We start from the raw sequence: 121,896 nt of genomic DNA on the forward strand, positions 1-121,896 counted from the left end.
CCCGGCAGTGTTTTCCTCCAGGCCATGGAAGGGTGGGCTACGTTGAGGATGGCAATTTATTTGAATAAAGTTGTTCCAGCTAATCCCTCTATTGTCCGTGTGTCCTTGAATGGGTATAGGGTGGTAGTAGGGCAAGGTTCAGGTGGGTTGGGATCATACAGGGTTCATACAGAAAATATACCTGGAAAACATACCTAATGCAGGGATTTCTAATTAAAAGGTAGCAGTCCTGACATATACAGTTCTAAGATATAAAACAGCAATTCTAATACAGAGGCAGCGGATAGAGATTTCATGGTAAGAGAACATATAATAGGCTGTATTATTAACTTGAGTAGAAAAGTTTAACTTTGGATTTGGGCGGTTCCCCCCCCCTTCTTCTGGAAACATTGTTTTGTTCTGGGCGGAGGGGAGGTGGAGAGGGGAAATGTGTGAGTTTATGCTAACTGTTGTGCATATGCAGATCCTTAAGCCTTCCTTCAGGCAGGGTCGCGTCCTAGCTGGAGGGGTGGGGAGACAGGGAAGATGGCATTGAACAGGATTCTGGGTATTGCAGCTGTCAAATTCTGTCACCCCTCTCTGTTCATTAATAATGGTGTCCTGCAAACCCCCCCCCCCAATATGATTTTATAACAGCCCCCTCTCTGAGGCAATATTGTTGTGTAACAACCAATCATTGCCTCACATAATATTCTCCATTTCCCAGGTGGTACATTGGCACAACCTAGGGGTATGTGGTGGCGGCTCAAAGGGGGGCTTGGGAGAAGCATTTTATAAGAAATGGTATATGCCTTACATTACCGGGAAGGTCCACCAATGACTGAAAAATGCAGTTTCCTTGGAGTTTGCCTTTTGTGTGTTTTCAGGTGTCAAGGTTAGCTTTCTGGTCCCACACCTCCATCATGGCACAGCAGCAACAATCCCTGGTGAATCCCCTTAGGGCTTTCATATTGACCATGTCACCTGGTACTCACCATAGCTGCCACAGGTTTGGACATGTCATGAGAGAGATGCCCTTGCCTTGGGCTTTCTATGGGATTTTTTTATTATAGGCTCTGGTCTTGCACTGTAGTAGGGAGTTGCTCAGTTACTCTTAAAGGGAGAAAGCTACTTGCACCTTGGATACACTTGCCCAATTAGAACTGACCCAATTAGAATTTATACAGCCCCATAAAAACCATTCTGAAAAGGGCACATGTCCAAATTGGTCAATTTAATTCTATAAGGAATCATTCCTGGTAAATCAAGGCATATACACCTTCTTGTATCTGCTGTTTTCATGGATCCTGAAACTGCTTCTTGGTAAAAAGAAGGCTGGCACACTACAAAGTGCCAGGTGAGATAAGGAAATGTGGTCATAAATTGATCTAAATCTCAATAATGGACTATGCAATAGCCTGATCTTTTAGAAAACATGAGTCCTCCATTGGGCGTATAAGGAATAATACCACCATACAATAACTTACTATACATTAAACATGAAAACAATTACACACAAAAATGCCCCCCCCCTTTGTGGAAATAACATATACTTGTCAGGCATAGGTCAACGTTTCTGCATAATATCACGTAACATAAAACATAATTATATATCAGTTGCATATCCTGAGGCCAACTCTTAACAGGGCACAGAGTCCTGAAGTCAAAAGAGAGCATATGTCCTTGCAATTCACTTTCCCCCCTTTATCAGCCCATATCCTTTTGGAATGAGATAGTTGTGGCCAGTTTGAAAACTCTGGTGTCTGTTGTTGCAGGTAAAAGTCTTGTGGTCCGGAGGATTTGGGTTCAAGGTTTTTTTTTTCCATCATTGCGTCTGTAGTAACATCTGTAGAAGGAGAATGCTGTAAGGGGCAGGGTTTGGGTACTTAAGGGCACAGTTAGAAGAAGGAAAGGGCAAAAGCCAAAGGGAAGAAGAGGGAAAAAGGGGGTGGAAATATCTCCTGGAGTTTTTTGGGAAGCTGCAAACAATAAAATCTTGGTGCATTAAGTATTTTATTCATCACATTTCTATATAATTACTACTGTTGTTAGCTGCTAAGTCTGTTTTCCTTTACCTAGGGGTTTATTATTATCATTATCATTATTATTATTATTACTACTACTACTACTACTACGGAAAGAATGACTTAGATGTTACATTCACATGTACAGAAATAAAGAGTAGAAATACAAAAAAGTAGAAATGCAAAATAAATCAAAAATAAGAACAAAATAATATTTAGATTACCACTCAAACAACAATTTTTTCAGATGGACTTGACACAAAAATCTCAGATTAAAAAAAAAGAATTATTATCAAATAATATGAAGACATTATAAAGACCATACAGGTTAATATTGGACTGTAACCTAAAGATTTGAAGGTGAATGGTAAAATAATGGGGAAAAAACCTTAAAAGTCATCATGTGCTATCTGAGAAAAGAGAACTCTATGGGGAAAAACACAGATGGTACCTGAATAAACATCAGTCTAATAATGAGCATCTCAAATGAAAATAAAGAGTAGCAATCTAAAGTTGTACAAGTATGGTTAGATTAATTTCATAGACATAATGGAAAAACTGATTTAATAAATGAAAGCAGATTATTTGCAACCTAAAGAGAAGCATCAAAGTAAAGGAAATATATAAAACTATAGCGGGAAGTAAACTAATACAGCAGGGATTTAAGCTCGTTTTGCAGACTGTAAGGAAAGAAATTACTGTTTGTATCTCTTCACTACCCCCCCCCTTTTTTTTTTTGCTGTGGGAGAAAGGAAAAAATAAACACTTGTTACTGGGGTTTAGTCTTCTTAAAGGTTCACATATCCTTTAGAAATGTTCTTCCTGGGAAAGCTGTGAGAATAATTTTTGCATGTTAGGTTGGAACTTTGCAAGGGGGGAGGTTATGCAGGAGTTAATGCTTGGGGTGAAATGCAAATGTGAGATAAGTATCTGAAGGTGCTTCCTGAATACCCATTGGAAAGGGGGAGCAGACCCTTGGTTTGCATAGTCTGGAGTTTTTTTCTAAGCCCTTGACTAATATCACAATCAGTATCCTGTTGAAAGGGGAAACAACAACAAAAAGTACTCAAGCGATGAACTCAAAGTGGGAGTGCTGAGATATTTACCTCTGGAAAGAATTTTGCATATTAGATTTTGGAATGATGGTCCAACACTTGACGCTTTTGTTTTCTCAAGTGACCCCTGGAGTCAAAGACACATAAGGAAATTTAAACAAATTTCCCCCTGCAGGGCACAGGCCCGTCAGCATTTGGTTGCTGTTTTTGTTTTGTGTTTTAACAGCAACAAAAAGTGGTCAAATTAAATTATTTTGGTCAGTTTAAATCAATTTCTATAGCTTTTGTGTCCTGAGATACTTCTGACACCTCTTATTTCCTGTTCCTTGCTGCTTAGGAAGCAGGCTTATAAATCGTAAACCTTAAATATATAAAACATATTTTCACCAGAAAGCTGCAATAAAAGTTTGGTTAAATTAAACTACTTAATGAAGTCATGGCACTAATTAGCCATGTTTACTGTACTATATAAACATCTCATACCCCAGGCAAAAGAAATCTAGATTTGCCCCCTTTATCTACAGGGTTTTTGGGGTGCAGACTTTTATTCAAAATATTTCACAAATGTGGATTATTATTATTAGTGTGCTTTCCCTCTAGTCATTAGCGGAACAATGACCCGCCCCCTTATGTACGGGTAAATGACCAGTCAGAATTCATAAATTGCAAATGTTTGTTTGTTTTAAATAATTTCAGCCATGGCAGACTAAATTCCCTGCCCCCTTATCTATGGGTAATATGGCCAGAGCAGACTTAATGATATTCAACATTCTCACTCATCTCAGCCTCACCATCTTCCAGACTAATTCTTCTGGCCTTTATGTACAGGGATGGTCAAGGCTCATTCTGCTTGATTATGAATTTGTATGTGCTTGAACTGTTGGCTGGAGTTTTGCAGTTAAAAAATAGCTGACAATATGGTGGGGGGAAAAACACCAGACATTCATTTTCAATGCATGATATACCATCTCTACCTCTTTCTAAGTGGCACCTCAAACTCTTCATGCCAAACTTTAAAAATCTATCTTTCCATCCTTCTCCACCAAAGAGTAAAGCTTGACTGAATTCAGGCCATTTCACTAAGCCACCAGAGTTTAAAGTCACTTTTCAGTGCTTGAGTAATCTAGTCCACCCCTTCTGAAATATGGGGATCTCAACACTATCACCGCCCTTAGGATACACATACATTTGAGTACAGATGCCTGACTGGGAAGGAAACACGGGCTATGCCCTATCACGGAAGCACACGTGTGTACTAAGGGAAAAATAAGGAAGGGGAAGATTAAAAGTACCAACGTTATATAGAAGCCTTTAGCAAACCTTAAGATTGGATAAAGATTGGGAAATGTTCAAGACTTTCATATGTGCTTAAACTTTAAACCTTAATAGACAAAGTGATAAAAACTTATATAATCACTCCATAAAAACAACAATGACACTCTTGTTCCAACTCTGAAAACCAATAATCTTTCCTTGCCAGAAAGCAGAGCTGGGCTGAATTTCAACCCATCACCACATCAGACACATTGCCTTTCACATAGCTCTAATATGGGGGTTAGAAGGGACCCTGAGGTCATTTAGTCTAACCCTCTAAGATACAGGATTCACAAGATTTGAATGAAAATACCAACTTTATACAGAACCCTTTAGCAGATGAGTTTTTTCCTTAAGAGACTGATATGGGGAGCCCAACAATAACCCTTCTGTCCAACACAATTGAAGTTAAAACTAGACTCAGATAGACAATTCCTGGCTATGGAAGCTCTACTTTTGACAAACAAATCACCTTTATTGGAATAGCTGTTCAATTTTCCTTTAGTCAATATTCATCTAGTCACTTGGAGAAAGACTCCCCTTTGGAGCCTCTCTCAATACCAAACATTTGCACACCTCATGAAGTGAACATTTTCAAGTTTCAAAATTTTTTCAAAGCATTGAGCAAGCATTTTCAAACTTACTACTCTTTATTTTCCTTCATCCTGCCCCCTCTTTTTACTTTTGGAGAGGAAAAAATGGCCTTCTACAGCCTCTTTAAAACAAACCTTTACACACTACCTCCACTCTTTTAAATATTTGCCATTGTTTTTGGGTTGATCAAGCCCTTACATAAGATTATTTAAGCAAGCTTGCATTGTTTTGGTTTTTTCTTTTGTTTTTTTAGACCCTGAAACATTTCTTAAATACAATTGGAGGCGTTTATCAGAGTTCAGACGGGAAGTAAGCTCTCCTTGGGCTTATTTCTCCCCTGAAGCCTGCAGAGTTGTCTCTTTGGACAGGGGTGCACCCATTTTTGCCCTGGTCAGTCTCCGAAGGGGCACTTGCGCAAGTTCTAGCCCTGGGCAGTCTCCGACGGGGCTGTGGGGTCTCTCGGGGTTCTGGGGACTCCTTGGGAACCTGGGGCACGTCTAAGGAAAGTGGACAGACTCCGATAGGAAAGTGGACCGACTCCGATAGGAAAGTGGGCTTGGGAAGGTTTGCTAAAGGGCTCTCTAAGGGAAAAATGGGGTTTGGAAAGTCTCCTTAGGAAAACGTTCTAGGAAAGTGGGCACACTCCGAGGAGGACTCTTATTCCCACCCACAATTTAATAGTGCCACAGCAATCTCCCTGCCTCTTGCTCTCTAGACTCAGGTCCTACTGAACGCTTGCCTACGCAATGCCAGATCGGACCTGAGGAATGCAAAGTAGGAAAAGGGAACGGGCGCACTTGCAATCTCTGGTCATGGGTCATACCTAACAAAAGGTCGCCATGGCAGAGGGGCGTCTTCACCCGGGATAGCTAAGCGAGAGAAGGAAGAGTTGCCAAGGCTTGCTATCTGGGCAAAACTCCGACGGACAACAAGCCTTGGGGAGGAAAAGGGCAGCCGCAAAACCTTCCAGCCTGGGCTGACTCCGACGGGCTTTGGGTTTTTTGGCTATGAAAAATAGGAAAGAGTTTGATTGCTGTGACAATTCCCACCCCGAAAAGCCAATTTCCCTATTGATACTCACGTCGCAGCGCGCTGCCTTCTTTTCCTGAAGCTTGATCACCTCGCGACAACAGGAGAAGAAAATCTTGCCAAATCAACCCCCACGGCCGTCTGGATCCTGTTTGTTTTCCCTGTGTGGTCCCGCTAAGGATCCCAGTTAGGCCAGAACTCCAGGGACAGTCGGGGAAGGGGATCCCCCCTGCAAATGGCTGGGTGCGCTTGGGCTCCCCAACCACGGCGCCCCAAGAGTACGGCTAAACGGAGTCTCCTGCCCTGGCTCGCCATATTGTTATGAAAAATGTACCCCAAAATGCGTTGCCTTTTAAGAAGGACAGACGCGGGTCGGAAGCTCCAAAATTTGCACTAAGTTCAGCTCCGCCGGGAAAATGACAGAGACCACACGATGCTGTCAGGAAAAACAAACTGATCCCTTTATTGCAGAATGCAAAGCTACAGCTGTAGGGTCCCTGCCTCTGGAAAGAAGGAAGGAACCCCGGGAAATGGTGAAGTCCCCCTATATACCCTCCTGTTCATGCATGGAAATCTCTGGACTAGGAGGGAGGGGGAGACAAGGGCGACGGGGTGCGGAGATGACTCTTCCTTTCAGATGGAGAGATGTCAATCTCTCTTCTCCTGTCGTTGATGGTGCTCCCTGTTGTTTGGCAGGAAGGGCAATCAGTCGAGATGGGTGCAGAGGTGGGGCAGTTCCTGGCGATTTCCATGGGGTGGAAGTCCGCCCGGCAGTGTTTTCCTCCAGGCCATGGAAGGGTGGGCTACGTTGAGGATGGCAATTTATTTGAATAAAGTTGTTCCAGCTAATCCCTCTATTGTCCGTGTGTCCTTGAATGGGTATAGGGTGGTAGTAGGGCAAGGTTCAGGTGGGTTGGGATCATACAGGGTTCATACAGAAAATATACCTGGAAAACATACCTAATGCAGGGATTTCTAATTAAAAGGTAGCAGTCCTGACATATACAGTTCTAAGATATAAAACAGCAATTCTAATACAGAGGCAGCGGATAGAGATTTCATGGTAAGAGAACATATAATAGGCTGTATTATTAACTTGAGTAGAAAAGTTTAACTTTGGATTTGGGCGGTTCCCCCCCCCCTTCTTCTGGAAACATTGTTTTGTTCTGGGCGGAGGGGAGGTGGAGAGGGGAAATGTGTGAGTTTATGCTAACTGTTGTGCATATGCAGATCCTTAAGCCTTCCTTCAGGCAGGGTCGCGTCCTAGCTGGAGGGGTGGGGAGACAGGGAAGATGGCATTGAACAGGATTCTGGGTATTGCAGCTGTCAAATTCTGTCACCCCTCTCTGTTCATTAATAATGGTGTCCTGCAAACCCCCCCCCCCAATATGATTTTATAACAGCAGACTACCATTGGCTTGATAAATCTCCTGGTTTTGCTGTCTGGCTAGGACTGCAAAATCAGGCTTTTAGCATCCACATGTTTAAAAAAGCGGTGTGTGTTCTTAAGCATCTGTCAAGGCTAAAAACTGACTTAAAATATGTTTATGCTGTTTTTCCACAAGCTCAAAGCAGCACAAGTGATGAATAAACACCACTTAAATAAAACAATGAAAACCCCCAAAAAATTCGTACAATGAAGCCTATACAAAAAAAATAAAAAATAATGGCACCTGTTATAAGAATTTTGAGGTCATATATATATATTATAATTGTTCATAAAACATGTCCATGAATGTACAGAAACATGTCTGAAGCAGCACAGGAAGACAGGCCTGACTGACACCATTTTGACTCTCTCTGACCAGGTGTTCCTCTGGTTGGAAGAAGGGGGGTGGGGGGAACCTTCTCATTGTCTCAGGAATTAAAGTGATAATCCCTGGCATCCTGATACCTGGGTGCCAGACAAAAGGGTGTGATTAACTTGGCTGGGAAACAGGGAAATGTAAATATCTCTCTCTTTTGTTGATTAGGTTTTGGGGGCAGGGGGCAGGGTCCAGGATGCTCAGATTACTGCCACCAGACCTCCCCTTTCATGATGTACCTATGATGAATCTAGGGAGAGGGGTCTTGGGCTACACCCCTTCTGTGACATATGGATGATGCTTCTGGGAGGTGGGCTGAAACCAATTTCAAATTTCTTTTTAAGGGCAGGACACATTTGTTTGGGGTTCCTTCCTTGTTCTCCTGCGTGAGAGGAAGGACCCTGTTGCAACAGCGAAAATAAAGGCTTTGCTTCTCAAACTTCTCTGGTTAGCCTCTGTTATATTCTCCAACCGATGGAGAACCCAATAAGGGAATAAAGGCAGATTTTTGCCTATATCAGCACCCATTGACTTCCAACTTACCCAATGAATCTCATAGCCCTTAACCAGGCATGCAAAAATTAACTAGGCATTCCATGGCCTCAGTATCATTTCTATAAAGGCCCTGCTCTAACTTCTCAGGTTAATGTGTGGTACAATATGGCCTAGCTGCTTCTGAGCCTTAAACTTCAATATACCTTCCCTGAGCAGCATTATGCAGTCTGTTCTATAGTCTTCTGACAGACTACTGTGGAAGACAGGATCCTAAACTAGATGGAAATAGCTATGTAAGTTATTATGCCTTTGGTGCAACTGACCCTGAGTCTGTTAGCTTTGCAAAGGGTCAGGGAACTTTTATTGGCAAACAAACTATGGATTTCTGCTGACGGGCAATGTATATAGACAGAGAGGAAAGAAGGAGCAGCAGCATTTTGTGTTCCAGCCTATCTCAGAGACGAAAGAAACAAAGCCAGCAAAAGAGGTGTGTTATGCCCTACATTTATTTCTGAAAATTTCATGGACCTTGCTCCCCACCGTCTCCAAATTCTCTGACCATAATGTACTGTTTCCATACAGGGCTATTAAAAAGACAACAGCAACGAGAATATGCTAAGGTTTTCAGTGCTCCTGCTCTTCGCTATCTCAGCAGTGGCAATCAGTGGAAAGAGGCAATGTCTGGAAGGAGCAGCTCACAAGCACAGACCCAGCCAGGAGAATTACTTGCACGAATGCACCCTATATTCGAAATGTAAGTCCTCTTAAACCTGTGAAATATTTGCAAAACTATTTAAGTTAGCTTTTACATTAACTAACCAGCTCTGATGCCACCCATATTAATTTGCTGCCCTGAAGAATTTATTAAAGTTGAGTTTTTATATTGATACATCAATATATAACCAATATATCCAATGGCACAAGAAAAGTCAGCTGCATCAATTGGATCCTTAGTGAATGTGTGTGTTTTGGCCCACATGTGAAATCTTATTATCACTTGCTCCAGGAATGATGTTAGGTTGTTGTAATTAACAATGTGTGATATCCTGTTTATGCCTGAGCTTTATGCATCAGGGTTTTGCTTCTAAATGGGGCATGCACTGGGTGGACTGGGGTAAGAACTGTCTTTAGACATATTGCTTGTGAATTTGTCAGCATCAACAATTTCAGCTTATGCTCATGATTTCCAAAGGTTCCCCCCCAGGTCTTTTTTTTTAATATAGAGATGATAAGTGCACTGAAGGAATGAAGTTCACGTTCTATGTATGAAAAGAAGTCTATATTACTGTATAATTTTAAATCTATATAATATTAAATTATCATTTCCAATATCAAATTTGAGTTTGAAGTATTTAATTAAGATATTTCCTTTGTAAATTTTAACTTCCCAGTATTCTTTTGGTTTTAAAACATGTTTTAATAGCATGTTTTTCATTTTATAAAATCACATGAAAAATAATGAGAGAACCAATGTGGGGACTCAACAAAATTCTATGTCTTCAAAGTTGTGGTTATGTTACAAAGTAAACCTTCAGAATGAGATATATTTGTTTTTAATTCCCCATAGCCTCTTGTTGCTCTGAAGACATTACAAAGGAACTAGCTGATTCACCAGTGATTAAAGTAAATACCACCTATTGGAACCGATGTGGAAATAACAGTAAATTGTAAGTGACTTATCCTTGTTCTTTTTCTCCAAGTGCATTCCATTTTTTTCCTTTATTAATGGGTTCTTGTTTGCCAACAATCACCAGCATAACTTTGTGAAAAGCTCGGTATAAGGCTGCTGCCTTTTTTTCCCTTTTTGGTATGGCTTGTTGTGTACCTTTAACAGTAGCATTGCATGCAAAAATTCATTGGGTTCAGTTATGCGTTTCATGAAAGTGCAGTTGTTGAACTGTTGAACACAGGAGCCATTGCAGAAAAAAAGTTGGAAACCCTACTTCAATATGCCAGAAGCATCCCCTCTTTTTTGACTCAACATTTACATTTCATTAACTTTAATATATTGTATTATCAATGCACAGCAGGTATACACAGGGGAAGAGTTTATTGTATGCATCTTAAAACGTAAAACAATACATAAAAGTAGAGGCTCACTGAAGAATAAAAAACATTTTTGCATCAAACCTGTTTATCAAACTCAGAGTGGCATTTAACTAAATTTTAATCAGAACAGATCTATTAAAACTAATAAGTATGACTAAGTTAGGTCATTAATTAAGTGAACCTATTTTGAGTTAAACTTATTATTTGAGTAAAACCTATTCTTCAAATATGGGGCCTTGTAAAAATGTACTATCCATGCCCCAGAGAGAAATATTTAGAGGCTTGGGGATACCTGAAGTTTGCAAAAGTTCAATAGCTCTTAGGAATGTTGACCAACTATTGTTTGGGGTGGAGGTTGGAAAGCTGAGGGGGGAAGGTGAAATGGAATAGAGTATCCTGGGAAAGGAAAAAGCTGGCTGGCTGAAACCCTAAGTAGGAACACTGAACACTGCAAGACTGTTGCAAATAACACTTGCCGATAAGGCACAATGGCAGAATCTCCATAGAAGTGGGACAGATGTCTGTGGATAGTATGTGTTCCATAACCAAATAAGTTCTATTACAGAGTGTCTAACCATTTAAGTGGAGGAAGTCAAAGGTGTTAGGATAGAGTAATGGCACATTATTATCCTGTGTATTGCAAACCATAAATACATGCAGGTCTTGAAATATGTGCGTACGAGGGGCTGAACGGCAGAACTCTATTTTTATTGTAAACCGCTTTGAGATTTTTTTCTTTAAACTATAAAGCGGGATAGAAATGAAATGAATAATAAAAATAATGAATAATTTTGCGTTGGTACCCTAGCCTAAAGTGTTGCATTCCAATAAAGTTCTTTGGAAAAATGCAGGCTGATCTCTTAAGAGCATAGAGGCAGCCACATATGCAGTGCTAGTTGTTTTCATGTAATAACAATGGTTATTTCTAATGCAACAACAGATGTCAGAGCTATATGAAGAAGATAGAATGCTTTTACAGGTGTTCACCATATACTGCACATTGGGCACATCCCCACTACCCAGCTGCCATTGTGTCTGTTCCCATGTGCCAAAACTTCTGTGACGACTGGTAAGTTGGGGGTTATGCTTCTCATTTTAATAAAACAGCATCTTTCAGCCATCAAATGCCCGGGTAAACAGGGAAGTTATAAAATTCCTCTTGACAATTAACAATTAGGGTGGCAGACACACCTCAGGCACTCTTGATTCTTGGGTCCCAAGATATTTAGGGCTTTCTGAATTATGGTGCTGGAAGAGACTCTTGAGAGTCCCATGGACTGCAAGAAGATCAAACCTATCCATTCTGAAGGAAATCAGCCCTGAGTGCTCACTGGAAGGACAGATCCTGAAGCTGAGGCTCCAATACTTTGGCCACCTCATGAGAAGAGAAGACTCCCTGGAAAAGACCCTGATGCTGGGAAAGATTGAGGGCACTAGGAGAAGGGGACGACAGAGGACGAGATGGTTGGACAGTGTTCTCGAAGCTATGAACATGAGTTTGACCAAACTGTGGGAGGCAGTGGAAGACAGGAGTGCCTGGTGTGCTATGGTCCATGGGGTCACGAAGAGTCAGACACGACTAAACGATGGGGCATGTTCAAGACCAGGCATCCCCAAACTTCGGCCCTCCAGATGTTTTGGACTACAATTCCCATCTTCCCCAACCACTGGTCCTGTTAGCTAGGGATCATGGGAGTTGTAGGCCAAAACATCTGGAGGGCCGAAGTTTGGGGATGCCTGTTCAAGACCTTAGATGCAGCTTTCTGGATTGATGTCTGCTCTCTGGGGGTGGTGTTCATGTGTATTAGTAATATGGCAGACTTGTTCCCAAATGATAAGATATTAGTAATTCCTCTCACTATGGACAATATATTGCACCTATCTCTGACCATCATCTTCAGTGAGGAACACTTTGAAAAGAGAGTGAGGAATAGTGAGCACAACTTCTAACACTGCTCTGGTACCCCAGATACCACTTATCCACAACACTTTAACCTCTAGGTTGATAACTGGGGGACCAGGTAGCATTCTTCAAAAAGCTGGATTTGACCTAGGGTGCTCAATTGTGTTATTGATCCACAAATGAGTCTGCTTCAAGCAATATGATGGGAAAGCTTTGAACAATGTTTCTACTTCTCCTGTATACCCAAGGCGGAAGCTGCAGAACTCTTTTGTTATATAGACAGTAGAATCTGTTTAACATACTGCATGGCTGCTAAGGATATCATCGCCATTCCCCACATCCTACAGAGATCCTTATTTCAAAATCCTCTGTACCTTTGTTGTAAAGGGCAATTTTCACTGTGTTCAGAAGAAACAAGAACTTGACTTTAAAGGACATGAGGAATCTTACCTCAAGCTTTCCTCTTTCTTTCTAATGGCTTGGAATTTCCTGCACCAAAAGCTCATTTTTCAGTATATATGTGGACTTTGGAGAGCCTTTAGGGGTAGCTTCCCTTTCCAACCCACCTGCCAAAGAGTCCTTGGACAATTACAGAGGAAATGGTGAACTTGACACATTTAATAATTCTCAGCACTGACATAAGGATTTGTTTTAAATGAAAACAGATCTCTCTGGTGAATCATACTTTGGGAAAGTACATTGCTTTTTTGCTATTATTTCATTTCTTTGACACTGTACACCATATGGTTTTTCTCCATATATCCTTTTCTCCAGCCCTCAGTATACTTTAAGCTGGGTCATCATAAAGCACTTTAAAAAAAAAAGGCAAACTAAGTAATTGATAAAGTCTCTAATTTTCTACACTCTTATTTGGAAGTAAATCCAACTGAAATAAATGGGACTAACTTCTGAGTGTGAATGCATTCTAGCGGGCTGCAATCTAGTGACTATTTTATCATTCGTTGGCAGCATGGAAGTAAGTTTGTCAGATCCAGTACAAGGTGGGCCTCCAGAGTTTTCAATACTAGTTTGACCAGGCAGAGATTAAGCAGAGCTTTTCCTGTCATAGTGCTAGAATGAAAGGAGAAGCTGTGCTTGTGACATATCCCCCTCCTGTACAATAATTAAAGTAGTTCCCTGTTGGATCTGACAACCACAGCTGCAAAATAACCATCCTGGAAAGCCAATGCTCTTGAGAGCTCTTGAGAAGGGGAAGGAGCTGCAGAAGGAAGAGACAGCTATGTGCATATCCTGCCCTGCCCAAGCCTTGAAAGAAGCACTGGGGGGGGGGGAGAAAGTGTGCTGCTAATACACTATCCTGTCACTCTGAGCTGGAAATGAAAGACAAGTCATTATATTGCCTATGGTGAGGGCTGTGGAAGGGAGCAGGCGATTAGTCTCTGATCCTGTTCCCACTTGAGAAAAGGATCAGGGACATTCTGCCTTCTCCTTTCCTTTAACTTTCTCTCCCTTTGTCTGCAACTGTTGAAATGTCATTAAAAAAACTGACCTAGAATATTAATCAGAACAGGTTGTATCATCCCTACTTGTGTTGACAGTATATGGCCTTGAAAAAGCGGAACTTTAGGCAATACAAAATTCAGCAATGACACACATGTCGCAAGCAGTATTGCCAGGCTGCAACATGGAGAAGCAATAGAGACTGCTCTTGTCCTTTCCTTTGTTAGTCCTTTTACCTACTCTGCCCACCGCCAACTCCCGTGAGCAGACCATGCAGCAAGTAGTGGAGACACAGACAGAGAGGCCAAAGAAGAAATAAGTGTGGCAACTTATTTTTCTGCTTTCTCGGTGGCTTTAGAGAAAAGGTGGGGAAACTGGAGTCCAACCACATCTGCCCTTGCTGGCTAGGCTGATGGGAGCTGGAGTTCAACAACTTCTGGAGGACCACAGCTTTCCCATCTCCGCTTTAAAGCTGCAGTGTAAATTTCAACTTCGTCACACAAGTAATAATAGTAGTAGTAGTAGTAATAATAATAATAATAATAATTTATTATTTATACCCCGCCCATGTGGCTGAGTCTCCCCAGCCACTCTGGGCGGCTCCCAATCGAATATTAAAACAATACAGCATTAAATATTAAAAGCTTCCCTAAACACATCTAAATAGGAAACCTGCTTTGAGAAGATGAAAGTTCACCCTGGCATTAGTACATTATCGCAGCCACTGCTTATAGGCAGATTTTTACACCTGTAAGAAATGAAAACATTACATTTAGGAGCTAATCTTAATTTCAAAATCTTACTACATCTGCTAAAAATTGCCCAGAAGAGTCAACTGAGATGCTCATAGGAGCCTGTAGCTCTTGGAGTTGCTATTATATTTATATGTTTTCATGACCAGACAGGAATAATAAACTGAAGAGATGCCTTTATAGCATTTTAAACAAGATTCTTCTGGCAAACCATGATAAGGTAGTTTTTATGTTGTCGTCCCCTTTTAATTTGTAATTAACCTCTTTAAACAATTTTAAAACTATCACCTTACTAACAGGGACTAATCTTTCCACTAACCATATTTAAAATAAGGCATTCTTATTTATAATATTAATGTGATTATACAAAATGGACTCTTTGATCCCAGTCAGAAGTTAGGGGGGTTGCTTGAGTTTTGCCAAGGCAAACTTCTACAAGATACAGACTAAAAAGGCTGGCAAAAGATGAAGGGAGGAGGGGAGCCAATGTTGCTAGTGTTATTATGACACAAACATATTTTTTCATTAATTTCCATGGCAGCATAACCATCATACAGTGTCAGCTTTTGAAAAAACCATGCTATAAAAGACACAGAATTTTAAAAGTGTGTTCATATCATGCCTTCGTTTTTAAGCACAGGTTGCGTTCGTATAAATGGTGTGACTAAAGCCAAATACGAATACCGTATATTGACCTGGTATTTGTAAACTAATAATATGCTGAGTACATAAGAAAGAAATGTGCTTAATTCTGTTAAAATTTAGATACATTCTCTTGCCAAACAAGAGATCATGCTTCAAAGTCCAGTTTGTGCAAACATGTTATTCTTTAAGCATTTTCTAGCTGAAAACAAGGTCAAAGGAACTGGTTCACCTGTTACTGAGGGCCCTGCAGACAGAAATTTTAGTTTGTATTCAAGGTGATTTGTGCTCTTGTGGGTATCAGGATGGTCATATGCGATCTTGCATTCAGGGCAGTTCGCACCATCAAAACACTCTGGATCACACAGCATCTGTTACAAGCTTTGCGTGGCCCATAGCTTCCCTACCGCCCAAATGTTACTTTTCAGATCACAAATGTTCTAGGTGTTTTTTAATCCAACATTTATAGTACCGCAGTGCTCGGCTACTCTGGCAATGCAGAGACTTAAATTTGCTTCTTGGTGATGTCACTAATTCCACATACTTCCTATTGATGCTGTTTTAGAGGAAACAACTGAACTTTTAGCACATCACATAGAATCATAGAATCTTAGAGTTGAAAGGGACCCAAGGGTCATCTAGTCCAACTTCCTTCAATGCAGGTATCTCAGCTAAAGCATCCATGACGGATGGCCATCCAACCTCTGCTTTAAAACATCCATGAAAAGAGAGTCCACCATCATCTTTATACTCTTCTTTTTTTTAAGGGGATAAGGTTGCACTAAATCAGGATGCCACAATGCTGTGAGGAATGCAGGCTCATTCACTTCTACTGTTAGATCAGCTGGCATTTACTGAGCTGGCTAGCGGGCGGAAAAGCGAGGAATTGTGTGTGAGAGGTGTATAGGACCCTGTTACCGACCTTAACAGATTGGAGAACTGGGCCCAAACTAACAAAATGAATTTCAGTAGGAACAAATACAGTGTTCTATATTTTATTTAAAAATTTCACGTTTACAAATTTTCCACATTCACGTTCACCATACAAATACAATACACAAGGTTTTGCACTTAGGCAGGTAGAACCAGGTGCACAGATATAAGAAGGGGGACACGTGGCTTGCCAGTAGTACATGTGAAAAGGATCTAGGGGTCTTCGTAAACCACAAGCTTAGCATGAGTCAACAGTGTGATGCAGCAGCTTTGGGTTAATGGAATGGAAACAAACACTATCAGCCCAGCGTACACACCTTCCTCTGTGTTGATTTATGAGAGATGGCACAAATGCTCATAAATCAGTCATCTATGCTTTCTTTACCTTGCAGGTATGAAGCTTGTAAAAATGACTTCACTTGTGTTAGCAATTGGCTGACAGACTGGGCAATTGATGAAAAAGGAGAAAACCACTGTAAGAATGCGTGCATCCCCTACCACGAGGTAGTGTATCATAATGAACCACAAACAGTGCACCTATGTGAAGGAGCCAGAAGGCTACATATAGTTCTGCATTCAACACCAGGGATCTAATCTAGTAGATGTTCCTTTAACAAGAAAAAACTCACCTACTCAAACCCCACCAGCATTTCAATGTCCTTTAGTAGAACTTGTGCACAGTAGTAGAGCAGTAATGATTAACAATAATCTGCAACAAGTCACTTAATTGAATTTCTGAATTGTGACGTCCATAAGACAAATTCTAAACCATGTGTTAGAATGAAGCAATGTGTTGTTATTTGTTAGAAATAGATATATCTAAAAATATGTTTTCCAAGCTTCCAATAGCTGACCTACTTTTTCTGAATTAAAAGAGAATTGTTTTAGAGTTAAAGGAGGAGCTTAAAACCTGTGTTTGTGCACTGCTCTGAACTTTCATTCAGAAGTCATGTCCAGAGTAATCATACAAAGACACAAAAATTCAACCTTATCTTAAGGCAAATAATTCTGCTTCATCTGCATTGGAAGGAATTGACAGTGCAAGAGGACTTGCTCCTGGAAAAGTGGATCTGACATAGCAGACTGAATTTATCTCAAGCACCTCTGATGCAGAGACATAAGTTAATTACCTAGCCCTAGTGGAGGCTGGTTGAAAGGAAATAAAGGAAGAGCAGTTAGTGAGTACATAGAGGGCTTTTGTGAACCTGCTTATAACAGTCCTCAGTTTGAGAATCGCTGATGGTAGATTAAAAGGATGCAGGTTTTGTATTTATTCCTAACTTTTACATTGCACCTTTCCACCAAGAAACTCAAGGCAATATGCATGGTTCCTCTCCATTTTTAACCACACAATGACTCTATGAGGTGCATTAGGCTGAGAAGTAGTGACTGGCCCTAGGTCATCCAATGAGCTTTAAAGCTGAGTGGGAATTTCAATTTGAGTCTTCCCAGTCATAGTCTGCCACTCTTAACTACCACACTGGCTTTCTGACCACTTTCTCAAAGCAGTATAAATTTTGCCATTTAATAACAGCCCATAATACATGCCAATTTAGCAGCTTACGGTCTATTCATCAAACCACTACCATGTGCTGCCCAATCACATCCCAAAGTATGTTACTGCCTCTACATTTGGCAAGACGGAAAGGGGCCGTGTATCTCAGCTGGAGATGACTTGGGTGACATCCACCATACACTTAAAGTACATGGCTTCCCCAAAGAATCTTGGGAATTGTAGTTTAAGGGTGGTGAGAATCAAAATTACGATATGTGAGGGGTAAACTACAGTTCCCACGATTCTTTATTTAAAGTGTGCTTTAAATGTATGGTGTGGATGCGACCATGCTTCGCATGCAAAAATATCCATATTCAGTTCCTGGTTAAAAGGATCAGGCCAACTAGTGATAGGAAAAACCTCTGAGAGCCTAAAGAGCAATTGCCAGTCATAGCAGGTTAAAAATTGGCTAAATGGAAACACTGTATAAGCCAGCTTCCTATGTTCTTGTGGAAGCAAAGAAAATTGAGATTTCTGTTTGAGTTGGCTCACAGCTGAAAATAAAAGTGATTAAGATCCAAAAGGAATAGAGCTGGACAGCGCACTGAGGGAAGAGGGGTTGTCTCTTTATTTCCACTGCTTTTAGCTCATACAGTAAAGCAATCAGCCACCTCCCCCTACCCCCACCCCTGATTTGTACAAATGGCAGAAAGAAACAGTGGAGGGTGAGTGCTATGTGCCCTAAATGGGCTGTTGCTAATCCTGGACAAAGCTTTTCCAAGCATGCCGTAGTAGAAAGATCTAGAGCAGGAGGAACATGTGGCCCAATTTTGCAACGCTCATGTGTCATCAAGAGCCATTTTATTTTGTGTCTATTGCACTGGATGTCGTAAATTTAAGCCAGTTTTGTTTCTCTGACCCCCTAGATGTATGGCAATGGGACTGACATGTGTGAGAGCATGTGGGGAGATTCACTGAAGGTAAGTGACTCCCCCTGTCTGTGCCTGCAAATGGATGAGATGGATAGCAAGGTCATCGAGCTCTTGGAGGAGAGGGCCTCCAGTAATAGTAGCAGCAGCAGCAGAAGTCATGAAGAGCAGTTTTGTCGCCTCAAGCTGGACAAAATAAAGAAGCTGAAGGAGCCGAAAGACGAAGGTGTGGAGACATTCTAAGTGCCAGGGTTTCTTTATGTTTTAAAGTGACGCATGTTGCACCTTTCCACTATTAAAACAATACTCAGGGTGGCCATCAGCCACACACACAAAAATACAATAAAGTGACTGAACAATTAAAATTACTTTAAAAAATTAAAAGCCTGAAAAGTAAACAGTGTGGCAGATAATGAAAGCATCAGCCACCATTAAAAATGCCATGACTAACCGAAATGGCCTTCACTTGGTGGCAGAAGCTAAAAGGAGAGGGAGGCAGACAAACCTCCACAGGAGAGAGTTCCATCACAGGGGGCTGGCACATAAAAGAACCTGTTGTAAATCATCGGTCAATGTCAGGATCCACAAAGGGGCCTTTTCACCAGATCTCAGAGTGCGGGCAGAATGGCATGGGAGGGCGGCAGTCCATAGGCATCCTGGGCCTGAGTCAATTAGGGCTTCATTTGTGATAACACTTTGAATTGTCTAGATGTTGCTGGACTACAACTCCCTTAATTACTGACTATTGCCCAGCTGCCTGGGGTGATAAAAGTTGTAGTCCAACAACATTTGGAGGGCACCATGTTGACTGCTGTAGATAGTTGCTGAAGCCACTGCTGTAGCTAGTTGGATGCTGACTCTAGTGCACGGGTGTCAAACTCAAGGCCCGGGGGCCAAATCCGGCCCGCCAGACCTCGTCATGTGGCCCGCCGAGCGCCCCAGCCAGCGGGACCTAGCTGCTGAAGCGCCGCGCCGACAATGCGGTGACAAACAGCTGGGGCCTGGGGGGGGTAGAAAGGCGGCCGGAGCAGCGCTGCGTGGAGCGCCCCAAGCCACAGCAGGAGAAGGAGGCGGCAGCTTGCCGGGTCAGCGCCCAGCAGCACCGCACGAAGAGTCCCGAGCCTCTGCGACGCAGCAGTGCTCTGTAGCACTTTGAATCCTCCTCCTCCTGCCACGGCTCGGCGCCTGGAAACGGCTGCTGCTGCTGCTGAAGCACAGACAAAGCACCCAGCAGCGCCGCGTGGAGGAGGAGGAGGATTCAAAGTGCTACAGAGCACTGCTGCGTCCCAGAGGCTCGGCACTCTCCGTACGGTGCTGCCGGGCACCGACCCGACAAGCCGCCTCCTCCTCCTCTTGCCTCACCTCCTCCTCCTCCTGCCGTGGCTCAGCCTCATGAACGTGAGCTCAGCAGCGGCTCAGCCTCATGAACGTGCAACTCTGAGGCTTTACGCACGTCTGCTAAAACGGACACCCGCTGCCTCACGCTGCACGGGAAATGCTTTTTGCCCCTGGGTCCCTTCGCGCTCTTTTCTGGCGCTGAATCAAGGCGGTGACCCCCCTTCCCTTTCTTTCTTCCTCTCTCTCGTTCTTATTCTTTCTTTCCATCTCCTTCCTTCCTTCTTTATCTCTGTCTTCTCTCCGTGTTTTTTTTTCTTTCCTTCTTTATTCCCTTCCTTCTTTCCTACTCTTCTTTCTCTCCCCTCTTTCCTTCCTCTCTCCGTCCTGCTCCCTCTTTTCTTTCTTTCTTTCTTTCTTTCTTTCTTTCTTCCTTCCTTCCTTCCTTCCTTCCCATCTTTCTTCCTCTCCCGCATTCTTATTCTTTCTTTCCCTCTCTACTTCCTTCCTTCTTTCTCCCTTTCCATCTTTTCTCCCTCTTTCTTTTTCTTTCCTTCTTTATTCCCTTCCTTATTTCCTACTCTTCTTTCTCTCCCCTCTTTCCTTCCTTCCTCTCTCCCTCCCACTCCCTCTTTTCTTCCTTCCTTCCTCCCCTCCCTCTCCCTCCCCCTCTCCCTAGAAACATAGGATGCTGCTTTATACTTCTGGCCCTTAAACCCTGGAACCAGGAGAGCAGCTCCAGTGAGTCAACCTCAGCCAGTCCCTTTGGTGAAGGGTGGTGGCTCACTGGCAGAACATTTGTCCTGCATGCAGAAGGACCCCAGCATCTCCAGGTACCAGTAGCTCTGCAAAGCTCCTGCATGAAACCCTAGCGAGCCTCCACCACCCAGTGCAGTTACCGAAAATCATTTTTCAATAAATTGTACAATAATTGTACATTTGAATATCTACTTGCCATTATTCTGACTATGTTTCTGCTTTCAGAGCTAGTTATTACTTACATTATTACAAAAAAACAGTAATAATTGAATGCAGTGACAATAATTTATGATAATAAAGAGTGGACACATAGTCCTACAGATACAACCGGCCCTTTGAGGGTGACCAAACTGCTGATGCGGCCCCCGATGAATTTGAGTTTGACACCCCTGCTCTAGTGTGATTATTTCAGTTCGTCCTGCTCTCTCCATTTGGGAGAGTAGGCCACTTAATCAGTGTTCTTCAGCCTAGGGTCCACATACTTCCAACTCCCATCATCCCAGACCATTGGTTAAGCTGGCTGGGGATATGGAAGCTGAAGTCCAACAACATCGGGATACAAGGTTACATCATGCTGAAAGGCAACATAAATCAGCTGCTGGCTTAATCCCTTCACTCATTTACTTACACAGTGCATAATAGAATTACAAAGCCAGTTAATGAATACACAAGTGAGCAAAGGAAGCAGCGCACCTGCAAATCCTAATGAATTGCAGAATTGTATTATTAGGTTCTTTCAGAACCCACTTCCAGCTCTGTTTAGCTGTCTCCGTACTGAGCAGGTTTCCATGGCAACCAGACCTAACTGCACTCTTCACTAATCTGGTCTCAGCCTCCTAGCAGCCCTACAAAAGGAAGTGGGATAAAGCTCCAGGCTGGAGATATCGGCAGTTTTAACAATTCCTGCCTGTTACCGTTGGCATATGTCACTTGATTTGAACTCTCGAGTTCTGCTTGCCTTCATTGATTAGATACTTGGCAACAACTGAAGTCAAACCCACACCATACATTTATCCCAAAGACCCCTGGGAACTGCAGTCTGTTGGGTGTTGATGGTTGTTAGACCCCGCCCCAAAGAGCTACAATTCCCAGCACTATTAACAGATTGCAAAATATGACCTCTGACTAACAGAGTTTAAAAAATATGTTGTCATTTTTCACAATAGAAGGGTTACAGACATAAGCAGTGAAAATAATTGTAAAAATAATAAGTATAAGGATACAGAAGGAAGGGAGGGAGGGAGAAAACCAGGAAAAACTGAGTGTGGAATTCAACATTACCATAATGGCTGCTATTGGAGGTCTGCAAGGGGTGGAATGGATGAAGTAATGATCACCCTCTAGTTTCTTAAATAAAAACAAGAAAAAAGTAGAAGAGCAATCGAAGGCTTAACTAAGCATCAAATAAGTCAAAAACCTTAGGTAACAGTACCTCCTCTGTCTCCTCTGGACCAGGCTAAACATACTCAATTCCCTCAACCATTTCTCATAAGGGCGCCTTACATGTTACAGGCAATACTTGGAACTACAACTCTGTGGAACCTGGTCTAGTAGCTTCAGGTGATGGCCATAATGAAATAACTGGCCCTTAGCTATTGGAAGAAATATTTTTGTTATGAGGGAAACATTGACAAAACTTCTGTCAAATCTTGCTGGCTATTTTGTGACACTAAAGCCGGTCCTAGTGAAGGCATTGCTCAATTGTGGATTTTGATTGTTTCCCCAACGAATCAGTACAGTTTCCTCTCCTTTTTGTGTGTGCTGACTAAACAGTTACTATAGTTACAACAAGCGTTGAATCCTGAGAAGAGAAATAAATGTGTGTACATATTTTTTCTCATTCACTCCTCTGCAGCTCTTGCAGTGGGGGACCACACCCTTTAACTCCTGAGCCCTGCTGTGTCCCTGGTTTACCCCAACTCTGGAATGGACACATTGAATCCTTGGCAAATTAAGCTTTTGGGTCCCCTCTCACTCAGCACAGCTGTGATCAATTAATTACACATACTCTAGAGTTAATTTTCTTGTTAAGCCATTTTCCTTCTCAAGAAGGTGATTGTCCCCAAGGGGGAAATGAAATGTACTGTAACTAGCATAATGTAACACTGAGGTTTTACAAGCAGTGCTCAGGATGTTTACTCATAAAAACAAGCTGCCTCAGTGGATTGTATCCAGGCTTAAGAGTTTAAACAACACTGTTCTCAGCTATACATATCAAATGTAAAACTCCTATAACATAGGAGAAAGATTTTGTAGGGGCTCTGGCAAGCACAGCTTTTATGTCACAGTCCTACAGGAGCTGGAAAAGCTGCACATGGAACCTACTTTTCCTCTGTAGTTTTGTTGTACAACTATGCTCCCATGTGCAGTTTTAGTGTTGGGATTGATATATCCCATTTCACTGTTATTGTCCTGACAGTAATGCTCCACCCAGATGCTGCTGGACTCCAACTCTCATCGGCTCCAACCTGCATAGCTAAAGATCAGGAATGGTGAGAGTTGTAGTCCAACAACATCTGGAGGGCCACAGGTTCCCCAATCCTTCTGTAAAATATATAATTTTGGTAGATGCAGCTTATGTAACATTGCTGCAGAAATCAGAAACACTCGCTGTTCTTTCGGTCTTTAATAAATTTCATCAGGGATGGCTATTAACCAAGTCATAGGCCACTTGGTTCCCAAATCAGTTTATTTATCTCCTGGCAATCCCACCAAATAAAGGTATGGTAAAAAGCTTCTTGACCAAAACTAAAGTTGTTCTTAAAACATTCTAACAGAGAAAGTCTCCACGTTGTAATGCTACATTTCTCGTATGGGGTGCCCAAGCCATGAGCCTGCAGCTGCAAACCCCTCTTATTGCTTGATAACATGTGATGGAGTGAGTGTGTGTGGCAAAATACACTTGTGTGTGACAGTAGCGCCCAGCAACAAAGAAGCTGGTCACCCCTGCACTAATCACAGAAAACTTCAAAATGTAAAACATGGAGCTACGTTTTCTGTATAGTCTGCAACTTTTGGGAACTTTAATTTCAGAGAGGCAATCTGGAAACCTCAGTACATCAGCAAATCTTTTTACTGGTGACTCAAATTGTAAACTAATAATGTCACTGGAAAACCATTGTATGCTTTAAGAGAAATGTGTTTCCCCAAAGTTTCCTATGTCCCTTTGAGAAAATTAGTGAGAGAAATATTGAACATTCCAATAATTTTGCAGAAGAGGGAAAGCAAAGGATTTAAAGACAAGAATTGTTAAGCAAAAATTGTTATAAATGAATAGTAGAAGTGTTTCTGGTATCAGCATGTAAATCTGGTACAAAAAAATGCATTAGGTGCACCCTGTCATTCACCTGGTATGTTTTTGCACTGACCAATTTTATAAATCCTGTCTTATGAACCTCATGCTAGTGGAAACTAAACAGAAGAGTCCCCACCCCTTCTATTCTGCTATGACATTGTTCCCGGTATTCTGACCCATTATGCTACAAAGCTAAACAAATGGAACAGGTATTTTTTTTTAGTAGATTAGCTACAAAACCTTAATAATGGAAGCACATGTTATTACGGGCCACTTCCACAATTGTTAACCCTCCTCTTATATTAATCACTGTATTTAAAACATGTTGCAGTTGTGCCCCCTGCTGGAAGCATCCACCTCCTGTTGTATTACTTGGAGAAATGTTAAGGATTTCCTCCTACTGGGATGATTTGTGGTCTGCATTATCAAACCCCAGGCAAAGTAAATGTGGTGTTAGGTTATCAAACCCTGAGAGTCAAGTTTCAAACAGTTGCGATCAGACTCTATTGCAATTGATCCATTAGCATTTCTGTGGCCCTCCAGATGATTTTGGACCCCACCTAGCCCCAGCCAGCATGGCCAATGGTAAGATATTATGGGAGCTGTTGTTCAACAAAATCTGGAGAGCCACACGTTCCTGATTTATTAAAGTGGCACTGTCTGATAATATGTCCAAGTTAAGTGATATGAACATCTGTGGTGACATGTGAAATAATAAAAATTAATCTAAATAGTATTTCAGTATTTAAGAGTGCATTTCTGCATATGATAATGTCTGTATTTGCTAGTTAGGACAGAGACCAACTACGGTATAGAAACTGGTGCAACATTATTTCAAGTACAAAGTTGAAGCCATTATAACAGGGGTCCCCAAACTAAGGCCCGGGGGCCGGGTGCAGCCCCAGTCAAGGTGCATAGTACCAAACACTGGCTACGTTAGCCACAGGAATCAGGTGAGGTGAAAGCATGACAAATCCACATACGCCCCCAAAACCGCTGAACTTTCACACCATTAGCAACTGCAGATATATCATATATTTTTACTTACTAAATTTTCTGCAGCAAGTGGAAAGCCAAATGTAAAAAAAGAGAAAGAAGTAGTATGGGCTGGCATTTTGGTGGTGACATGTGGAACATGTGAAAAATATGTGAGCATGTGCACAAGCAGCACTAATTCCACAATGAAGGAAAATAAGGATTGCCACTTGCGGTGCAATATACAGTGGTACCTCGACTTACAAAGACGATCCGTTCCGCTGTATGCAGAAATTAACTTGGTGTGTGCAATGTTCTCAGGCAAGCATACCACAGGAGAAAAATGCATGCCAAATGCTAGGAGAATGGGAAGGCCAAAAATAAAGGGGCTGGGGGCAAAGCTAACATCCCTTGAGAAACACAGGGATTCTTTGGTGTCCAAAAAGAGGTCGCATGATAAGATAGAGAAAGGGGTTGACAAAATGAGGCAGAACTCTGCTCTGAAGCTGAGTGGGCGAGGCCTGGGACTTGCCACTCAGGAGTCCTAAACGATGGTGTCATGGGGTTGCGACCCTCAGAAATGTGCGCCGCGGGCAATCGCCCCCCTCGCCCCGCCCACGTTACTGTTCTGCTATTATGGGATATCTTGGACTTGGGGAGGGCAGAGTAACTCTACCCCTTGACTTTCAGCACCACGACCATTAAATAAAACCGCTTCTCTTGCGCCTTGGTTTGCTGCTCCTGATTTGATGGCTGTCACTCAGCTCTCCCGGTCCCAACCAATAGGGAGGCCGCCCCACCGCCCACCTTCCTGCGGCTGAAGGGCGGGCAGCGGGAGAAGCGAGCCCGGCTTCTTCCTGCCTGCTCTGAGAGGATCATCCTGCCTCGACAACGAATGGATGCCTTTCTCTCTCGCTGGCGCAGCGTTCTCTCGCGTACGCACAATCACGTTCTCTTCCGCGCATTCTCTCTTCGACCCTCCCCTTCTTCTATTATGGGCAAAGGCCTTCACAGTCTATAATACGCAAGCGCCAAGAGGCGCCTTCCTTCTCCTGCCCGTCTCCGGCTCCCTGAGACATGCGCAGTGGTATCTCCCGTCCCGGAGAGCGTTGAATGGACGCTTCTGCCCAGCTTTCTCTGGTGCCGGAAAGGACGGGGAGGGGGGCGGACGCAAAAGTTGTTGGGAAATCAGGAGAGGACCATGAATGGATGAGTGGAAAAGAAGAAGAAGGTAGTGTCTGCCGTCCGTTGCGCGCAAATGAACGCGCGAGGCAATCCCGTGTTTTGATAGCCTTCCGCCCCGACTGTTAATTTGAAGTATTACATGCAATAAATTTATTAAGTTCTCCCACACTGCGTCAGCCTTTCTTTGCTTTAGACCTGAGTGCCGATTAGTTTAATTCGACCTGTAGTTGAGCATAGTAACATAGAAACAGAAGCTTGTCTCTGAGCGTATGCAAAGTGCTAATTCCATTAATATTGTGCTCCCTTTCAGTAATGCCACCCAGACCACTTCTTCTTTTCCCGATTCCGTATTCCTGTTCTGATTGTCGTGCTGAGGATATGACAAGGTCCCCATCTATTTTCCTGAAGTGATGCAGGTAAAATGAATAGAGATTTCATTCTCAGGCCTTCTTAGTACTGTACCACAACAGATACGGTAAATGTTGTTTGTGTTGTGTCACGTTACTTTTGGTGAAATTAGATTAGGGCTGCACCCCTAAACAGGCTTATTTGGAAACTAAAATCCGGGCTGATCAGACCTGGAAGCGTCCTTAGTTTATTAAAGGGGGGGAAATGTTATTGTCACTCAAAATTATGTTCAGTACTAACCCTGTTATTAGATCTTTCATTTTCAAAGGGTTTCTTGTCCTTCCTAGATCATCATTGGGGGATGATGGGCATCACTCACTCCATTTCTCTGTGATCCTGCCATGGCTTGTGTGCCTTGTTCCAACACCAGCGAATTCCCCTTCTTGGCAGACAGGCATGCTCGTCTTATACTGGCCCAGATCAACAAGATGAGATGTGGGCAGCACTTCTGTGATGTGCAGCTCCAGGTTGGTGAAGAAGTATTTAAAGTCCACCGGCTTGTCTTGGCTGCAAGCAGTCCTTATTTTGCAGCTCTGTTTGCAGGAGGGATGAAAGAGTCTTCAAAGGATGTTGTACGGATCCTAGGTGTGGAGGCTGACATCTTTCAGATCCTGCTGGACTTTATTTACACAGGTAGACATTTTTGAGACCTTGTTATGCTTTGTGACAATGCCTTAGTATCCTGGAGCTTGTGAATCAAATGTATGTGCTGTTTTATAACTTTTCACTGACTACATCACAGGCACTCCCCAAATTATGTCACAGGGTCTTCATTGGTCTTCATTGTAACACTTCAGAGTTCATATGAGGAGCTCCCTTGACTGAATATTCATCCATAAGAGAAGTCCACTCTGCATGAAAAAATAAAATGTGAGGTAGAGGGCTTCTAATCTAGTTTTCTCTGTCATGCTAACCATGTGCTGGGGTTTGGGGAGGGGTAAGGAGGAACATTTAGTCTCGTCAATGTCTATGTTCCCAGTTTGAAGTTATAATTGAGACACATTTGCAATTCTTTATGAAGAGAGCTAGCTAATTACCATAGCATTAGCTGTTTTATCATCCGTTTAGTGGGGTGGGGGAAAACATTCAATCTGTGCTATTTGGTTTACTAAAAAGGGTGCCTGTGCTGTAATGTTTCCTGATCAGTTAATTATTTTGATGGCTGATGATATTCCCCGTAAGATATTCATAGCGTGGCAATAATGTACTCCAGTAGTATCCTTCAAGGGACATTCACAATTTTTGTGATCAAACCGTATGCAAGATTTTGTACCAGCTGAAATAGTTCTCTGTTGTGTGTTTAGGCATAGTCAGTATTGGTGAAAGTAATGTCCAGGAGTTGATTGTGGCAGCAGACATGTTCCAACTCACGGAAGTGGTAGACCTTTGCTGTGAATTTCTGAAGGGGCAGATTGATCCTTCAAACTGCATTGGACTCTTCCAGTTCTCCGAGCAAATTGCCTGTCACGATCTGCTAGAATTCACAGAGAATTACATCCATGCCCATTTCCTGGAGATCCAGGACGGAGAGGAATTCCTGGCTCTGACAAAGGACCAGCTCATTAAGATCTTGCGAAGTGAGGAACTGAGCATAGAAGATGAGTACCAGGTTTTCATAGCTGCAATGCAATGGATTCTGAAGGACCTGGGGAGAAGAAAGAAACACGTGGTGGAAATACTGGATACAGTTCGATTTCCACTGTTACCCCCACAAAGACTCTTGAAATACATAGAAGGTAACTCAGTGTAGGGTAGTGTCTCTCTCTCTCTCTCTGTGTGTGTGTGTGTGTGTGTGTACGTACTATAACTCTGTATCTAAATATGTATATCTTTTCACATCACTCAGTGACTCATCATGGGCTCTTTGGACTAATTTTGCGAAGCCTTTACAACTAGAAACACTGACATCCCAGCATAGCTCCAAAACCTCCCATTAGCATTTAGGCCTGGAATCACTATTACATATAGCACCTGCCATATTGGGGCCTGTGATAAAGCTGAAAATCATTTTGGAAGTTTGCAGCTGTGGGTAGTACTGGGTAGATCCATTAAAAATACCTCACAACATGAGGCAGAACGTGGTGGCATTTTACTTCTAACAGGCAGGGAAACACTGGATACATACACGCACACATAATTTTATTTGTATGCCGCCTTTCCACAGTTCAAACCATGCTCAAGGCACCTAACAACATAAAAAAAATACAACATTTGGCCCCTGACCTGAGGTTTCCAAGCCCTGCAATAAAGCAGTAACAATGTAATTGCTAAAAACTACACATCCACCTGGTTCATCTGTAGATTGACTATCACTGATTGTCCTATGCTTTTGTCTTCTCGAGGGGTTCCTGATTTCAGCCTTCGAGTGGCCCTTCAAACCCTGTTAAAAGAATATTGTGAAGTATGTAAATCTCCAAAGGAGAGCAAGGTTAGCAGTTTCCTGCAGGCAGCAAAGGCGCGTCCCAGGAGGAAAGCCAGGAAGTACCTGTATGCAGTAGGTAAGAATCCTGTCTCCTCGTTAGCATTTCATGTCTCTTCAGAACCTGAACTGCTGGAGAAACGTTGCATGAGAAGAGCCTGTGGAGCTGCTTATGGGACCTGCCATCTCTGTTTTTTGAATAGGTGGATATACTCGCTTGCAGGGAGGCCGTTGGAGTGACAGCAGAGCTCTCAGTTGTGTGGAGCGTTTTGACACGTTCAGTCAGTACTGGACTACTGTGTCTTCTTTACACCAGGCTCGAAATGGGCTGGGAGTTGCAGTAGTCGGAGGAATGATCTATGCTATTGGAGGTAAGGGGAAAGAATTGCATTTATGGGGATGGGGGTGGGGGATAGGCTGCTCTTTAGTACTTGCCACAGGTCTTTCTTATTATTCACTTAAAGGAAGGAACTCGCCTAGAGACAACATGTAGCATTCTAAAGCCACAGTATACAAAAGGTACAATGATGTCCTGAGTATGACAGCGAAAATATCTGGGCCTTGCCGTTTGGGATTCCTGGGGGGGTGGGAACTTGGTACAGGCCACTTTCCCAGACTTCTCCAGTCCTTGCACCATGCAGACATAAACCTATTCATTGTCTTGCTAACATATACATGTGTATTTGATTGCAGACATTCATAGGTATGTAGTCAAACACACAGCTGTAGTTCCACTCACATATAGGGTTATCAAGGTAAAAAGATCAATGACTTTTCTCTGTGTTCCATTGTACCTTCCACCCCTGAATATCTCTTTTTTTTTCTAGAGGAGACTGGGTGAGCCCCTGTACTTTATTCAGGGTGGCAGGAGGAAGAGGAAGAAAAAACTTTGATCACATTTGCTTTTACCTTCCTGAAGCCTACATATTTTTGTATGATCACCTCTCACGCTTGCATACACACACAACCCATGGTTTAGTACTATATGGATGAGCTTGAGTGATGCATCGAGCTTGAGTGCTTCTCCCATGCAGCTGGGAGGTACACATTGAAGGAGTTTAGATCCTGACTTAAAACTAATTCTGATTAGCTGGCTTTGTAACCGTGGTTTGGAATTAGCATATTACGAATCTTAAGTTTGTTTTAAATCAGGATCCCTGGTTCAGACGTTACACTAAGATAGGATTCTGTAAAAGTTAAACTAAACTTAGCAGAAGGACATCTCCTTACTGCATTGGGGGTGGAGGGTGTTGAGTGTGTGAGCTGGTTCTCAGCTCCTTCATCCTGATCCACATAGCACTAAAGCATAGTTTTGCATTAAATGGTTTACTGCTTTGCATTAAATGGTCCCTGTTTTATTTATATATGCATATAAACAACTATGAAACCTACCAGAAATTTGTGTTGCCAAATAAACGTAGATGCTTCAAATGATCGTCTTTCCTGCTCTACAGCCACTACTACTAAAAATATGATTGCTTGTTGTCATTCAATGGCAGCTGTTTTTGTAGGTTTAAGGAAATGTATGAAACTGCCTTATACTAGGTCAGACTATTTGTCCACCTAGTGCAGTTCCACTCTAACTGGAAGTAGTTCTCCAGACTCTCAGGTGGGGAGAGGTCTTTTACATCACCTACCTCATCATTTCAACAGGAGGTGCCAGAGATTTGAACCAGGAATCTTCTGCATGCAAAGTGTTTTCATTTATAAATTGGAACACCAGGCCCTTATAGGAGGCATTGCATCCAAAAGTGGAGCTGTGCCTTATCTTAGTTATACTTGCTAAGGATGTGGTAAAATTTCTGCCAAAAGTGAAAACTCTAAGGGCATCTGTAGTATACAGATTTCTGCTGTGTGAAATGAAAAGTTTTGTAAATACTGTTAACTGTTGAAGCATTCCATCCTGTGCTTGCAGGATACTCACTGTCCTATTAATTAACATCCTGCCATTGCTGTTCCTGCTGCATACTTTTCTTCCTTTTGCAATTTAATCCCTCAAACCTTTCAGTAGTTTGAATTTTGCAGAAATGCAATTATTGCATATTACTTAAAGAAGATGGTATGATTTACATTTTCCTTTACGCTGGATAACTTGTATTTTGAAGATAAAGTCAACCCAGTTTTGACTGGCGGTACCTGTGCATCAGAGAACCCATTTAGAGATTGGGCATTGTGGGAAGGAAAGGACCTTTGCCTTCAGAAATAGAGCATTGCATCTTGCAACTATGCTGAGATGCTCAAATGGATGAACTATTCTGCTATTAGTTGATTGATATTTTGAAGAGATAGCATACAAAATATGTTTTAACTTCTCTATGTTCTTGCCTCTCTTCTAAGGTGAAAAAGACTCTATGATATTTGATTGTACTGAACGTTACGATCCTATTACTAAACAGTGGGCAGCTGTAGCATCTATGAACCATCCTCGCTGTGGGCTTGGAGTGTGTGCTTGTTATGGTACCATCTATGCTTTTGGCAAGTCCTTTGACTCTACAAAATCCATTACCTCCTTAAGCTAGGGGCCAAGTTTCATTAATGTTGTGTACTGTAGAAAATAGTACTGTAGAAAACACCCAAATGTGTATGGTAGCAATTAATTAGTAGCTTATCTGGTAAAGTATCCTTTTTTCAGTAGCCAAACACAAATGTTTTCCTTCAGTAAATTCTTGAAGATTCCAAAGCCTGGAGTATTTGTTGGTGACGTGGCTGAGAGCTGCCTTGCATACAACTTGCTTGCTGTCCTGTTGGAGTCTCCAGTCAGTTTGCAGAGATATTAAGCTGCAGTCCTGTCCTCTGGCTTGCAGGGCAGGGCTAGATGGGGTGGTGCAGCCAGTGCTACATCTATAGCCCTGGAAAGTGGAAATGCAGGAAAAGAAAGCCCTGAGGGGACAAGGGAAAATGTGCAAGAATAAAGCTTGGCTCAGTGAAGATGCCTGGATTGGACAAATTGCTATCATGTGATAGCAGCAGGGTTGGCTCAGGATCCAATGGATCCCGTGCTGGCTCAGCCCCTTCCCCATTTGGGGGGTTTCAACGCTAGCTGTTGCTAACAGAGATGGTGAGATACTCACACAGCAGAAGTTGCCTCCAGTTACTGTCACCACACAGAGGCAGTTTACGGTCCAAAATAGTTTACTGCTGCAGAAAATCAGGCTTCAGTAATACAGCCCCGGACAGCCTATAGGCTTTGTAGATACATTTATGTTGCTCTAGCAATCTGGCCTTCCAGATGTTGGGTTCCAACTTCATCAGCCCTAGCCACCTTTACATTAGATAGCCTTTTTGGCTCAGCTGCCATTGTAGCTGCTTCAAGAAGATAGAAATCTTAACAATGTTTTCTATTCCTTGCCTTCAAACTTACTCTGGTTTTCAGGAGGCTGGGTTGGAGCAGAGATTGGCACCTCGATTGAACGTTTTGATCCTGAAGAGAATAGCTGGGAAGTGGTGGGCAGCATGGCTGTGCCGCGCTACAATTTTGGGTGCTGTGAAATGCAAGGTGAGTGGGCTTGGATATTTGAATAATTGTTACTTATTGTTAACTAGTGCCACTCAGCCCGTTTAATAAACGGGCGCTAGAACATTCGGCCTTTTTCGGTGGCAGCGGCGCGTGGGGGGCTTTTATTCCTTGTCTAATTGATTGTTCCTTCCCCCCCTCCCTTTGATCCTTAATTTATCCCTAATTTTTTTTTCCCGTTCCGAAACCCCTTTTACCTTTACAGCCCGGGCTCGGCTGGGGGGTGCGGGGGTTATTTATTCCTTTACTCCCTCCGAAGCTTGTGTTTGGAGTGCGGATCCCTCCCCACCCTGTTTTCGTGCACTTTTTGCTCCTGCCGTTTGGTTCCTAATTTCCCCCCGTCAATAGCGCTGCTGCTGCCAGGGCCCAGTGGCCGAATTCTGGCTCCTGGACGGCCCAGGCGGCTGCTCCGGGGTGTACGCCCAGTTTTTTGGGGGGGTGGGGGTGGCTCCCGCTACTTTTGTTGGCCTCCGCGGCTGTTTTTCAGTCACCTGCTGCGTCCGGGAGGGAGCTTTGCCGTCCGGGGGGCTTGCGCCCGCCCCGGCACTTTCTGAGGGTCCCGCGGTTGGCGCTGAGCATTCGGTGGCCTCCCCGCGCCGTTACTGGCCGTTCCGGCCCAGCGGGGGTCTCCCGGTTGCTTGTGCTGTTTGGGCCTCAATTTCGGGCCTGTTAGTGAGGAGAAGCCGGGGCCTCGATTTTTTGGTCGTCCCGGCTTCCTCCTCAGGCCCTTGGGCACGTTGAGAGAGGGCCTGCCCTGATTAGGAGCCTTGCTGCCTGTTCCTGCCTTCCACCTGGTGTCCTCTGTTTTAACTGCTTATTGAACCAGTGCAGGGCAGAGGGGTAGGGGGTGGGGTGGGGAGAGCGTGTGTGTGTGTGCGTGCAGTCTCTGCGTCCAATCCCTGTGTCCCTGGGGCACGTGTTCAGTAGCGCGGAAAACGGGACACAGGGAATCTGGATGCAGAGACACTTGCATATTATTATATAGGATACTGTCACAGACTACCCTTGGGCTGGTCCGGCACTCCCAACTTGTGGTAAACCCTGCAGCTAGATTGCGGAGAGGACAGACTATCGGCAGCTAGATTGTGGATGGGGACAGACTATCGGCAGCACGTAACTCGGGTGCTCAAAAGCTTGCACTAGCTAGCCCATAGGCTATCAGGTCAGGTTCATGGTTCTTGTATTAATTTACAAGGCCCTTAAGTTGGTTCCAGGATATTTCAAGGCTTATGGAGTGTTCTAGGGGCCAGGTAAAGAGACATGGAAGGCTGCATGTGGTATACACACTTACCTCAGATTAAGTCCCATTTGAATTGAACTAACTTCTGAGTAGGCATGCATAGAATTGAGGTGAACATTTGAAAAAAATGATAACCTAACAAGTGGTGTGCTCTCTTGAAGCACATTGAGCAGACTACAGGTGAAACTGAAAAAAATAGAATATCAGCGAAAAGTGCATTTATTTCAGTAACGCAACTTAAAAGGTGAAACCAATATATGAGATAGATGCATGACATGCAAAGCAAGATATGTCAAGCCTTTGTTGTAATTGTAATTATTTGTCGTTAGGGGGGGGTCAATTATAAATGGAATGTAATTAATGAAATGTAATAGTGATGCTTATTTTTGTTTATTTTTGTATTGTTGTAACTATTTGTTTTACTACTGTGGGATTTCCAAAAGAAAGCATTTGTAAAAATTAAAAGAAAATTAAAAAATAATAAGTTGCATTACTGAAATAAATGCACTTTTTGACGATATTCTACTTTTCCGAGTTTCACCTGTATGTGCAACAATTTTGTTGCATTGTGCAAAAGAGCCGATTGTTTAGAAAGCAACTTCAAACTGCAACCCACAACCCACTCATTCAAGTACAGTCCAACAAGGAAGACCACTGAAATTCTTGGGAATTACTGGGCTGTGGATTACAGTCCACAGTGCATGTTTCCTAGAAATCCTTGAATACCAACGGTGCTGATGTGGCATAGGTATAATAGATATTCCTTACATTTCCAGGATTAATTTATATTGTTGGGGGCATTAGTAATGAAGGAATAGAACTGTGTTCTGTCGAAGCCTATGATCCAATATCTAAGCGCTGGTCTGCACTCCCTGAAATGGGCACCAGAAGGGCATATCTGGGTGTGGCTGCTCTGAATGACTGTATCTATGCTATTGGAGGTTGGAACGAGACTGAAGATGCCCTTCCAAGTGTTGAGAAATACTCTTTTGAAGAGGTAGGTTTCAGTTCCCACAAATCGGATTCCAATGTGTATTCGTCGTTTATGCTGGTTTGCAGTAGTTTGTCTCATTGATAGGTACAAAGAAATGAAGTTGTCGATAATGCGTTCATCAGTCCCCCAATGCAGCTGAAGTCGTGTGTGTGTGATTATGTTCACATGCACATAGTTAAAGCAATGAACCTGATGTTGGCCTATACTTAGTTTAGACTTCTCAACTGAATGACATTTAGGAATATCCAGTTTCCCCTGTTTTCATAAGAAGCCAACTAGGTAGCGTATTAATTGACTAGTTCTTGTGGCAGCCATGAAGCCACTCGCCTCTGCAAAGTGTCTGGTTGACCATTTTGGCTGTCACAAAGCCACTCTTGCCCAGAGCAATATTTTAAGTCTAAGAAAACCAGATGCTTGGGGAAAGTAGAGCTCCTCCCACAGAAGAAACTTTCACATGCTGCTGGAGGTTCTTATGTCTATATATAGCCTAAGGGTCCTACATCCCAGGTCATAATAAGTAGGCTAGTAACTATAAAATCTCATGCCAATATGCCAAGTAGTAACTAATGGGGGTTACAGTCCTTCTGTTTTCCTGTTGTGACACCATGATACACTTGCTTTTGAATGTGCAAATATTCATTTTTCCCCATCTCGTTTTTACTCAGAATTAATTTGAATAATTGCCACCTCCTGGTTCTGTACTTAGGCTCATTTGGGAGGAAAGATAGAAACGAAATGCAGTAGCAATAATAGTAAAAAGTAGTACCGGTAGTAAACCCGTGGGTATAGGGCAGGCATCCCCAAACTTGGCCCTCCAGATGTTTTGGGACTACAATTCCCATCATCCCTGACCACTGGTCCTGTTAGCTAGGGATGATGGGAGTTGTAGTCCCAAAACTGGAGGGCCAAGTTTGGGGATGCCTAGTATAGCGCAGTATATCAATTTAATAAATAAAAGGATGATGATGATTAATTGGAATGCCACTACTAAGAATACGGTGAATGGTCAGCTCAACACAGACCTTCCTACAGTTTCTTTACGCCTGCTAACTGTAGATTTAAAGCACATCTCTGGAAAGGAACATACTACATAGAAAACATTTTTTTTTATTTGTTTCATTCATTAGGAGAAATGGGTAGAAGTTGCTTCAATGAAGACCCCAAGAGCTGGAGTATGCGTTGTAGCTGTGAATGGCCTCCTTTACGCCATTGGAGGAAGGACTGCCAGTTATGATTCAGCTGCCCCAGTAACATCAGATTCTGTGGAGGTTTATAATCCGCATTTGGATACTTGGACTGAAATTGCTAACATGATCACCAGCCGCTGTGAGGGAGGTGTGGCAGTGCTCTGAAGAACAGAACACGTAAAAACAACGAAGATTGGGGAGTGGGTTTTAAAGTGTTCTAGGAATGGTGACAATTTGGGCACCTTCTAAGAAAGATCGAATTTGGAGACTTCTGTTCACAGGCTCTATAGAAACCGTATGCTTCTCCATGTGCAGCACAGACTTCATGGGTGATTCTGGCAGTTTGTTGATGGTTGGTTGCTGCCCTTGACACTTGGGAAACCCTCTGCTGTTCGTCACATGCCAAGACACAATCAGAATGCAATTGGACTTGCTGCATTTGAAGTGAAGAAGGCTGAAATTGTCCTAACCACATTACTTCTTAACGGGGATCCTAAGCAACAGTTTTATTCTCATGAAAATCCACTATATTATTTATTTATTTATTTATGAGCAGATTTTGGCCTTCCATAGCCTAAATTAGTTTCCTTGGAGAAATGCAACAAAATGATGGAGCTATTCTTTACGTACTTGTTTGGGACTTTTGTTTTAGCTGCTCATTGCCTTTAGGAATAAGTCAAACTTGCTTACAAAATGAAAGTAGTTTACATCTCACTCTTTATTTATACGTACGTACATATATATGCCACCTCTTTCCCTGATGGGACTCAAGGCAGCTTACAGATAAGAATGTTCCATTCCCTGGCTCATGTTGGGTATTAAGAATCTGCCCTTGGCTCTGGGCTTTTGTTCCACATATGCATACTTAGCTATGTAGGACTGTTTAACACAGGAGACAACTGGAATATTAAAAACCAAAAACAAATCTGTCTTCACATTTCCTTCCAGACTGCCCAGTGTGACTTCCAAAGGATCCACATCATGCCCTGTGCTTCCATGGTAAAAACAAATAGTTAAAAGTAATAAAAACAAGCACAATAAAGGAGTTGGATGAGAGAGGGAAATGGCAGTAGCAAAATGATCTAACATCAGATGGTAACCTACCAGTTCATATGTTATATCATAAATGCCTTTTCCATCTTTGTAGCGCCTTACCCCATACACAGTTACATCTGTGGAGAAGCATCACTATTTATGGCTGAATACTATTATCGTGTCAGTGGAAAACAGTTCTCTGCCTTATGACACACAACTCTTACTTCTCCTTTGCATCTGCAAGTGAGGCACTGGATGTGCTGGACCGATGTCTTGCACCCACTAGTTGACAGCCAACAAACTGAAGCTCAATCCAAAGAAGACTGAGGCAACTTAGACCAGTGGTTCCCAACAGGTGGTCCGCGGACCCCCAGGGGTCCGCGAGCTATGCCACAGGGGTCCGCAAGATGCTCTTAGAATAAAAAATATATTAAATATATTTCGTATAACAGATTTTTTGTTATGGCCGCTTCCTGCATGAGCAGAGTCTAGCGCAAAACTAGAATTAGATAGAGGCAGTAGTTCTGCTGTATGCCGTTGTTTTGCAAAGAGGCAGAGCGCGCATTCTACTAACGCTCACCTCCCCAAGATGCTTTGCGCGCGTCGGCTTCATTTGTGCACTACTGCGCAGGTACCCTGTCTTCTCCATTCCCCTCCCTCCTCCCTGGCGCGCGCTGCCTCTTTGCAAAACAGTAGTGTTTGTAAACAAAGTGTTGTTTTTCGCGGAAGCTACAGTTCGCAATGTTAAAAATGGACCGTTGGTTAAAAATATAAAATATAAAAAGACTCTTAATTTGGCTCTCACTTTTTAATTTTAGGATTAGGAATTAATGGGGGTCCTTGTCACAATAGCGGCTCGATGAGGGGTCCTCGAGAAAATTTTGTTGGGAACCCCTGACTTAGACCAAATGGCTGAGAGGATGGGGTTACACTCCCTCTGAAGGAGCAGGTACATAGCTTGGGGGTACTCCTGGATCCTTTCCTTTTGCTTGAGGTTCAAATGGCCTTGATAGCACAGAGTGCCTTCCATCAGCTTTGGCTGGTGGCTCAGCTACACCCCTATCTGTTCCCCTAACCTCTGTTGTCTATACTTTGGTAACCTCTGTGTTAGATTACTGCAATGCCTTATGCATAGGGCTGCCTCTGAAGACTGTTTGGAAGCTTCAGCTGGTGCAGAATTTGGCGGCCAGGTTGCTACTGGGGTATATTACACAGATCCTGGCCCAACTGCTTTGGCTGTCAATTAGCTTCTGGTCCCAATTCAAAGTGCTGGTTTTGACCTATAAAGCCTTAAAACGGCTCAGGCCCACAAAATACATGAAGGACTGCTTCTTCCCATATACAGTGGAACCTCTATTTGTGACCATAATCTGTTCTAGAGGTCGAAACGGGTTGCTGGGAGAGGCGCTGTTGTGTGCAGGCACAGGCGGCAATTGCCCGCTTCTGCGCATGTGCAAATGGCAGCAAACCCGCCGGTTACTTCCAGGTTTGCCGCAGTTGCGACTTGGAACAACCATAAGAGGCGGTGGTAAGTAGAGGTTTGACTGTACTGTCCCAGACTCCACGTTCATCATCTGAGGCCTTTCTCAGTGTGCTGCCACATGAGGTTCAGAGGGTGGCAACACAAGAACAGGCCTTTTCTGCAGTAGCTTCCCATTTGTAGAATGCTCTCCCCACAGAGCTTCACCTGGCACCTTCATTATGTATCTTTAGACACCAGACAACACGTACCTCTTCAACCAGTCTTGGTTGATTAATATTCTATAGCTTTTAAATGTGTTTGTGAGAAGGAGGGATTGATTTTTTGTTTTTGTTTTAAATATTTACATACATTTTTACCTTGTACTTTATCCTGTGAACTGCCCCGAGATCTTATGATGAAGGGTGGTATATAATTCAAATAAATAAAATACATGCATGTCCCGCTACTGGAACACTAATTATCCAAAATCTCAGTTATCAGAACCCAAAGAACTATACCCAAACCTTGTTATATGAACAGCTGATTCAGATATCCAAAAAGCCATTGTCTGTCTACTTCCCTATTTCTAAGGAGAAATTGGACAAATTGGAGCAGGAGAAATAAGACTAATCATTTTTTCCTTTGTTTGACTTTTGATGGCTGGCTATAGCAGTTTGGGGCAGAAACCAGGGAGGGAGTTTAGACAAATCACAGATTAGAAAAGTTCCCACAGGAAATAATAAAAATCAGCCTGATATGCAAACACTCGCCTAACAATTTCCTGGGAATGCACTGTGTTGGAAAGCGAGACTTGTGTGTACTTGTATCACAGTCTAACCATCCTTAACTAGAAGTCCCATTTGTGTACTACTAAATATGCAGAGCTTCCAGACTGGCTGTTTACTGAGCATCCATCCCAATACATTTGCACAGAGGTCGAACACTTATTACCAGCTAGTGGTTGCTACTGCAGGCTTCCGCGTTAGCAGCCCACTGATCAGGATTCAGCAGAAAGCAAGTTCCATTAAAACAAGAGATTTACTGCCGTTTAACAACTGTAGAATTATATTAATTAAATAACATAATTGTCTATGGCTAGTAATAATTCACCCACAGCAGTTTTAAAAAATTGTGAAAGGGGAAAATATTCTACTCACTAAGAATTAGCCTATATAGAGAAACAGAAGCATACAACTTGTAGCTTAAAAAGCAATGGATGGATGGCAGTTGAATAGCCTGTGGACAAAGCAATGCAGTTAGTACACCTTCCAGCTGAGCATCCCGGAAGTATTTAAAATCACAAGAATTTGATGGCTATTGAAGCTTCTTAGCTAAACTGGACATTTGTGGTGTTCTTGCAATATTCAGTGTGTATCAGAATGTTCCATATTATCAAGAAGTCTCCACAAGTCTTATCTCTGGTATAACTTTCAAAGAAGTAATTTTCTTGTACAGGGAGAGATGTGCTCCACAGCAGTGCCTCAGCCACCTACCCGTGGAAGAAGATGCCCTAACTCATATTTGCGTATTAGAGCAGAAACATTATCAACCTCTACTAAATTGTAATTAGCTAATTCATCTTAGGTCTTCAATATCCACCCTTCCATGGAGCTTGTTCTTCTTTCAGTCCATAAATTCAGCCATAAGTTCATAAGCAGAGAAGTCAACCAACTTTCTCTCATTCCCTCACAGTACTCTTCAGAGGGGGAAACATGTAAAACAGATTATGAAAATGGCTAAGGAGAGAGGTCCCCTCATTGGACAGGCCAATGCATTTTTGGTTGCTTATTTCAATACTTCCATTTCACTTGCATCACGACTTAGTCGTTTTTCTGGATACATGTTTGCAAGACATAGTGTGATAATCAGAGAAACTGTGGCTACTATAGTCAGGACTGCCCTCATGGCTTTAAACCATTTGGGATAGGTGGGAAGAAGACTAAGATCATAATGCAAGGCTATCCCTAACCCTATTATAAGCATGACTCCAGCTTGTGTGAGGTCATCTTTGAAAAGCAAAGTAAACCAGGCAAGTACTGAAGGAACAACACTGCTAGCCAGATTAATCCAATCAGGACTGGCAGGACTGCCTTCTGGCAAAGCAAATCCCCATCTGATCCCTCCTAGGAAAGATAGTATAGATGCACCATATGCAATCTGAGCAAACACCAACTCTGGGTAGGAGACCTCCTGGATAGCCATTAACAATGGCACTGAAACAAAGGGAATTAATCCTGCAATGCCCAAATACAGAGCAGGCTTTGGAGAGTCCTTGAGTGAGGGCATGTCGTATCGCAACAAATCCAGCTGTCGTGGCTCAGGTTCCGGAGGCTGTTTCTTCTTCCAGATGCAGCAGGAAGAATGGAAACCCCGTGCCTTGGTTATGCTAGCAGATGCCTGCCTAAGCAGCTGTGATTTTGGCAGCACAGCCAAAGGGACAGGAGAGCCAGCTGCCTTACTCCTTCCAGGTTGCAGAAGTCTTTGAAGATACATCATCTGCAATTACAAATGCAAAAACACTTCACATCACTCAGCCTTGTGGTAGCTTAAAGAACCAACTACAGTATTTCATACTTTTCAGAAGGATGCTTCATGCATCTAATAAAGTGGACCATAGTCCATAAAAGCTTATATCATTAAAAATGTGTTAGTCTTTAAGGTGCCATTAGACTTTTCATTGTTTTTGCTACAGTTCTTAATTGGGGCCTCTGGTACAGCTAAGGGTTAGCAATGAACAGTGATTTATATTTCCATTTTTTATGCATTTGTCCAAGGGAGTAAGGTTCCCCACCACAACTTATGCATATTGGGAGGGATTCAACTAAGTTTTACTCAGAACAGATCCATTTAAAGTAATTGACTTAATCATGTTCATTAGTTTCAGTGGGTCTACTCTGAGTAAAACTTAGCTGAATACCACCCATTATTGCTAGTTAAATCCCACCAACATATGAGAAACTCGCCTAGGCAAGACTTGTACATTCTTTAAATTTTCCACCTCTAAAAAGCTGCAAAGTAACATTTATTCCCACAGATATATATTAATTCCCTCCAACAATCGCTCCAGCATAGAGCACCCGCGGAGCGCATCTGTCGCGGGGAGCGGTAAAACCGGAAGTCGAGCCAGGTTTCACTTTAGTGAGCAATGAGAGTTTCAATATATAGACAGGTCTAAAACAGACATCCCCAAACTTCAGCCCTCCAGATGTTTTGGACTACAATTCCCACCATCCCTGATCAGTGGTCCTGTTAGCTAGGGATCATGGGAGTTGTAGGTCAAAACATCTGGAGGGCCGCAGTTTGGGGATGCCTGGTCTAAAAGCAAACCAAGATGCAACTGTTTTGGACTTTTACCTTGGAAGGAACTTGGAAACAACATCGCTGTAGAAGGTGAAACATTTTCAGAGATTCTGAAAGACAGGGATGGTTAGTGAAATATGCTCTTGCATTACCTCACATGGAATATAATACATGGATAAGGGTGCGATCCACCACACTGTTGTGGCATGCTATGCTGATTCAATTTTCATCCAGCACTAGAACTGGTGGATGAAATTCAGAATATCCCAGAGACATTTGGGAGGTCAATTCCCACACAGTCCAGCAGTCAAAGCTGCTGCTTGAGGTGTGAATATATGAAATCATTTCCAGCCATACCAAGCCAGTAATGGGAACCACATGGTACTGTGGGCTTGCAAGCCCGTTATGTTTAGGATTTGCTGGAACTTGGTTGTGTATGTTGGTGGATGATGTCAGCAACAGTGGATAGCGCCACAGACCTATTAAAACAAGATTAAAGTGGCACAGAAGCTAACACAGGCTTGTATCCAGTACAGTGCTGAGTGAACATCCCATCAGTGTAAATTGAAATCTCTCCCCCTTTCCTTCCCCTGCATCTGCCTCAACCTTGCCCAAATCTGCCCTGAAGGGTTTGGGAAACCCCAGAACAAATGAAGGGGCATGCAGCGCGAATCCTATTGTACAAGCAGGAATCCTGCACCGATGTGATGCTTACTTAGTACTGCACTGGATATAAGTCAGACAAGCAAAGACATTCAAAACAAAATATATACCGGTACTATATGATATAGTTGCATGTGCCCATTTATTTCCCTCCCACCCAAGTTGCTCCAAGGTAAAGGCAATGCCAGAGGCAATACAAAATTATTGCAACCTCTCAATACAACCCTGTAAAGAGAAGACTCAGATTCTAAACATGTTTAACAAAGCCAAGTTTCTTAAAGGCATTGTAGAATTTTAAGCTTGTGAACAAATCAGGAGCCCTACCTTGTCCAATAGCCTGCTCCAGACAAGGTGTATCCCTAATAAATTTGTGCAAACTTTCTCAAAAGCAAAAGGTAACACATGCACGTTATGCACTTCCTCGCATGCAGAACCGCACTCTTCCTCCTTTCTCTAAGCATCCGGCCCCGTCAGTACTTTGCTTTTCCGCGAGTTTATTCCACGTCCCGCGCCTGTCACAAACCCACAGAGCCTCACCCTTTAGTAGCAGGGAAAAATCGAGGGCGTTGCAAGGCGCTCCCGGTGGGCACTTTGGGCTGTAGCATCAACCTATTTGCTTAATAACTTTCACCTCTAAGTGACAGAAACAATAAACGCGACTCACAGCCTTTGTAGATTCTTACAGAAAGCTTTCCCACAATCCAAAGCCTTTGGATTTGTTTTGTTTCGTTACAAAAACGTGCTTGGTAAAATTGTCCCGGATCCGGAAACTGACTCTGCCTTCTCAGAGCAATTCGCGTTTTCCTAGCTTTGCTCCAAAATCAGCAGCTCTTCACAGCAACCTAAACACAACCCGCCCTCCGCCGGGAGAAAGGGCGTTTCCTGTCCCCTGCTTTAATTCCGCCGGGTGCACGTGCGTCGCGCTTAGTCTCTCGGCTTGGAACAGAGGCTAGACTCCCGCTCTTGTGTACTAAACAACGCACGAGCGGATCCTCCTCCTCGCATTTAATTAATGGCGTTGCAAGGCCAAAATGAAAGGCCCTATTGCCGCCATCTACAGGCAACAACATTATTGCACTTTTCCATAAAACCTTGTACGTACTAGCTATATCCCAACTCAACTTCTCCATAAGAAAAATAATCCACATCCAACTACAGTACATCTCTACAGTCCTCAAAATAACCATCCTTTCACCAGAGTTCCCACAGTGTGAGCTGAACACAGTATAACCATAACTACTCCCTCTAAGTTTCTTTTTTTTTCTTTTTCTTTTTTTTAAAGATTTTATTTGAGAATTTGTTAAAACATTACACAACATCTTCGAACCAATCCAAGAACATTCAGTTGTATTTTACACGTATCAAAATTATAAGGTATCGAAAAGGGAAAGAAAGGGTAAGAGAGAAAGAGAAGGGCGTGGGGTGTGGGTGAGGAGAAGGGCATAGGACCAAGGGGGGAGGAGGAAGTAGACATATGAACAAAGGATGGAGAAAAGAAAAAAGACCGAGAAGGCAGGGACGGGACAGGGTAAAGGTAGAAGAGGGAAAGGTAGTGGGCAAAGAAAGTAAGAGCAAAGGAAAAGGAAGAAAAGAAAGAAGGAAAGAAAAGATTTATTTAAAGGTCCACTTGAGAGAAATCATCTCAAGGGCATAATACTTCCACCGCTTTCGGCACAGTATTTCTTGTTACATTTTCGTTCTCCTGTCGAACATATTTTAATAAACATCTTACCTTTGTACCTATCTAACAGTTATAGTTTATATACAATATTTATCCTTACAGGGTTATTCCAAACATAGCCATGTTTTTGTCCCCTTGTCTGTTTTTTTAAAATAATCATTTAGACATTCCCATTGTTTTTTTATCCTGTTCTTTGGTTTTTGTCGTATTATATCTGTGAGTTTCGCCAACTCCAAATACTCACACAGTTTGTTTACCCATTCTCCTTTTGTTGGTACAAGGGTACCTTTCCAATATTTAGCAATCAACACTCTGGCGGCTGTTGTCGCATATAGAAAAATATTGGTTCTATCTTGTGGTACATCACTACCCAGGATGCCCAAAAGGTAGGATTCTACTTTTTTTGGAAAAGATGTTTTTATTAACTTTTGAATTTCCGTATGAATCATATCCCAATATTTTTGCACATTCGGACATGCCCACCACATATGGAACAGGGAACCGACTGCGCTTTGACACCTCCAACATTTGTTGCTCATATTTTTATTCATCTTTGCTAGCCTGTCCGGTCCCAAGTACCATCTGTGGTGGAGTTTCATAAAGTTCTCTCTTAAAGAGTAACAGGCTGTAAACTTTATATTGTTCCTCCAGAATTTCTTCCAATCGTCTATATCTATTTCATGTCCAATATCTTGTTCCCATTTTCGCATATTTTGATTTTTCTCTTCGAATTTTGTTTCTGATTCTTCTAATAACCTATACATTTTGGAAAGTAGTTTTTCATTACTGTTCAGGATTTCTTTTTCAAATCGTGTTGACTTATTTTCAAATCCCCTAGTTCTTTTATCTTTTTCAAATGTTGCCTTAATTTGGAAGTATTCCAACCAAGATACACCTTTATCTTTCAATTCTCCATAACTTTTCAGTATAATATTTCCATTATCATTTTCGGTTATTTCCCTATATGTCAGCCAATTTTCTTTTTTATAACAATTTAGTGTCGCATTCGCTTCCAGCGGCGACAGCCACCAGGGTGTTCTCCCTATTATTCTTTCTCTTGTTCTTTCCCAAACCTCTAATAATGCTCTCCTGATCGTATGATTTTTAAGTCCTTTGTGGTTTTTACTCTTGTCATACATCATATAGCCATGCCATCCATAAATTTTGTTGTACCCTTCCAACTCCAGAGTGTCAGTTGTCTTTAGAATACACCACTCCCTCAACCAGGTCCAACAAGCCGCTTCAAAGTACCTTTTCAGGTCCGGTAATGCAAAACCCCCAGCTTCTTTCGGACTGGTTAGCGTCTCCATTTTCATCCTCGCCTTCTTGCCCTGCCATATAAAATCCGCTAGATCTTTCTGCCAATCCTTCAAATATTTAGTTCCAATTATTATCGGTATATTTTGAAACAAAAAAAGGATCTTTGGTAGAGCTATCATTTTTATCATGGAGACTTTCCCCCAAATGGAAAGATTCATATGTTTCCATTTCTCAAGACTATTTTTAATTTCTCTCCATTTCTTTACGTAGTTGTCTTTGAACAAATTTGAATTCTTATTTGTGATCCATATCCCTAGATAGTTCACTTTGCTTTCTATTTTAATTCCTGTGAGTTTTGCCAATTCTTCCTTTTCTTTTTCAATCATATTTTTAGTTATCATTTTTGATTTATCTTTATTTAATTTGAAACCGGACACCTCCCCAAATTTTTTCATGTCATCCAGTGCTTTTAATATACCTTTTTCTGGTGTTTCTGTCATTACAATTAGGTCGTCGGCGAAAGCTCTAACTTTATAAGAGTATTTTCCCATTTTTATTCCCTCAATTTCCTTATCTTCTTTCAGCATTTTTAGTAGAGTTTCCAATGTCATAATAAACAGGAGGGGTGAAAGGGGACACCCCTGCCTGGTCCCTCTTTCTATGCTAAATTCTTCCGTAACTTCATTATTTATCAATAACTTTGCTTTCTGTTTTTTATATATTGCTTTGATTCCGTTCATGAACTTTGAACCTAGTTGTAAACTTTCACACGTTCCATGGAGAAAACTCCATGAAACGCTGTCGAACGCTTTTTCTGCATCGACCAGCAACATTGCAGTTCTTTTACTAGGATTCATTTCCAAATACTCCATTAAATCAATAATTGTTCTAATATTATCCTTGATTTGTCTCCCTGGCAGAAAACCAGCCTGTTCTCTTCCTATTATCCTCTCCAGTAGTTTTTTCAGCCTCTTTGCCAGAATACCAGTGAAAATCTTGTAATCTATATTTAGTAAAGATATCGGCCTGTAGTTCTTTACTAGGCTCATATCTGCACCTTTTTTTGGTATTAGAGTTATCAGCGCCTCTTGCCATGAATCGGGTATTTCCCCTTTTTCTAAGGCTTCATTCATGATTATTTTTAGTTTTGGTACTATAACTTCCTCCAAATTTTTATAGTAATTAGCCGAAATCCCGTCTGGCCCTGGTGATTTACCTTCCTTCAGTTTCTTTATCGCGATCCTTATTTCTTCTTCTTGAATTTCTCCATTAAGGTGCTGGTATTCTGCTTCCCTAATTTCAGGTAGTTTATTTTTTCCTAAGAATTTTTGTATTTCTTTCTCGCCCTTCACTCCCTCTTTATATAACTTTTTATAATAGTTTATAAAGCAATTTTTAATTTGATTTGATTCCGTAATTTCTCTATTTCCATCCACAATTTTGTTTATTATCCTACTGGTTTGTTGTTCTTTATTCAACCAGGCTAGCATTCTGCCGGGTTTATTTGCATGTTCAAAGTATCTTTGTTTTGTCCATTTAATTTTGTTTTGTACCTCAGTATTCAATAAGTCTGATAGATGTGTTTGTAGCCTCTTTATCTGTTGCAGCAGATCTTCATTTTTGGGGCTTTCTATCAACTCTTTCTCCTTCTCTCTTATTTGTTTATTTATTCCCATTATGTCCTTCCCCTTTTCCCTTTTAATTCTCCCCATTTGTTGAATCCCATATCCCCTCTAAGTTTCTATAATAATAAAAAATCCCTACAAGGGCAAGTTCCATCTACACAAACTACACCAGACACCTGCACATTCCTGGCCGTGAGCCAGTAAACTATGAACATTCCAACTCCTTATCTCAAGGCCAAACTTGTTATGTCTCAGAGCGCCTCAAAACCTCACAAGATGCTGATCCAGTCTTCCCTTCTTAACTTAACTGGCACCTCCTTCTGCTCAAAGCATGTCTTCCCTGAGAATGGCAATGTAGTTGGGCAGGAATCTGCAAACATTTTGGGAATGGAAAGTGGCAGATTGCTCCTATGTAGAAGTCTTTGGTGGCACTCCCTGACTCCAAATATTTGAGGTAAACGCATAGAACAAATAGAATTTAAGGACACATATAAAAGGTAGGTCTGAAAAATATTCCCAGGGAATCTTGCGCTCAGTGGGTAGCAATCGCACAGTCTTTTCACAGCCCTAAGAACTGCAGCCTGTTACTCAAAGATAAATACTAATCTGATCTGCTTACACAGACATGAGTCTATGCATGCTCCAGTTACACTGAAGAGTTAAAAATTCTAAATACTCTTAACTACTATCTAGTTAGAGCAGGTAGCCATTAAGCCAGTGGGAAGGAAGGCATTCCAGAAGTTAACCCCAAGTGATGCTCAGGCATACCTGGTGTTATTAAACTGACTATAAATGGTGACCACAGTACCCTTGAGTTGAGGCTGGTGATGGTAGGCTGTATGCCTGAGTCCCTTCCAATTTCTTGAAGTGTTTGAGATAACAGGACTAGAAATAGGCAGAAGGCTGAGAGGTAAGAGTCACACCGATTTCATTTTTCATTACCTACAGCCAGTGCTTTTTTTTCAAAAAGAATGTTTAGGGGTGCTCTCATTTTGACTCAAGAAAATTACCATTCTACAGTACAGTTCAAATCAGGGAGAAATAAATACAGTAAATGGACAAAAGTACAAAGATTCACAAAATGTTTAGGGGTATGTGTATCCCTTCGTCCCCCCAGAAAAAGCACTGCACACAGCACACATGTGCACAGCACTTGTCCCCCTGCAAACAGGCTATTAAAAAGGCAGTCAGTGGAAATAAGGTGGTCTGATGGGGAGGTCCCAGAGCTTGCGATTGGGCTTGTGGTTCCCCAACCTTGGTCAAGGAGGTAAAATCTTTACAAAACATACTCAAGGCCACAATAATAAAATATCAGCTAAAATGTGTACCACAGATCAGTGGGTCTCCCACTGACATCTGGTTAGCCAGTGTGGGGAAAATATTGCTGGATTAGATAGGTCTTGAGTCTCAACCTGAAGGGCTATTCTTATGCACTTACCTGATGTTTTTACACATAAGTTGTTATGTATCCATTCATATACACTGTGTATACCATAAATAATATACAGTAGATATCAAAATGATATTAAGTTATATATCATTTCTGCTATGCTAATTCTCTGGTTTGCTCTTCATGCCGAGTCTTGTTGCTGCTGTCTCATCCTGCCTTGCAATGAATAAGGAAGTGTGAAAGAGAGAAAGGGAGATTCAGCATCTGAAGTGAACAGTTACATTATACAGTACAGCTATTTCTGTCCATGAAACATATTTTTGAGTGCTGAAAAGTACTGTAGAAAGCGCTGAACAATTTTTTGGGGGGCGGGGGACATTATGGTAACTTCTACACATAAATTCATGTTTCACAGCATATCTCACATCACACTCTTTCTAGCTTCCATTTGATCTTTATGGTTTGTGACTGTATGTATAATATTTGTATTCATCAGACAGCCATAATATATTAGTTCTTTCCCCCATTAATTTCTCCTTTACTTTCAGTAACCCAATTTTCCCACCCCATGTTTGATAGCTTTATTGAAATTAATTAGCTCTGCACAACACACCAGGAATCAGAATAACAACCAAAGAGCTAGCATCTTTTGCCTGTTTATATGGCAAAAGAAAGCCAACCCCATGTAGTCAGCATTGTGTCAACATAAAGGAGTCTAAAGCACAGGATCTGGCAGCTGCTGCTGTTTTTGCAATTTCAGTTTTCTGCATTTGCAAAGATTAGGCAAAGTTTATCTGTCTTCTTTTCCCCTTGTTTAAAATTATTTGCTGTAATGCTATTCATTCTAATCCTAAATCTGTTTTGGAGGGCACTACTGGTTTGTCTCTTTTCCTTCCTGACAGTTAGCGATTGTCATGTAAGGTTTACGTGATAATACCTACGGTAATTATTTACTCTATAGAGTTGACCCACTTTAATAAGTGAGAGCATGGTGGTATTAGAAGACTGCAGCCTTTCTGGAGTCTGTCACTGCAAATTAGTTTGCTTGGCCCAGTTACCTAGATTTTGCTGTAGAAGAATGCATAAATTGCTTTGGCTACATTTCTTTAGGCCTGGTTTATGCACACGAACGTAAAAGTCTGGTTAGATAAAGTTGCTATTGAATTCCTGAGAATCATTAAAATTTAAGTAGCCTGTGGTGGGGCTGTTTGCACCATTGGGCTCGCGATCGCTGATAAATAGAAAACTACAGACATACAAATGTTTCGGAAAGGTTTTTTTTTTTCATTCCTATCAGCAATATTAGGCAGGCCTGCGCGTTTCTCGGTGGCGGAATGCCTACTTGTTCCACCGTCTTAAATTCTTTGGGAGAATAAATGAGTGCCTGGCGCTTTAAGAATGAAGAGACTTCAGAGCCATGCCTGGGGATAAGGGTGAAGGAGGAATAAGCGAAGTCCATAATGTATTCGGGCAGCAGGACCTTAGCGTGCAGGGAAAGCGCACAGCATCACGGAAGTACCGTAGCTGTGAAAGGCTGGTTTGCCTGCAGCCTCCGATAACACAACCAGGAGGATACACACTCACGCATGCGCAGAGCAGAAATGGAAGGCGCGCGACAGCCCTGAGCAGCCTCTTTGGTGGGCGGCACGCGAAAGACTACTTCGCCTGGCTCGGGCGAGCCAGAGCACGAGCGGCGGAAAGCGAGTGCGCGTGCGCCCCGGTCTTTGGCACGGGCTGGGCCCAGGTGGGTGTGTTTCCCCCTCTCCCCCCCTCTTCGCACGCGTGAGTAGCCCCGCCCCCTCCGGCCCCCGGCCGGGCTGGGCCGGGCAGCCATTTTGGGCAGAGCTTTGTTATGGTTCGGTGTGGGGAACTCAAGCGACACAGAGAGTGAGGCGGGAGGGGGCGAGTTGGGGCCTGGTCCCGTAAGCACGGCCTTGTGTGGAGAGAAGGGAAGAAGAGCTGGACTTGAGGCGGCGCTGAGCGGCAGCCAGTGGCTTTTGGGGAGAGAGTAAGGTAGGGAACGAGCAGGGGGAAGCCCAGAGCAGGCGAGGGGGCGGGAGCATAAACAAGTGGAGGTTCCGTTGCAGGAAAGAGCCGAGGGGGCGGCGGAGGCCCTGCGGTGTAGCTTGGCGGCCGGGAGAGTTGCTCGGGGCAGTTGTTGGTTTGCGGAAGTGTCGGGGGAGTAGCGCTCGGGACAAGGGGCTTAGCGGAGAGGTGCTTGGCAAGGGGCGGGGGGGGGGCGATAGCTAAGAAGAGGGTAATGGGGGGACCTGCTTGGAGGTGTCTGCGCGGGCAATTGGGGGGCGGGGGGCGACTGGAGGTGTGCGAGGAAGGATCGGCTGGAGTAAAGAGTGAATAGCGGAAGGAGGAGGCTACGGTAGGCCCCATGAGTGCAAAGTTGAGCAGGAGGTGCGGAGTGGCCAGGGCAGGCAGTCGGTGGCATGTGATTTTCAGGTCGGAGAGGGGTTTTTTTGTTTTGTTTTTTGTAGGCATGGGGGTGAAATGGATTTGGGGTTCCAGCGTGGGTATAGGAAGGGAGGGAGAAGCTGATCAAAACAGTTGTGAGACTAGGCAAAGGTGGGGGCCCCCCGAAGTGTGGTTGGGGGGGAGGCCGGGGGGACTGTCGAGTAGGGCACAGGATTTTATAAAGTGCGAAGAGTTATTCTTTAGAGGAAAGGGGTAAAATGCTGGCTTGTTGGACAACTTGTAGACAGCTTGTTGGACAACTCGAGACTGCAAAGTGTGGTGGGTCAAAACTAGGAATATTTAAGTAAGAATGCTTGACTTGGCGTAGTTTCCCTTTGGAACAGATTTCGTTTTCTTTTTCACACACGCCCGCCCGCCCCAAACAACAACAGCGACTCTGTGTTCAGGAACAAATATACAAGTGTCAGGACTGGATAATTATATCTTGCCTTCCATGCAGACTCTGAGCTGATGCAGACTGCCTTGTAAAATCTAGCATTGTTGTTCTTGCTGAGCAGGCTGAGAAGGAGGGAGTTGACTTGTGGGTGTGTTTGTAGGGAGGTACAAATAGAGTATTTTGAATATTAAGGCAGAAGGAAGGCATATTATACTTGTGTAATACTTCTTTGCTGCATATGACTCAAGGTAAGGAGTAGAGTGTCAGATTCTGGCAGTTACTGGTAGATATTTTTTTAATACTTGAATGGAATGTGCACTTCTTGTGTCTTTCCTGTTGGCTATATAACTCTAGATGCTGCTTGAAATTATTTGGATGGGGGGGTGTAAAAACATTTTTCTATAAAATTTGGGTGACTGAGTTAAAATATAAATGTTAAATAGAATCTAGTGCAAATGTGGAAGTTGTTTTATGTCTTAAAAGAATAGTTGCTTTGCCTGTTCTGCACCAACATTACTTTGGAAATAGGACAATTTGTCTATATGCCTTCTATGTAGAAGATAGTCTGAAGGAAACTGAACAATCCTTAACTTTTAAAGAGAATGTACTGAAGTAGTACTTCAGCCCAATAACCTTAACAGTAAGAATTTGCACCTAGAGATCTATTAATAATACTTTAGTAACTAGTTTGACTTTTAGATGCAATAGAAAAAAAGAGTTCCAGTGACCAGTGTTTTCTTAGGGGTGGGGGGGAGAGACTTCAGACTTATAGGATCTATTTTTTGTTTTTTTTCTGGAACCCCAAGATCCATCAACCAGAGTTGGGTGCAAAAGGCATACTTAAAATTAAAGAATTCTGAGCCCAAGAATTTGTTTTTAGTACCAGACGTGAACTGAGCTGACAGTTCTTCCACACACATATCCACTCCTTGTTGCTCCCTGCCACCCTATTTTCTTCATTTCAACAATCTGATTTGTGCGTCTTGCTGTTATTAAGCAATTGATAGTCAGAAATCGCTGCCAACCTCCTGAAAATCACATAGAAATTCCAGTAAATCCCCAATCTCTGCACCCCTGTCTTGGGTGATCATTGTCAGGGTGAGGATGAGAACTAAGTATATTATGAAAGGATAAAAGAACTTTGCAATCATTTTGATAGGTACTTCATTTATAAAAACTTGTACACACTTTTGCATAAGTCACATGTTGTTCTTTTTAGATGTATCTCAAAGAGATTAGTGGGTTTGGGATTATTTGTATGTCAGCTAATACTTTTTAGTCGATTTACTATTTGCAATTCTCCCTTTCTTACACAACAACCATAAGTGAAATTTAACCTTACAGTCCAAGTACTGAATGCTGCATTAACACTTCTGCTAATAGTAGTAGACAGATACAACAGTGGGTGGGGATTTTTTAAATTAGATTTTGAGTTGTGTTGTCAAATTTCTGCTTCTGTTGTCATATACACTACTGTAATGAGAAATGGAAAGATTAGAAATTTTCTTAAATCCTGCAAAATATTGACATTGTTATGCTAAATGCTCTTCAAATATGTCCACCCAGTTAATAGTTAGCATTCCTATTCACACTAACTTCAAGCTGCATTAAGTACAGTATAGTGGAACTTCTGAGCTAATGTGGTTTATTGCACAGATTTGTTTTAGATACCTGAGTTAAACCCAAGTGCTTTGTACATAGTGAAGCTTATACAGAAACTAGTTTATCACTTAGGCATTCTGGTGCTTGCCATAGCTGCCAAGTTTTCCCTTTTCTCGCGAGGAAGCCTATTCAGCATAAGGGAAAATCCCTTTAAAAAAGGGATAACTTGGCAGCTATGGTGCTTGCTAGGTTTTCTGTCTCTGTAAATTAAGAGTGTAAGCCTCACCATTCTGGAAGACTTCACTGCACCAGAAATTTTGACTGCCCTAGTAACAAATTGCCAATATTTATTTACAAAAGAGTAGCAGTGCAAAAAAACATTTACTGTAGTATTAGAAGAAACAACAGAACTAGAATATAATTTGCAAAGAGGATAGGTTTCCATTTAAGTTTCTAGAATTTTGTTAACTTTTAAGGAAAGAGATGAGAATGGCTGTGTTGCATTCAAAGCAAGTACTGAAAGAGAAGCCAGTATTGCCTCACCAGTTGATTTGCATGGTATTTTGTAGCCTTTACTGACTTATGGACAACTGTTAAGGGGGAAGGAATGACTATTGTGAAAGAAATATGTTAGTTCGCTCTTTTGCTGCAATCTTTGTATTTTAGAAAGAACACTGTACTTTGAAAGATAAGAGGTTTTGATACTTCCCATCTCTCCACTTCCTCCTTTAGCTGTAAAAATAGTTGAGTACTATAAGATAAAGTCAAACTACATTGAGACCAATGTAATGCATTTCTAGGCCACACATTTCTTTAAAAAGGTGATGAGACTGATGCCTAATTTTTATTCTTTTTCCTGGCTCCTAACATGTCTCCTGCAGTAGGCTGCAGCATGTTACTAATTTGTCATTAATAATGTTAAGCTCAAGCACTTGTAACATAACCAGGGGAGGGGTCACCAACTGTTTTGGACCATTTTGAATGTTGAGAGAATGCTGATGGTGCCAGTTACAGTATGGCGGCCATGGGGGAATGGCATGGCACAAAACTAGAGAAACTGAAGATATTGCAGATTTTCTGCCCCTGAGCAACCTCATGCTTACCATGGGAAATCAGCTGTGGAGGCACTAATGACAAAGGCACAATAGCTTTGTTTTCCCCAATGACAGTCCTAAACCAAAGCATAAATTGCCATCCTGTATCTACCGGTACTTACATGAGAATAAGCCCTATTTAAAAAAAGAGAGAGACTTCTGAAATAGACATGTGTACTGTGAGAAAATGGTGCATATGGGGCATATCACATTTTTTGTAAAATGGTATAAATATGACCTTGTAACATAGTTTCAAGTACCATATTAGGTCAGAAGAAGAAATGCAAAAAAGTAAATTGTGATGGTCTTAAATCTAAGCTTTCTTTTTGAAAAACTGTAATATGTTTGGTTCATGGTGGAAAGAAAATTATGTTCTAGGTAATAAAGAGAAACTCTGTGAAGGGTGAATGCCACTACGGTATGTATTTAATCAAACACGGGATTCACTCATGGCACACTTTTAAAAAAAAGTTTTTAAAAGTATGTCATAGATGCTATGGACAATTAATGCAGGTCTTTCATTGGCTTAATTTCTCGAGTGTACACAGATACTGTACTAGTATTTTACAGCTGTGTGTGTGGAAATATGGAAAGTAGTAATTCAGGTTCAGGTGTAACTGAATTACAAAAAAATGGTTAGGTGTGTAAAATGGCTGACTTGTCTTCAATTTGTCTGACATGACTTTTTAAAAAATATATTGAAACAGACTACTTTTCTTTTAGAAATATATTATTTGTTTTAAAAGGGGGAGACTCAAAACCACTTATTTAACAATGTATGGTGTTTATAACCAAATAATTTCATCTCCAAAATAGCTATGTACAGGCATTTAAACTTGCCCATGCCAAAATTGGAGCTTACTTGCAGCCCACTATGGATTAAATCCAGCAACCATTGGATAAATGGAATGACTTCTGCTCTTGCAATGAATTTTGTCCTCCCTATGACCCCCAAATCTGAGGTAGTGGGTTGGGAAGGTGGGGGTACATGGAGGGGGGAGGAGAAGTACATGAATGAAAGCCATTCCACTTGTGCAATGATGTTTTCAGATACAACCCAGAACATTTTAAAGCTTGGAAAGTTTTAAATAGTGTGGCAGTTGGTCACCTTAGACTTGAATCAGTATTAACCTGAGATACAAACAAGAGTCAGCATCCACACATAGCCATTTCACTCCTTCCTTCGGCAGAGTGAAGCAGCCAGGAAGCTGCATCCAGACCAGGAACCATAGTTATGGCTTTCAAACAAACCAGAGTATGAAGCCATGGTATTAAAGTGGTCACTTCATTAACTACGTAGTTCCTAGTGTGAATGTATCAAGAAGCTGTTGGCTGCAGCTTCCTGGCTTGCTCATTTGTGCAAAGGAAGAGGTTAAATGGTTGCATGTGCGTGCCTGAAACTTGTGTAAATCTTGATTTACTAAGCCAAGATTATCCTCTGAACATCACCCATGTATAAAGTATGCATAAATTAATATGGGTTCAGCAACCAATATGTTGACTTAGATGAAGCAACTCGGTGATCAAATTTCAGTTGAGCCATGGCTTATATGCGTGGCGTTATGGATAGCAATAATAATAATAGTTTAGTAATGGCCCACTTCACAATGATATCAATAATGATGCCTCTCTTGTTTCAGTGTACAAAGGGTAAATTCTTCGTATGTTAACCTGTAGTTCTGATTTTCAAGGGTTTCACAAAAGCTTTCGTAGATTAATGTGGGACATATTAAGTTACTAGTGAAATGATTGTTGTTGTGATGGGCATTTGTGTGTGTGTGTGTGTGTGTGTGTGTGTGTGTGTGTGTGTGTGTGTAAACCCACACATGTGGAGATACCGTGTACACTACACACTTTCCAGGGGCACCTGCAGTTTGTATATGGAAATATATGATTTTTGTGGCCACAATGTAGCCTACTGTACGAAGGTAACAGTGTTCGAAACTCCCATTGTTTTAGGCGCATTGTGCGACAGGGAATTTTATTAGTGTGAGCAGTTTCTGAGCTCTGGGTGCAGTACTAAGGCTAAGATTTCAGATTAAAACTGCAGTGGAAGGAAGGGAGGACCTTTTCTGACTCCCCACTTCCAGCTACTCTCTGAAGACTGGAGAAGAGACCCTCTTAAGAATATTAGGGAGGTGGGCAAGAGAAGAACTAGACCATGTGAAAAATGAACATAATATTTTAGCTGCAGTTCACTCATTTTCAGCTTTGTATTCTTGTTATTTAAAAAGCATTCCGTTGTTGCACCTATAACCTAGGTTTAAGGTGCCATTTAGCTCCAAGCTTTCATATGTGTTTCTAACATTGGAAGGTAAGAGTTGTATTTGATATTCTGTCTACTCTTGTACCTGGCCCTTTCTGCAGCCCTTTGTCTGAGACCTTTCCCACTCCCATTTAAAAAGGTTAATATCAATACCAATAACACAAGCAAGATATGATTGCATAGCATTCTTGTTGGCAGTCTAGCTGCAATAGTCTGCAGTTTCCAAAATGTCTTCAAAAACAACCACTTGAAAAGCTCATTGCATTATTCCAGTCTAGAAATTAACCAGCCATGGCCAGGCTGTCTCTCTTGTCCAGAAAGGGTTGCAGTCAGCATATCGGGCCTAGCTGATAAAATGCACTACATGCCACTGAAGCAATCACACGTTAAAATGGCAAAGTTGAATCCATAAGCACCCACAGGATGCGCACCTGATCCTTCAGGGAGAGAGAAATCCTTTTCAGAACTGGTTGAACAGCACCTCCCTGGGCAGATGAACCACCCACCAACAGCACTTCCATCTGGTTACAATTTAATGGTTCTCTGCCAAGTACCAGGACAGCAGTGCTTCATCAGGAATTGATAGAGCTGTGTGTCAAAAGCCCCATAACCCTTTCTAGGACACAGGAGTTCCTCAGCAGATAAGTTGGTGCAGAATGGGTTCCCATAAAAGAAAAATCTGAAAACTGCTGGTGTAAATCATAAGCACTGCAGCAGTTGTCTGAACTACCTAAGAACATCCCACCAAATCACCTTCTTCCATCTAATCAACCATACTCAAGGTTTCAGTGGAAGGAAATGAAGATGGAAAAACCATCTCCAGAACATGGCTTGAAATTTCAGATTTAACATGACAGTTACCGTATATACTCGAGTATAAGCCGACCCGAATATAAGCCAAGGCACCTAATTTTACCTCAAAAAACTGGGAAAACTTGTTGACTCGAGTATAAGCCGAGGGTGGGAAATGCAGCAGCTACTGGCAAATTTCAAAAATAAAATAAATACCGTCCTATGCCTTTCCCAGCTGTCGGCGGCAGGGTGGGGGGAGAAGCGGCGAGGAAGGATCCCTTCCTTGCTGCTTCTCCCTCCCCGCTGCCTCACACAGAGCAGGCATAGGATGGGGGTTCGGAGAGTCGCAGCACAGCGCTTCTCCAACCCCCCGGTCCTGTGCCTTTTTCTGCCGCTGCCCGCCTCACTCGAGTATAAGCCGAGGGCAGCTTTTTCAGCACATTTTTGTGCTGAAAAAGTAGGCTTATACTCGAGTATATACAGTGCTTGATTTGAAGCTTTCTCGGAAGTAATACATGCAGATCCCATTATCTGAACATAATGCGTTCCCAGAAAATCACTCATTAGGCAAACAATCGCATAATGATCTGATGAATCCTATATTCCCCTCCTAACATTTAGTTTGGCCTTCAGTCACTGCCTCTGCTCTACAGGTTATAATAATCTCATACCTTTTGAAAAAAAATTGATCAGGGTTGACCATACCAGTTTGAATTTTGTCATCCTAAGGATGGAAGTAAAGGCTGTTGTTCACTTTTGTAGAAGGTGAAAAGATGTGGTGTGAAATGATTCTACTCTGTTCTACATGAGTTGGGCCAGACTGCTGTTGCTCCTTTTTTCTGTGCTTGAAAATAGACTAGGATTTAGACTGAAGCAGTGTTAGTTGATTATACTGGTTCACCGTAAATACATTCTGCCATATTAACTGAAAGATCAAATTCAAAATTGTTAATATATGAAGATGTTTTCTTTGGTGTGGGAATAAGTTCAATCCTTCAAGTTCTGAGTGTCCAGATGCTAGTGCTGCTTGTGACCTATGGGCCAGTAAGTCTTAGTATGTGGCTGAACAGCACATCCAAGTGTTTTTGCCTACCAGTGTCTTCCAATACAGAATTCCATTGCTCAAAATGCATTTATATGGGGAAATGCAATGTAGCACTAACTAGCAAAGAACTGCTACACATGGCGTTGGAAGTTACGCAATCAAGAGATGTAAGGAACAAGGTTTCGAAGAAGTGGGATGAAATGTGTTTTTAATTGAGAACATGGTAACTGATCATTTTTGGGTAGAATTAATGGATTCTGGACTGGGTATTATTTATTTATTTTTGCAGCTTTCTGTTTAAGGTTAGATAGTAAATCCCATGTGAATCACTCAGTAATTTGTGTACACCAGTACCTAACAAGAATGGGACGCGGGTAGCGCTGTAGTCTAAACCACATAGCCTAGGGCTTGCTGATCAGAAGGTCGACGGTTTGAATCCCCGCGACGGGGTGAGCTCCCGTTGCTCAGTCCCAACTCCTGCCAACCTAGCAGTTCAAACATAGATAAATAGGTAGCACTCTGGTGGGAAGGTAAACAGCATTTCCATGCACTGCTCTGGTTCGCCAGAAGTGGCTTAGTCATGCTGGCCACGTGACCCGGAAGCTCTGTGGACAAACGACGGCCCCCTCAGCCAGTAAAGCGAGATGAGTGCCGCAACCCCAGAGTCGTCCGCAACTGGACGGTCAGGGGTTCCTTTACCTTTTTTATATGTAACAAACATTGAGCTGTAACTGTATGCATCAGTGATTAAAAAGCTGTATGCATAAAACATGCAGTTTTCTAGAGTAAACTAGGCTCTTCTGCACACTCAGCTGTTTGCCATATTGGTTTATTAGTTGCACTTAAGTCAGTTTCCTGTGAAGTTGTGGTTTGACAAACCTTTGAAGCATTGAAGTAAGGCACTCGAGGTAATGAGATGAATGAAATATTGCTAACTTTTAGACTGATGAGTGATGGCTTATCTGTCAGATTGTTGAGAGGCTCGCTGGGACAGTAGGTTCATTTGATATAAACATTTACACACAGGGTTTTGACCACTATAATATGGATGTGGCACACAAACTTGCAATATTACATAAGTATACATTTTTGAAGGGGGCATGATTTCATAGTGTTTCACTAGATATAAATGTGCCAATCTTGACATAGAACTTTTTGAATCAGGCTAGAGCGGCTTTCCCTGACTTGGAGCCCCCTCCACCCCCAACTACAGCCCCAGCTAGCATAGCTAATGATTAGGGATGTTGGCAATTGTAGTCCAAAATGTCACGAGAGCATCAGGCTGGAAAAGGCTGGACTAGAGAATATCAGCTTACTACTTTGCCATGAGATCATAGAACCTTAAGAGTTGGAAGGGATGCAAGGGTCATCTAGTCCAACCCCCTGCAATGCAGGAATCTCAGCTAAAGCATCCATGACAGGTGGCCATCCAACCTCTGCTTAAAAACCTCCAAGGAAGGAGAGTCCACTACCTCTTATGGGGGTCTCTGTCAGAAAGTTTTTTCCAAATGTTTAGTCGGAATCTCCTGACAACTTGAAGGCATTGGTTCAAGCCCTACCCCCCAGAGAGGGAGAAAACAAGCATGTTCCCTCTTCCACATGACGGTCTTCAAGACATTTGAGGATGGCTATCATATCTCCTCTCTTCTTTTCCAGGCTATACATACTCAGCTCCTTCAAGCGCTCCTTGTAAGCCTTAGTTTCCCGACTCTTAATCATCTTGGTTGCCCACTGCACATGTTCCAGCCTGTCAACTTCCTTCTTAAATTGTGGTGCCCAGAATAGGACACAGTATTCCAGGTGTGGTCTGACCAAGGCAGAATAGAATGGTACTATTACTTCACTTGGACACTATACTTCTGTTGATGCAGCCTAGAATAGTGTTAGCTTTTTTTGCTGCTGCATTACACTGTTGACTCATGTCAAGTTTGTGGTCCACCAAGACCCCTAGATCCTTTTCACATTTACTGCTAGTAGTCCAGGTGTCCCCTATCCTATATTTGTGCATCTGGTTCTTCCTGCCTAAGTGCAGAACCTTACATTTGTCCCTATTGAAATTCATTTTGTTAGCCTGGGCCAAGTTCTCCAGTCAAATATAACTTTAGAGGAAGTATGTATCAAAAGTGAAATTCAGGCCTTAAAGAAATGAATGCTATGTGGGATATCTTAAATGCTGCTGTTGTGGTTTTTTTGTTTTGTTTTGTTTTTTGACCAGTAGGAAACCTTCCATAATTTACCTTTTGTGATTGTAGGCCTATAATTTCTGCCGTGGTGATAAATCAGCAGAATGTGGAATTTTTAAATTATAAAATGCATAGCATCCTTAGTGATGTGCTAGTGTTGTGGTGTGTGTATGCGTCCAATTTCAAATAAGTCATACGGTAGATTAGTAGCTGTTAGGGTTGATTAATTATAGACATTGTATTAGTGAGGGTTATTTTGATAGGTAATAAAATCTAAACATTTCATAAGAGTTTTTCTGAGCTAGATTTACATATTCAGCATTGCATAGTATTGACTGTGCTCAGTCCTCATTCAGTTGACTTTGGGGTTTTTGCCCCCTTGTAAAGTGTTGAATTTGCAATTGGTAGTGCATGTTGGGAGTGCATGTTGGGAGACCTGTGTTTGAACATGGCGGCACCTGCAAAGTAGGTATGTCTGGAGTGTTGGAGTTCAAATCCTTATTCATGAAGCTCACAAGGTAGCTTTGATGGTGGTGGTAGTAATAAATAATAATAATATGTACCCCGCCTATCTGACTGGGTTGCCCCAGCCACTGTGGGTGGTAAAGTCTCTCAGCCTAACCTACTTCATGAAGCTATTTTATGAAGACAAAATAAGGTAATACATGGATGGATGGGGTACAAATAGGACAACTTTCAAGTTAAGAATGCTGAAATAGGGTGTTGATTGAAAATAATCACAGGCAACTTAAAAACTGGCTTGCTTCATGATTTCAGTAGAAACTGAAGAAGACATGGAAAACTTATAATATGTTATTGAGCTTTTAGATCTTTTTTGCTTCATTTACTGATAGGTAATACTGTCTTTCTTTCAGAGAATACTTCGTGAATTCTACATTTTTCAGAAGATCATCACCCAAATTCATTATAATACACCAACTTTCTCTTTTTTAAAGCAACAACTCAACTAAATTAGTTCAGGGAGAGATTATTTTCTGACTTAGCCCCTTACTTTTAGCTTTAATTGAATGCATTCATAGCAACAATAGGACAGAAATCATTGTGAATCTTACCTCTTCATCAAGTTGCTTTTAGTTCCTCAGCAAGGAAATTTAAGTTACATTATGTGAAAATCCTTTCAAGATACAGTTTTAAGAATGCTAACAACTTTTTTAGCAACTATAAAAGTGGTGAAGATGAACCTTGCATTTTAGAACTTCTACAAATAGTTTTAACACACATTTTCAGAATTTGCAAGATACTTCATGGTCCTGCCACCCACCTCCCCACCCCCATTCCAAATCAAGTTGTTGCAGAAGATGAACAGAGTAGATTTGTGGAGTTCACCATTAATCATGGTGTCTTTCTGAATGCTGTGCATATCTGACAAGTACTGTTGTAATGTAAAAGCTGAGTTGCATAGCATTGTAACAACAACAGCAAAATTAATGAGGTGAATGTAGTTGTGGCTTTTCAAAAATGCACACTCCCTTTTAGGTATTTTTTTTCTCATATAAGTGCAGAGAGCAATTAAGATGAGCAGCTAGAGGGGTGAGGGGTGCAGTCGGCACGAAGTGCGGCTTCTCGTGCTTCCTTTGGGACTCACCCTTGCCACAAAGCTGGCATAGGTGCACCCTGGAGAAGGAAGAAATCTGGAGAGCCAAGAGAAGTGCAAAAAGTGAGAGTGGTGGACTGCAGAGGCCGGACTAGGTAAGTCATTGTGGGACTTCTTTTGTTTATAGCTATATGAAAATACAATCTTTGCACCTTCATTTCCATCTGTGATATTTCCCAGCAGGTATGTTCAAATGATCATATCTTGATTTAATAAGAAGAAATATTAAGTCTTGTGCACCCACATGCAGCTGCTCCTTTCATCTCTTTGCATGAGGTGGCAAACAACAGGGAAGTCTTTAGTTAAAAATAATACAGTCATACCTCGACATCCGAACGCTTCGACTTCCGAAGTCGACAACCCTGGAAGTCTTTTCACCGCGCGGTCGGCGCATGCACAGAAGCGCAAAATCGCGCTTTGTGCATGCGCATAAGCAGCGCTTTGACATCACAAAACCTTGACTTACGAAGACTGCCGCAGAGCGGATCGTCTTCATGAGTCAAGGTACCACTGTATCCCATTTAGTAGCTTTGGAACTCACCGGGATTTGAAGCCATGGCTTGAAGTTGCCTTCAGATGGTGTCTAGCATAGAATCGTAAGTTGGAAGGGACAAAAGAGTCATCAAGTTCAACCCCCTGCAATGCAGGAATCTCAGCTAAAGCATCCCTGACAGATGACCCTCCAACCTCTGCTTAAAAACCTCCAATGAAGGAGAATGCACCACCTTACAAGAGAGTCTTTTCTACTGTTGAATGGCCCTACTGTCAGAAAGTTCTTCCTGATGTTTAGTCAGTGTCACCTTTCTCGTAACTTGAATCCTTTGGTTTGGGTCCTAGCCTCTGGGACAGGAGAAAACAAGCTTGCTCCATCCTTCACATGACAGTACTTAATTGAAGAGGTTTGAACTGTTTCCTAGTTCAGACAAAATGGGAAATTGGATATTGTTGACTGTGGATTTCTTGTTATGTGCTTGTGCAAAAGCCATGATATCGTTCAAACATGCTTATTGTGAAAGATTTATAGTGTCCAGAGGGAGACCTGAGTGAAATACTAATATACTGGAGGGAAAATTAATAATGAATTCTTCATCAACTTTTTCTAGTTCCCAGCAGCAACTATAGAGGTTGATGGAGCTCAGTTTCTAAGTTTATTGGTTTGAGCCAATGGAGGGTGGAAATCAACAGGAGCCATTGAACTACAGTAGTTCAGAATGGATCTATGTCAAGTTGTATATCCTTCAATTAGCTCTTGGAAAGATACTGAGCTGCTGTCCAAGCTGTTGAGGGCAGGCCCAGTGCTGTCTTTGCTGTGTTGTCTTTGCTCTGGGAAGGGCTGACAGTGGATATGTGTTATTCATCTTGTCTTAGATCCTGGCCATGAGGTTTGATGCCTCGCTTTATTGAAGGAGAGACACTGGACCTAAATGGCGCAGCATGACTTTGTTCCTGCCTGGCTTAACTTCTCTACACCACAGTCTGCAAAGGTAAACGATTGAATCTTGGATCAAACTCTTCAATAACATTTAGACAAATTATGGCCAGGTTGCCTATTTGATTATGAAATGCATACATGGCTTTGTAAAATAGTTAAGCTATATTGGCCATATTGAGTCCGCATTAAAAGTGCATCAACAATAAAATGGTAGGACATTGCTACCAGAGTCGATAGCCCATTTGTCAAACTAATGCTTGCATTAAAAAAACAGACAAATTGCATTCTTGGACAATTTGTCACTAATGATGTGGTGTCGTCATGACATGGAAAAAGCTGCAAAACTTAAATGTAACCAATTGCCTCTTCAAACTGTTTTTTGTTTCATTGGGAAGGGTTGGTTTAAACTCTTGCATTTTGTGTGGCTGGAATGTAGCCTATTCTACAGTTACATTAATTGATCCATGCACTTTTGCCTCTGGCGACACCCACCATTGGCATGCATCCCCTGGAAGGTTCCCAGGGAATATAGACCTCGGGTTGAAAAAGGTTCTCTACCCCTGGTTTGGAACAGCCAGTCTCAAAGTCACGCACAGAGAAAATCCAAACATTTACCATTACAGTAACACACAAAATTGTTAATGTGTGGGCAAAGTATGTGCCCTGTGGATGTTCTGGTAACAACAAATGCTACAATATGACTGAAGCTAAGCTGGTGTTGTCCTGGAAGCCAGACTACTGGGAGCCTCTTGTAAGAGTAAATATATAATTTGGATAGGGTTGTATTCACACTTAAGATTCAAATGTGCAGCATGGCGGGTGGGATGACATTGCTCCTGTGTGCCCAGTAGCAGCTATAGCCAGAAGTGCTTTCTGCTAGTTTTGATAGGTGCACCAGCAGTTCCTGTTCCTGGTTAGGACAGACCTGGTTGCAATAATTCATGACTTAATATCCAGATTGGATTATCATAATGCATAGAACTATTATAATGCACTCAATGTGCACTTTCAGTGGCTTCTTATAAATGAAGAATCTAAATGCCATTTTCTAATATGGGTCCTAAACTGTTTGGCAGTCGATCAATCTGTTACCCTGAAATAATAGCAAGATAACTTGCTGCCACAGTGTATTTAAAAGGCTTCAAGGAAGGAAAAGATTCTACACAATTGCAAATGTGTGGCTGAAGCAGATACATAAATACGTCTAGCTTTGTCGGTTGGTTCTGGTGGTTACTGGAATATCACTTTTGAACAAAGTAGGAAACAGTCTGTTGATAAACTCCTGAAAACTCATGTGGAACTCATAATTCCAGAGCCTTTGCATGTTTTGATTATTTTTTCTCTCTTAATAGGCCCCTGGAACCACTCTTGAGAAGCACGGAGAGCATCTTCCTCGGGGAGAGGGCCGCTTTGGAGTAAGCCGGAGACGCCACAACTCTTCTGATGGATTTTTTAATAATGGCCCTCTCAGAACTGCAGGAGGTATATAAAAGGGTTCATACTAGAACTTGTACACACTGGTCTTGGGTTTTATTACACAGTTAGGTGCTGCAAACATTTAAATGCTTGAAAAACCTGATTGTCTGAGATAAATTGTGGAGGTTTTCAACTTACCCAGGGCTTTTTAACAATTATTTCCTATGAGAGAGTAAACTGTGAGCACTCCGCCTTATAAAAAGTAGATGGTATTCTGATTTTTCATAATGTGCTAGGAGTCTGTTGGCATACTTAAGCAAATGTCAAGAAGACAGCTGTGATAGAAGACTATACAGTGGTACCTCGGTTTATGAACACAATTGGTTCCAAAAGTCTGTTCATAAACTGAAGCGTTCATAAACTGAAGCGAACTTTCCCATTGAAAGTAATGGAAAGTGGATTAATCTGTTCCAGACAGTCCGCAGAGTACTTAAACTGAAGCGTTCATAAACTGAAGTGAACTTTCCCATTGAAAGTAATGGAAATGAATTAATCCGTTCCAGATGGGTCCGCGACGTTCGTAAACCGAAAATTCATAAACCGAGGTGTTCATAAACCGAGGTTACATTGTAATGTAATTGCTTGTATGGTAGAATGGTTAGGGTATATTGTTCACTTGGGCTTCACAATAAAGGCTGTAGTCCCAAGATCTGGTTGGAGTAGTAAGGGTGATATTCTAAACTTACATAGAGCAGGGATGCAGGACTTTTTCCCCAGGTGGGCCAAATCTGTTTCTGCCCTACACCTTGCAGGCCAAATTTCGGCAGGGTCTCCCACCTGTCAATCACCAATATCACAATGAGGCGATGTGCCTCTTTGAAAGAGCACTCCCAGTATGCCTTCAAAGAGGCTTGCTCCAGGATTGCTATGGTGTTTGCACTGAATGCCCAGCTAAAAGTTGGCTCATGCACCAGAGGTTTCCAACCCGACATGGTGCATTGTTGTTGCACACTGGCTTAATTAGAGATCTGTACTATCACAGATATTTTAGGTGCTGACTATCTTTATTCATACAACAATATTCCTCTCATGCAGACTGCTGGCATCAGCCTTCCCTGCACCGTCATGATTCTGTGGACTCTGGTGCTTCTAAAGGAGTTCATGTTGGGCTAGCTGGCAATCAGCCTGGCTGGTATGGTTCTTCACGAGGCCATGATGGCATGAATCAAAGAGGAGGATCGGGATCCCATCGCCACTGGAATGGCAATTTCCACTCCCGAAAGGGTTCAGCCTTTCAGGAAAAGCTACCTGCTGAGACGAGGGAGGAAAAGGAAGAAAAGGAGAAACTGCAATTTGAGGAGGAAGACTTTGTAAGTCTTCAACAAGGTTTCCTTCTGATTTTTCACAAACACTAGAACTGATGTCTTCTACGGTATGCTTTCATGCATCTCTGTGTTTCCCCAAACTGCATAATGTGTGAATGCTCTGCCCCCCAGACACGTGTCCAGACCTACATGTTCATAGGAAAACTCCTTTCTTTGGATATAGATGGGAAGTTCCTCCCACAACCAGTATCATTTTAGTTCCTTCCTCCTTCCAACTCACAGCTTTCCCTAAGGCTGGATGCTGATTAGACATACTGATTATTCCATGTCTAGACTATATAAAAAAGTAAATATTCCTTCTTTTCATGCAGTACATTTGCTTCACTTAAACCTATTTGTATCTCCAACCTAGTTCTTTAATAAACTTGCTATTTGCTCACACTGGTTTGCAGAGTAATTAAGTACAACAGCAAAGGAACATTGTCAAGATGTCGGTATATAAATTGTGAGAGAATAATGTTGAATTTAAATACAATTATTAAGTTTTAAAAACTTAGTCCTAGCTAAGTAACCTGAAAATAGAGTTAATAAAATTCTGTATCATAGTAAGACATAGGTTTTCCTTTTTGTTTTCTAGCCATCATTGAATCCAGAAGCTGGAAAACAGAACAGCCAGAGTAAACCTGTTGGGACTCCATCTGGTGTTTGGGGTAGGTATTGAGGCATCATCGAACAGCCATCTTCTTAGTAAAAGATATAAATTGTCTTTCCATTTTCAATCTCAAGAATTCTGAAGCAGATTGAGCTGAATCTTAGAATTTTCAAAGATGTCTTGGATATTTGGTGGTAGAGTTGTAGAGTCCTTGGGTCTCACCAAGAAATGCCTGTGTTCTCTTCTCCCCCCACCCCCATCATATTTGACATTCAGCACCCTAGACATTTAAATTCTGGCCATTCAGTATCTAGAGCACTTCTCCATTTCTTTCCAGCATTGTGGAAAGTGCTGTGTTTCCCATCTAAGCCAGGGCCGGCTCTAGGTAGACCCCCGGTGGTGCGGTGTGTTTTGGCGCCGGGCCGGCAGGCCGGGCGCCGCGTGGCAAAGCCGCGCGGAAACCATGCTACGCCCTGTGAGGGCGCCGGAGCAATCCCCCCCCCCAGCACCAGGGCGTGTGACCTGCTCGAGAATGCCCTGATCTAAGCACTTACCTCATCCAAACCACCAGACACATGGCACAAGCAAGAGAGTGATGCTTGCACCCTGAGCCTTAAGAAGCCACATAGTCTAAAGGAAGGACTCGATTCAATGAGTTATGGATCCTTTTTAATGCCCAAAGCAGTCCATGTCATCTACTAACCATTAATCACACATCTACTGTACCAGTGCTTCAGCCATATAACATCCAAAGTAGTCCTTAACATTGTTAGGCCCTATGCATACCACTGGTTGGTTACAGACATATAGTCAGAATGGAACATACTAATTGAAAGTCAAGACTTTTGTGAGAGACCTACGCTAAGCATACCGGTAGCTAATTGCATCTTAGTGCTCATCTAAACTATATTGGGCGTAAAGATGAGCTTGTAACAATACACACAACTGATAATTCCTACTGGTCCAGGTTTGTTCCCTCCAAAGACTCTCATGGAAGAATAGCGAATATAACCTGTTTCATCAGATTGCAATTACCATATTTTCCACTCCACAAGACACACTTTTTTCCTCCTAAAAAGTGAGGGGACATGTCTGTGCATATTATGGAGCGAATGTGTGGTTGATCGCTGGCTCCCTTTCTGGCCCCACCCCCTTGCCCAGGCCTCCATTGTTGAATGTTCTGCAGACGGAGGCTGTTTGTTTCCCCAACGACATGTGACTGGCTGATTAGATTATCTATCTGGAAACTGTAGAAATGGCTCCCTTTCCTTTCCTTTGGAAGCTGCAGAACTGTGAGTTGAACCCCCTAAAACAGCATTTTCCCCTTCGCAAAGTAAGCTAAACAACTTTGAGCTGATCCTCAAAAAAGGGACTTCTCCCCTTTGCAAAAAAAGCTGCACAACTTTGAGCTGATCCTCAAAAAACCGGGGCTTTCCCCCTTTCCTCCTCTAAAAACTAGTGTGTCTTATGGAGAGAAAAATACGGTATATAAAGCACTGTCCTTTAGAATTGGGCTTTATTTGAACTGAATATCCATCTTGGTTGAAAACCTAAAATAAATCTATTTGTTAACTACATTTCCAGACTAGTCCTTCTCAGATCCTATCCTATATGATGAGCTGTCACCAAATATTTCCTATTTGAGCAGGTGCTAAAATAACTGGGCTGAGAAAATAGTGAACTTGTAACTCTTGAGGACTATGTTTCTGCATTCCTTTAACAAGTAGCGTCTATAAAACCATCCATTCCCATTTGAACTAGGGATGAACTGCATTTTTAATGAAAATTTGGTGTGTTTCTCTTCCCCACCCATTTTACTAGAAAACCCTCCTAGTGCCAAGCAACCTACCAAGATGCTGGTCATCAAAAAGGTTTCAAAAGAAGATCCTGCTGCTGCCTTCTCAGCTGCATTTACGTCACCAGGGCCTCAGCTTTCAAATGGCAACAAGGCAACCACCATTGTCCCAAGCGTCTACAAAAATCTGGTTCCCAAGCCTGCAACACCCCCTTCCAAGGTATGCATAGGTTCACTCAGGTAAAAGGTAAAGGTACCACCGCAGGGGAAGTTTTAACATTCTGTTGCCTAACGTAAGGGAAATGTTAAATTGTGCTGTACTAAGCCTATACAATACTATTAGAATGTAAATGGAAATAAGGGGTTGATGTTGAAAGTTAAAAGTTTTTTTAATTGTTATCTTGAGTTGGTGTTCTATATGCACTTCCCTCCTTTTCTCTTTTCTCCCCACTCCCCAATGTGAAGATGTGCCCTCTCTCCTTTGCTGAGAAGGGCTGCATTATGACAACCCAGCTCTCCAGTAGACACAGGAACATTTGGCGTTAAGCTCTCAACAATCTCTATTTACTTTTGATTTAGGGACATATGCCAGATTCCCTCATTACTCCAGTTCTGCATGCTTTCTCCCCAGCTATTCCTGGCTTCTACTGTTGTTTTCCCTGTCTTCAACTCTAAGTGCTTCCTCTCCAGTTTAAATGTTTTACACAGGGTGTTACCATATAATCACCATGCACAACATGTGTCCTATAGGATAAATGCAGCCCCCTTTATTTGCACACATTCAGGGGAATTCTAATTGTCCACTGTTGCACCTTCTCACCTCCTTGTAGGAATAAGCAAGGCCTGCCAAATCCCGTCACGAGCAGAAATGGGGATGGGAAACTTTCTACATTACTCTGACCACTTTTCTTTTCCTTCTCCTTTTCCTGGATCCATGATGCGGCTGGTGCCAGATTTTTCAGCCTGCTGACAAAAATATAAATAGTAATCAAAGTGACTGTCTAGTTTTAAGCAAGACAAAAAATTAAGTTACTAGGTTAATTATTGATGTTGCTATTATGCAGTTTCTTGCTCCCTAATGTTCCTGTATTTGTTCTCTTCTCATGGTAGCCAAGCCAATGGAAAGCTAACAGAAGTGAACATAAAACAGGCTCGCTCTCCTCCAGCCGTGATTCTGCTTTTACAAGTCCAGTGTCTGTAACCAAACCTGCTGTACTGGCCAGTGGCTCTGTTCTCACCTCTTCCAAAGAGGTAAGCTTGAAAGGTTGAAGTAAAAAACTGGATTTAAAATTATTTGAACATCAGTGAACATGCACTTGTGATCACTCAGCTTAAATGACACAAATAGAAATGAGGTAGGGAGGACAGGATCCCTCTGGTAAAAAGTAAACTCTGGAAAACTTGCAGCACTTTTATTCTCTCTACAGAGTCCCTCCAGTATCACCCCTCCCATTGAAATAAACTCCTCTCGCTTGACAAAGCTGATGCGCCGCACCACAGATAAGAAGAGTGAGTTCTTGAAGGCCTTGAAGGATGACCGGAATGGGGAGTTGCCAGAGCGCCATGAGAGCAACAAATTGGATGATGTAAGGGTGCAGTTCTGGTTTTTCTTTCTAGAGTATTAAAACGATAGGGATTTTTGAGTGTGAAATGAAATGCTGTGTTAAAGGTATGGCAGAGCTGGTATTTTCCAACTCTTCTGATAGTATGAGTTGCTTGACTTGTCTGGTAATCAGCTACTTTTTATGGGAATTTGAATTTTGGTTCTGTTCTTTGACTTGTGCAGATAGGTGATAAATGGTAGTTAAAGGAGTGAGTTGTCACATAAACAAAATGTGTCCTCTTCATGCACAGTATGTCCATTTAGCAAATAACCCTTGCAGAAATTCATTTTTAATCTATATATACTAGTTTTTTCAACAAATAAAACTAAGTGTATTTTATTTTTAGGAATGTAAAGTGCAAAACACAAAACAGTATAGACATTTTCATTCTCCCACTCCCTAAATAATTGTGCTGGACTAGCACATTAAGGTACTTGGAAGCTTTTAAAGTCTTTTTACTTTTGGGAAATGAAGGGTGATAGAGGTATTAAAGAGTACTGGCTACTGACCTTGGAAGCAAAAGACCTTATTGGTTACAATAAGGTTATAACTAAACACTTTGTCAGATGTCTGTGTGACCAGATCCAATGTGTGTAGAATACATGGTTAAGTTATTTGTTGGGAACCCATTCACAATCCTGATTGTAGGATGCGTCAAGGCTCAAAAATTGTACACATAGCACCCTGTTGCACATGTGGTTTTACTTTGCTGGATTGTGTTCTTATCAGTAGGACTTGCTTATCATTCTAGAAATTACAGCTTCTAGATAGAGGGATCTTGAAAAAAGGAATATTTTTTACAATGTAATTTGTTAGCATTAATTATGGTCAGGAAGGCTGGGTGTATATTGATTCTTTCCCCAAAAGTATACTCCTTACAGAGCAATTTGTGAATGTTTCAAAGTCTTGCTGGGCTTATTCCATAGAAAGTGTGTTTTTGATTGGCTAGATAGTACAAGAGTGGTTGTTTTCATGCTATGATCTAAGAGTACAAGGCCCACCTAGCTCAGCAGCCTTCACGAGGGAATTTGACTTATTTTTTTCTCCCTTGCCAGATGGAGGATGGCAGCACACCAGAACCAAAGCAAAACTGGGCAGAGAATTGTCACCAGAATGGTCTTTCTCTGCCTTTAGAAGAAGGGGAGAACCTTTCTCACTCATTAGAAGCAGAACACAGGTGAGAGGGAAGACAGACTGCTGAGGAAAATCTTTTTCTAACAGCATTGTAGATAAATTAGTGGAATAAGAGTCAGAAGTAAAAGTAGAACCTGGAACTTCTTAAAGTTCTATCACCAACGCAATATATTGTCAGTTTTTGCTTCTATTGTTTGATCATGCTGTTCTTGTAGCATAGTGTGCCATTGTGGTATGCTGCAGTGGGTGCTCATATACTGGGAGGGTCTTTGCACAGAGGCATATTATTTCAAAGGTGATGGCAAGGGTGACTTCCTAACAGCTATCTATCACACATAAGACCAGAATGTTTTTGTGGAATAAATCATTAAGTCCTCTGACGCTACCCCAGCTGTTTGAGCACGACAGTAGATACTTAATGTCACGACTAGATCAGGCCTGCATAAACCTCTACCCAGTAACTGCTCAACCTTTGATCCTGCAGTGCTGCTCCCTCAGAGCAGGCATAGGAGTAATGGCTCCTTATCTGTTAGTGCTTTCGTTGTGATTCCTGCATTGCAGGACTAGTTGGACTATGTAACCCTTGGGATAGCTTCCAACTCTACAGTTCTATGATTCATAACAGGAGTAGGGAGCAAGGTGTATTTGCCATCATTTGTCAGAGAGTCTCTGTTGGCAGTGATGTTGCTGCCACAAGGCAGAGTGAGTTGGGGAAGAGACATTTTCTCCCATTTGCTCTGGAAGAGGCAAATGACACAATTGTTTTGCTTATAAAGGACTTTCTATTTTTCAGTCAAATCACCCCTCAGATTTTGACATGCTGACAAGCACCTAATACATGCATGTCAGCATGCATACACACAAAAAAATTCCTCAAGAATAGTTGCTTTCTTACTAATGATGAAAGAATACAAGAGGTGTATCCTATCCAGTTATAACCTGAGAGGGATTAGGGGGCAACCCCATCCACTTGGCTTCTAACTCCAGCCATCACTGGCCCAGTTCTTTCTCACATTAACCCTCAGGGAGTGGGTCTGTCACAAAAAAGCTCCCCATTCCTTTTTCATTCCCCAGCCCCTCATAATCGATCATTTACTTTCATTACCTAGTTGAAACAAAATTAAAAAATTCCTTCCGCTAGCACCTTAGAGACCAACTAAGTTTGTCATTGGTATGAGCTTTCGTGTGCATGCACACTCTCGGAAGAAGTGTGCATGCACATGAAAGCTCATACCAATTACAAACTTAGTTGGTCTCTAAGGTGCTAGTGGAAGGATTTTTTTTTGTTTCGACTACAGCAGACCCAACACAGCTACATACCTGTAACTTTCATTACCTAGGTCCTTCTTCATAAAGTCATCCCATGTTCCTTTGCAGCTGAAGAATTTAGCAATACTTGTTAAATAGAACTTAACTAGGCTATTCATGGCAAAATCCGAGGTGGGTATCTATAGGAAACGTGTCGATTTTGTATGCATTGTGAGGTGAGGGTGGGTCTTTCTTCCATTGTTAATCCAACCTCTCTTTCTCAACCCACCCCATCTCCTTTAACTTGCTAGGTTATTGAAAGCAATGGGGTGGCAAGAGTACCCTGAAAATGATGAGAATTGCCTTCCCCTCACAGAGGATGAGCTCAAAGAGTTCCAAATAAAGTCAGAGCAGGTATGTTTACCTTTTGTGCTTAATATTGTTATCAGTCTTTTAGCATTGGTTGTTTCCCAGTTTTATAAAACTTGTGAGATGACTGCAAAAGCGTCTACCCAAAGTTATTTTTTTGCATGTGGACAAACCTATAGAGACTTTGTTATATGTACATAGTATTACTGTGTACAGTGGTGCCTCACAAAACGAAATTAATTCGTGCTGCGAGTCGCTTCATCTAGCGATAATTTCGTCTTGTGAAGCGCGGGTTGCCGTGGCAAAAAAAAAAACCACCGAAAAACTTCGTCTTACGAAGCGCGGCCATTGAAAACTTTGTCTTGCAAGTCACCAAAAGCATTGCAAGACACTTTCGTCTAGCGAGTTTTTCGTTGCGCGAGGCATTCGTCTTGCAAGGTACCACTGTACTCTGCTTTGAGCTCTGAATTGAAAAGGGGAAAAAATATGAATTCATTTTCCTTTCTTTCCTGCAGCTAAGAAGAAACGGCTTTAAGAAGAATGGATTTCTTCAAGGCCGTGGCAACAGTCAACTATTCTCCCACTGGAGAAGCACTTTTAAGACAGAGTTTGAGGAGTCAGATACAGAAACAAGTAGCAGTGAAACTTCAGACGATGATGCCTGAAAATGGGCACAAAAAAACCCACAGTACAAAACCAACCCAGCAAACTCAGTTTGTAGTTCAGCACATAAATGTTTGGGGTTCAAATGAAGCAGAGTTTATTCTGTCTCATGTCTGTTCAGTTTCTTTTTATTGTTGAAAACTTCATGCACAAGGGAAAGAATTATATCCCAAAGAAGAAAGCTATTGGCTTATTTTTGGTTTTACCCTTCTATGCTTCATAGAGAACAGTCCATGCAGATGGGTGACTCATGGCCTTCTGGTGCAAGGCATAGTTTCAGTCTCATCAGCAGCAGGATGTAAGGGACTGAGTTGGGCAGCCACATGCTTCTCATACTGCCGTCCACATAGCAAAATGCTGTGCGGCAATAATGTGCTAAAACAATCATTGTCAATGACAAAATGGCTATGGAAGTTCTAATTGTGTTAAATTAATGCTAATAACATGGAACTTTTTTATTTTGTTTTTTGGCGGCTCGGGGAGCTTCATCACTTAACCAGGCGTGTTTGGGTTTTTTCTTTTCTTTTTTGGGGGTACAGCTGTAAAATATTTGGATATAGGAATTGTTTGTGTTCTTGCAACCTTGATATTCAGGGTGGATTGTAAAATATAAATTTTTGTGGGACTTCAAAGATTAAGATTATTTTGATAACATTATTTACAGATTTAAAAAAGTGACTATCACATTGAGTCTGTATGAGGGGGAAAACTACTGCAACAAAAGATAACTAACTTGGAATAAATATTTTGCATCAGTTTGCCAATTCTGTGTCTCATTTCTCATGAAATATTATAGAAGTAAGGCAATTTGGCTATCCTTATTTTGTGTTATTGTGGCCTTCATATAACAGAACCTGCTTTAAAGAAAAGTATTGAGTAACTTGAATAAATCCTGATTTGGTTTTTAAGCAAGGGGTACCAGTTTAATAGTTGTGCTTCTCTTTCTGTATGTTGAGTAACTCTCTGTGCATTGCAACTTTACATTACAATGCAGAACTGAACATTAATTAACATCTGAGTGTAAAGTGAGGGAGAGAGGCTAAGCTGAAATGCTAATGTTTATACACTGAAGAAAATATAGAGAATTCAAATCAAACCTACTTTAATTTGATACTCATTGCGTCAGTCTCAACCTAAACTTAACAGGGTTGTCTGAAGATAAAATAGGGGGTGGGGAACCAAGTATACATACATACACACACACACACACACAATTTCATTTATATACCGCCCCATACCCGCAAGTCTCGGGATGGTTACAATATAAAATCACAAAATACATCAAAATAAAAACAACCCAATAACCACCACCCCATATGCTATATTAAGTTCCTTGGGGGAAAGTGGGAAATAAATATTCTAATCAACAGGCCCTAGAAACAGCTTCAATTCATAAAATTCAAAGACACAATTATTGCACCCGAAGAACTTAGTTCCTTATGCTCAGCAGTTCCTTGGGCTTGAAGCTTCCTGAACAACACTCTCATCGATACATGGCAAATCACTTCTAAAAGCAATGCATTATACAGCATGGGGACCTGCTATTCAACAAAAGCTCACTGGGAATGTGCAATCTTCCGAGGGCCTTTGCATCAGACTCAACATGAACAACCAAAATATTTAATTTGCAGAAATAGCAGGAATATATTATGAATCAACATACTACAGGCAACCTCTATATACAGCCACCATAGGAGACTGTATCCTCTGCTTGCCAATATGCAGAAATCATCTGCTGCAAGTACTCTCAATCGCAAGTAACAGCAGAGGAATGCTGACTCACGAAAGGATAACATTTCTTGTGACTCTGGACTACTGTAATAAAAAATACACTTAGCTGAACTTGTAGGATGGCTACATAGGTTCACATGTACTTAAACATTTATCAAATTATTTTGAACTAGGTTGCAAGAATTGCATAGTAAAATCTGGAACTTTCCTACAGCGGTATTGATATGCCATGACTAGACTCGGCTGGGGATATGACTATGTTGTTTCTGAAGAATTTGGCTCATGTCAGTATTGATGCACAATGGAGGATTAGAATGGGGTATCGGGTTTTTTTCCTAACCAAATCTTGGTCTCCTATTTGAGATTTTGTAGATTTTCTGCGTCAGCAAAGAGCTGAACTTCAAGGTCCCATCCAATTCTGATTCTGTGCTGAAATACTGGCTTTCCTGCTTTGACACCTTAAAGGAGAGCAGACTTATTGTGTTACATGCTTTCATAAACTAGAGCTCATTTCTTAGATGTATAAAGGGTTGTCTTCAATGTGTGTGTGTAAATGTGTGTGTGTAAGTGGGGGGGGGGCGGCACAGTGGGTTTTTGACATATCTATGCAAAACCCAAATTTATAGAAGATACCCTTCTCATAATAGTTGTAACTGATGTTTCCTTCGTATCTAATTTTGCACCTGTCGTGGGGGATAATGTGACTGGAGTAAGATTGTTGATAAATCCCAGTTTTTAATTCAAGTATTATTACTTTTTAATTCAAGTATTATTACTTTTTTAATTCAAGTATTATTACTTTTGAGGTCAACACTTGCCTATTCCAAATGTTCTGGTTTTCATCTTTCTCATACTGTTACAACCCTTCACTGTCGCCAATGCCATATCAAACTGAAGGACAGGCGTAGTTGGTACCACTTAAATTTTGTGTTAATCTGCCTTTCCGTCTCGTTGCGTGCGTTTTTTTAAAAACTACCGGATACAATTGTTTTACAAAAGCCGTGTACCTTATTAACGGTCATGCAGGAAAGGGAACATTAGCAGGCTTAGCTTGCCTGTCATGGCTGCAGAGCTGCGGAAAACAGCACGTGCGAGAAGCTCCCTTTTCTACAGCTACTGCAAGTGGAGAAACCTTCCTACGCGATTGCATGGAGCGAGTAACATACCTGCGCAGAGTAGCAAACCACAGAAGTCACCGTTAATGCGGCGTGGAGCGGTCATCCATGGCTGGGTGCAAATAGCTCGCTCTCCTCTGCCCATACCTGCCATCGGACACACTTCGGTTCTTGTCTTTGCCGCGGTCGCTTCCTTCGCCGACCGCGCAGGCGCGTCTCACTTCGATGACGTTCAGACGCACAGACGACGCGCTGAGATCACGCAGAAGCCATCGCGAGATTTGACGGGCAACAAACCGCCCCGTGGTGCTTTGCGGCCTTCTCTTTGCAGTCGGCGCCTCCGGAGAAGGATGGGTGAGTAGTTTGGGAGTCTGGAGGGTGAGGTCCTTCCATCCGTTTCCATCCGACCAGGTGGTCGATCCAGCGGGGATGCAGCTCAAGTAATGTGGAACGGGGGCGTTTGCACTATTCAATGCAGGGTCTATTAGGGCCGGTGGCTCGTTTTTTCCGCTTTCATGGTTGGGCCCCGCCTCGGTCGCAGGTTGTGCCTGGGCCTGCGTGCCTTTGCCATTTTGACGCGTTGGCTGCCTACCCTGGAGGAAGAGTGCGGGAAGCGGCCTTTCACTCGCGTTGAGCCAAGGGCCCCCTAAGCGTTCCTTTGCCCCGTGTGTTGCTGTGATGAAGCATCTTCCACCTAGAATGCCATGCGGAGACATTTTTTACCTTGGAGAGCTGAGTAACTCTGGGCATAAGGAACTCTTGCTGTCGGCTGTGGTGAAAAGGCCCTGCTCTGTGTCGCGCTCTCGTCTTCACCATTTGGCTTTTGTTCTGTCCGCTCAGGTATCTCCAGGGACAACTGGCACAAGCGCCGCAAGACCGGGGGAAAGCGAAAGCCCTACCACAAGAAGAGGAAGTATGAATTGGGGCGACCCCCTGCCAATACCAAAGTATGTGCTTGTAGCTCTCTAGCGAATAATTACTTGTGCAGCTAGCTGTCTCTTTGTGGTTTTGATGCTCAGCGCAAAATTCCTGTATAAATTATAAAGCATATATATGTTTCTTGAAATACTTGGGACCTCCATGCACTGCTCAGGACCCCTCAGTATTCGTTGCAGGGGTGCTTTGTTCTTGAGTAACCTGAAATAGCACACTTTAAAACGCTGAGCGCATGGGATTATCCCAGTTTAGAGTCATAAAAGGCTCAAGCTATAAAGGAGGTTCATGTTATAAAAGATATTAATCTATTTTTGTGTGTTTGACCTGGAAGCAGTATGAATGTGCAAAAATAGACTATATTCAGAGTAGAAATTATAACTTAATAAAAGTGTGCCCCTGAATTTCCCAGTAGTAACTGTTCTGACTGTGAGTAGCATGCAGCAATTCCTTTCTTCTATGTATGCATCAGGATCCAATCTACTTTGTGTGCATTCAAGTGCAGGGACACTCCTGGTGGGGTGCTTGACTTCAAGCAACTGAATAACACCACAAATGTGCCATTTAACAAATTGCGTCTGAATTTCCCCTTTGACTCTATAGTGCAGCATGGGGAGTTAAACACAAGTCCAAAGTCTGGTGTGCTGGAGTAGTTGCATAAATAATTAGATCTGAACCATTATATTTGGAATGGGAGGCAACTGGAGTGATGAGAGCTACACCTTAGGTGGGTGCTAGACCGTTTTGGTCATTGTTGCACTCACCAATGCTAGGGGTTGTCATAGTTACACTGACCATGTTGCCATGTGGTTTGAGTATTTGTAAGAAGATTTTAGTGCTGCATATCCATGTGGTTTGACCCAGTCTGTTCTGTTTTGTTGTAGATTGGCCCTAGGAGAATTCACACAGTAAGGGTACGTGGAGGGAATAAAAAATACCGTGCTCTGCGTCTCGATGTTGGAAACTTCTCTTGGGGGTCTGAATGTAAGTGCAAAGTGGCTCCTCTGTGTGGCATTAGATAGGATGGTACATACTAGTGACCTGGAAGCTAAAACAAGAGAACAGTGATGATAACTTTGACCTTAAGAGAGTTTTGGTGAATTCTTAAACTCTCTGTGATGGTGGTGTCATAGTTACCCTGAGTGAGTGCATTGTTGCTTCAAGGGCAGTTATGTACAATTAAAGGGGAAACAAAATTGTTTGTATACTACGTTTGAAGTGTATTTTTCCAAGAATTTTATTGTGTGAATTGATTTTGATCACAGATGCTGTTAAACATTGAGTAATACTGTGAGATGTTAAAGATTGATTGAAAAACTTCAATTCTGTGACAAAGGGACAAGAAGGAGGGAGGCTTTGTCTAAACATTTTGTGGCTGCAGAGCCAGTAACAGGCAAAGAAAATCCCCTGCAGCGTGCAGAGAAAATCAAATATTGAGTGTACATTGAGTGTGATTCCTTATTGGTGCTTTGGAGCTCCTATTTGTGTTAGTCTGCACAAAGTTTCTTATGGAAGTGTCAGATTACAATCTTGTTACTATTTTTTTCTAATTGGTGGATATTATTCACTTGATTGCAGATTCTGTATTTCCACCATTCCATATTTAATACTGAACTTGATCATTAAAATTTTGTGCAGATGGGCAATTGGAACACACCTTTTCATTAATTGATTGTAGACCATTGGCTTATGACCAATATTCAAGAATATCTTCCAAAGGCAAAAGGTAATCATAAATTTAAAAAGAGAAGGTACAGGCATACGTTCAGTTGACGTGGAACCTTCGACATGTGGGTTGTTTTCAACCTGGAAGGGGGCGGGGTGGGCTTATGTGCGCTCTGCCAACATGTGTGAAGGCCTGGAAGGCAACGCATTCACAGACATGGAGTTGCTTGTAAAGCATTTGCCTGTCACAGAAAGGGATAAGTTCTACTGAAATTGGGAAATACTGCACATTTCTAGGGCTGATTCTATGCTATTGTTTTGTCCTATAGTAGTAGTGCAGAAAATGCTCCTTCCCTATGGTGCTGCTCTGTAACAGATTGTTATTTTTTAAAAGTTAAGGTTTGCAGAAAAAGTGGGTTGGTTAAACTAGGTTCTGGGAAAATTATTTCCAAATTGTAGTATGCAAATTCCAATTTTCCTCATGTACTTTAAATGGGTGTTTTAAAAGTAGATGCAATAGAAAGTTCACAGCTTTATTTTTAAAGCAGCTGCTGTACAGATCCTGCAAACTTCAGTCTCCAAGGGGATTTCAGGGCCTATCATTTTTATGTACATTAGAGACTTTTTTGCCATGGATTTGTATTTTGCTCTTGGAATTTGTAACATGGTCTCTTCTCTTTACAGGCTGTACACGCAAAACCAGAATCATTGACGTAGTGTACAATGCGTCTAACAATGAGTTGGTGCGCACAAAGACCCTGGTCAAAAATTGCATTGTCCTCATTGACAGCACACCATACCGACAGTGGTATGAAGCCCACTATGCCCTACCACTCGGGCGCAAAAAGGGTGCCAAGTTGGTATGTATTAAGTGGGCCTGCAGAGGCAGATGATTGTCCTGTGCTTTTTAATTGTTAAGTGTTCAGCCACTGTGCCCTAGAGTTTAGGGTTCTTCTGTCTTCTGGTGAGGATACCTTTGTCCAGTTCTGCTGCTGAATGGAGAGCGATGACAGACATTAATCTGAAGAAGACACCTGACCACCCTCCATTGTTGGTTCTTGCCCAGTTTCAGCATCTCTTTGCTGATATGGGTACATATAGAATTAAAAAGATGCAGATCCATATGGAATTTAAAAAATGCAGAAAGTTAAATGAATTCTTAATGTACATCGTGCTGGTATTGGCTCTTTCTGTTACTTGTCACTTGGCCAGGCTCAGATCCTCAATATTGTAATCATAGAAAGGTCATCTTGTCCAACCTCCTACAATGCAGGAATCTCTGCTAAAGCATCCATGACACATGGCCATCCAACCTCTGTTTAAAAACCTCCAAGGAAGGAGAGTCCACCACATCTCCACTGCTGAACAGCTCTTACTGTCGGAAAGTTTTTCCGAATTTTTAGTCGGAATCTCCTTTCTTGGAACTTGGAGCCATTGGTTTTAGTCCTATCCTCCAGAGCAGGAGAAAACAAGCATGCTCCCTCCTCCATGTGACAGCCCTTAAGATATATGAAGATGGCTATCTCTTCTGTCTCCTCTTCCAGTCTAAACATACTCAGCTCATTCAAGTTCCTTCAATCACTTGTTAGTAATTTATATACAGTGGAACCTCGGTTTATGAACACCTCGGTTTACGAACGCCGCAGACCCATCTGGAATGGATTGATTCACTTTCTATTACTTTCAATAGGAAAGTTCGCTTCAGTTTATGAACAGACTTCCGGAACCAATTACACCCATGCTTTGGGTTAAGTACGCTTCAGGTTGAGTACTCCGCGGACCTGTCTGGAACAGATTAATCCACTTTCCATTACATTCAATGGGAAAGTTTGCTTCAGTTTATGAAGGCTCCAGTTTAAGTACTCCACGGACCGTCTGGAACAGATTAATCCACTTTCCATTACTTTCAATGGGAAAGTTCGCTTCAGTTTATGAACAGACTTCCGGAACCAATTGTGTTCATAAACCAAGGTACCACTGTACTGCTTAATGCCAAATGAGGCTTCTACATTGTTTACAAAAACCAATTACATAAACATTAAATGGGTGAAATTATGGGAACTGACTACCAGTTTAACTCCAGTTCTATTCACATGCTTCTGCACTTGTTCCAGACTCCTGAGGAAGAAGAAATCTTAAACAAGAAGCGTTCAAAGAAAATTCAGAAGAAGTATGATGAAAGAAAAAAGAATGCCAAGATCAGTAGTCTTCTGGAGGAGCAGTTCCAGCAAGGGAAGCTACTTGGTGAGACTCTGAAACAGAAAAGGGCCCTCTGTTTGCCAGTAGCCTAGGTGCTGTGGTGGGCGGATGCTGTTTACCTTATAGTTATTATAAAGTTGCATTTTATTACCTTCTGGATTTCTGGAAACCCTATGGTACTAATTCAGCAAATCTGAGACTGCATTGCTGATTTGCTCATTCAGCTCCTGTAATAGTAATTGGCGAGAGCTGAGAGACTGCACTAGAAAAGCGTTACAGGCTTTTCTCAACCACGATTGCCACATGTGTAAAGCCATTCATGTGGCAGGCAACATCGTGTTCCCTGGTGTTTTGAAGTTGGCCTTGTGAGGAAAACTTTGTCCAGTTCTGCTGCTGAATGCAAGTGGTGACAATTCAAATTCTGAAGGTGACTTCATCAGGATGGTTTTGGTGGTTCCTTAGACTTTGCAACTTGGGGAGGGGAGATGGTATGATCCTCCCACCCACCCCAGTTGGGAAAAAGATGGGTTCATTAGCATTAAATTGCTTTGTCTCCTGAGGTTAACGATGGTGTTCTGGCATGAAAGACTGGCAAGAAGTACATTACACAGGGAAAAGCAGCTCAGTTTTTTCTTGATATTTCCCCATTTCTAATATGATTTCATTTTGCAGCTTGTATTGCCTCCCGGCCTGGGCAGTGTGGTCGAGCAGATGGATATCTTCTGGAAGGCAAGGAACTAGAATTCTACCTGAGGAAGATCAAAGCCAGGAAAGGCAAATGAACAGTCACTGTATCTAATGTGCTGAATAAATACCTACAGAGTCTTGTATAAATGATTGATGTGATTATTTATGGACAGTGAGGCAAAGACTGAGTATGGTTTATTGTGACCATGTGAACGTGTTGGTTGCTGGCGAGGAGCTCACACCTACTTTGCTTTTCCCCAGGATTTTTAAGTGCTATGGGATGAAAGCTAATGCAAGGTTTGTCTTAATGTCTTCTGAACCTAGGATCCTAGTTAGGGTTTCTCCTCCCTAACCATGATATGTAGCCAAGGTTTGTCCTATACTAAAATGCCACCCATGGAGCTGTGATTTTGGCAGGCAGGTGTAGAATTTGTGGTCTCCAACTGCCACCAGGCATGCCTACTAATACTACTCCCTCCAACATGCATTGAGGGGATGTGAGTTCACTTTTATTTAGAATAGTAAATAAGTAACAGGACTTAATGACCATCAATCTGCCATGGTGGTTTCATTTGTGTGTTGAGTACTCTGGTAAAACAGCAGCAATGTAAGCAAAGTTTTGCTTTGTATTTACTTCTTTGCTAAATTGCCCATGTTTTAAAGCTAGTACAGTGGAACCTCGGTTTACAAATTTTCGGTTTACGAATGCCGCGGACCCATCTGGAACGGATTAATCCACTTTCCATTACTTTCAATGGGAAAGTTCGCTTCAGTTTATGAACAGACTTCCAGAACCAATTGTGTTCATAAACCGAGGTACCACTGTAACGGTTAAGTTTCCCTGAATAGGGTTGAAGCTCTATACTTAGGTGTGATGAACTGTCATTATACACTATGGCACTATAAATGTCAGCAGCACAGGTGTGTTGTGTGCTATTCATTCTCCCAGTTCCCTTGCAACATGAGCTTTGTAGTGTGCACTTCAAAATATCCTGCTTTTGGTGACCCCATGGAGAACAGATTTTCAGAGTCTTCATCCTCTTCCAATGCATAGCATACATTTCTAATGATTAGGTATGTGCACAGGGTATTAATGAATGGAAGCTGAGAAAATTATTGAGTTTGTTGCATTGTTGGCAGTTGAACTGCCAAAATTGGAAGCTGTTAATTGCATTTTTTACATGATTAGTACTACATTTAGCAACAAAGCAACTGGTGCACTGCTAAGTGTCTGGATTGTCTTCTTCATGACATTCTGGTCTCATTCCAGTGCAAGATAAACTCCCTTCTAGCAGAAGGGCCAGGCCTCTTTCCAAAGGTCTGGTCCTTTCGAAGGCTGGGAACAATACTATCTTGTAACAGTAACATTTTCATCTGAGGGGGGTAAGGACAAGTGCTATGAATTGGGAGCATGAATCTAAACACATACCAGACAAATAAATGGCTTGCTTATTTGGGTTTGGACATATAGCAAGTTTCCAGACTTCCACATAACTACAGAAAGCATATGCAGCTAGATACAGTGGTCATCCCACTACTAAAATTTGAAGCGTGTAAGATTTTTATGGGTATGGAGCCTAGAATGGTGAGTGCACATGTACGTGTTACCAGGTTGCACTCTGCTTTTTGACTGCACAGCAGCCAGTCAGACATGTGCAACACACATCCATATTTGCTGCTTTTAGAACTGCATTGATCATAGAATTGGTACGATAATGACTGAACAGTATGCAAATTAAATTGGGCAACTGGAATTGATAAAATAATAGTCTAAAATCAAAGTTGGAATTAACTTTATTCAGGAGATTATCCTAAGAAAGGTTTTTGTGTGTACTGTATAGCTCTTGCTAGGAATGCTCATGGTCGGATTTCAATGCCTTCATTCATAGCCCCTTTTCAGGCTGTATTCTCAAACATGCTTACTAAGAAGTAAGCCCCATTGACCTATTTACTAATAAATATGCATATTTATACTAATATGAGGGATACTGCAATCCTGTACATGCCTACTCAGAAGTAAAAAAATTTGAGTTCATTAACTCACTGGTAAATAGGTATAGGATTGCAGCCTTACAATAAACATTTGGAAAGTAAGCTTTGAATTTGTTTCATTGTGCTTCCCTAGAATTTCCTCCCAATATTTCAGTTTAACCACACACATTTCTCTATTGAAAAAACCTTCCAGCTATTTATACAGCATGTAAAATTAACTTTTCTTAGATTTAGTTTAGTTTATTTATATTTATTAAACAAATCAAATCTTCAGCTGAGTGCAGATTCAAAAAAGCTGCATCACTGCAAGTACCTGTTCATTCAAGCTTTTTTTTACCTGTTCAAGGACAACTGCTAGGTGAAAGGATGATATTTGTTTGTGTGTACATATGTCAGTACTTTCTTCCTATTTCAGGACCCACAAAGTAATTACAGTGTGGAAGCACTGCTTCGCAGCATGTGGTTGGGCTAAACAAATATTTCAAATCCTTATGTTGTTCCTACCCATAGACCAGGCATCCCCAAACTGCGGCCCTTCAGATGTTTTGGCCTACAACTCCCATGATCCCTAACTAACAGGACCAGTGGTCAGGGATGATGTGAATTGTAGTCCAAAACATCTGGAGGGCTGAAGTTTGGGGATGCCTGCCATAGACTGTTTTGAGTTATTTCTAGAGTACGTGGCTTTCAATATGAGAATGGACAGCTGCAAATCTTTGGCATTAGTAGTGTTTTTATCCCTTAATGTATGCATGTTTAGATGGATCCAGTACAAGAGAAACTTTCCCTATGTGGCTTGAGTGGGGCATTAGTCCTAAATCCTACCTTAAAAGGCCATGCTAGTGGGCCTTAGCTAGATGGCTGGTCACTGATACTGATCTCATCTGGGGGCCCCACTACTGTAATGCTGGGCAGCTCCTTTCTCCAAATCTCAGCATTTGTGTTCTTATGGGGGTCTTTGAGGTGGGAGCCAGGGGAAGAGGTTTCACTAAGCCTGGTCTCTTCGTCCTCCATGTCTTCTTCGTCGATGCGACCAACTGCTTCAGGGTCTTCCCTGCGGTAGAAGCTGGGGCTGGAAGAGGGGAAGGTGCCCTCTGTCCTTAGGCGAAGTAGCTGGGGATGCTGAACCCGACTGCCCTTGCCAAAATTTTTGAGGCTGACTGCAGGAGAGGCAGCTGCAGTGAGGAAGCGGTTGAGCAGGGGAGTCTGAATGCGGCTCATGCTGGGTGATGCTTCCACCTGCTGGCTCTGCTCTGGGTCGTCACTCATCCTGCAAAAGAACAGACTGGGTGAAGTAAACACACCTGATTGTAGCACTGAAATTGGTCCAGTCCATACCATCAGAATGGTCAGATTTCCTACTACGAAATAAAATTCAAAGGAAAATGATGTGGCAGTATTAGTGGGGTGGATGCATTCATTCAATCTTGCCAAATCATCTGATGTAGGTTCTTGTACTGTATCTCTATAAAGTGGTTGGGCCTGTATCTAACCAGGATTTGGATTAGGCTGCTTTGCCATTTTTGGATATGGCCCTGTGTTGCTTACAGCATGCATCCTGTGTTCACCATGCATTGTGCAAATATTTCCTCTTAACACTGAATTCAGGGCTAATTGTAAATCAAAGCTCTATAAGTAAAGGCTGAGGTGGTAAAATGCAATCCAGGAAAATGGTCCCTTCCCTTATAGCTGATGGAAAAGATTGTATCTGGCAATGTCAGGCTCAGGTTGTCAGCCTTTTGCCATGGCAACATACCGGTAGATGAACTTACCGCATGTCAAAGGTAGAACCCATGAAGGAAGGTTTCAAGGTCTCTGCCACTGTGGCCATTGTGTATGGGGGCTGAGCTGTAGATTCATTCCAGTATTTGTCTTTTCCAGTTAGTGGTAAGTTCTGATACATGTCATCCACCGAAAGCAAAGACACCTGAGCAGACAAAGGAATATTTCTCTCACCAAAGGAGACCTGCATGAGACTTGTAATTGCTTTAATTTCAATTGTGCTTTAATGCAAGGTTCTCCGTAGGAAAAAGTATCAAAAGAACACCAGCAATATAAGATTATATTGAATATAATGTATTTTAATATAAATTAAAATACTATCTCAGATTAGAAGTCGCACCCTTTTTATTGCTAAGATTGATTACAAAAAACAGTTAATAACCAGAAAGAAGGCAAGATCCAATAAACATGATCATAGAGTGCTCATGATACTACAAAAAGGACAAATCACTGTAAATGCCACTTTCTCTGTTACTGGAGATTTGAAGTAAGCCAATTGGTTGTCTCAATGAAAGGTGAACTGGGTTATGTCCAAGCCTACAAGAGGATCATGTACTGTCAAAAGTGTGGGAAGGGGAGTATTAATAGACAAACGGAATATTCAGGGCCCTATATTCAGCATGTGGGTAAAGACGATTATTTGCATCCATTGGTAGGTAGCTGTGTTGGTCTGCCATCGAAACAAAATAAAAATAGAAAAATTCCTTCCAGTAGCACCTTAGAGACCATGCACACGAAAGCTCATACCAATGAGAAACTTAGTTGGTCTCTAAGGTGCTACTGTAAAAAGGTAAAGGGACCCCTGACCATTAGGTCCAGTCGTGACCGACTCTGGGGTTGCGCGCTCATCTCGCATTATTGGCCGAGGGAGCCAGCGTATAGCTTCCAGGTCATGTGGCCAGCATGACAAAGCCGCTTCTGGCAAACCAGAGCAGCACATGGAAACTCTGTTTACCTTCCCGCTATAGCGGTTCCTATTTATCTACTTGCATTTTGATGTGCTTTCGAACTGCTAGGTTGGCAGGAGCTGGGACCGAGCAACGGGAGCTCACCCCGTCACAGGGATTCGAACCGCCGACCTTCTGATCAGCAAGCCCTAGGCTCAGTGGTTTAGCCCACAGTAGAGAACGATAAAAGGCTCAGACTGGATAGCAGAAATGGGAAAGGAGGTATACACAGGTAGAACAGTATAGATGACAAATCGCTTAACCAGATTTTTCAGGCCAGCAAGGCAGTCGTTAAGCATTATATTAAAAAATACCCAAACATCCAGGTTGCCAAGTCGTATGCTGGATATACCTGTGTGAAGTATGACTAGCATATTTTTCCCTCCTAGCCCTTTGTTTTAAGACTCACTTGAAGGTTCCTGTCTATCAGTTTGTTGGTTTCAAAGTCATCGTCATCCTCTCCGAAGGGATTAATTATCTGCTCTGCCACCTATAGGAAAAGAAAGGTGTAGCATATCTAACTGCCAATGGCATCCTCAGGAAAGCTCAGACAAACACTGCTAAGCATTTTGCTTTGATGTGATTAAAGGTAAAGGGACCCCTGACCATTAGGTCCAGTCGTGACCGACTCTGGGGTTGCGCGCTCATCTCGCATTATTGGCCGAGGGAGCCGGCGTATAGCTTCCAGGTCATGTGGCCAGCATGACAAAGCCGCTTCTGGAACCAGAGCAGCACATGGAAATGCCGTTTACCTTCCCGCTGTAGCGGTTCCTATTTATCTACTTGCATTTTGGCGTGCTTTCGAACTGCTAGGTTGGCAGGAGCTGGGACCAAGCAACGGGAGCTCACCCCATCACAGGGATTCGAACCACCGACCTTCTGATCAGCAAGCCCTAGGCTCAGTGGTTTAACCACAGCGCCACCTGATGTGATTAAAGAGGTAGCTGAGCTGCATATACCATTACTCTTGCCAGTTCTTTGGGTGCTGGTTCTTTCATATCCAAAATGGCAGTGTGTACACACACATACACACACAAACCAGAGTGCTTGCTATCCAGAACAGTGGGTGCTGCTGTATTTTAGCCATGCTCATACCTGAACACACAAATGTTCAAACTCGGGTGTGTGGCGTGTTGCACATGCAACCCTTACCTTTAGCATCCCCACGTGCATGAAACCTCCCCCAATGAGATTTACTTGGAGTCCTTGATCTTCTGGAGGATTCTACTCCAGTGGGCACAAGCAGAAGTCCTCTGCAGACCTTCCCCACTCAACAGAAAGGCTGGGGACTGAGCATCCACAATCGGAACAGTTTACTTCTTCAGGTGAGCATCTGACTTGCAGCTTCTGTTGCAAGTGTTTGCTCCCTTTATTTCCAGCTTTTAGGCTGTGAGTGTTGTTTATGTAGGCAAATCAACAGCACCCTGCTACAAGGAGAGGTAACAGCAGGCTGGGGGAAACTTGCAGTGTGCAAAGATTCGAAAGACCTTCTTTGGGGGGACGGGACCATAAGGGGAGAAACCACAATAAACCAGCCCAACGAGGCTTGTGCATGCTCAGTCAGGATGCTGACTCTACGGCAGGGAGAGTGGAATCAAGAGGCTGGAAAGGGAGAACACCCACAGCCCACTTATTTTTACAGTACTGTAAAATCCCTGAATCTTCCCATCTGGTTCAAGCAATGCATGGGACCCACTCTGTCTCAGCACCCCATATCTTATAATTTGAAGACTGAAGATTAAGCCAAATGAAGCCACCTGCATGGAAAATGGGAGCCAAGATCCTCACCTTAAGCCAACCAGCATAGAAGAAGAACTGTAGAAGAGTGGGTAGGGGAACATACAGATCTAGGTCCTCATCTTTTTTTGTCATTGTTTTGTTTTGACCTGGGTCCACAGGTTGTAGAAACTGACGCCCAATCACACACAAAGCAAAGAAGGAATAGACAGCGATGGTGACCACCTGTGGAGAAGCGGCTGTTAAACGTTTGCCAGGGTTGCAAGAGAGCATCATGGAACTATGCTTTTCATTGCAGAAACCAAAACATTCTCCTACAGTACAGGAGGCCTGCACATTATGCGCTAGCATGTCATGCGCACCCTACCAATTAAAAAACAAACTGGCCCTTTCACAAACTGATGTATTTCCTAGCTTGTTAGCTGTTTCCCAACAAACATCAAATATTTTTGGAGCTGGAAACCTATTCCTTTTTTCTGCAAGAAAAAATGAGATGCTAAGTAAAGCTAAGTAGAGTTGTACTGTGGAGATGCAGCAAGAGAGACAGATTTAGAAAGTGTATGGGAAAAGTAACTTTTAGTCTACTCGTAGGAACAAAACTGCTACTGAGAGATGAGCACTGAGACATGTAAGAGTATCCAGAGGATGTGGAGTGCTCCTTGCTCACCTGTGTGTACACCAAGGGGATGCTTATCCAGTCATAGTGGAAAAGCATGCTGCATTTGGAGCGGTAGAGGTTCAGTTCCTGGACAGAGAAAGACATGTGGTTATTTCCCGTTTGCATAGCAATTGTACTACAATACTCACTTCTTGAGAGTTAAATCTCAAGCCTCCCAAAGCACCTTTCTTTCCTCCTGTCAATATTGTTAAACTGATAATACTTTGCTTTTTCAATTGGGCTGAGAAATAAGCACTGGCTAAATTAGTCTGAGGCCATACCCAAAGCACTCATTTCTCTTTAATACCCATGAAAAATCCTGGGAACTGTAGTCTATTAAGGGTTCTTTGAGGGAAAGGCATGTGCCCTATGCTGTTTGGTGGGAATTAATTACGTTAAAGCAAATCACAATGCTCCAATGCATGAAATTTTGAACTCATAACTGCAAGTTGTGGAATTCACTTTTGTATTGCCTAATTGTGGGTATTATATGCACAGGTATTATATGCACAGATATCAGATGGTCTAGCACTCCTGTTTTTCTTAACTATCTCCCAACCATTCTTTGTTCTTACTGTTCTAAATAAGAAAGAAATTTCAAAAGTTGCCAAACATTGAGTCTATACAAGCAAGTAAGGAAAGAAGAAAAACACAACCCTGCCAGATGCTGCAGAAGAAGGAGCTGGTTGGTTAAAGGTTGCCAGCTATCAGCTGCCTCCCCTGTTGCTCCAACTTACATCTATGAGCAATCTGAGTGCCACATCATCCCGGACCCTTCCTTCCCGCCTGGCTTGGGCTGCTAGATTAGTGAACCACACACAAGGGATCCAATACTTGTTGAAGTCTGAGTGGTGACTCTCATACTTCTTGCGCTCATCTTGTGTCATGAAACCTGCAAGAGAGGAAGGGAAAGTTGGAGCGCTACCTTTCCATCTGCTCCTTGATACTGGGAAGAGTTTCAGGGGCCACCAGTCAGGGACACTGGGTCCTAATAAGTTCTAGTGGAATAATCTCTTGCTGCCTGTGGCACCTTAGAAAGACTAATAAAAGTAGACTCCCAGACCATTGTGTTCATTTCCCCAAGTTAAACTCACCAGCTTCAACTAAGTGGTCCATAGTGGGGAATCTCTTAAGGACTCTAGCGCTGACCGAGCGCAGGATGAGCACAGAGGAGAGGTTGGCATAGCGGATGAGAGTGCGGCGCAGGATGCGGCCCTTGTCATCCTTCCCATGCACATTGCTGGAAATGACGCACATTAGCTGGTCTGGCAGAGGAATGCTGGTATATTGCGCCCACCAGCGGTTCACGATTAGTGTGACATAGAAACCTGCCAGGAGAGAGAGGTGGAAGGGGCATTAGCAGGGATGAGGGATGAGAACATGGAAACAGTGAGAGAGCATGAGGCAAAGTCATCAGGCATAATGAACTGCTGCCATTTTAGCACGTTGGCACTGAGAGCAGAAACATTCTACCCATTTGAGCTCTAGGAGTTGGTTAACTTGTCAAATAATTTTGTTAAGGAATTGTTAGAAGTTATCTGCATGACACAAGAAAAAAATTCACTCCCCTTTTTGTTGGTTGGTCATTTTACAAAAGAATCATAGAATCATAGAATCATAGAATCATAGAATCATAGAGTTGGAAGAGACCACAAGGGCCATCCAGTCCAACCCCCTGCCAAGCAGGAAACACCATCAAAGCATTCCTGACAGATGGCTGTCAAGCCTCTGCTTAAAGACCTCCAAAGAAGGAGACTCCACCACACTCCTTGGCAGCAAATTCCACTGCCGAACAGCTCTCACTGTCAGGAAGTTCTTCCTAATGTTTAGGTGGAATTTTCTTTCTTGTAGTTTGAATCCGTTGCTCCGTGTCCGCTTCTCTGGAGCAGCAGAAAACAACCTTTCTCCCTCCTTTATATGACATCCTTTTATATATTTGAACATGGTTATCATATCACCCCTTAACCTTCTCTTCTCCAGGCTAAACATACCCAGCTCCCTAAGCCGTTCCTCATAAGGCATCGTTTCCAGGCCTTTGACCATTTTGGTTGCCCTCTTCTGGACACGTTCCAGCTTATCAGTATCCTTCTTGAACTGTGGTGCCCAGAACTGGACACAATACTCCAGGTGAGGTCTGACCAGAGCAGAATACAGTGGTACTATTACTTCCCTTGATCTAGATGCTATACTCCTATTGATGCAGCCCAGAATTGCATTGGCTTTTTTAGCTGCTGCATCACACTGCTGACTCATGTCAAGTTTGTGGTCAACCAAAACTCCTAGATCCTTTTCACATGTACTGCTCTCAAGCCAGGTGTCTCCCATCCTGTATGCAGGCCAAGAAGCAAAAACATTTATGAAAGCTACAAAACTAAAGATTTATGAAGTTGTCGAATTATTTTTTACATTTAGAATTTGGTAATGGAGTAATGAAAAGTTTCAGTATACTGTGTACCTCATAGCTTGCTATTTCTTATTAGGTAAATAAAAATCTTTAATACTTAATGCAGAAGTCTGCAATCACAATTTAGAGGCATTTTATTTACAAAAATCCTTCAAAGAGTCCACACTTGTTAATGGTGGGAACCATTTCTCTAGGAAATTGCCAAGTGCTTAGGATTCGTCATAAACTTCACTCTTTTTCATTTTTCAGGTTGTGGCTGAGTCAAAAAACAAACAGCAGCCATACAAAACAGGGAAGTGCAAAGAGTTATATTTATCTATATTCAGGGATTCTGGCAGGCATGGAGGCAAAAACCAACCCTCTAGATTTGCACATATAAACAAAATATTAACACATTCAAAACCACTGGGTTCCCCCCTGCCCTCCCATTTCCCCTTCTTGCAGCTTTCGTATGAGGGGGGGAATGGTATGTTTCCCATCCAGGCAAAGAACAAGAGGGTTCCTCTTCCCACCCCACCTGCATATTGCATGTACGGAAATGGAGTTGACAACAGCAGCTACTGATATGCCAGCAACCTCAACCATAAGTAAACGAAAAATTACTTTGCAAAAAGCAAAGTTACTTTGCAAAAAGCAAACATACTTGGTACACTTAGACCTGAGAAACCTCGCTGATGAAGAATAATCGAAACAGGGCCTTGTCCTGATGTTGATATTTACTGGAAGTTATCCTGAATAAAACTTTGTGGAGATTTTTTGAAATTATCCTTTCTGGCCCGAGTTCTTGTAATTTTTCGTTTACTTCTGGACTTTACCAAGAACTCCAATTTCTACAGCAACCTCAACCATGCCTGAAGTGCAGAGCAGGCCCCATGGTACACACAGATCTGTGCCTTCCAACACCTCACCTCTGGTCCTTAGTCCTCAGCATCTTCTGCCTGAGGCAGCTGCCCCATCTGCCTAATAGAAGGGTTCTCCCCTCTTACCCTTCCCTTCCAATGCTTGCTATGACATGATATAGGCTTCTTGGAAGCACGAAAGAACACCTGGCCTGCATGGAGAGTCATTGTTTACTCCTTCCAGTGCCTTCCTTCTAGGAATAGCAAGTCAACTCCTAATAATTCAGGCTAGGGACAATTGCAGTTTTACTTTAGTTGACCTTTTTACGGTAAAGTTTTGCAAAGGCAATGAAAATTCACAATGGAATCATTTTTAAGCAGACCAATTTAGGCTTGCATTTCTGATATAGACTCTTTCTTCTGGGAAAACTGTTTACTCAGGAGAGTCAGGCATGTTCATTGTGCATTTTTGCAGCCCTAGCTGTACATCATTTAGACATCAACTCTCTCACCTGTCAAGCTGTCACTTCCTTTTCAATTTTAATTATCCATCTCCTGCTTTTTCACTTCCCTTTTTCGTTTTGTGACACCACTCACAATTTTTTTTCGTGATGTGGTGTTTGCTGCATTAATCTCACTTTCACACGCGCACACACACAAATGTCAGGGTCAGCCTCCGCAGTAATTCAGAGCAAGGCTTTTAGAGTGGTCTATGCCAAGAGTCCTTCAGATCACCTGACTCTTCATTCACTCCTGGATGCATACCATGAGCTCTGCCACTGATTTGTGTTACCTCCCAATGGAAAATGATTTGGCATTCTGTGCAATCAAAGATTAAAGGGGCATTAATTAAAGCAAGCAATCAAGAAACCATAGCAACAAGGCCTCCTATCAAGAGCAGGTACTTAATCATACCTAGGACGAAGGACAGAGGGATGAGGTCAGTGGAGCGGTTGCAGTATTCAGCCACCTTTGCAAAGAGCCGTTTCTGATCCACATTCAGAAGGTGCCTACAGGAGATGGGGAAGAATTCTCTCATGGTATAAACATTCTTCTTCAATCCCAACAAAATATTTTAAAACACATGAGGGCAACCCATAGCCCTTTGCAGGCCATCTGTGCAGTCCATTGCAGGTATTCAGTCTGCCTCCCACAGCCAAATTTGGCCCTTGTGCACAGCCTAATTTTGTTCCAGTCCACGGCTGACAGGGGGTGGGAGCACCATGTATTTGGTGCTCCTTGCAGCCCATTTGGTGGTCTGGGAAGAGCATGATTGTGATGGGAAGAAAGACTGGAAAGTCATCCCCATGTAAATGACCTGGTGGGCTGAGTGGAACGCAATTGTAATGGAGAGAGAGGCCCAGCAGGAAAGTCACCCCTGGGAGCCTTCCTCCCCACTAAACAGTCTGAGATTGGTTTAAAGGGGGCAAGCAGATTGGTAATGAAGCTCTGAAAGTTGAGAGCAAAAGTACCACAACATTGAATGCTCCTAAAAAAAGAACAGCAATTTAAGTTCAGACGTCTTTAACTATGTCCCCCTGGCGAGGTTTCATTCCATTAAACAGGGTATTGCCAACTTACCGGTAGATGACACTTAGTGTTCCATAAAGCAAGATGAAGACAATGAACTCCTTGTAGAGCAGCTTGTAGATGCTCCCTTTCCAACGGAAAAGTAGCTTGGAGAAGCCCCCAAAGCGAGCATTGGCCACTTTCAAGGTGTAGGAGACTGTCATGGCTGCCTTGTCTGTGCCTCATGCAGGCACCAGCTGAGACACGGAGAGAAATAACACCCAGGGAGGAAAATATCACTTCTCTTTTCTCTCCTGCCACCTTGATTATGGAAAGCTAAGTGTAGGGCTGGACCTGCCAGGAGCTGCATTGATCCACAGGGCTCAGGCAACAAATTGGGAGAGGCAGTGAATCGTGGCCAAATCTCCCGCCCACAGAGCTGCCTGCGAATGATTGGTCAGCCAGCGGGTCACTGGAGCTACTGTACGATCTGTTCACCGCTCTTCCTCCCTTCCACCTTCACCTGCTCAACTAATCACCTGCTCAATTGATCACCCACCTGCTGCTAACAAAGTAATGGTAAGAGCACTCCAGGCATCATTCTGAGGGAAGGGTTCTCGCTCACCCATTCATCGTTGACAAAGTGGTGGCAGTGTGAGCACCCTGGACCTCAGTCTGAGGAAGGGGTCTTCCCTCAGAGTGCGGCATTGCAGGGCAGGCCATCCAGGTGGGTCCAAGTGCTGCTGTCACTTTTATACAGCAGTGGCAAGTGAAGTTAGTATTTTAAATCACTTGAAGCCATCTAAAATTTTGGGTGATTTTACACAGTAGTTTGCCAAGCTGGCCCTTCTTAAAAGTTGGTAGCTGGTACAAAGAATCAATCAAATAACAGAAGGGCCATTTACTTCACCATGAGATCTTCTGCAGGAATGGTTTTGCACAGTGCTATTTTTCTAGAAAAAGTGGTGCCGGAACTCACCACAGCTGCCTCCCTTGTTTTCTAATAATGGCAATGGCACCCACCTGAGAGGTGCAGAAACAGAGTTCTGGAAAGTTCCGGCTGAGACAAGCCCTGGTTTGATAGTATGTTCTTGCCTTATTCAAGGGACATACTCAAGGGCCACAAACTGCACCCATTAGTTACATCCAGATAATCTGACCTTTTTCTAGTCACAGATCTCTCCATTTTCACAATTACCCATCAGCTTCAGGGACAACAGTTCTTTTCTGGTGATCCGAATAAATGGCTTTTCTCCAAGGCAATTGTAATAGAATTATGCAGAATTATACAGTGGTACCTCTGGTTAAGAACTTAATTCGTTCCGGAGGTCTGTTCTGAACCTGAAACTGTTCTTAACCTGAGGTACCACTTTAGCTAATGCAGCCTCCCACTACTGCCGCCGCTGCCGCGCGATTTCTGTTCTCATCCTGAGGTAAATTTCTTAACCTGAGGTACTATTTCTGGGTTAGCGGAGTCTATAACCTGAAGCATTTGTAACCCAAAGTGTTTGTAACCCGAGGTACCACTGTACAGGAAAATGAGCCCCACCGCACAACATGCTTTGCAATCTTTCCAGAGAGTGTTGGCATGTGAGTGGTCCCTTCCTAGAGGACATTTCATGTGACATGAATAGAATAGAGTAGAATTAGAGTAGAATTAGAGTAGAATTAGAATAGAATTAGAATAGAATAGAATAGTTCTTGTGGCATAAGAACTAAACAAGATCAAGGACCTGTATTTTTACTGTGATAGGTACATAATCAGTGTCCTGCAGGATCAGGCAAATGGCCCATCTAGTCCAGTACAGTATTCCGTTTCCCAAACATGCTCATGGGAGGAACAGAAGCAAGACATGAGCGCAACAGCCCTCTCTCAGGGTTGTTCCCCAGCAACTGGTATGCATAGGCAAGGGGGTGGGGTGTCAGAACCTGGAGGTGACATGTACCCAATAAAAAAGTATACAGCCAATAAAGGTGTCAATAAAACACTACTGAAGTGAGTGCTTCCCATGTGAGGCTAGATTTCACTACAATTAAAATAAATGATGAGAAGAAAGCAGGAATTAGAGCCTCCTGCATGAGACAGTCAAGAGAGGCTTTTCAGTGGTGGATATATATGCAATTTATCACTAATCCCCGACTCCTGTTCATTGGAAAGCAATAAAACAGGAAGGGTTTAATTAATGGCACAAGAACAGTTAAAAAGCCTCAGTCCTGCATTGCCTGTCCACACAGGTCAAGCTAGTGCTGCCATTGAATTTTGTTACCAAAAGACAATTGCAAGAAAACTGGGTATGGAAGAAACCATAGAGGACTACACAGAAAACACTAGAATGCAATGGGCTGAGATCATCATCACATTGGTGGAGGAGGAGGAGTGCGGGGGGGGGGAGTGAGTGAACAGGTAATGGTAATCTCAAGGGGGCAGGAACTACTAATGTGGTAGCAAAGCAAGCCTCAGCTTTCACACCATTGTCAGGGATTACAACTAATAGGGTTGCCATATTTCAAAAAGTGAAAACCGGACACAAAAACTGTTGTGCAAAATCTCCCAAAAACATTTCAAGCTATTTTGGGGAAAATTCACAAAAAATCAACACTTCTGATACGGGCTGCTATTGGACATTTTGACCAATTTTCAAACTTTGCGCCCAGGCACTATTTTTAACAGCCGAATCCCAGATATGTCCAAGAAATTCCGGAAGTATGGTAGCCCTAATACCCTGTTTCCCCTTTTTTAATACGTAGTCATAAAGTAAGCCATGGCAGGGTTTTTAAGTATTTGAGAAATATAAGACATACCCCGAAAATAAGCCATACTTCCGCGCCGCGGAAACCAACCTCCACAGGCACCTCCACTCACAGAGTCACTCCATGCAGCCAGCACTGCAGGAGTGCGATCAGCTATGATGAGGCGCTCCAAGAGCTCCGCTTAACAGCTGATCGTGCTCCCGCCTTGCTGGCTGCATCCCCGCGCTCTGCCTTCTCGTCCACCGCCATCCCTGCCACTTCCGTGCTTGCCGCCACTGCTGGGCTCACTGCTTCTTCCTTGCCTGGCCCGACCAAGGAGCTTGGAGCGCCCTGCAGCGGCGGGCGGAGCGCATGAGCCAGCGGCCTCTGCCTGGCCCGGCCAAAGACGCCTGCCACCCCGCCACCCGGAACTGGGGGCTGCTGCAGCGCCGAGCACTCAAGACAGCCCAGCAGCGCCCTGAGCCAGTGCCCTGAACCGTAAAAACCGTACCGGTAATAAAAAAATAAGACATCCCACCGAAAGTAAGCCACCCTGTGTTTTTTGAGGGGGGAAAAGTTATAAGACGGTGTCTTAAAAAGGGGGAAACACGGTACTACTAATAATGTCTGGAAGCCACGGAACAGTGAGCTCTGTCTGGAGAGATACTAAAGCTTTCCTCACCTCCTGAGAAACAACAGTGGAGGTGAACCAGGGGGTGACCTAAGAAGGTAATTAGGAGGGGATGAGTGAGTACTGTAACTCAGATCTGGAGGTCCACAAAAACACAGCAGGCAGCATAAGATGACTTTTCATAGGCTGCAATCCTAGGCACACTTACAATGGAGTAAGCCCCATTGAAACAAAAGGGCCTTATTTTTGGGTAAATGTGTTTAGACTTGCACTCTGAGTCTCAGAATTACAGGCAATCTTGAGCAAGACAGCTGCCAGGACACATGGAGAAATGAAAGGTTGCTTGCATGGCCAGCCCAGCACTGGAGCTGCTGCGTGTGAGAGAGAAGCAGCTCCTCTGCTTTTGGCTTACTAAGTGGATATTCAGCAGGCGTGAGCAGCATTAGATAAAACTACTGCTGTTGCTGTTAGGTTTCTACTGCCATTCAGTCAATAAAGGCACAGGAGCTTTGCTTAGGGCAGAGTGGAGTGGCAACCGCAAAGTGACAATACCTCCCTGATGAAAAGAAGCTAGAACTTCTTACCTGTCCTGGGAGTTAAGTTGAGGCTGGTTATAACTGTCTCACTAATGCAGAGAAAGAAGAAAAGCTGTTACCCACTTCCTTTAAATATCTTACTCATGGTAAATAAACTAGACTGCTCAGAATGATCGATGGTAGGCTGTTAGTAGCTCAAGAACAGGGAACTGTGTAAATGCCTATGTGATATTCATGGTTATAATTTACTTTTGTGAAAATTAAGCCATGGATGGAAAATTCATTCTAATTTATTTATTACATTTACACCTCACCTTTTTTTTCTAAAGAGCTTAAGGTAGTGTTCTCTTCTCCCTTCCCCCACTTTTATAGCACGCCTGCCTCTAAATCGGACCGAGTCCAATGTGTTACTATTAGAACTTAGCAAGTTGGGACTAGTTTACTTGCGGGATCGCCTTACCCTATATATGCCCACTTGAGTGCTTTGCTCTGCAGAACTGACACTGCTACATCTGCCATACAGTACTCATTCTCTAAGAAACCGATCTTTTAGTGTGGCACTTTGGAACTACCTGCCTATTGACACCAGGCAGGCACCTTCACTGTCCTCTTTCCAATGCCTGCTTAAAATATTTTTGTTTAGGTAAGCTTATGCAGACGTGTAGAAGTTACACGTGTTTTAATTGTTGTTTAGTTTTTCTTGATTTGAAGTGGTTTTTGAATGTTTTTAAAGACCTGCTTTTAACTTTAATTTTTAATTATTATTATTTTGTAAATTCACTTGAGGTTTTATGACAATCAAGCAGTATATAGAATCATAGAATCATAGAGTTGGAAGAGACCACAAGGGCCATCCAGTCCAACCCCCTGCCAAGCAGGAAACACCATCAAAGCATTCTTGGCATATGCCTGTCAAGCCTCTGCTTAAAGACCTCCAAAGAAGGAGACTCCACCACACTCCTTGGTAGCAAATTCCACTGCCGAACAGCTCTTACTGTCAGGAAGTTCTTCCTAATGTTTAGGTGGAATCTTCTTTCTTGAAGTTTGAATCCATTGCTCCGTGTCCGCTTCTCTGGAGCAGCAGAAAACAATCTTTCTCCCTCCTCCATATGACATCCTTTCATATATTTGAACATGGCTATCATATCACCCATGAATTATGTTAAATAAATAAGTAAACAAACAAAAACCTTAAAGACTACTGATGCTTCAAGACACCAGGTATGTCTGTAATGCATATCACATCAATACTACTCCAAGCCATGTGTGCTCTTGTCTGTACAGATCATGCAATCATGCGCTGTGTTTATTCTGGTAAGGTTTCCACAATTCCAAACTAATGCTACCGTCATTGCAAGAAGCTGATCTCCAGATGAAGCCTTAGGCACTCATCACACTTTACAGGATGAGCATGTGCCTATGTGTATAAAGAACATAGCCACATAAATAGGTGCGTCTTGCCAGTGCATTGATGTGATCTTAGCTGTCTGGACTTCCGTTAATGAGTGACCAGGGTTTCAGCCAAAGAATGTTAATGTTCCTTAATGTGTTCCTTATGGTTTCAGCACTAAAGGCATTCTTGTTTTCTTGTTACAGGTAGGTAGCCGTGTTGGTCTGAGTCGAAGCAAAATAAAAAAATTCCTTCAGTAGCACCTTAAAGACCAACTAAGTTTATATTTTGGTACGAGCTTTCGTGTGCATGCAGAACTTTTTCGTGTGCATCTGAAGAAGTGTGCATGCACACGAAAGCTCATACCAAAATATAAACTTAGTTGGTCTTTAAGGTGCTACTGAAGGAATTTTTTTGTTTTCTTGTGATATTCGGATGAAAATATGGGGGGGGGGGGACCCATAATAAAATAATAGCAGAAAGGGAAGACACAGCGGATCCGATCACAGTTCCTCCCTCATCCACAGGCTCACTCACTGGACATCTACAAAAGGGCCGTGGATTAACCTGCATCAGATAGCCTGGTGCCAGAAACAGTGAACAGGAGTGAACAAGGAGCATTAGCTCAGAAACTCCTGCCTGTAGGAGACCTGCATCATGGTTCATTGATTCCTATTTCACACCCTCTCATAGTAACTTGTTTCTAACAGTTGTCTCTGAAGAATGGATGAAATATATCCTCTGTGAGAATTCCCCTGGGAAACATAGCTGGACTTTACACAGATAATGAATTTACAGCTCTGTGGTGTCATAAAGAAGTAATTTATCCCACGGGGATGTAGGCTTGGATTGCAATGGTTATTGCTGCTTGTAAATCCATCCTCCAAGAGAGCTTTCTCATTTGCTTTAGGGAAGGGTCGTAGTTCAGTAGCAGAGCCACTGCGTTAAGGCAGAAGGTCCCAACCAGGTTCAATCCACAGCATCTCCAAGTAGGGCTGTGATTGTTCCTTTCCTGAAAGCCACTACCAGCCAGCATGGACAGTACTGAGCTAGATAGACAAATGGCCTGACTCTGCGCAAGGCAGTATTTGTCATAAGCAGCATGTTGTTGATCTAAATCAAATTTTTCAGTTCTTCAGGATTAAAGCAAACTCACCTGTTTCCCATCTGTCCCACTTGTTTCGGAGTTCAGCTATCTAAAGATTGTTGGATAATTTAAGTAATGCCTTTCAAAATTACAATGAATTATATTCCCCAGCCAGTTCCAATGGTGGGGTGTGTGTGTGTGTAGTAACAGGAAGCATTAAAGCAGAGCTGACCAAATTACATCCACAAAAGTTGTGACACAATTGTAGTCTGGATTGTGTTAGGCTAAGTTGTGGTGGGTGGGTGGTATTGTCTGGTAGGACAGAGCGTATGCCATAGCTGTACATCTTTGATTAAAGCAGCATATTCTGCAGATACAGTAAGTTATTAATGTTGCACCTGCTGAATGTCCATCTCAATAGGCAAATCCCACCCAGTTGTTCCACAATGCCTCGTTCTGAGTAAGGGTGCAGAAAAATGGATGCAGGAAGAGAAGCCAGCAGCAAGTCTATCACTGCAGCATTGGGGGGGGCAGTATTTAGGAGGAAGAGGTGGGGTGGCAGGGGCATCATTTGCTGGTCCACCTCAGGTGGCAAAATGCCTTGGGCCATCTCCATCCATATAACAGCAAGAAGAAAGCAAGAAAAAGACACACTTTTGCATCTTTGTTAAACTCTTACAAAAGGTAGAACATAGCAATTTATTCCATGTTACTTACATTCCTCCCCCCCCCCCCCGCCCCACATACACTAGTATTCTTTTCTTCTCTTTTTGAAAGGGATGCAGTCCGGAAAGATCATAGGTTGAATAGGTTAGTGCAAAAGTTAGATCAGAACACAAAAAAATATGTTAAGTCTTTTACATTCAGTGCATTGTGATTTATAAAGACGGGGAGTTAAGATGCTAGCATCTCTTTGGCAAGCAGAGCTTTCATTTGTCATATGGAATATATTTATACAGCTATATATCTTGCTCTTGAGAAAACCAGGAAGCATTGCAACATGGTAGAAAGAGCTTTACAATATCACAGTTCAAGGACACAGTATAACCAGGGAAAAGCACTTGAGGTCGTTGTGGAGCAGGAGTTATGTAAGGCATGGGGAGAGCCCCAGGGGGCCAGAGGGAGGGAGGGAGGGAGATGCATTAGACACCCTGTAGGCCTGAGGTGTCTCATCCTCACCCTAGACCAGGGTTTCTCAAACTTGGGTCTCCAGCTGTTTTTTGACTACAATTCCCATCATCCCTGACCACTGGTCCCGGTTAGCTAGGGATGATGGGAGCTGTAGTCCAACAACAGCTGGAGACCCTGGCCTAGACCCTGACAAAACCTGCTGAAGACATTTTATGCCTTGAGTTACAGTACATTCTCTCTCTCAATTCCACATACACAATTAGATTGCTGGCAACTGAATTTTATCTTAACATTGGTGGCATCTCAGTATCCTCTACAGCAGCTGATGGAGCAACACCCCTACGAGGAAAGGCTGCAGCATTTGAGACGTTTTAGATGAGTAAGAGGTGACATGGCAGAAGTTTATGAAATTATACATAATGTGAAGAAAGCGGATAGAAAACTGTTCTTTCTCTGTCGTAACATTAGAACTCGTGGACATCCAATGAGGTTGAATGTTTGAGGGCAGATAAAAGTGCTTCTTCATGCAGTGCACAGTTAAGCTATGGAATTAGCTACCAGAGGCGGCAGTGATGGTCACTAACTCAAGAAAGGATTAGACAAATATATGGAGGACAAGGCTATTGATGGCTAGTAGCCATGATGGTTATGTGTTGCCTTTAGTAGTTGGAGGGCGTAATGCTTCTGAATACCAGTTGCTCGGAGGCTAAGGTGGGCAGAGGGTTGTTGTGCTCATGTCCAGGTTGCAGGCTTTCCATAGGCTTCTAGTTGGCCAACGTGAAAACAGGATGCTGGATTAGATGGGCCATTGGCCTGATCCAGCAGTCTCTTCTTACGTTCTTAGGAGAGCAGAAGCCTAGCTTAGGAAGCTTGGCACACACAACTCCATCTACCAACTTCTTGCTAATGGTCTGCACCCCCAGCATCTGCTACCTGAGGTACTTGCCTCTGTCTGGCAAATGGAAGGGCCGGTGCTGAGAAGGGGAATTCTGCCAGTTATGGCTTCTCCTGCCAATGGCAGTCCTAATGGGAAAATATGAAACAAGAATTTCATATGTTGATTTCTACTAACCAGCTACTCTAGTTTCATTAACTTCTGTGCCACATAAATTTCTGTGATGCTCAGCTGCTGAATCATAAAATCAGAAGGGGCCAAAACACCATCTTTAAAACATGAGGCAGGACCACTCATCCACCTACCTGTCACCCCGGATCAGGCTACTTGCATAGCAAGTTCCATCAGAATAAACAGAAGGAAATGACTGCACTCAGCTTAGATCAGAGAAATGTTAATTGGATGTAGTGAAAATATGCTGGAAAGGTTTTTCAATGTTTAGAAGGACAGCAGAAAGAAAGGTGGCTATGTGCAGAGCTCTCCACTAGATGTCACTCTCCTCCTTGCAGAGGAAATCTGAGCCATTAAATAACTGGAGGAGATTCCTGGAATGCAGAGCCCATCTATGATTGGTGTTTGACAGGGAAAGAAACTGAAGTGCAGAGACCAGCTCACACAGCAGAAAAGAAGGTCAATGAAGAGGGTTTGGGGATTTAGATGGGAGCTTCCGGCAAAGCCAGGCAGGGATATGTAATACCCCCCAAAATCTAAAAATGCCAAAAAATTCTCTAAGTAAAATAGCAGATTAAAAAATAATGGGCACAGTTGTTATCCTGTCCCAGTTTGCAACCTTTATCCCTGCTCATATGGGCTCCCCACTGCCCCCAAGTCTTGTGTTCCACATCTTATTTCCTGGAAGGAGGCTAGATCATGAGAAATCTTCACCTCTACTGGAAACCGCAATGCAATTTTTTAAAAAATAATTTTATCAAAGGGCTAGAAGCTGCAGCTCATACTGTTCCTCCATCAGACACCCCCAAACTGGAGCAGACCCCGATGAAAATGTCATTTTAGGCATATTAATAACAACACCTATGTCATTCCAAAGGCACAGAAGAAAGAACAAATCCCGGAACACAAAATCATTTACAAGAGAACTCTCATTATTTGTGAAATTTGCATAATGTTGGGAGCTGGTGGTCCTGCTGTCCCTTTCATAAACTGGATAAGAATTAGCCTATTTTGTGTTCTTATCATACTATGGGTCAACAAGCAGCCTCAGCAAAGGTCAACATTCTCATATTCCATGTGGTCCGAGTCCTCCAGCTCAATGCCGGGAACCAGGTTGTAATAATCTACCGACTGGTTCATATAGAGCTTTTCACGGTCTGCAGAATCCTTCAGAACGTCTGTCACACTCACTGTCTCGGCTTCAGACTCCCCACCTGTGTAACCCTCCTCTGCAACAGTCAGTTTTTTGGATCCCGACTTCTCTTGCTCAAGGCTTTCCCCATTGGCCTTCACCAAGGAATCATCAGAAGCCCCCAGTTTGATCTCCACCTCTTCATAGAGGTCCCTGTTGCTCCCTAGTAGTGCAGCTGAAGGCTTAAGCAAGACCTGGTTCCTCAACAAGATGTTCTTCTCGCTCTCTGCAGCCGATGCCATGGGCAGCTCACATGCAATGTAGCAGTGATGGGCCCCCGGCTCTTTGGCACCGTTTCTTTCCACTGTAGCCAGCCGGCATTCCTTCCCAGCGTGAGGATGGTAGGTGGTTTTCTTCTGCTGCTTGCAAAAGCACCAGGTGACCAAAACCAGAATAGCCACCACAGGCAGGCAAACAAAGAGAGCCGTTAGGCTATGGTTGCGGCACACCTCCTGCTTAGGGATGTCTCTGAGATTCATGCCATGGTAACGCTCTGGGGTGCTACAAGTCACCTCAACGTTAAATGGTGCAGGTAGGCATTTTTCCAGATCTTCAAGCAAGCTGCAAGTACAGTGCCAGCTGTTGTTGGAGAGATCTAGCGTGAGGAGGGAGGGTTTGAAAATCCCCGAAGGGAGGGAAGACAAGTTATTGAAGGCAAGGTAGATCTCCTGGATTTGGTCAGATGCTTTCAGGAATGACTCGGGCAGCTTCTGGAGTTGGTTGCTCTCCAAATGAATGACACGCAAGCTGGGTGCAAAGCTTAGAAAAGCATCTGGGAGCCAACTTAGCTGGTTATGGTCTAAGTGTAGAATCTCCAATGTAAAAGAGCCATTCTCTGCATTGATAATGTCTGATATGCCACAGTTTGATAGGTAGAGCTCCCTCAAACCCGCAATTCCGGTGAAGATGCTCCAGTCCAAGGAGTTGATTTTAGTCCTGGTGAGATTCAAGCAACACATCTCAGGAGCCAATTTGGTCTGCAGTTCCTGGAAATCAACTTCTGCGCTGCAGTTGCACGTCTCTTCCAGAGCTCCTAACACGAGTTCTCTTGCTAAGAGGACAACGCCAAAGAGTATGAGTGTCCACCTCTTCTGACCTATAGCAAAAAGATGACAAGCATCAGTGATTTCTCACAGGTTACAGGCGGGAACTAGACGGCAACACTGTTGTTCCTGGTTCACTCACAGACGTAACAGACAATAATCTGTGAAGTGCCATTGCCTCTAAATTGGGTTCCAGTAGTTGTTCACCAAATTCACAAATAATGCATAGGTAGGTATGTGTGTGTGTGTGTATATATATATATATATATATATATATATATATATATATATATATACACACACAATTAATGTGCCTGAGCTAAAATTCATATTACAATGTGAATTAGATTTTAAAGAACCAGGAATACCATTTTATTTAATGCATTAGCACCCCCTAGTGCCAATGTATGCTTAAACACAGTAAAAGGTAAAGGGACCCCTGACCATTAGGTCCAGTTGTGACCGACTCTGGGGTTGCGCGCTCATCTCGCATTATTGGCCGAGGGAGCCGGCGTATAGCTTCCAGGTCATGTGGCCAGCATGACAAAGCCGCTTCTGGTGAACCAGAGCAGCACATGGAAACGCCGTTTACCTTCCCGCTGTAGCGGTTCCTATTTATCTACTTGCATTTTGATGTGCTTTCGAACTGCTAGGTTGGCAGGAGCTGGGACCAAGCAACGGGAGTTCACCCCATCACAGGGATTCGAACCGCCGACCTTCTGATCAGCAAGCCCTAGGGTCAGTGGTTTAACCACAGCGCCACCTGGGTCCCTTTAAACACAGTAAACATCCAATTAAATTCTTAAAAGTTTTAACGGGGCTAGATTTGGGTTCATATGCCCTCTTTGGAAATTTAACCCCTGTCCAGTGAAACCTATAATGAGTATCAGCTTCATTGCGAAAGGAGCTTAGAGTGGTACATATCTGACTATTCAATTCTTGCAATTATAACTTATGAAGCAACAACTCCATTACTTCCTATCATATCAATGGTAACACACACCTGGAGGCTTCTGGTAGCTGTGTGGGCTGATGTCATCATTAGTTTGTGCCCCTGCTGGTCACTGGAGCTTATTACCATACAGGTGTGGCATCACAGAACAATATTCTTTCTTGAATGTCGGTAAGGATCGAGACCCAGAGGCCAAAGGGTTGAGTGCTCTCCTCCTCTTATCAGCAACCAAGGGTTCTGAGGAAGACACTGCTATACCACTGCACCTGTACGTTGTCCAACCCCACCCCCCAAAATAGCCTGGTGACTTTAATCACACCACACTTGTCACTGGGGGCACTGTGGAGTCACAGTGAGCAGCATGACTCTCCTCCAAGTGCTAAGTTGCTGGTATGAGAAAGGACAGCTACTACTGACCAGATTCAGGCAGCAGGATGTCCAAATCTGGGCCTGGATATATATAGCCTGTTGGTTGAAGCGGACAGGAGGACATTTAAGCTTCGTAACTTACAGCTTTATAACTTATGTGGCTCAAAAGGAACATTGCTGGAGCCCACCACTGACTCACGCTTCATCATGGAAAGATATTTTGGGATAGATTTTTGATACTCCCCCCCCCCAGATTTCTAGACATTAACAATGCTGCTAATAATATGTGATGTAAGACTTGAGAGTGTAAACCTTTCTTTCTGTGAGCTTATATGATACTTAGATTTCTTTCTTTTATTTCATTTTTGCTTTAAGTGTTTTTCCCCTTTCTTCTATTCATTTTTTAATATCTATCTATCTATCTATCTATCTATCTATCTATCTATCTATCTATCATCTCACTTGATTGTAATAAAACCTCAAAGTAGTTTACAAAATCCTCAAAGCCATATACAATGTATAAGCATTTTCCTTATTACAAAATTACAATAATAATATTTTCAACAATATCGAACAAAAGCACATCTTCCCACTTGTATAATCCTAGGAACTGTAGATGCTGGGAATTATAGCACTGTGAGGGGGTAAACTACAGTTCCCATAATTCTTTGGGGGTGCTTCAAATGTATGGTGTGTACACAGTCCAAACAGCTGGTGGACAACAGGTTGGGGGAGGTTGATCTGACAGATTAAGCAGCATACGTTGTTACAATTTTCACAACAGATTAGGGTTTGTTTGGGCTTCTCTTTCAATATATAATTCCGATTTGCAGGAAGTCACTCATTTAGCATTGCAACACCTGCCCTCTGGAACTATTGACACTAGGCAGGCACCCCTTCACTATACTGTTTTAGATGCTTGCTAAAAACTCGTCTGTTCCAGCAAACCTATCCAGACACATAATTTAGCGCTTGCATTGGCCATCAATCACTGACTCGAACACCTAGCCCAAGGAAGAAACATTTGCAGCTGATTCGTATTATAATCCTGTGAATCGAAGGAGGCATTCTTCAGGAGTGGTCTTACATATTCTTCCTTCCTGGCAGCTGGAACCATTCCCTGTGCTAGGAAGGCATTTATAATCTCCTAAACCTAGTCCCTTTCCAGTAGCTGCAAAAAGACATGAAACGCAAAGGTTGAACACACAAGTGCTAGGCTGGGCGTCTACTGTACCTAAGACTAGCATTGACTACCACCCTAAATGTTGTCGGGCTCCAACTCCCTTCAGCCCCAGCCAGCATGGCCAATGGTCAGGGATGGTGGCAGCTGTAGTCCAACAATATCTGGAGTGCCACACATTCTCCTCTCCTGTAAGGAAGTCAGGAAGAAGGAGAGCCAGTGTGGTGTAGTGGTTAAGAGCGGTCGACTCGTAATCTGGGGAACCGGGTTCATGTCTCCGCTCCTCCACATGCGGCTGCTGGGTGACCTTGCACTAGTCACACTTCTCTGAAGTCTCTCAGCCCCACTCACCTCACAGAGTGTTTCTTGTGGGGGAGGAAGGGAAAGGAGAATGTTAGCCGCTTTGAGACTCCTGCGGATAGTGATAAAGTGGGGTATCAAATCCAAACTCCTCCTCCTCCTCCTCTTCTTCTTCTTCTTCTTCTTCTTCTTCTTCTTCTTCTTCTTCTTCTTCTTCTAAGTTTGCCCTATCGATCTTCAGTGCAGAGCCAACCACTCCCTGCCACTCGTATTGAGGTGTCTCCCTCAGCCATCCCTGTGTTGGTTACGTAGGCACTCTCATACGCTGATAGGGTTTCTGAAGCAACCAGACCAAATGCAAACAAAGAATTGCCTCCAAATCCCTTGCAAACAGTGATTAGCTCCATCTTTGCTGTTAACACAGCTCAGAGAAGTAACCACACTCTTGCTAAGGTGGCCTTTAGACATTATGTCAGCACCACAGGAGGCATTTTTCAAGGAGTGAGTGAGCCCATAGTACAGATATTACTCACCACAACCTGGGCAGGGCTAAGCATGAAGGCCTTTCCTTGGAATGGTTACCTATCCTCCTGGAAGGGTTTTGATTCTGTGATGGGGGGAGGACCCACACACCTGGTCCCATCCATGTGGTCCTGGGGTTCAAATGGTACTGCCCCACTGTGGGATAAACCCATTGGAAAAAACAGCTCCCAAACCAGTGTTAGAAACTGAAAATGAATGAACTGCAGCTAAAATCTTATGTTTATTTTTGACATGGTCTAGTCCTCATCTCAATACTTCAAAAAACAAAGCCATGCTTCCCTCCCCACTAATATTCTTAAGAAAGGTCCCTTCTGCAGTCTTCAGAGAGTGGCTGGAAGTGGGGAGGCAGAAAAAGGTCCTCTATTCCTTCCACTCTGCAGACAAGCCCTGGATTCTCCTTTACCCCCCTTTCCCAGAAGGAGCAAGAGGTTCCCCCAAACACAGAAGGGCTGTCTTGTTACATTTTGAAGTGAGCAAAGTCATAATAATCTAAAATGGGCATTCCCAGAAGTCCAGAGTCCAAAACAAATGGCTAGTGTGTGTTTGTTGTCTTTGTCCATGGAGTTTTCTTGGCAGGGATACTGGAGTGGCTTGCCAGTTCCTGCTCCAGGTGGATCACGTTTAGTCAAAACTCTCCACTATGACCTGTCCATCTTGGGTGGCCCTGCACGGCATAGCTCACTCATAGCTTCTCTGAGTTATTCAAGCCCCTTCGCCATGAAGAAGGAGCTATGGTTTTCCCAGTAGTGATGTATGGAAGTGAGAGCTGGACCATAAAGAAGGCTGATTGCCGAAGAATTGATGCTTTTGAAATAAGGTGCTGGAGGAGACTCTTGAGAGTCCCATGGACTGCAAGAAGATCAAACCTATCTATTCTTAAGAAAATCAGCCCTGAGTGCTCACTGGAAGGACAGATCCTGAAGCTGAGGCTCCAATACTTTGGCTACCTCATGAGAAGAGAAGACTCCCTGGAAAAGACCCTGATGTTGGGAAAGATGGAGGGCACAAGGAGAAGGGGACGACAGAGGGCGAGATGGTTGGACAGTGTTCTCGAAGCCACCAACATGAGTTTGACTAAACTGCGGGAGGCAGTGGAAGACAGGAGTGCCTGGCGTGCTCTAGTCCATGGAGTCATGAAGAGTCGGACATGACTAAACGACTAAACAATAACAAGTGTGCGCTACTTCCTCTCTGTCAGCTATGTAGTGACCTTCTGACAGTATGGAAAAAAGGAAACAAGGATTGGAACTGTGTTTCTGAAGCTTTTGTAACCTGGAATAGGGTATTTGGGTTTTTTTAATGGATTAGAGGCACAATTTACCCTTGCACTCAAGAGAGATATGCTCTAGTGGTAGCCAAGAGGCTGATATTGATGAACTGGAAGAGTAAAGATTGGATTGATAATATGATAACACTTGCAACCTACAAACGAACTGCTTACAGACATAGACTCTGCTTGGATAAATATGACAATACTGTATTTGGAACAAATTTATACAAAATGTAGTAGACTATTAATATTTCTATTAGGATAATATCAAATTTATAAAAGAATGTATGGGTTAGGGTGTTTTTTGTATATATTCATTTAATGTTTTTTTCCCTTTACACAGTTCTGTGTTTTGTTCCTTTCCCCTTTTCTTCTTCTTTTTGTATCACTTTACTGCTTTATATTTGATTTTTTTTTCAATAAAATATGAATGTGAGAGACAGAGAGAGAGAGAGACAGAGAGAGAGAGAGAGAGAGACGTATATATTTTGTTGGTCTGCTCCTAGAATGATGCGCAGGCATCCTTGCAGCTGGAGGGTAACCTAATGATCAATATTGCTCCCAACACTGTCCACTCTTCCCCTTTACTCGAGGGTTCGGGATGAGGCCAGACTTCCTGGGCAATGGTGATGTTTCTGGAATTCTCTCATGCCTGTCAGGGAGACTCATTCCCTTGGAAAGATGCCACTGCCCATGTATGGGCAGAAAGAGGGAGGATCAATGCTGCTTGGGGCCTCTGTGTTTCAACAGGCAGAGAGTGGTGGATGGATCCAAAACACTGGCTTAACTTTTTTAAGGCATGTCTTGGCACACAGTTTGGAAATCCCTGGACTAGAATGTACCATGTAGAAACTCTTTCTAGTAGATTCCAGGGGCAGATAGGCACAACCTCAAACTGGTGCTCATATATATATATATATATATATATATATATATATATATATATATATATATATATATGTGTGTGTGTGTGTGTGTGTGTGTGTGTGTGTGTGTGTGTGTGTAATGTATTTACAACATTTATCTGCTGTAACTGCGTGTCATTTTACTTATATAAATAAATGACTTCAGTCCCGAATATCTGAAAGATATTAACACCCTCTTGGGTGTTAAGGTCCTCCACCCTCAGAAGCTCAGGCGTGGGGTTGACCCATGAGAGAGAGTTCTCTGTGGCTGCCCCTACATTGTGGAGTTCAGTCATCACAGAGGTGTGTCTGACACTTTCATTGTACAGCTTTCATCCTATGCTGAAGATACACACCTCTTAACCCTTGCCTTTGATACTTGAGAGATATAAATAAATTCAGGACCCACCCTAGTTGCGATTGCAATTTGTTTAAAGGTGTTTTTAAAGTTGTATTTTACATTGTTCTGATCTACACTGGGACAGCTTAATCCTGAGCTTTTAAGACCTCAGACCTAGATTTCTAAAAGCTAAATTGCTTCTTATTTGTATCTCTTGACAACCTCCCATCTTTTAGCCAAGCCAGCCGCTACTTGTGTTATTATAATGTTATGCTTTTGCCATTGTGTGTAAACGGAAGCTGTGGTGCTTTGGAACCTGTTCAGGAGACATTGATTTTATCTCGGCAGTGCTGGAACAATTAAAATACCTTGAGCCGGAATAGGGTCCCTCCCTGGACTCTTCCTGAGCAGTGATGTCAGCTTTTCCTCTCCAGGCTATTGTCCTTAAAGGTCCAGTGACAATTCCAAACTCATAAAGCAGCTTATTAAAATTAGTGCCTGATTCCCTGGGAAATGTAAAAGCGGCAAAGAGCAGCAGCCATACCTCTGTTGGTGTGAACAGAAACCTGCACTATTTTGGCCAGGAGCAAAATTGTTTTTTGTTTTTCCAGAAGAGTCATGATTAAACTGTAGATTTGTATTCGTCATGGGATCACAGGATGTAAATTAGTACAGTACTAATGAGTTTCCCCTAAAAATTGAGACAAATTCATGGTAGTCAAGCCAAAACAATATCTGTTAAGGTACACTTTTCTGGGAGGGACACAGACCCCAAATTTTCTAGCTGCTAAAATCATATGCCTGACAACGGATGGCTTGCTTCACAAATGTGCTTTTGTTGTACCATTTCCTTTGAAGCATCTGACTCAGGCTGCTGTTAGGCACAGGATTTTAGATTAGATCCATAGCATTCACAAGGCAGTCTGTGATCCCTTTGTTTACAGTCTCTGAGCCGGCCCTAACATTATGCCGATTGAGGCGGTTGCCTCAAGCAGTGGATACTGGATGGTGGCAGCAGCAACCACCCTTCCTGAGCTGGCAGAAGTAAGATCCCAGTAGTGGGAATGATTGCTGTGTCGCACTGGGCTCCTTCTCCCAATGTGTCACAGACAGCACAACTGTGAGCAGGCAAAGAGGCACCACACAGCCCAGGCCATGAACTCCCACAGGCATCACACATGCATTACTCCAATCATGTGATATGTATTGGTGCAGTTGCTGCAACACAGCATTACTTTCTGCAGGTAGCATACAGGTGTCAAGTAGAGTGGCAGCAAGGTGCTGGAGGAGAGAGCTGTGTGTGTGTCATGCAACCTGGGCTGCACCCCATTAGCGCACAAGAAAAGCCCTGCTGGATCAAACCAAAGCCCCATCTAGTCCATCATTCTGTTCTCAACATGGTCAACATGTTGATGCCCACAGGAAGCCCACAGGCAATATGTGAGCATGACAACACTCTCCCTACCCACTAAGCTAGCCTGCTGCCCTTGGGTGAAGTGAGAGATGCTGCCCCATCAAAAGCATTGAAGTAGGATTCAGCTGCTAGTCTAGTTCGCATTTGTGTGTGCAATTGAGGAGGAGGGAATATTGTCCTTTGCCCCAGGCAGCAAAATTATTGGGTCAGCTATGAGTTTTAGTCTTCTTACCCCATTTCCCATACCTGGTCCAGGTAGCTCTCTCAGGTAGTGAGTGCACATCTCTCCCCCGCCTCCATTTCTAGCATAACATGCACATGGAAAGCTGAAGCATATATCCCTGATAGGTAAGGCAGAATGAACGACTCTCTCCCTGCTAGGGGAGATCATGAGTTTTCCGTTTCCATGTTATTCTGAAAGCACAAAATCCAGGTATGCAGCTGACTCACAGGCACACTCTCACCATTTCCCGCATTGTGAAATGCTGCCCTAAGGTGGCCACTTCCCGTCGCAAGACCTCTGTTTACAGCCTTGTTACCAGGGTAAAATAGCTCTCTTGCGGGCAGAAACAAATGACCAGAATGCTCACAGGCATTGCACCGTTTCACAGTGGCAGGTGAAAGACTGCCTATTTTAATACTCCCCATGCACACTAGACCACAGTTGTCTGTCTGCAAGGAGTGGGATGTAGCATCTCATTGGCCTCTGAACAGTGATTCAGAATTTACCATCACCACATACTTGCTGCTCAGGCATCCTAGCAATGGCTCTAATGTTCTTTTCTGCCTAACCCGTCAGGCAAGCTACCCTGCTTGCCCTACCCTGCTCCACACCTTACACCCAAGTCTGCATTGTGATATCTTGCAGTAGGATGCCTATACCCCACACTGTAACCCTGTGAGCGACACTGCTCTTTTCACTTTCTCCCTTCTCATAGGCAGCCCCCTCCACAGTCTCACACGCTACATTGGGCCAGGATAGACAAATGATGTGTTGCGTCCATGCTGTGCGACTTGCACAAGTGACACGAGGACATCGCACAACCTGCATGCACGACGTGTGCATGGCTGCCATGGAATTTTGAGGTGGCTCAGCCCCTACTTGAAAATGTGGGGGACCCTCGGCCTCTGCCCAACCCCTCAGATGGCGCCCCTGCCCCCTGCACACCACAATTCCATGTACAGAAGCTGAAGGGACAGGTTCTTGAATCTTACTTCAACATTTGTGACAGGACAGCATCCGCCAGCACACAAGGGCAGGGACCTGTAGCACACACAGCTCCACCCTCCAATACCTGCTTGCCGCCCCTGAGCATTTGCCACCTGAGGCAGTTGTTTCACTTTGCCTAATGTTAGGACTGGCTCCGGGACAAGCTCTGGCTATTCCTTTCCCAGCTCTTCTTCAAAGGAGGAGTAGAACTTGGGGGTGCTGACACACAAACGCATGGTGCAGCCAGCCACTGTACGCTGGACGTTCCCCCAGTAACCAATTCTGTGCCAGGGGAAGTATGTAAACCTGAGAGAAAGCAGCTACCTCGGAGGAATTGCCTGGTGTGTAACAATTATACCAGCACAGGCATGGCTCTGCGCAGTGCACCCTTGGTGACCTTCTGTGAAGTTTACTATTTGCTTGGTTACAAAAATACAGCAAACAAGCTATCAAGCCTTTGCAGAACCACCCATTCCTCTCCCAGGGTCTGCTGCCCCCTAAAGCCTTGGGGGTGCAAGTGACTCGGAGAGAAGGGCAATTGAGGAACTGTGGGAAACCCGGCCGAAAAGATGGAAAGCGATACCTTCCCTTGGATTTGCTTCGCGCCGCCAGGCAGTGGCGATGAGAGAAACGTTTCATTTCTCCCCCAGAAGAGCTGAATGCTGCCCTGATGCTCACGCACTTTCACCCACGAGAATACGGTCCAGCAAGAGGTATCTTTTTACCTTCTTTTGTTACCTCCTGCAGCACACAAAATACTCTGAAGGGCAGTCCTATCCCCCCACCCCACCTGTTTGCGTTTTTGAAAAGGGTGAAGACTCTCCCCCCTCCCCTTCATGTTTGGCTAAAAAGAGGAGAAACAGATACTCGGGGCCCTTTGACTGCGGGGCAAACCAGGGAGGCAAGAAAGCGGATTTTCCTCCTCAGTGGCCGCCTCCCCCCCCCCCCCCGCCTGGATCAGACTTGGAACAATGAGGCCCCTGTTTCTTTAAGACTCGCCGGCCGAAACTCCGCGTTCTTCTCACTCAAAATAACTTGACCAGAGGAGAGCCTGGTCTCCCGGGATAGAAGGTCAGGAAACAGAGGGCATCTTCCCTCTGCTTCATGGCAAACCACCTCGGGCCGAGCCGAGAAATGCCAGGGAGATCCTCCTCGCCGTCCCAGATTGCTTCCCCCTTGACAGATCAGCCAGCGCTCTTGCGAACAACGCAGCTCGCCCCCCCCCCGCGGTGATACACAGGCGAGCAGGGCAGCTGCGCGCGATCGCCACCCCAAACACTTAGGGTGTAGTGGGGATTAGACGAGGGTTCCCCTGACCCCCCCCCCGCCTCGCCCCAAAGTCTCATTGACCCACTGATTCATTGATCCAATATCTCGGCTGCGCTTGACGGACACTCGTAAGGGAGCAAGAAACGCAAGAGGGCGCTCTCGGGCGGGAGGGGTAAGGGGAACCCTAGGCGAACCCCACCCGCCTTGCCCAGGGCGGTGCGCCCAGCCCTGAAGGTGTCCAGTCACTCACCTGCCCCGTCCCGTCCCATTCTCTGGGCGCGTTGCGGGGAGCCTCTCTCAAGGCTCTTCCATACCTCGGGCGCTCCGGGTTGCCTGGCGGTGCGCGATCTCTGCCGCCGGGCAGCACTTGGCTCTGCCTTCTTCCCCGGGGCGTGGCCCCCGCGGAACTGTTGCAAACGGCGCCTCGCCTGGGCTAGAAGCAAGCCGGCAGGCGCGTCAACACCGCGATCCGCTCCTTCTCCGCTCACCCAGCACGCTGGAATTTCAGGGCAGCTGCGCGCATCTAAAACCCAGGACAAACCTCTTTCCCCCACCTTGCATTTGGGCTCTGCTGAGAGAAATGTTGCCTGGTTCTCTTGGCGTCCTGGCCCGTGGCCGCCTGGCCTCTGTTCTTTACCCAGGCTGCGAAATCCACCTGCTGAAGAGTTCTGTGCAACTGCAAAGTTTGCACCAAGAGAAATTAATCTTATAGAAGCGTCATCCTTTTTATATTTTAGATTCAAGCTAGATATTCAAACGAATATTGATGCGTGTGTGTATCATGTTTACAGCTCCAGCTTTAAGGGTGTGGTTTTGTAATACTATCATCGTCAGTAATAATATTTGTATTCCCATTGTCTATTGTCTGATTGACAACTTGGTATGTTCACCAGGATACCTCAACCCACTTATCTGGTCAAAATGATATACAGTATACAGTTGCCTATAAAGGCTCATCTCATGGTGAAACCAGAGCAGTACCCACCAGGGAATTTACTCAGCTATCCTCACTGGAATAAATGGAAGTAGTACAGCCAAAGCATTTATTTCAGAACTTGCTTGTGGAGACTAGGTCCTTTGCCAGGACATTGAACTGGAGCTTTAGAACAAGGATGGAGAAATTATGGCCCTCAAGGTGTTGTTGGACTCCTAACACTTAGACCCTGAAGACCTATTGACAGTCAGTGTGGTCTGTACAAGGCTAGAGAGATCGTTTTTAACCCTTTGGCATTCTATTATACATCTGACTTACATGGGAGGAAGGTGCATGAAAATAAATTATATTTCCAAGTGAGCAGAGAGGCAGGTGTGTGTGCGAGGGTGGGGGCCTGTCTGAGTCAGTGGATGTTTGTCCAGCTAGTGCAGCAGGAACATAGACACCCCATGGCTTATGGCCCCCAAAGCATGCACAATTCAAGCCCCTTTTCAGTGATCCACCACCTAGCCTGGTTTTACTGATTTATTAATTCTGAATCCCACATTGCAACATTAACCAGGGAGAAGCAATTTTGTTATAGTTTAACTCTGCGGTGCTTTGCTTTACCCCAACCAGTGTTAATCACCTTTTGCACACAGCTCCTTTTCTTGGCTAGCCCTTTTCCTTTTCCCACTCCTAACACAGGAATACTCTTTTCTCTCTGCACTCAGGGTCAAATGCACTCTTTCCTCTCTTTGCACAAGATCTGCATCCTTCCCTCACTTGTGCCACTATTACTGTATTCTCTTTCCCCACCTGGAGTTCGCATGATTTCCCCATTCACAGAGCTTGCTTCTTTTCCCGGACACCTCAGATACATCCTCTTTCCTCCCTCCACTGCAAATCACACCCTCTGCTCCTCATTGCACCTCATAGCACTACAGCAAAATACCCCACCTCTATGTCACCCAACGTTTCTCCTTCTCCAACCCCCAGGCCTCTCTACACCACTATCTCTAAGCTTCTGTATTTGGTTTCTCTCTCTACCCTACTGAGTTCAGTGGCAGTGACCCACAGAGCTTTTGCTCTTCCAGCAACCCACATGTTATAGGAGATGCAAGATGGCCATGTAGTGTGGCTGGCACCTGTAACCGGCTGGAAAAAGGGGTTCCAATTCCACTGCACTTGCCTGAATCCCTTCTGGAAGCAGGTATATCTGCATTTGCCAGCGTAGCAGGGGTGGGTGGGGTGTTCCAAAACTTTGCTTTCCAGGCAGTTGCTGGAAATATGACTTCTGACGCTCCCTTCATGACGATACATATTCCTCCCTGCTGCCTCTGCAATGCCTCTCTGCGCCTCTGCAATGCCTCTTCCTGCTCATCAATGGTCCTTCGTCAAACTGGAGGGAGGATTTGAGTGGGCCAGTATTGTTAGCTCAACCTCACAGTAAACAATACTTGGCTTTAGAATTACAAGCATAAAGTAGATTATTAATACAGTAAGCAAATTAACATTGGGGGTTTCCCTTCTTGCCCAACCAAAAGAGGTAGAAACAATCCTCCCTATATGCACTAATGTACTGATTAATTGGCCACTTGGGCCTGATGTTGGGTAACTCTTACTACCCAGGGAGAAACCCAGGCTAGTGGTTTACTGTGAAACATGAAGGCACCTGGGGGAACATGAACTGATTGGCTGATTAATTGGCCACTAGGGCCTCTCAGCAGCTCTAGCAATGCATATCTGCTCTGGAAAGGTCTATTTGGATATGCTCACCCAGTTCCATTTTAGTTTTGTGCCTTGAGATTTGGGTCATCTGACAGAAGAACCAGGTGACACAAATCCCAAAGCGCAATATTTGGAGCAAACCTACACAATTTGTGTAAAGAATGATGGATTGAAACTAACCTGCAAACCCTCCAATATTTCTCCAATGAAAATAGGGACATTCTAAGGAAAAGTGGGACATTTTGGGATCAAATCAGAAACTGGGATGGCTTCTCTAAATCAGGGACGTCCTGGAAAATAGGGACACTTGGAGGGTCTGAATCTGCACCGCTTGGCATATTTTAGCGTTCATTCCAAAACTAAGAGTTATGTGTAATCAAAAAGCTTGCTTCCATCATGTTTTCACAACTGGTTGTTTTAAAACTATGTAATTGCACTTTTTGTGTGCTATGTGGGGCTGATCTAGCTACCAAACGCTCTGATCCTCTCAATCCTTGGGTTTATGAGACTGCTGAGAGATCACTGGTGCTTCACAATTTTTATGTTCAGTATACGTCAAATGAAGATTGGCAGTTCAAAATTTTAAGCTGTCTCCCTGATCTTGCCATGATCAATTGCAAAATTTGCATTGGACATAACAGGATCAAGACAATTCCCTATAAACCTTTCCTCCTACTGATAGCAGAGCTTTGGGAAGGTGGCATGAGGCTCTGGCAGGGTCCTAGAGTCCTCCAGTTCCTTCCTAAATCTGGGAAAGCACTAAATAGGTTTTCGGAAGGATCCTGCCTGAGCCCTCACGCCTCCTTGAAGGCAGCATGGTGGCTGGCACATGTTGGACCCTCCTGGCCTAGAGAGTCCAATCCTGCATTTGGCCTGTAGGCCAGAGCATCTCTACCCCTGATGCAGGGCTTCCCAATATGATTGAGTTGGTTGCCAGGCCAGAGCTTTCACACAGCAGTGGGGGGAAATCATGCTTCATTGTAGGAATCAGCCTAGAGGGCGGCCAAAGCAGAATCGGGATTTAAATTTTTTTTTTTTGCTCTGTTTGGAATAACTTTGCTTGGGTTCTTGGTGATAACTTCTCTTCTACAATATCAGTTTTATCCCACAATCTTTTATCTACTGAAAGAATTATGATGGGACCATCGAGCAAAGGAATATTAAGCACTCTATATAGATCAGCCAGCAGAAGAGACTGGCTGTATCTAAACAGATATCTAAACAGATTCAGAAACAAAGAGAAGTCTATGTACATCAAGAGAACATCAGAGGGCTCTGCAAAGACTAGTTTAGCATAGGTACTTCAGCACCCTGTGAACAATACAAGTCTCATAACAACAGACACAACAGTATTCTGGCCCGGCCCCAGGGACTTTTCGAGAGGGTCTCAACTCTGCCTATTACCCACAACACAACTGTCATTTGTATTTGAGACTAGTGGTTACCGCTAGATAACTTTAGACTCTCTACCTAGTGACTTGTATGCAACGCAGCACTAAGTCTTCTTCTTTGGCAATCAAGCACAGCTGAGTAAGATTGTCTTCCATGAACACAGTCTTAACAGTGAGTCCATAAGTGACTGTGGAGGCCAATTCTGGATCCACACGTCCTTCCACAGTGGGGACATAGGTTTCCGGGTGGGAATTGATCACGGTGAGGGTTTTCCCAAAAGTGCCTTTCTCTTAGCATGTTTCTCCCTTTTGTCCTGAGTTCGAGTGTCTTCAAAGCCCATGACACCTTCGGTAAAGTGAAGGTCAGCGGTTCGAATCCCTGCAACGGAGTGAGCTCCCGTTGCTCAGTTCCAGCTCCTGCTCACCTAGCAGTTCGAAAGCACATCAAAGTGCAAGTAGATAAATAGGGACCGCTCCGGCGGGAAGGTAAACGGCATTTCTGTGCGCTGCTCTGGTTCGCCAGAAGCAGCTTTGTCATGCTGGCCACATGACCTGGAAGCTGTCTGCGGACAAACGCCGGCTCCCTCGGCCTATAGAGCGAGATGAGCGCCGCAACCCCAGAGTCAGACACGACTGGACCTGATGGCCTTTACCTTTATACCATTTTAAAATATTTGCCTTGAGAGAGTCTTTAAACCTCTTTTGTTGATCACCAGCATTACGCTTTCCATTTTTAACTTTGGAATAGAGTAGTTGCTTCGAAAGACGATAATCAGGCATCTGAATAACAAGACCAGTCCAACGAAGTTGATGTTGAAGAATCATTGCTTCGACACTGGTGATCTTTGCTTCTGCCAGTACGCTTGTCTTCCCAAGTGATATGCAATTTTTTTGGAGACACCATTGAGGAATCTTTCAAGGAGTTGGAGATGGCATTTATTAGTGGTCCATGTTTCACAAGCATACAGTAAGGTTGGAAGTACAATAGCTTTGTAAACAAGCATTTTGGTTTCCCTATGAATGTCCCGGTCCTCTGCACTTCATTCGGGAGAAAACTGCACTCGCTGAGCTCAGGCTCTTGTGGAAAGGTAACTGCCCAGGTAGGTAGGAGAAGTGACCAACGTTTTCCAATATTGCACCATTGAGTTGGATTTGTGGCGCTGCAGAGGGGTTGTTTTGTGCTTGTTGGTGCAGCACTTTGGGTTTTTTGGATGTTGAGCGATAGGCCAAGCTTTTCGTAGGCTTCTGTGAAGATATTTAGGATGGCTTGGAGGTCATCCTCTGAGTGTGCATTGGATACAAGCCCAGTGGTGTAATGCTCCTCTCACTCTGCAGAGGAGTCCCCTGGGCTTCTCCCCCAAAGTCATGGCCCAAGACTGCAGCTTTGGTGAGGTCTCTTGTGTTTGCTTGGCTAGGGTAGGGAGGTGACATTTCGAAACAAGCCTAGGATAAGGAGATGACATTTCCAAACACAGGTGAAGCAAGAGCATGGGCAGTTTTTGCTAAACAGGTCCTTCCAGACATGCAGGGGTAAGGTCCAATGTATTTCCATGACCTCTCTCCCATGAAGAAGCTGCCTGCACATTATTGTTGTGTCACTCACAATTGTTAGGTGATCACATAACCTCCTGCTGCTTTGTTGTTTCAAGCAGTTATAGCTTCAGGTATCTAGAGCTGAACATGGTAATGTTATGCCGATTTGGATATAAGATACCTTTAAAATAATATCTAGGTTGCATGGTGAAAACTTCAGTGAAGTGCTTTCTTTATGAACAGGTGAGGCCTATGGTCCTGCAGTTCTGTTATGCCAAGGCCATTGCCAACATTTATTATTTCATTTATATACCACAATTTCCTCCAAGGAGCTCAAGTGGTGTACAGGAATTTCTGTTCCCTGTTTTATCCTCACAACAACCTTCTGAGGCAGGGTAGCCTGAGAGACAGCGACTGGCCTAAGGTTACCCAGTGAGCTTCATGGCTGAGTAAGGATTCGAACTATGGTGTTCCAGGTCACAGTTCAAAATTGTTATTGTTATTGTTATTATTAAAAAATTATTATACCCCACCCATCTGACTGGGCAGCTTCCAACAAAAATACAAGAAAAAACAACAACAATAAACATTAAAAGCTTCCTGAAACAGGGGTACCTTCAGAAGTCTTCTAAAAGTCAAATAGTTGTTTATCTATTTGACCTCTGATGGGAGGGCATTCCACAGGGTGGGCCCCACTACCGAGAAAGTCTTGTGCTTGGTTCCCTGTAGCTTAACATCTCACAGTTAGGAAACTGCAAAAAGGCCCTCAGAGCTGGACCTCAGTGTCCAGGCTGAACGATGGGGGTGGAGATGCTCCTTCAGGTATACAGGGCCGAAGCCATGTAAGGCTTTAACATTACACCACACTGGTCTCACATAACATATCTTGAACACTTACCCCTAGGCACTAAAGCAAAGCAGAAAACAACAAACTAGCAGCAGAAATAACAACTAACATGCCAACCAAGACAGCCGCCCCATGAAGTATCCCTAACAACTGTTACCACACACCAGTCAAAATGACCCTCATTGATCTGATCTAATTATCAATTTATGGAAGGTATCAATCAACGTGCAGCAAGAGCAAAAAGTTGTGAAGGGAACATGAGTCTTTAAGAAAATAATTTTGATTAAGCCTTGCCATTGCTGTGCCACACCCGACTACATCTCCACTACCTTATATCGGTAATATCCTGCGAGCAGTAGGGTTCCACTGACAATAGGATACCACAGATATAAGGATGTCACTGTGTATATTCAATGGCACAATTCTGACTTTCCTATCACACACACACACCAGTAGTAATTCTCTCCTCATCTAGTGAGCATAACTTGAGATAGAATTGTACTGTGAGATGGTGAGATGCTTTACTTAATTAAAAACATTCCGCCTTTCTTCGTTTGTAATATTTGTTGTTGTTGTTTAGTCGTTTAGTCGTGTCCAACTCTTCATGATCCCATGGACCATAGCACGCCAGGCACTCCTGTCTTCCACTGCCTCCCGCAGTTTGGTCAAACTCATGTTCGTAGCTTTGAGAACACTATCCAACCATCTCGTCCTCTGCTGTCCCCTCCTCCTTGTGCCCTCCATCTTTCCCAACATCAGGGTCTTTTCCAGGGAGTCTTCTCTTCTCATGAGGTGGCCAAAGTATTGGAGCCTCAGCTTCAGGATCTGTCATTCCAGTGAGCACTCGGGGCTGATTTCCTTCAGGATGGATAGGTTTGATCTTCTTGCAGTCCATGGGACTCTCAAGAGTCTCCTCCAGCACCATAATTCAAAAGCATCAATTCTTCGGCGATCAGCCTTCTTTATGGTCCAGCTCTCACTTCCATACATCACTACTGGGAAAACCATAGCTTTAACTAAACGGACCTTTGTTGGCCATGTGATGTCTCTGTTTTTTAAGATGTTGTCTAGGTTTGTCATTGCTTTTCTCCCAAGAAGCAGGCGTCTTTTAATTTCGTGACTGTTGTCGCCATCTGCAGTGATCAAGGAGCCCAAGAAAGTAAAATCTCTCACTGTCTCCATTTCTTCCCCTTCTATTTGCCAGGAGGTGATGGGACCAGTGGATCTTGGTTTTTTTGATGTTGAGCTTCAGACCATATTTTGGGCTCTCCTCTTTCACCCTCATTAAAAGGTTCTTTAATTCCTCCTCACTTTCTGCCATCAAGGTTGTGTCATCTGCATATCTGAGGTTGTTGATATTTCTTCCGGCAATCTTAATTCCGGCTTGGGATTCATCTATTTGTAATATATATAGGTATATTATGTTAGAATATGATCTATT

General features: G+C 43.0%; 7 protein-coding genes and 4 non-coding genes across 23 annotated transcripts; 8 read left to right on the plus strand and 3 right to left on the minus strand.

Annotated features, from left to right (window-relative positions):
- Window positions 1–8,647: 8,647 nt before the first annotated feature.
- LOC118088832 (riboflavin-binding protein-like) lies at window positions 8,648–24,579 on the plus strand. Its single transcript, XM_035122947.2, has 6 exons — window positions 8,648–8,782; window positions 8,878–9,049; window positions 9,863–9,962; window positions 11,285–11,413; window positions 16,428–16,539; window positions 18,457–24,579. The coding sequence occupies exons 2-6, from the start codon at window positions 8,908–8,910 to the stop codon at window positions 18,700–18,702; spliced, it is 729 nt and encodes a 242-aa protein (XP_034978838.1). The 5' UTR covers window positions 8,648–8,782; window positions 8,878–8,907; the 3' UTR covers window positions 18,703–24,579.
- A 1,336-nt stretch (window positions 24,580–25,915) lies between these two features.
- On the plus strand, window positions 25,916–35,935 carry IPP (intracisternal A particle-promoted polypeptide). Of its 5 annotated transcripts, XM_035122943.2 has the most exons (10): window positions 25,916–26,054; window positions 26,319–26,424; window positions 26,704–27,049; window positions 27,721–28,152; window positions 28,759–28,914; window positions 29,039–29,206; window positions 31,173–31,310; window positions 32,209–32,331; window positions 34,366–34,586; window positions 35,711–35,935. In XM_035122943.2, the coding sequence occupies exons 3-10, from the start codon at window positions 26,758–26,760 to the stop codon at window positions 35,933–35,935; spliced, it is 1,755 nt and encodes a 584-aa protein (XP_034978834.1). In that variant the 5' UTR covers window positions 25,916–26,054; window positions 26,319–26,424; window positions 26,704–26,757. The 5 variants fall into 5 exon arrangements, with proteins under 5 accessions (XP_034978834.1, XP_060132921.1, XP_034978837.1 ...); XM_060276938.1 differs by lacking the exon at window positions 34,366–34,586 and having other exon boundaries at window positions 35,711–35,848; XM_035122946.2 differs by lacking the exons at window positions 25,916–26,054; window positions 26,319–26,424 and having other exon boundaries at window positions 26,764–26,883.
- A 2,111-nt stretch (window positions 35,936–38,046) lies between these two features.
- Window positions 38,047–43,249, minus strand: TMEM69 (transmembrane protein 69). Of its 3 annotated transcripts, none has more exons than XM_035123941.2 (3): window positions 42,768–43,249; window positions 41,622–41,677; window positions 38,047–40,763 (listed from the first exon to the last, which is right to left on the minus strand). In XM_035123941.2, the coding sequence occupies exons 2-3, from the start codon at window positions 41,664–41,666 to the stop codon at window positions 40,053–40,055; spliced, it is 756 nt and encodes a 251-aa protein (XP_034979832.1). In that variant the 5' UTR covers window positions 41,667–41,677; window positions 42,768–43,249; the 3' UTR covers window positions 38,047–40,052. The 3 variants fall into 3 exon arrangements, with proteins under 3 accessions (XP_034979832.1, XP_034979829.1, XP_034979830.1); XM_035123938.2 differs by having other exon boundaries at window positions 42,555–43,248; XM_035123939.2 differs by having other exon boundaries at window positions 42,895–43,247.
- A 6,573-nt stretch (window positions 43,250–49,822) lies between these two features.
- On the plus strand, window positions 49,823–74,048 carry GPBP1L1 (GC-rich promoter binding protein 1 like 1). 4 transcript variants are annotated; one of them, XM_035121421.2, is made up of 12 exons: window positions 49,823–49,930; window positions 60,907–61,741; window positions 63,015–63,130; window positions 64,431–64,560; window positions 65,590–65,864; window positions 66,457–66,529; window positions 68,293–68,486; window positions 69,377–69,517; window positions 69,694–69,852; window positions 70,926–71,047; window positions 72,564–72,666; window positions 73,137–74,048. In XM_035121421.2, the coding sequence occupies exons 3-12, from the start codon at window positions 63,071–63,073 to the stop codon at window positions 73,284–73,286; spliced, it is 1,407 nt and encodes a 468-aa protein (XP_034977312.1). In that variant the 5' UTR covers window positions 49,823–49,930; window positions 60,907–61,741; window positions 63,015–63,070; the 3' UTR covers window positions 73,287–74,048. The 4 variants fall into 4 exon arrangements, with proteins under 4 accessions (XP_034977312.1, XP_034977311.1, XP_060132925.1 ...); XM_035121420.2 differs by lacking the exon at window positions 49,823–49,930 and adding an exon at window positions 50,000–50,199; XM_060276942.1 differs by lacking the exon at window positions 49,823–49,930 and adding an exon at window positions 50,806–60,500.
- A 2,168-nt stretch (window positions 74,049–76,216) lies between these two features.
- RPS8 (ribosomal protein S8) lies at window positions 76,217–81,761 on the plus strand. The gene is made up of 6 exons (XM_035121423.2): window positions 76,217–76,484; window positions 76,971–77,077; window positions 77,948–78,047; window positions 79,413–79,588; window positions 80,843–80,972; window positions 81,600–81,761. Exons 1-6 carry the CDS (start codon window positions 76,217–76,219, stop codon window positions 81,707–81,709), a joined length of 891 nt encoding a protein of 296 aa, XP_034977314.1. The 3' UTR covers window positions 81,710–81,761.
- LOC118089598 (small nucleolar RNA SNORD46) lies at window positions 77,763–77,863 on the plus strand. The gene has a single exon (XR_004693152.1). It is a non-coding gene; the product is annotated as a small nucleolar RNA SNORD46 (small nucleolar RNA).
- Window positions 79,687–79,758, plus strand: LOC118089596 (small nucleolar RNA SNORD38). The gene has a single exon (XR_004693150.1). It is a non-coding gene; the product is annotated as a small nucleolar RNA SNORD38 (small nucleolar RNA).
- On the plus strand, window positions 81,289–81,355 carry LOC118089597 (small nucleolar RNA SNORD38). Its single transcript, XR_004693151.1, has one exon. It is a non-coding gene; the product is annotated as a small nucleolar RNA SNORD38 (small nucleolar RNA).
- A 286-nt stretch (window positions 81,762–82,047) lies between the features above and the next one.
- On the minus strand, window positions 82,048–100,755 carry BEST4 (bestrophin 4). 3 transcript variants are annotated; one of them, XM_035121417.2, is made up of 10 exons: window positions 97,428–100,755; window positions 93,555–93,739; window positions 92,889–92,983; window positions 89,825–90,058; window positions 89,468–89,622; window positions 88,740–88,817; window positions 88,124–88,297; window positions 86,745–86,825; window positions 85,379–85,533; window positions 82,048–84,876 (listed from the first exon to the last, which is right to left on the minus strand). In XM_035121417.2, exons 2-10 carry the CDS (start codon window positions 93,704–93,706, stop codon window positions 84,456–84,458), a joined length of 1,545 nt encoding a protein of 514 aa, XP_034977308.1. In that variant the 5' UTR covers window positions 93,707–93,739; window positions 97,428–100,755; the 3' UTR covers window positions 82,048–84,455. The 3 variants fall into 3 exon arrangements, with proteins under 3 accessions (XP_034977308.1, XP_060132922.1, XP_060132923.1); XM_060276939.1 differs by lacking the exon at window positions 88,740–88,817; XM_060276940.1 differs by lacking the exon at window positions 97,428–100,755 and having other exon boundaries at window positions 92,889–93,501; window positions 93,537–93,663.
- LOC118089612 (small nucleolar RNA SNORA35) lies at window positions 82,830–82,962 on the plus strand. The gene has a single exon (XR_004693165.1). It is a non-coding gene; the product is annotated as a small nucleolar RNA SNORA35 (small nucleolar RNA).
- Window positions 100,756–100,897: 142 nt separating the features above from the next.
- On the minus strand, window positions 100,898–114,789 carry LOC118089039 (leucine-rich repeat-containing protein 19-like). 2 transcript variants are annotated; one of them, XM_035123392.2, is made up of 2 exons: window positions 114,291–114,789; window positions 100,898–104,341 (listed from the first exon to the last, which is right to left on the minus strand). In XM_035123392.2, exons 1-2 carry the CDS (start codon window positions 114,307–114,309, stop codon window positions 103,101–103,103), a joined length of 1,260 nt encoding a protein of 419 aa, XP_034979283.1. In that variant the 5' UTR covers window positions 114,310–114,789; the 3' UTR covers window positions 100,898–103,100. The 2 variants fall into 2 exon arrangements, 1 of the variants encoding a protein (XP_034979283.1); XR_009557905.1 differs by having other exon boundaries at window positions 104,204–104,341; window positions 105,292–114,534.
- Between the last annotated feature and the right edge of the window lie 7,107 nt (window positions 114,790–121,896).

Source organism: Zootoca vivipara, chromosome 7 (genome assembly GCF_963506605.1).
Source record: "Zootoca vivipara chromosome 7, rZooViv1.1, whole genome shotgun sequence".
NCBI classification, from domain to species: Eukaryota; Metazoa; Chordata; class Lepidosauria; order Squamata; family Lacertidae; genus Zootoca; species Zootoca vivipara.

What these genes read in the sequence shown, in the direction of transcription:
- LOC118088832 (XM_035122947.2), top strand. Translation starts at nt 8,908, where the DNA reads ATGCTAAGGTTTTCAGTGCTCCTGCTCTTCGCTATCTCAGCAGTGGCA. An exon ending in ATGCACCCTATATTCGAAAT is followed by an intron (nt 9,050 to 9,862) that starts GTAAGTCCTCTT and finishes AATTCCCCATAG; the next exon opens with CCTCTTGTTGCTCTGAAGAC. An exon ending in TGTGGAAATAACAGTAAATT is followed by an intron (nt 9,963 to 11,284) that starts GTAAGTGACTTA and finishes ATGCAACAACAG; the next exon opens with ATGTCAGAGCTATATGAAGA.
- IPP (XM_035122943.2), top strand. Translation starts at nt 26,758, where the DNA reads ATGGCTTGTGTGCCTTGTTCCAACACCAGCGAATTCCCCTTCTTGGCA. An exon ending in ACTCTTGAAATACATAGAAG is followed by an intron (nt 28,153 to 28,758) that starts GTAACTCAGTGT and finishes TGTCTTCTCGAG; the next exon opens with GGGTTCCTGATTTCAGCCTT. An exon ending in AGAAATACTCTTTTGAAGAG is followed by an intron (nt 34,587 to 35,710) that starts GTAGGTTTCAGT and finishes TTCATTCATTAG; the next exon opens with GAGAAATGGGTAGAAGTTGC.
- TMEM69 (XM_035123941.2), bottom strand. Translation starts at nt 41,666, where the DNA reads ATGTTTCACCTTCTACAGCGATGTTGTTTCCAAGTTCCTTCCAAG. An exon ending in GTTTCCAAGTTCCTTCCAAG is followed by an intron (nt 40,764 to 41,621) that starts GTAAAAGTCCAA and finishes TTGTAATTGCAG; the next exon opens with ATGATGTATCTTCAAAGACT.
- GPBP1L1 (XM_035121421.2), top strand. Translation starts at nt 63,071, where the DNA reads ATGGCGCAGCATGACTTTGTTCCTGCCTGGCTTAACTTCTCTACACCA. An exon ending in CTACACCACAGTCTGCAAAG is followed by an intron (nt 63,131 to 64,430) that starts GTAAACGATTGA and finishes CTCTCTTAATAG; the next exon opens with GCCCCTGGAACCACTCTTGA. An exon ending in AGAGCAACAAATTGGATGAT is followed by an intron (nt 69,853 to 70,925) that starts GTAAGGGTGCAG and finishes CTCCCTTGCCAG; the next exon opens with ATGGAGGATGGCAGCACACC.
- RPS8 (XM_035121423.2), top strand. Translation starts at nt 76,217, where the DNA reads ATGCGGCGTGGAGCGGTCATCCATGGCTGGGTGCAAATAGCTCGCTCT. An exon ending in GCGCCTCCGGAGAAGGATGG is followed by an intron (nt 76,485 to 76,970) that starts GTGAGTAGTTTG and finishes CTGTCCGCTCAG; the next exon opens with GTATCTCCAGGGACAACTGG. An exon ending in GACCCCCTGCCAATACCAAA is followed by an intron (nt 77,078 to 77,947) that starts GTATGTGCTTGT and finishes GTTTTGTTGTAG; the next exon opens with ATTGGCCCTAGGAGAATTCA.
- BEST4 (XM_035121417.2), bottom strand. Translation starts at nt 93,706, where the DNA reads ATGACAGTCTCCTACACCTTGAAAGTGGCCAATGCTCGCTTTGGGGGC. An exon ending in CCCTCTGTCCTTCGTCCTAG is followed by an intron (nt 90,059 to 92,888) that starts GTATGATTAAGT and finishes CTCTCCTGGCAG; the next exon opens with GTTTCTATGTCACACTAATC. An exon ending in TCCCCTTGGTGTACACACAG is followed by an intron (nt 88,298 to 88,739) that starts GTGAGCAAGGAG and finishes GCTTCTCCACAG; the next exon opens with GTGGTCACCATCGCTGTCTA.